General features: G+C 44.6%; 1 protein-coding gene and 1 long non-coding RNA gene across 5 annotated transcripts; one reads left to right on the top strand and one right to left on the bottom strand.

Moving 5' to 3' along the window:
• Nucleotides 1–19,894: 19,894 nt before the first annotated feature.
• LOC121003994 lies at nt 19,895–29,848 on the top strand. Its single transcript, XR_005779637.1, has 3 exons — nt 19,895–19,906; nt 23,154–23,158; nt 29,633–29,848. It is a non-coding gene; the product is annotated as an uncharacterized LOC121003994 (long non-coding RNA).
• A 45,142-nt stretch (nt 29,849–74,990) lies between these two features.
• LOC121003990 (C-type lectin domain family 2 member B-like) lies at nt 74,991–131,462 on the bottom strand. Of its 4 annotated transcripts, none has more exons than XM_040436002.1 (7): nt 131,253–131,462; nt 128,142–128,198; nt 126,537–126,540; nt 117,315–117,406; nt 107,075–107,259; nt 100,894–101,003; nt 74,991–75,162 (listed from the first exon to the last, which is right to left on the bottom strand). In XM_040436002.1, the coding sequence occupies exons 1-7, from the start codon at nt 131,311–131,313 to the stop codon at nt 75,048–75,050; spliced, it is 624 nt and encodes a 207-aa protein (XP_040291936.1). In that variant the 5' UTR covers nt 131,314–131,462; the 3' UTR covers nt 74,991–75,047. The 4 variants fall into 4 exon arrangements, with proteins under 4 accessions (XP_040291936.1, XP_040291935.1, XP_040291938.1 ...); XM_040436001.1 differs by having other exon boundaries at nt 74,992–75,162; nt 107,075–107,262; nt 131,253–131,461; XM_040436004.1 differs by lacking the exon at nt 126,537–126,540 and having other exon boundaries at nt 74,992–75,162; nt 117,315–117,398; nt 131,253–131,461.
• Nucleotides 131,463–144,179: the final 12,717 nt, after the last annotated feature.

Raw genomic sequence — 144,179 nt, 5'->3', positions numbered from 1 at the left:
CAGTAGTAGTCTATAGAAAAATATAAAACAATTAAAAGTTCTTGGAGGCTCAAAGAACAACATGAGTCCGTACCCAGGTTTCCTTCTTGTAATTTGTTCAATCCAGGTGTTAAGTGTAGCATTTCTCTCACGACAGTACCAATAAGGCAGAAGTACAAGATCACAGAGGCTCACATACAATGGAGTCCATCTCTGGGCACATTTCTTTAACCGCCTCCGGACCGCCTAACGCAGGATCGCGTTCCGGAGGCGGCAGCTCTGCGCACAGTCACGCATATATGCGTCATCTCTCGAGACGCGAGATTTCGCTCAAAGCCGGCCTGCGCATGCGCATCGCGGGCCGGCAAAAGTTAGGGGGGGTTACGTCATCAGCTTGCCAGCCAATGATCGTCGCTGGCAAGCTGATGATTTTTAAAAAATCAAATCAGAAGCCAGTTAACACATTATATTTGTAAATATGATGTGTTAAATGGCTTCTCTGCTCCTCTGCTGGTCCTTTTCGTCGGTTGGTTCCAGCAGAGGAGCAGACATCACTGTGAGTACCCACCAACACTACACTTAGCCCCAGATCACCCCAATTAACCCCTTGATCACCCCTTGATCGCCCCTGTCAATCACCTAGTGAAAGGAAAAAAGTGATCAGTGTAAACTGTCACTTTTTTTTTTCACTGGTATTGACTGATAGGTTTTAGGATAGTTTAGGCCCCTTGGTTAGGCAGTTTAGCGTCAGTTAGCTCCCAGCCCACCGCACCGCAGTCACTGATTCGCTGATTCGCGTATCGCTAATCAGCATTTGTACTTTTATAGTATCTGTAAGTGATCAAAACTGATCACAGTCAGATCTATAATAGTATTAGTGTCACCTTAGTTCGCCCTCCACCCAAAACGCAGTGTTTGCCCGATCAGGCCTGATTGGTCGCCCACACGTGCGTTCAACCACGCCCGCCCCGCCACAGTGACAAAAAATATATATTTTTTTGATCACTGCACAATCACTTTCCAAGTGCTGCGGCGATAAAAAAATCAGTTTTGATATTTTTTATCAATCACAGCGGCCTCCGGTACTTCGCTAGCATCCCATTTGTAAGACAGGCTTGCTTTTTTTCTTGGGTAGTCTCAGGGAATGTCAAACAGGGGGTATTCTTCTGAAGAGGCCTACAGGATTCTGACCCAGTCGGATGAGGAATGGGAACCCTCATCTGACGAATCTAGCGGGTCAGAATATGAACCTGTAGAAAGCAGTGGCAGTCTGACCCAAAGTTCGGACGAGGAGGTTGAGGTCCCTGATAGCACCAGGCGTACCCGGTCCCATGTCGCTAGACCACAGGTTGCGCAGGATCCGCTTCAAGAGCAGCAGAGTGGGGCTGGCGCTGTCGGATCACGTGGTGAGGCATACACCAGCAGCGCAGCCCTCCCTGGACCTAGTACCAGCACTGCCGTACAACATGGTGAAGTGGCGAGCACCAGAAGGGCAGTTGAAGCTGGTACGGTGGCACGTGCAATAGTTACCCCGTCGCAGCCACTGCACAGACAGGCCCGTAGACCCCCTAGAGTCCCTGAGGTGCTGGCAAATCCTGATTGGCAGTCCCCAACTTCAGCCGCACCTGTGGTTCCCCCTTTCACCGCCCAGTCTGGAGTTCAGGTTGAGACAGCTCAGATCGGTTCGGCCCTGGGATTTTTTGAGCTGTTCTTGACTGCGGAGCTCTTGGACTTAGTCGTGGCAGAAACAAATCGGTATGCCACTCAATTTATATCCACCAACCCGGGAAGCTTTTATGCCCAGCCTTCCCGGTGGAAACCAGTCCAAGTTTCCGAATTAAAAAAATTTCTGGGCCTTCTCCTGAACATGGGTCTAACCAAAAAGCATGAATTGCGGTCATATTGGTCCACTAACCCGATTCATCACATGCCCATGTTCTCTGTTGCTATGTCCAGGGCACGATTTAGCGACAACACCACCTCCCGTCGCAGAGGCCAGCTTTTGACCGGCTCCACAAAATTCGGCCCCTCATAGACCACTTCAACCAGAAATTTGCCGATTTGTATACCCCTGAGCAAAACATCTGCGTAGACGAGTCCCTAATACATTTTACCGGGCGCCTTGGCTTCAAACAATACATCCCAAGCAAGCGCGCCCGGTATGGGGTCAAATTGTATAAGCTCTGTGAAAGGGCCACAGGCTATACCCACAAATTTCGGATCTATGAGGGAAAAGATCAGACCCTGGAGCCGGTCGGTTGCCCTAACTACCTGGGGAGCAGTGGGAAGACAGTCTGGGACTTGATGTCACCCTTATTTGGCAAGGGGTACTATCTTTATGTGGACAATTTCTACACAAGTGTGGCCCTCTTCAGGCATTTGTTCCTAGAACAGATTGGCTGCTGTGGCACCGCGCGAACTAGTCGCGTGGGCTTCCCCCAACGGCTCGTTACCACCCGTCTTGCAAGGGGGGAGAGGGCTGCATTGTGTAACGAAGAACTGCTCACCTTGAAATGGAGAGACAAGCGTGACGTTTACATGCTCTCCTCCATTCACGCAGACACGACAATACAAATTGAGCGAGCAACCCGTGTCATTGAAAAGCCCCTCTGTGTCCACGACTATAATTCGCTCATGGGAGGGGTGGACTTCAATGACCAGATGTTGTCTCCGTATTTAGTTTTCCGACGCACCAGACGCTGGTATAAGAAGGTGTCTGTATATTTAATTCAATTGGCTGCATATAATAGTTTTGTTCTCTACAGTAAGGCTGGGAGAACACGATCCTTCCTCAAATTTCAGGAAGAGATCATCGAGAACCTCCTGTATCCAGCAGGTTCCGTGGCCCCATCCACCAGTGTAGTTAGCCGTCTACACGAGCGACATTTCCCCAGTGTCGTTGCCGGTACCTCAACCCAACCGTCACCCCGAAAAAGATGTCGTGTCTGTAGCAGGAGTGGAATAAGGCGTGACACCCGCTATTTCTGTCCTGACTGCCCTGACCATCCTGCCCTATGCTTTGGAGAATGTTTCCGGAAGTACCACACACAGGTACACTTAGCATAGGGATTGCATCTCACAGGACAGGCACACAGGGCTATTAGGGCCCTTTCACTCACAGCTGCTGCAAACCTCTCCTTTCACCTGGGATAAAGTGCATAATGTACTTCGCCACATCTTTGGGCGATTTGCGCTTTGCACATTGTCCGATGGGGAAGGAGAGATTTGTCCTATAAAAGGTAAAAAACACCAGTAAGCAAAAAAGTTAACGTTCAGTTCAAAAAGTTAAATAAAGTTTATATGTTCTGTTCAAAAGTTATTATAAAGTTAATAAAATTTATTGCGTTGCGGCCTGTTTTTTTTTTGTTTTTGTTTTTTTTTATCTTCCAGGTGGACCAACCGATCGACTAGCTGCAGCACTGATGTGCATTCTGACAGAAGCATTGCGCTGCTGTCAGATTACACAAAAGTCGGTGTATGCGGCGCTGCAAGACGAGATTTCTCCTCTGCAGTAAAAGATACGTTTGCCGAGGCATATGAGCTGAGGAGGCGGCGGTGTTCATATGCTTTGGCAAACACTTTGTATATATAAAAAAATTAATAAAATCCCGGCAATGATTTATTCATCCACATCGATTGATGTGAATGGAGAAATCGGGTTTGCCAGGGCATACGAGCTAAGTGGGTATGGATGTTGGGCGGATCTCCTATGTCCTGGCAGACGCCTTTCCCCTCCTTTTTTTTTTTTGGCAGAGATTTTTTCATCCACATTGATCGATGCGAATGAAGAAATCTGTGCAGTTCATTTTTTCTTTCAGCCTAGAGGCTGAACGGAAAAAAAAAATCTCATTACCTGTATGCTCAATATAAGGAGAATAGCAGAAACTCCTAATGCTGGCCATACATGTAATGACTGTGGAGACCCTCAAATGCCAGGGCAGTACAAACACCCCACAAATAACACCATTTTGGAAAGAAGACACCCCAAGGTATTCGCTGAGGGGCATATTGAGTCCATGAAAGTTTGAAATTTTTGTCTCAAGTTAGCGGAAAGGGAGACTTTGCGAGAAAAAAACCCCCAAAAATCAATTTCCGCTAGCTTGTGCCAAAATTTTTTTTTTTCTATGAACTCGCCATGCCCCTCATTGAATACCTTGGGGTGTCTTCTTTCCAAAATGGGGTCAAATGTGGGGTATTTATTACTGCCCTGGCTTTTTAGGGGCCCTAAAGCGTGAGAAGAAGTCTGGGATCCAAATGTCTAAAAATGCCCTCCTAAAAGGAATTTGGGCACCTTTGCGCATCTAGGCTGCAAAAAAGTGTCACACATGTGGTATCACCGTACTCAGGAGAAGTTGGGGAATGTGTTTTGGGGTGTCATTTTACATATACCCATGCTGGGTGAATAAGTATCTTGGTCAAATGCCAACTTTGTATAAAAAAAATGGGAAAAGTTGTCTTTTGCCGAGATATTTCTCTCACCCAGCATGGGTATATGTAAAATGACACCCCAAAACACATTCCCCAACTTCTCCTGAGTACGGCGATACCACATGTGTGACACTTTTTTGCAGCCTAGGTGGGCAAAGGGGCCCACATTCCAAAGAGCACCTTTCGGATTTCACAGGGCATTTTTTACAGATTTTGATTTCAAACTACTTCTCACGCATCTGGGCCCCTAAAATGCCAGGGCAGTATAACTACCCCACAAGTGACCCCATTTTGGAAAGAAGACACCCCAAGGTATTCCGTGAGGGGCATGGCGAGTTCCTAGAATTTTTTATTTTTTGTCACAAGTTAGCGGAATATTATGATTTTTTTTTTTTTTTCTTACAAAGTCTCATATTCCACTAACTTGTGACAAAAAATAAAAACTTCCATGAACTCACTATGCCCATCACGAAATACCTTGGGATATCTTCTTTCCAAAACGGGGTCACTTGTGGGGTAGTTATACTGCCCTGGCATTCTAGGGGCCCTAATGTGTGGTAAGTAGTTTGAAATCAAAATGTGTAAAAAATTATCTGTGAAATCCTAAAGGTGCTCTTTGGAATGTGGGCCCCTTTGCCCACCTAGGCTGCAAAAAAGTGTCACACATCTGGTATTGCCGTACTCAGGAGAAGTTGGGCAATGTGTTTTGGGGTGTCTTTTTACATAAACCCATGTAAGGAAAAAAATAAATTAAAAAAAAATCATCATTTTCCGCTAACTTGTGACAAAAAATAAAAAGTTCTATGAACTCACTATGCCCATCAGCGAATACCTTAGGGTGTCTACTTTCCGAAATGGGGTCATTTGTGGGGTGTTTGTACTGTCTGGCCATTGTAGAACCTCAGGAAACATGACAGGTACTCAGAAAGTCAGAGCTGCTTCAAAAAGCGGAAATTCACATTTTTGTACCATAGTTTGTAAACGCTATAACTTTTACCCAAACCATTTTTTTTTTACCCATACATTTTTTTTTATCAAAGACATGTAGAACAATAAATTTAGAGAAAAATTTATATATGGATGTCGTTTTTTTTGCAAAATTTTACAACTGAAAGTGAAAAATGTCATTTTTTTGCAAAAAAATTGTTAATTTTTGATTAATAACAAAAAAAGTAAAAATGTGAGCAGCAATGAAATACCACCAAATGAAAGCTCTATTAGTGAGAAGAAAAGGAGGTAAAACTCATTAGGGTGGTAAGTTGCATGACCGAGCAATAAACGGTGAAAGTAGTGTAGTGCAGAAGTGTAAAAAGTGGCCTGGTCATTAAGGGTGTTTAAGCTAAGGGGGCTGAGGTGGTTAAAGTAGCAAAAATCTAAGAAGCTCATGTGCATTAGAGTCTATCCCTGGGCGCATTTCCATGGAATTTAAATAGCATAATAAAAGTCACAGCACATAAAAGTAATCCACATTATTTAAAATGGCATATAAAAATAAGTGCTGCAATATCCCTTAATCAACCTGAAAAGGGGGTTAAAAAGGGTTAAAGGTGCAAACAAAAATAGGCACAACTTGGCTTTAGTTCTCTGGAGCAGGCAGGAGGTCCTGTAAACAATATGGCCTTGATGCATGTGGTATTTTCAGTGGTTTACCGCCTCCACTGAGCCGTGGGTAACTGGCAGTAGCAACATAGGGCCAAAACAAAGGACTCCTGTCCTGGAAGGGTTAAATCCTCAGCAATAAGGTCCCTTGGCAAAAGAAATACTCAAATCAATGGCCTAGCAGGCCAATTCACAGGGGCGTATCAAATCCACTTGTCATCACGGTGGTGCTCCCTGGCTCCGCTTGCAGATATGGCCTGTAGTGAGCGTCAACAGGCGGATGTACCCACAACACAATATTGGGGGGCAACTGCAACATGAAAGGACCCCTAATTGGTATTGGCCCCATAGGCCTAGGGGTGATCACGGTGGCTGACTGTACCGGTCCAGGCATAACAATTGTGGGCTGCTGCACTGGTCTGGGTACCGCTGCTGCAAGCGGTCCGGTGGGTTCAGCGATGACCGACTCTACGCGGCGGGATACGGTGTAAGAGGGCCTCCTTGGGGGCCTTAATGCAGCTGCAGACACTAAAGGTGGCCGAATGGCAGGGACAGGTACCCTTACCTCAGACCCAGCGATGTCCGAGTACTGGAGTCCACTTTCCTCCTTCTTAGGCGGAGTCCGGATTCTGGCGGTGGCAAGCTGGCGCAGTCCACGCAGCTGTTCCTCCAGGCGGACGATTTGGTCATCCAGGCTCTCGGGTTCTGTGTCACTATCTTCTTGAGTCACCGCTGGTACAAGTATGGAAATTGCATCCTGCGCAGCCGGTGCAGGTTCAGGTGGCGCGTCAGGTCTTTTACCCTTTCGGATGTTATCCAGGGTGTCATGGAGTCGCTCCAAGTTTTTCAATTCTTTGATGGTCTTTTCCCGGCGAGGCAGCTCAGGGGACGGATACGGGCTCACCCACTTTTCCACCACTGTTGGTTGCCAAAAGACGTTCGGGCCAATGAAAGAGCCCCCCCATTGGAGAGCGCGCTGGTTCACGCTCGCAGCCAGTGTAGTTCTCATCAGTTTCCCAGTCCTCCGGTTTCTTTCTTTGACGGGTCACAGCAGTGGCGTAGGGGCCTCGCAGGCCCTTGGCAGGGGTGAACTCCACTTACTCTCCCTCGCGGAGGTTATGCATGTGCTCCGGGAGGTATCTCCGCTTGACGGACCTCCGATTAACATACAAGTCTCTGCCGGTAGTGTGATCTTGAATAAAACCGAAGCCTCGGTCCTTGTCAAATGCCACAACCAACCCCATTCTCCTTTCCAGGCGGGGTTGGGTATCAGTGTGGCGCTCATGAACGGTCTTGGCCAGTTCCTCGTAGTAGATTTTAGTTTTAGTCGTCTTCTTTATTGCGGCCTCCCGGATCTCTGCCATCAGCGCCGACCATTTAAACGAGGGCTGGAAGAAGTCTCTCCAGGAGCCATAATAGGTCTCCGGTTGTGTCCTCGGTGGCGGGCAGGTGGGTCTCTCCGGTCCCGGAGAGTAGGCCGGTGGCGCGTCCTCTTGCGCTACACCAGTAAAGTCCATTTGTAATCCGACAGGTGCCGACATAATATCAGAGCAGTCCTCACTCTTCAACATGCTCGATCCTTCTCTGGAGAGCGACAGGGCGGCACCAATAATTGTAGTCAGATCCTCCCATTGCTCTGGGAGGCCGCCCCCCAGGTACTCCAGTATAGGGGAGGCGGAGTCCATCATTGCAGACATGCAAATGTCCAGACTGGGCGGTGGCGCGGACATATAGCCTTTCCCGCACTTTCAGCAGAAGGCGCCAATTTTTCCCGCCAGCAAAGTATGAAGATGACGCAGCAATAAATCCAGTCAAGCTAAGCTGCCATCTTTAAGCAAAACGCTGTCTATTCACTGACAGCAAGCGGTGGCTTCACAACAGCAAAACAGTCCATAAAAAGCAGTTTCACACCGCAAATTAGTACAGTTCTTTGGCCCAGCAATTTTTCAATAAAACAATAGGGCTTAGTCACTTTTTAGGTGGATAATGGCACACAGTTTTTGGTATTCCACAATGGCGCGGATATGATCGTATCCTGTTCGTGACGCCAATTTATGCAGCACGCCAGACCTGCAGGGTATTGCGATAGTGAGGTCACTGTTATGGGCAATCGAGGGTTACTCACTTTTTGGAGGACCCTGGGCAGGCATGCGGCAGTGAAGGAGAGGTAGACACAAGTTCCTCTGGGGCACACTCTGTATGGAGGGACCAGACCTGATGGTGTGTGAGGTGCCCTGGATGTTGCAGGTATTTTGAGTGCCTGAGGCAAGGTCCCTTTAAGGATCATGACGCCAGTGCCTGTAACGGTGGCACACCGGTTTGTAGGAGTAGTAATAGAGGTACACAGATGGTATAGTGAACCAAACGTTGCTTTACTTTGAACAGTCCAACTTTGTACATACAGTAGATAATGATGATGCAGTCCCTTGTAACAATATTTCACAAGCAGGTTTACTTCACAGTATGGAAGGTATAATCTTGCAAGATACTTGGAGGGTATACAGTTAATGCTTAGCAGAACTATGCTGCACTATCCCCTTCAGCTATTCTAGCTGGCTGGATCCCAAGGCCCGGATGCCTAAATGCTGGCTTTAATCCTTGGTAAAAAATCCTTCCTCCAGTATTGACTCTTGACTAACTTATAGTACCTCTGCTCATCAGGTTACTTATCTTAGTTGGATGCAAGGACGCTGCTTGGTTTGTGGGTAACTGCAGGTTTCTCCCAGGAGGTACATCTCTTCTCTTGGGGTAATCTTCTGAGCTAACTGAGGCTCACTTTATCTACAGGCAGGCTAGAGTCCTTCACTAGCCTCCTGGTAGTAGCTAGCAGCCAGGACTATCAAGCTGCATGTCAGGAGGAGGCCCTCAGCATATCTCCGGCTGGTGCCTTCTCACTTCGGTCTCCACAGACTCCTGACTACAGACTAACTCCTCCCTGTCTGGGCCTGAACATTTATACTAGGGGCTCCCTATCTCCCTCTAGTGTCTAGGATGCCTAACTACACCCTCATAGGCCTGCTATGCATGTCACAGGGGAAACATTGCATATAAAAACACATAGAAAATACATTAAAGTACATAGTTAAATATAATATTACTGTCTCTTGTGAGCAGAAGTAACACGTGAACCGATTGACCCTTGTGTAGTGCCCACGCCTACCTAGTGGGACACTACACTGCCGCCGAGGCCTAGCAGTGGAGGCATCCACGGCCTGAATTAGTATCGGACGTGACTACAGCGGAGCCTCTCCAGCAGACAAGAAGCCCGGACTGATTTTATCACTGGTGCTGATTGGGTGACATTTCTCAGCCTGCTTATGGAAACAGACCTATACAGGTGCTCAAGTCTGGGAGTCAGCTCACTGCAGGACGGAACTTACAAGCGGGCGCCATTTTGTGGATCCAAACATCGGTCGGTTCGGCAGCGTTCCCTAACAACAACAGCGCCGGTTCCATGCGATAAGGTTCCCCTCTGCGCCTAGTATACTCTGGACAAACGAGGAGCTCCAGCTGACATAATCGGTGTCTTACCGTATAGGCTCCGGTCGCTCCTAGCCACATCAACGGCTGCCAGCGGCGTTTTTTTTAGCTTTCACTTGGCACTTGGGCTTATTAGTAGTGCTAAACTACAGCTGCACACTTACTATATCTGATATGCCTTGCCGTTTGAATTTCTGAGCATAGAAGTTGCTGCTCAACTAAATTGTCAGATTTAAAGAGACAGTGTCCTAATTGTTCATAGTGCAATTACTACAGAAGCTATACTCATCATTCAGATTATGGCTTAAAGCGCCGGAGCTCTGGCAAATGCATGCACTGTAGAAATGTTGTAAAGATCACTTGACCTGTGATGAAGAAGTGAGCAAATTTCGCTTCAGGTGCAAGTTTCATTCGCACTTATGGTGAAAGTAGGCATGTATAGGGGGGTTTACGAGGACACTCACAATCAGCCAAAGGCTCCTTCTCTTTCACAATCCGATTTAAACAGATTTATGATGAAGAAAAATACAGCAAATCAAGAAGCCCCTTCTTCCACATCTAAAAGCAATGCACAAAAACAGCTAACGTCACAGATTGAAAGGGAGAGTGAAGATGAACCCTTAGAAGCAGCCTCAGATTTATCTATTTCCAGATCTTTTATCTTGCAAGCGTTATCTAAAGCAGCGGTCCCCAACCGCCGGGCCGCGGCCCAGGACCGGGCCGTGGAAGATTGTTAGCCGGGCCTCGGCGATCAGGGCAGTCTTTAACTCTGTACTAATGAAGCGCTTCCATTATGGAAGCGCTTCATTAGTACAGAAGGACCAGGGAGCGGTGAAGGATCTGTACTCACCGCTTCCTGGTCCTCGGCTCGGCTATCGGCTGTGCAGGGCTGCTCACAGCGTGAGGTCGCTCTGTGATCTCACGCTGTGCGCCGCTATACACAGCCAGCCGACAGCAGAATGAAGAGGATCGCGATGGTGACCAGGAGAGGTAAGTGTTTTTTTTATTTTATTTGATTTGATTTGCACTGATGGCTGACCTGGGGGACATGGGGCTGACATGGGGGGCTTATGGGCTGGCTGACATGGGGGGCTTATGGGCTGGCTGACATGGGGGGCTTATGGGCTGGCTGACATGGGGGGGCTTATGGGCTGGCTGACATGGTGGGCTTATGGGCTGGCTGACATGGGGGGCTTATGAGCTGGCTGACATGGGGGGCTTATGGGCTGGCCGACATGGGGGGCTTATGGGCTGGCTGACATGGGGGGCTTATGGGCTGGCTGACATGGGGGGCTTATGGGCTGGCTGACATGGGGGGCTTATGGGCTGGCTGACATGGGGGCTTATGGGCTGGCTGACATGGGGGGCTTATGGGCTGGCTGACATGGGGGGCTTATGAGCTGGCTGACATGGGGGGCTTATGGGCTGGCTGACATGGGGGGCTTATGGGCTGGCTGACATGAGGAGCTAATGGGGGGGCTTATGGCTGACATGTGGGGCTAATGGGGGGCTTATGGCTGACATGAAGGGCTAATGGGGGCTTATGGCTGACATGAAGGGCTAATGGGGGCTTATGGCTGACATGAAGGGCTAATGGGGGCTTATGGCTGACATGAGGGGCTAATGGGGGGCTTATGGCTGACATGAAGGGCTAATGGGGGCTTATGGCTGACATGAGGGGCTAATGGGGGGCTTATGGCTGACATGAAGGGCTAATGGGGGGGCTTATGGCTGACATGAAGGGCTAATGGGGGGGCTTATGGCTGACATGAGGGGCTAATGGGGGCTTATGGCTGACATGAGGGGCTAATGGGGGGCTTATGGCTGACATGAAGGGCTAATAAGGGCTTATGGCTGACATGAGGGGCTAATGGGGGGGCTTATGGCTGACATGAAGGGCTAATGGGGGGGCTTATGGCTGACATGAAGGGCTAATGGGGGCTTATGGCTGACATGAGGGGCTAATGGGGGCTTATGGCTGACATGAGGGGCTAATGGGGGGCTTATGGCTGACATGAGGGGCTAATGGGGGCTTATGGCTGACATGAGGGGCTAATGGGGGGCTTATGGCTGACATGAGGGGCTAATGGGGGGCTTATGGCTGACATGAAGGGCTAATGGGGGCTTATGGCTGACATGAGGGGCTAATGGGGGCTTATGGCTGACATGAGGAGCTAATAGGGGCTTATGGCTGACATGAGGGGCTAATGGGGGCTAATGGCTGACATGAGGGGCTAATGGCTGACATGAAGGGCTAATGGGGGGCTTATGGCTGACATGAAGGGCTAATGGGGGCTTATGGCTGACATGAAGGGCTAATGGGGGGCTTATGGCTGACATTGGGGGGGTGTATGGCTGACATTGGGGGCTGATAGATGGCTAAAGGTTTGGTGGTTGATCTGAGCCATTGGGGGTCTAATCTGAGGTCTGATTAACATTGGGGGTCTGATTGCTGGTCTGACCTGAGGTGTAATGAAAAATATTTTTTTCTTATTGTTCTCCTCTAAAACCTAGGTGCATCTTATAGGGCGAAAAATACGGTACAGTGCAGCAGAGACCAGTGCAGCAGAGACCAGTGCAGCAGAGACCAGTGCAGCAGAGACCAGTGCAGCAGAGACCATAGTCAGTTTATATAGTCATTATATAGTGTTATATATTTTAATATGCACCTTTGTGTTTTGTTATGCGCGTGAATCAGTCGGTCCCGCCCACCCCCTAAGCCCCGCCCCAGAACTCCACCCCCTCCCCCCCCCAACCGGTCCCTGGGAAAATTGTCTTGCATGAAACCGGTCCTTGGTGCAAAAAAGGTTGGGGACCACTGATCTAAAGCACTAAATCCTGTCTTAGGGGAACTGTCTGAAATAAAACGCGAAGTGAGACAAGTAGGTCAGAGAGTTGAAGCATTGGAGTCCACCCAAGCAGCAGTTGCAGAATACACAAACAAAAACTCAACCGCTCTCTCTGCCTACCAAAACCACATAAATTACCTGTATGATCAGGACAATAGATGCAGAAGAAATAACATACGCATCAGAGGAGTCACTGAATATATTGCTAATGAGGCCATACATAGTGCGGTTAAAGAAATTTGCGAAGCTCTACTGGGTGAAGAATATACAGACCCAATCATAATTGAGAGAGCCCACCGTGCCCTTCGCCCTAGGCCCAAGCAGGGTGACCCCCCAAGAGACATCATCTGCAAACTGCTAAATTTCGCTCAAAAAGACCTTATAATGAAAAGAGCAAGAGAAAGTGAAAATATAGTCTATGAAGGTTCCTGAATCCTACTTTTTCAAGATCTTGCCCCTGCCACTTTAAATAAGAGGCGTGCCCTGAAACCACTCACAGACCTCCTAAGACATAGACGCATAGTCTTTAGGTGGCTGTTCCCGTTCGGTATGCTCATCACATGGAAAGAGAAGAAGCTCATCCTGAGATCCCCAAAGGACCTCCCAGATATCCTAGAAGCATTGGAGATACAAGATGTAGACATCCCGGACTGGTCAGCTACCAATGACGTCCTTATTCCACAGGACATCTTGCCTCCCACTTCATGGGATCTAGTAGGAGGAAGCAAATCCTCAAAGTCTAAGAGAAAGCACGGGAAACTAACCCCTAGGCGCATTATTTCTGAAGAGGATTGATTTTGTTTCTTTTCCCCTTAGGATGGCCTGATTATACTGATCCGCCTTTGGCGGTCTGACGATGGTAACTGGATTACTGGTCTCGTAGACCCCCTACCCCACCTTCTATGACCTTCTAGGCCCCTGTAATTAGGGTTGATACACCTGAATGTATTACAGGTGGGGTCGGGGTCTGGGTGATCAGTGATCCATGTTCAAAAGCTCCGGTTTATGCACAGCCTGTGGCTCAGGCTCAGGGCTTGTGCATTGTTCAGGGCATGGGTTACTATATTCCATAACTCACTTCTTTATCTCACTCGTGAGTTCATTTGTTACTGCCTCACATGCTGACCCTGTACGGTTTACAGGGTTTAGTGCTTCCGGCCCTTGCCAGAAGTACGGACCTAGAAAGATCCAACATTGGGATATCTAAATCCCTAGTTTACATATACAGCAGAGGATTGTTGTTTATACAATGTTCGTTACTCAAGTTGACGTTCTCTCCTTTATCTTTTAGCCCTGTCCCACCCTCCCAAAATTGCAATCTCTTTGCTCCAATGACACCATCTACCTTTCCACCAGACAGTGAAACTGGAGAAGCCTGAGGCAACCAGTGGTATGTAAGTACTGCCCCCTCACTACTCAAACCCCATCATGGCTGACATCCATATTGCCACATATAATGTCAGAGGTTTTAAAAATCCCACTAAAAGGAGTCAGATTTTACATTATCTACACAAAGAAAAAACGAAGGTGATCTTATTACAAGAAACGCATTTTAAAAATAATCGAGTCCCCAATCTGTCTAGATCTTACTACAATCAATGGTTTCACAGTTCCTCCACACACTCGAATAGACTTGGAGCCAGTATCGGTTTCCATAAACATCTCGACTTTAATATGACCGACAATTTAACAGACCCTAATGGTCGTTATGTATTAGTGAAAGGGACTATTAACTCCCAAATGTACACATTCACCAACTTTTACGCCCCCAATGTAGCCCAAAAAATTTGGTTTGAAAACTCCTGGCAAATATTTGAGGATTTCAGAGAGGGAATAGTGTTTATTGCAGGGGATTTCAACGTCGCCCTCAACCCACATCTTGACATATCATCAGGGAAGTCATCAGTTTCTCTGAAAACCCTCAACGGTATCAAAAAATGTATACATAACAGCAACCTTATGGATGCATGGAGAGCGAAAAATCCAATGGAAAAAGATTTCTCCTTCTTTTCCTCTCCTCATAACACCTACCACAGGCTAGATTACATACTGGTCCCCACACCTCAAATACATCTATGTATTGAATCATACATTGGAAATATGGTTCATTCCGATCATGCCCCGATGTTTATCACATGGAAACTAACGAACACTCATCCCAGAACCTTCACCTGGAGACTAAATGAAACGTTGCTGGATAACACACAGGTCAAAGACAGGATAGATAAGAAACTGAAAGACTACTTTGTTCTTAATAAGTCAGAGGCAGTATCTCCTCATACAATATGGGAGGCACATAAATCAGTTATCAGGGGGGAATTTATCTCTATAGCCTCACATATAAATAAGCAAAGACGTATTAGAATAGCTGAGCTCTATGACAAAATATCTGAACTAGAGACCGCTCACAAACATTCGCAAGCAAATCACCACCTGGTGGAACTTTCTTCTACCAGAGATGAGCTTAAAAGTCTTCTCAACAAACAATCAGCAAAGCTTTATCTTGCCCTCAAGCAGAAGTTTTTCGCTCACGGCAATAAACCCACAAAATTTATGCTAACTCTAATAAGACAACGAAAGCGAAAGTCTAGGATCTCGGCTATTCTGAATGATAGAAAAGAATTAGTAAATGATGACATAGAGATCGCAGAAGCCTTCCACAGTTTCTATTCAGGGCTTTATAATCTTGATAAATCTGACCCTGAAGCCATGTGTACAGAGAAATCAGTACTAACCAAAGAATTCTTGAATAAACTACTACTTCCCTCTCTGACTCCCGAACAAGCCATCGGTCTATGCACACCAATTAAGCTCTCAGAACTCTCTGACACTTTCAAATGGTGAAAGGTAAATCCCCAGGACCGGACGGTCTACCTTTGCTATACTATCTTTCATTCAAGAGAAACTTTAACACCCCACCTTCTTAGCTCTTTTAATGCAGCGCTCTCAGGCAAGGAGTTTTTACCGCAAACTGTTAATGCCCACATCACTCTGATTCCCAAGCCACAGAAGGACCCCGGTCTATGTTCTAGCTACAGACCTATTTCTTTGCTAAACCTTGACTTGAAGATTTACGCTAGGATTTTAGCCAATAGAATAAAACATTTATTGAAAGATCTGGGACACCCTGATCAAACCGGATTTGTCCCTAATCGCGAAGGTAAGGATAACACCTATAAAGTTATTAACACCATTGCCCTAGCAAAAAAGACCGGGTCTCCTTTGGTGGTTCTGGGAACAGATGCTGAAAAAGCCTTCGATCGTGTGGCCTGGGCTAATATCAAAAGCACCTTTTTTGGCTTTCCAGAACCCTTCATACTAGCCATTTTTTCCATGTATGGCTCCCCTAGCGCAAATATAAAAATAAACTACATTCTCTCTCGCCCAGTACAAATCAATAATGGGACGAGACAAGGCTGTCCACTTTCACCAATCCTCTTCATCCTGACAATAGAACCCCTTTTACAGTTCATCAGACAGTCCAAGGAGATTAAGGGGCTGGGCTGTGGTGGCTTGGAGATCAAACAAGCGGCATATGCTGACGACCTTCTATTAATGGTCTCCAACCCGCTTCAGGCCTTCCCTGCTATTATCAGGTTGTTTACCGAATTCGGTTTCATTGCAAACTTCAAAATTAATCAGCCAAAGTCGGTGGCAATGAACATAAATCTTCCTCCCAGTCTCCTAGATAAACTTAAAGTGAACTCCCCATTCGAATGGTCACACTCTTATATAAAATTCCTAGGCATAAATGTCACATCTGATCTAGCGAAATTGTATGAGTCCAATTTCCCCCCCTTATTAAAATCCATACCAGAAATTCTAAACTCCTGGTTCCCCTCCTTCATCTCATGGTTAGGCAGACGCAATATATTAAATTCCCTCATAGTTCCTAAGATAATCTATCTATTACAAGTTCTACCTATAAACTTACCAAGTAGCTTTTTTAACTCCTTTAGGAAGATCTGCTTCTCTTATGTTTGGGGGAATAAAAAACCTAGAATCTCTAATAAGATCCTTCTTCTCCCCTTTTTAAAAGGAGGAATTAGCTTCCCCTCAATTCAAAGATATCATAGAGCAGTACACATCAATAGAATCATTGACTTGTTGAGGCAGCCTAAACATAAGCTCTGGATCACTTTAGAAGAAAGACTGATAGGTTGTCCGATTAGGCCGTTGCTGCTGTCAGAGTCAGGGAAAGCCATATTTCTGAACAAGGAAGTCCCACTCATGTCAACTACTTTGTCTATATGGAATAACCCGGAGGTATGGAGTATTTGTACAGCTTACACTTCACCCCTCATGAATATTAAAGATTGTCTTAGTCTTAACACAGTAAGCTTTAACATCTTACCCACACAATTACGGAACTCCACCCTCCCAATAGAAGAATTATTGGATAGTGACGGCACCCTTCTAAATCCTACGAATATAATTAAGAAATTCTGATTAAATATTCTGAACCAGTTGCAATATTCCTGCTTAAAAGTTGCCTTAAACCCTACTATTAAGAAAATTAGTGTAAATATGTCATTATCCTGGTTCGAAAAACTAGTCTCACAATCCCGATACCCCATGAAGATTATCTCTACAGTCTCTAAGAACCAATTGCTATTAGAACTCCCTCCCTCCTTATACTTCATAAGAGAGTGGGAAAGAGATTTGAACATAAAATTCACAGAAAAAGATAAACAGTATATTTTGAGCGCACTATCCCACTGGGAATCACGTTCACATCATAGGTATCTGGAAATTTGGTCCCCTTGGACGTCTAGGAAGGACAACATTACTGCACACCAGCTCAATGAATTGGTCCCTTCTGCTCCTTCTATGTCTTAACCTGCAGGTTGATATTACATAAATTTCCTCTGACTCCAACACCTCAGAGCAGACTTTCACAAATTTCAAGCGCAGCAATACGGCTGGTTGCCTGGTCACTCCGATGCGCTCGCAGAGGTCGATCTCATATGCCTTGGTCCTACAGATCGTGTCCTTCCTCTTTAAATATAGGTAGATACTGTGTGTCATATTAGCCTCCACCTCCCCCCCCCCAGTTAACTCCCATAATTTACCCCCCTCCCCACCCTTTCCTCTCCACCTCACCTGTCTTTCTTTTGTTTTTATGTTAGGTTTATTTCTATTTACCTTCATACTGATAATTCAGTAGATCCTAATTTTTGGTGCCAATCCTAAGATTTTTCCTTTAGCTCGACAGTCAGTATTTTCTATATTGTCTAGTATTAGATCAGGAGAAACACTGCAGTTATACTTTATATTTAATATTTGCTTAAGTTAGTGTTAGGAATATGTAAGGGCTGCAGGGCAAACCGTTATCATCCGGTCTTTCCTTTACTAGCGCATAAGCATTAGTTAGCAAGACTGCAGGTTTGTAATCTAACTGATATGTACTTACAGTTGCAAGAAAAAGTATGTGAACCCTTTGGAATTATATGGATTTCTGCACAAATTGGTCATAAAATGTGATCTGATCTTCATCTAAGTCACAACAATAGACAAGCACAGTCTGCTTAAACTAATAACACACAAAAAATTAAATGATACCATGTTTTTATTGAACACAGCATGTAAACATTCACAGTGCAGGTGGAAAAAGTATGTGAACCCCTACACTAATGACATCTCCAAGGATACCACAGAAGAAGCCACTGCTGTCCAAAAAAAAACATTTTTGCACATTTACAGTTTGCACAAGAGCACCTGGATGTTCCACAGCAGTACTGGCAAAATATTCCGTGGACAGATGAAACCAAAGTTGAGTTGTTTGGAAGAAACACACAACACTATGTGTGGAGAAAAAGAGGCACAGCACACCAACATCAAAACCTCATCCCAACTGTGAAGTATGGTGGTGGGGGCATCATGGTTTCGGGCTGCTTTGCTGCGTCAGGGCCTGGACGGATTGCTATCATCGAAGGAAAAATGAATTCCCATGTTTATCAAGACATTTTGCAGGAGAACTTAAGGCCATCTATCCACCAGCTGAAGCTCAACAGAAGATGGGTGTTGCAACAGGACAACAGCCCAAAGCATAGAAGTAAATAAACAACAGAATGGCTTAAACAGAAGAAAATACGACTTCTGGAGTGGCCCAGTCAGAGTCCTGACCTCAACCCGATTGAGATGCTGTGGCATGACCTCAAGAAAGCGATTCACACCAGACATCCCAAGAATATTGCTGAACTGAAACAATTCTGTAAAGAGGAATGGTCAAGAATTACTCCTGACCGTTGTACACGTCTGATCTGCAACTACAGGAAAAGTTTGGTTGAAGTTATTGCTGCCAAAGGAGGTTCAACCAGTTATTAAATCCAAGGGTTCACATACTTTTTCCACCTGCTCTGTGAATATTCACATGGTGTGTTCAATAAAAACATGGTAACATTTAATTATTTGTGTGTTATTAGTTTAAGCTGAATGTGATTGTCTATTGTTGTGACTTAGATGAAGATCAGATCACATTTTATGACCAATTTGTGTAAAAATGCATATAATTACAAAGGGTTCACATACTTTTTCTTGCAACTGTATTTGCATTATCATACTGATTATGCTGACTGTTATCTTGTAATAAGCCAGTACTGTACTCTTGCTTTATATTAGCTGGTCATCTTTTTGTACAAATCCGCTTGTAAACCACTGTACAATCTTGCTTTTCGGCACCATTGTTTGTATCATCATACCACTGTTACAAAATCAATAAAAAGATTTTAAAAAGAAAAAAGAAAAAGAAAAGATCTCTATTATGGAAAGAAGTTAATTCCCTTAAAAGTGATGTGATTTGCATTCAAGAAACTCACTTGAATGAGTCTGACACTTATAGACTTAACCATAAAAAAATGTACCAACTTATTTGCATCACCTGCAATGAACAAGAAAAAAAGGGGTAATTATTGCTGTTAAAAATTCTCTTTCTTTTCAAATGATTCAAAGCAAGACTGACAACAACGGGAGATATATTATACTAGTATGCAATATCAACAATCCAATATATTATTAGTTTCTTTGTACGCACCAAACACAAATCAACTCCTGGATGTTCGGGTTCGGCAGGTTCGGCCGAACTTAAAAAAAAAGTTCTGGTTCGGGACCCGAACTTGACCCGAACTTGACCCCGAACCCGAACCCGAACCCCATTAAAGTCAATGGGGACCCGAACTTTTGGCCACTAAAATGGCTCTAAAATAGCCCTGGAAACAGCTAGAGGGCTGCAAAAGGCAGCAAAATGTGCTTAAGAGCATGGCAACTGCTCTGCAAATAAATGTGGATAGGGAAATGAATTAATAAAACATAAAAGACCTTAAAAAAATAAAAATTAGGAATGATGTAGGAGGAAGAGGTTGAGGAGGCGGTGAATGGGTGGATGTGGCAGTGTAGGCTCACGTGGCTGTCTAGGTGAAAGCGGCGGCAAGGAGGAATTGGTAGCCAACACAGATGTGTGTTATTTAGCATTTTTACATAGGGGTATCCCCCAAAATATTGGGACATATAAAAAAAAAAAAATGAATAAGTGCACTTGAGTACAAGGATGGATGGTTGAGGCTGTTAGAACTGTCTATTCTGCACAAGGTACAGACAAGTCCTGAGGGATCCAAGCCTGGTTCATTTTAATGAACGTGAGCTTGTCCACATTGGCTGTGGACAGGCGGCTGCGTCTGTCTGTAATGACGCCTCCTACCGTGCTAAATACATGTTCAGAGAGTACACTGGCTGCAGGGCAGGCCAGCACCTCCAAGGCATACAGGGCAAGCTCTGGCCATGTGGACAATTTGGAGACCCAGAAGTTGAATGGGGCAGAACCATCAGTCAGTACGTGTAGTCGTGTGCACAGGTACTGTTCCACCATGTTGTTCAAATGCTGCCTCCTGCTAACACGCTCCATATCAGCAGTTGGGGCCGGTTGTTGCGGCGAGGTGACAAAGCTTTTCCACATGTCGGCCATGCTAACCCTGCCTTCTGAGGTGCTGGCGCTGACACAGCTGCGTTGGTGACCTCGTCCTCCTCCCCTGCCTTCGCCTTGTGCTTCCACTTGTCCCCCGGCATCAGTCAGTAATGCTCTCAGGAGCGCGTCTACCAGCGTGCGCCTGTAGTCGCGCATCTTCCGATCACGCTCCAGTGAGGGAATTAAGGCGGCACATTGTCTTTGTAACGGGGATCCAGCAGGGTGGCCACCCAGTAGTCAGCACACGTTAAAATGTGGGCAACTCTGCTGTCATTGCGCAGGCACTGCAGCATGTAGTCGCTCATGTGTGCCAGGCTGCCCAGAGGTAAGGACAAGCTGTCCTCTGTGGGAGGCGTATCATCTGCGTCCTCCGTATCCCCCCAGCCACGCACCAGTGATGGGCCCGAGCTGCGTTGGATGCCACCGCGCTGTGAACATGCTTCATCCCCATCCTCCTCCTCCTCCTCGTCCTCCAGTAGTGGGCCCTGGCTCGCCAAATTTGTACCTGGCCTCTGCTGTTGCAAAAATCCTCTTTCTGAGCCACTTCCAAAAGACTGGCCTGAAAGTGTTAGAGATGACCCCTCTTCCTCCTCCTCGTCCTGGGCCACATCCTCTTCCATCATCGCCCTAAGTGTTTTCTCAAGTAGACATAGAAGTGGTATTGTAAAAGCTGATAATGGCGTCATCGCCACTGGCCATGTTGGTGGAGTACTCGAAACAGCGCAACAGGGCACACAGGTCTCGCATGGAGGCCCAGTCATTGGTGGTGAAGTGGTGCTGTTCCGCAGTGCGAATCACCCGTGCGTGCTGCAGCTGAAACTCCACTATGGCCTGCTGCTGCTCGCACAGTCTCTCCAGCATGTGCAAGGTGGAGTTCCACCTGGTGGGCACGTCGCATATGAGGCGGTGAGCGGGAAGGCCGAAGTTACGCTGTAGAGCAGACAGCCGAGCGGCGGCAGGATGAGAACGCCGTAAGCGCGCACAGACGGCCCGCACTTTATGCAGCAGCTCTGACATGTCGGGGTAGTTGTGAATGAATTTCTGCACCACCAAATTCAGCACATGCGCCAGGCAAGGGATGTGCATAAAACCGGCTAGTCCCAGAGCTGCAACGAGATTTCGCCCATTATCGCACACCACCAGGCCGGGCTTGAGGCTCACTGGCAGCAACCACTCGTCGGTCTGTTGTTCTATACCCCGCCACAACTCCTGTGCGGTGTGGGGCCTGTCCCCCAAACACATCAGTTTCAGAACGGCCTGCTGACGTTTACCCCTGGCTGTGCTGAAGTTGGTGGTGAAGGTCTGTCGCTGACCGGATGAAGAGGTGGTAGAAGAGGAGGAGGAAGCCGAGTAGGAGGCAACAGGAGGCAAAGAATGATGCCCTGCGATCCTTGGTGGCGGAAGGACGTGTGCCAAACAGCTCTCTTCCTGGGGCCCAGCCGCCACTACATTTACCCAGTGTGCAATTAGGTAGATATAGCGTCCCTGGCCATGCTTACTGGTCCACGTATCTGTGGTTAGGTGGACCTTGCCACAGATGGCATTGCGCAGTGCACACTTGATTTTATCCGATACTTGGTTGTGCAGGGAGGGCACGGCTCTCCTGGAGAAGTAGTGGCGGCTGGGATCGACGTACTGTGGGACAGCAAGCGACATGAGCTGTTTGAAGCTGTCCGTCTCCACCAGCCTGAATGACAGCATTTCAAAAGCCAGTAGTTTAGAGATGCTGGCATTCAGGGCCAGGGATCGAGGGTGGCTACGTGGGAATTTAAGCTTTCTCTCAAAGGTTTGTGAGAGCTGAACGCTTACGTGTGACATGGTGGAGATGCTTGGTGACGGAGGTGGTGTTGTTGGTGGCACATCCTCTGTTTGCTGGGTGGCAGGTGCCAACGTTCCTCCAGAGGCGGAGGAAGAGGCCGAGGCAGCAGCAGAAGAGGGAGCAGGAGGGGCCTGACCCTTTTCTTGATTTTAAAGGTGCTTACTCCACTGCAGCCCGTGTCTCGCCTGTAGATGCCTGGTCATGCAGGTTGTGCTAAGGTTCAGAACGTTAATGCCTCGCTTCAGGCTCTGATGGCACAGCGTGCAAACCACTCGGGTCTTGTCGTCAGCACATTGTGTGAAGAAGTGCCATGCCAGGGAACTCCTTGAAGCTGCCTTTGGTGTGCTCGGTCCCTGGTGACGGTGGCCAGTAGCAGGCAAACTGTTTTGGCGACGGCTGCTCCGCTTTTGCACCCTGCTCCCTCTTTTGCTACGCTGTTGGCTCGGTCTCACCACTGCCTCTTCCTCCGAACTCTGAAAGTCAGTGGCATGACCTTCATTCCATGTGGGGTCTAGGACCTCATCATCCCCTGCATCGTCTTCCACCCAGTCTTCCTCCCTGACCTCCTTTTCGGTCTGCACACTGCAGAAAGACGCAGCAGTTGGCACCTGTGTTTCGTCATCATCAGAGACGTGCTGAGGTTGTATTCCCATGTCCTCATCAGGAAACATAAGTGGTTGTGCGTCAGTGCATTCTATGTCTTCCACCCCTGGGGAAGGGCTAGGTGGATGCCCTTGGGAAACCCTGCCAGCAGAGTCTTCAAACAGCATAAGAGACTGCTGCATGACTTGAGGCTCAGACAGGTTCCCCGATATGCACGGGGGTGATGTGACAGACTGATGGGCATGGGTTTCAGGCGCTACCTGTGCGCTTTCTGCAGAAGACTGGGTGGGAGATAATGTGAACGTGCTGGATCCACTGTCGGACACCCAATTGACTAGCGCCTGTACTTGCTCAGGCCTTACCATCCTTAGAACGGCATTAGGCCCGACTAAATATCGCTGTAGATTCTGGCGGCTACTGGGACCTGAGGTAGTAGGTTCAGTAGGACGTGTAGCTGTGGCAGAACGGCCACGTCCTCTTCCTGCACCAGAGGCTCCACCAACACCACCACCACCACCATGACCACGCCCCTTATTAGATGTTTGCCTCATAGTTAGCGTTCACCAAGCAAAGTAAAAAGTGGTTAAGTCTGTTAAAAATAATTAACCGCCAATAAAAACCCTGATGTAGGGTATTGCACTAAAAAAAAAATATTTAACTCCATATGACAGCGGTATTTGTGGCCTGAATTTCACAGTAATTTATGCAGGTCTAATCCCAGATGTGCACTATATCAGAGATTTTTTTTTAACCCCAGTAAGCAAAAAGCCATATTTCTGGCCTAAATGTGACACTCACTTATGCATGTCTAATCCCAGATGTGCAGTATATCAGAGGGTTTTTATAACCCCAGTAAGCAAAAAGCCGTATTTGTGGCCTAAATTTCACAGTCACTTATGCACGTCTAATCCCAGATGTGCAGTATATCAGAGGGTTTTTTGAACCCCAGTAACCAAAAAGCCGTATTTCTGGCCTAAATGTGACACTCACTTATGCATGTCTAATCCCAGATGTGCAGTATATCAGAGGGTTTTTTCACCCCAGTAACCAAAAAGTTGTATTTCTGGCCTAAATGTGATACTCACTTATGCACGTCTAATCCTAGATGTGCACTATATGAAACAGATATTTTTTTTTCACCCCAGTAAGCAAAAAGCTGCATTTCTGGCCTAAATGTGACAATCACTTATGCACGTCTAATCCCAGATGTGCAGTATATCAGAGGGTTTTTTCACCCCAGTAAGCAAAAAGCTGTATTTCTGGCCTAAATGTGACACTCACTTATGCATGTCTAATCCTAGATGTGCACTATATGAAACAAGACTCTCTAGCTATATGTGGAGACTTCAATTTGCCTCCATTGGCATCTATTGACAAGTCGTACCATACGAAATCTCAACCCTCCTTACATTTTGTGCAATATCTACTGGCAGAAGATTTATATGACACTTGGAGAGTGTTACACGCATCAGAACACGATTACACTTTTTACTCATACCCCCCATAACCAGTATTCTAGAATTGATTTGCTAATTGTCAATAAATGGACTTTGCAAAATATTTCATCCTCTAGCATAGGAGCCATAACATGGTCACACACCAATTTCATGGCTAATCTCGGAGTGATTCAACCAAATCACATACACACCCTTGCTAACCAACAATTATCATTTATCTTTACCTTCCACCCAATCCCAAATTAATGAAACTCTTACAGAATAATTCATGTGCAATTGCACCCCAGATGTGCAACCCAACACGACTTGGTGCGCACGCAAGGCTTATGTAAGAGGCCACCTTATTCGCATTTCACCCTTCTTAAAAAGACAAATACGCCCTCACACGGAACAACTACACTCACCTAAAGAATTATTAGGAACACCATACTAATACGGTGTTGGACCCCCTTTTGCCTTCAGAACTGCCTTAATTCTACGTGGCATTGATTCAACAAGGTGCTGATAGCATTCTTTAGAAATGTTGGCCCATATTGATAGGATAGCATCTTGCAGTTGATGGAGATTTGAGGGATGCACATCCAAGGCACGAAGCTCCCGTTCCACCACATCCCAAAGATACTCTATTGGGTTGAGATCTGGTGACTGTGGGGGCCATTTTAGTACAGTGAACTCATTGTCATGTTCAAGAAACCAATTTGAAGTTATTAGAGCTTTGTGACATGGTCCATTATCCTGCTGGAAGTAGCCATCAGAGGATGGATACATGTTCTCATTCTGTTTACTCCAAATTCGGAATCTACCATTTGAATGTCTCAACAGAAATCGAGACTCATCAGACCAGGCAACATTTTTCCAGTCTTCAACAGTCCAATTTTGGTGAGCTCGTGCAAATTGTAGCCTCTTTTTCCTATTTGTAGTGGAGATGAGTGGTACCCGGTGGGGTCTTCTGCTGTTGTAGCCCATCCGCCTCAAGGTTGTGCGTGTTGTGGCTTCACAAATGCTTTGCTGCATACCTCGGTTGTAACGAGTGGTTATTTCAGTCAACGTTACTCTTTTATCAGCTTGAATCAGTCGGCCCATTCTCCTCTGACCTCTAGCATCCACAAGGCATTTTTGCCCACAGGACTGCCGCATACTGGATGTTTTTCCCTTTTCACACTATTCTTTGTAAACCCTAGAAATGGGTCAGTTTGGCACCAACAACCATGCCACGCTCAAAATTGCTTAAATCACCTTTCTTTCCCATTCTGACATTCAGTTTGGAGTTCAGGAGATTGTCTTGACCAGGACCACCCCCCTAAATGCATTGAAGCAACTGCCATGTGATTGGTTGACTAGATAATTGCATTAATGAGAAATAGAACAGGTGTTCCTAATAATTCTTCAGGTGAGTGTATGTACATCCATTACTAATTAAGAAGCTATGGACAAAATAAAACCATTCCCAAACTATACTAAACCAACGTAAAAATTTACGTTACGAATAGGGTTGAGCGAACCCGAACTGTAAAGTTCGGGTTCGTACCGAACTTTAGGATTTTTGGACCCTGGACCCGAACCCGAACATTTCAGTAAAAGTTCGGGTTCGGGTTCGGTGTTCGGCGCTTTCTTGGTGCTTTTTGAAAGGCTGCAGAGCAGCCAATCAACAAGCGGTTAACTGTCTGACCTTAGAAGCCATCACAGCCATGCCTACTAATGGCATGGCTCTGATTGGCCAGTGTAGCATGTGACCCAGCCTCTATATAAGCTGGAGTCACGTAGAGCTACACGTCACTCTGCTGTGTTTAGTGTAGGGAGAGGATGCTGCTGGTGATTTCAGGGAGAGAATAGGAGAGAGTCTTTGCTCAAAATCTGAATCTAACTCAGCGATCTACATACAGTCGTTGCCAAAAGTTTTGAGAATGACACAAATATTAGTTTTCACAAAGTTTGCTGCTAAACTGCTTTTAGATCTTTGTTTCTGTTGTTTCTGTAATGTAGTGAAATATAATTACACGCACTTCATACATTTCAAAGGCTTTTATCGACAATTACATGACATTTATGCAAAGAGTCAGTATTTGCAGTGTTGGCCCTTCTTTTTCAGGACCTCTGCAATTCGACTGGGCATGCTCTCAATCAACTTCTGGGCCAATTCCTGACTGATAGCAACCCATTCTTTCATAATCACTTCTTAGAGTTTGTCAGAATTAGTGGGTTTTTGTTTGTCCACCCGTCTCTTGAGGATTGACCACAAGTTCTCAATGGGATTAAGATCTGGGGAGTTTCCAGGCCATGGACCCAAAATGTCAACGTTTTGGTCCCCGAGCCACTTAGTTATCACTTTTGCCTTATGGCACGGTGCTCCATCGTGCTGGAAAATGCATTGTTCTTCACCAAACTGTTGTTGGATTGTTGGAAGAAGTTGCTGTTGGAGGGTGTTTTGGTACCATTCTTTATTCATGGCTGTGTTTTTGGGCAAAATTGTGAGTGAGCCCACTCCCTTGGATGAGAAGCAACCCCACACATGAATGGTCCCAGGATGCTTTACTGTTGGCATTACACAGGACTGATAGTAGCGCTCACCTTTTCTTCTCCGGACAAGCCTTTTTCCTGATGCCCCAAACAATCGGAAAGAGGCTTCATCGGAGAATATGACTTTGCCCCAGTCCTCAACAGTCCATTCACCATATTTTCTGCAGAAGATCAATCTGTCCCTGATGTTTTTTTTGGAGAGAAGTGGCTTATTTGCTGCCCTTCTTGACACCAGGCCATCTTCCAAAAGTCTTTGCCTCACTGTGCGTGCAGATGCGCTCACACCTGCCTGCTGCCATTCCTGAGCAAGCTCTGCACTGGTGGCACTCCGATCCCGCAGCTGAATCCTCTTTAGGAGACGATCCTGGCGCTTGCTGGACTTTCTTGGACACCCTGAAGCATTCTTAACAAGAATTTAACCTCTTTTTTTAAAGTTCTTGATGATCCTATAAATTGTTGGTTGAGGTGTAATCTTAGTAGGAACAATATCCTTGCCTGTGAAGCCATTTTTATGCAACGCAATGATGGCTGCACGCGTTTCTTTGCAGGTCACCATGGTTAACAATGGAAGAACAATGATTTCAAGCATCACCCTCCTTTTAACAGGTCAAGTCTGCCATTATAACCCAATCAGCCTGACATAATGATCTCCAGCCTTGTGCTCATCAACATTCTCACCTGAGTTAACAAGACGATTACTGAAATGATCTCAGCAGGTCCTTTAATGACAGCAATGAAATGCAGTGGAAAGTTTTTTTTGGGATTAAGTTAATTTTCATGGCAAAGAAGGACTATGCAATTCAACTGATCACTCTTCATAACATTCTGGGGTATATGCAAATTGCCATTATAAAAACTTAAGCAGCAACTTTTCCAATTTCCAATATTTATGTAATTCTCAAAACTTTTGGCCACGACTGTACTGCTGCCATATTGAGTTATTAAACAAACACCCGTTTGGGCAAAAAATGTTTATTTGGCAGCCTTTGCTGCATATGTCATTGTGAGATACACGCTTAATATATTTTGGTTAGATTCAGAGATTTGAAATACCGCCATTTGGTGCACCAATCTTTAATTCAGGCCGTGTGAGATACACCCTTTACATACAGGGGTTTGATTCAGGCATTTGAAATACAGCCATTTTGGGCAAAGAAATCTTTAATTGAGGCCTACAGTGGGTTAGGCCGTGTGAGATACACCCTTTACATACAGGGGTTTGATTCAGGCATTTGAAATACAGCCATTTTGGGCAAATAAATCTTTAATTGAGGCCTACAGTGGGTCAGGCCGTGTGAGATACACCCTTTACATACAGGGGTTTGATTCAGGCATTTGAAATACAGCCATTTTGGGCAAAGAAATCTTTAATTGAGGCCTACAGTGGGTCAGGCCATGTGAGATACACCCTTACATACAGGGGGTTGATTTAGGCATTTGAAATACAGCCATTTTGGGCAAAGAAATCTTTAATTGAGGCCTAGTCTGGTTCAGGCCGTGTGAGATACACCCTTTACATACAGGGGTTTGATTCAGGCATTTGAAATACAGCCATTTTGGGCAAAGAAATCTTTAATTGAGGCCTACAGTGGGTCAGGCCGTGTGAGATACACCCTTTACATACAGGGGTTTGATTCAGGCATTTGAAATACAGCCATTTTGGGCAAATAAATCTTTAATTGAGGCCTACAGTGGGTCAGGCCGTGTGAGATACACCCTTTACATACAGGGGTTTGATTCAAGCATTTGAAATACAGCCATTTTGGGCAAATAAATCTTTAATTGAGGCCTACAGTGGGTCAGGCCATGTGAGATACACCCTTACATACAGGGGGTTGATTTAAGCATTTGAAATACAGCCATTTTGGGCAAAGAAATCTTTAATTGAGGCATACAGTGGGTCAGGCCGTGTGAGATACACCCTTTACATACAGGGGTTTGATTCAGGCATTTGAAATACAGCCATTTTGGGCAAATAAATCTTTAATTGAGGCTACAGTGGTTCAGGCCGTGTGAGATACACCCTTTACATACAGGGGTTTGATTCAGGCATTTGAAATACAGCCATTTTGGGCAAAGAAATCTTTAATTGAGGCATACAGTGGGTCAGGCCGTGTGAGATACACCCTTTACATACAGGGGTTTGATTCAGGCATTTGAAATACAGCCATTTTGGGCAAATAAATCTTTAATTGAGGCCTACACTGGGTCAGGCCGTGTGAGATACACCCTTTAAATACAGGGGTTTGATTCAGGCATTTGAAATACAGCCATTTTGGGCAAATAAATCTTTAATTGAGGCCTACAGTGGGTCAGGCCGTGTGAGATACACCCTTTAAATACAGGGGTTTGATTCAGGCATTTGAAATACAGCCATTTTGGGCAAAGAAATCTTTAATTGAGGCCTACAGTGGGTCAGGCCGTGTGAGATACACCCTTTACATACAGGGGTTTGATTCAGGCATTTGAAATACAGCCATTTTGGGCAAAGAAATCTTTAATTGAGGCCTACAGTGGGTCAGGCCGTGTGAGATACACCCTTTACATACAGGGGTTTGATTCAGGCATTTGAAATACAGCCATTTTGGGCAAAGAAATCTTTAATTGAGGCCTAGTCTGGTTCAGGCCGTGTGAGATACACCCTTTACATACAGGGGTTTGATTCAGGCATTTGAAATACAGCCATTTTGGGCAAAGAAATCTTTAATTGAGGCCTACAGTGGTTCAGGCCGTGTGAGATACACCCTTTACATACAGGGGTTTGAGTCAGGCATTTGAAATACAGCCATTTTGGGCAAAGAAATCTTTAATTGAGGCCTAGTCTGGTTCAGGCCGTGTGAGAAACACCCTTTACATACTGTCGTTCTATTCTACTATTAATTTAACACCCATTTAGGGCAAGATCCTAAATTCGATAAATAAGAGCAGAGCGTCAAATAAGGGATGTGGCCAGTGGCGTAGCTAGAAATGACTGGGCCCCACAGCAAATTTTGAATGGGGCCCCCCTCCCCCAGTAATTTCTTCACAACCCCTTCCTTTTATGCCGTCCCCATTCCTGTGGCTAGTAAAGATTGCTCTCTCAGACCAGGGCCGGCAGCTGTTCCATCTGTTTTATACACTGTCTATACTGCCACTGTATATAATTTTATTGTGTAATAATGTTGAGGGGGCCCTGACAAAATCTTTTAGTCCTCCTCCTCCTGGATGGGCCAATTCTTGGTCAGGGCCCCAAAACAGCCGCTTCCCCTGCTTCCCCTATAGTTACGCCCCTGGACTTGGCCCAGGTCGTGGTGCTGCTGGTGGAGCTCCTGTTGCAGGTAGAGGACGTGGTCAATCTGTGCCAGCTACACGCACAACCCCTTCCTCAGGTGCGAGTAGGCGACAGAACCTGCAGCTGTATTTGGTCGGGCCTAATGCGGCTCTACAAATGGTGAGGTCTGAACAAGTACAGGCGATAGTCGATTGGGTTGCTGACAGTGGATCCAGTTCCTTCACATTGTCTCCCACCCAGTCTCCTGCTTAAAGACCACAGTTGGCACCTGCAGCCGATGTCCATCAGTCTTTCACCTCACCCCCTTGCAAATCAGCCAAGCAGTCTGAGCCCCAAGTCATGCAGCAGTCTCTTCTGCTTTTTGATGACTCTGTTAGCAGGGTTTCCCAGGGTCATCCACATAGCCCTGCCCCAGAAGTGGAAGAGATTGAGCGCACCGATGCCTAACCACTTATCTTTCAAGATGAGTACATGGGAGGACCATCGCAGCACGTCTCGGATGATGACGAAACACAGGTGCCAACTGCTGGGGCTTTCGAAAGTGTGCAGACCAACAAGGAAGGCAGGGGTGAAGACTGGGTGGAAGATTATGTGGAGGACGATGAGGTCCTCGACCCCACATGGAATCAAGGTCATACGAGTGACCTATGTAGTTCAAAGGAAGAGGCGGTGGTCGCACAGAGCCACCAGCACAGCAGAAGAGGGAGCAGGGTGCAAAAGCAGAGCGGCCGTCCTCTAGACAGTACGCCTGCTACTGCCCACCGCAGCAAGGGACCGAGCACACCAAAGCCAGCTCCAAGGAGTTCCCTGGTGTGGCAGTTCTTCAGACAATGTGCTGACGACAAGACACGAGTGGTTTGCAATCTGTGCAACCAGAGCCTGAAGCGAGGCATAAACGTTCTCAACCTGAGCACAACCTGCATGACCAGGCATTTAAGTGCAAAGCACAAGCTGCAGTGGAGTAGACACCTCAAAAACCAAGAAAGGTCTCTGGCTCCTCCTGCTTCCTCTTCTGCTACAGTCTGGGGCCTCTTCATCCACCTCTGGAGTGATACTGCCACCTGCCACCCAGCAGAGGATCTGCCAGCAACACCAACATCTGGGTCACCAAGCATCTCCACAATGTCCCACGGAAGCGTTCAGCTCTCCATCTCCCAAACACTGGAGAGGAAGTACCCCCCTACCCACCCGCGATCCCTAGCCCTTAATGCCAGCATTTCTAAACTACTGGCCTTTGAAATGCTGTCATTCCGTCTGGTGGAGACGGATAGTTTTAACGGCTTTATGGCGGTGGCTGTCCCACGGTACGTCGTGCCCAGGCGCCACTACTTTTCCAGGAGAGCCATCCCTTCCCTGCTCAACCAAGTAGGGTACAAAATCAGGTGTGGGGGGGCATGGCTTGCTCATGGCGGCGTATGACGTGCGGTGTAGCAGCTCTCCCGCCACTCCATCTTATTCAGCTGTTTCTCGGCTAGATCAACACCACTGACCTGACCAAATGGGACGGAAGACGGCTAGAGGGCAAGTGGAGCCCGACCATCAGTGTGAAGGAGCCGGCATTCAGAAGTTCTTTGGCTCTCAACTGAACACAACGGGACAGCAAGGTGTCCCCAAGATGGCCGCCGGCATCTCCACTCCGCTTGCAGATCGGGGCGTGCATTCGTTACCTTCGGAGAAAGACTCCCAAAGTCCCTCGTCGTGTGCCTCTGATGGAAGCTGGGATCTTCAGGCTCAACTACGGGCTTTGCCAACTAAAGCAGACCTTGAGCACTCTAGAGAGGACCTACAAAACGGAGATGGAGGTACTAAAGGGAGAAATTAAACACCTGGGACACCGGGTAGAGGCTTCTGAATAGACTCAGGAGACCATCTTTGATCATTTGGAGGATCACCAAAAGGTGCTCTCGACACACTCTATGCAGATCTCTCATTTATTATCCCACCTGGATGACATTCACAATCGTCACCAGAGAGATAATCTTCAGATAAGGGGGGTGACAGAGAGTATTATGCCTTCTGATCTGGAATCCACCGTCCAGACACTATTTGGATCACTGCTAAACGGGTCTGTTACCCTCCCCATCGAGCTTGACCGTGTACATAGGGCTCTGGGGCCTAAATCGACGGATCCCAACAGACCACGCGACATTGTCTGCCGTGTCCATTTCTATAAAATCAAGCTGCCCGCCAAACTGAGAACTTATCTCTTGAAGGATCTCAGATACAGATTCTGCCGGATCTGTCCAGAAGAACCCTGCAGCTTTGTAGAGCGGTGCGTCCCATCCTTGCCCTGCTGAAAGAGAGGGAGATTACATACCGATGGGGATTCCCGTTCCAACTCCACGCCAGAAAAGATGGTAGAACAGCGACGTTCCGGGACTTGGATGATCTCCCTAAATTTCTAGAGACTTTTTCCCTGCCCAAAGTCTCCCTCCCGGATTGGCCAGTGATGCCTTCCCCGTTACAACTGCCAGACAGAGCGCAGTGGTCTCAAGTGTCTTCTAGATCGTCGAAAATGAGGAAGACGCCTTGAGGTCCCTGGCATCTCACTTCTATCCACTATGCACATGTTACTTTTTCAGATGATCTCCTGTAGTTCTAATTGTCTCTGTATGTTCTCTTAGCCAGTTACATATTCTGAGATGTTAGATAATCCTTGTACTCTTCCTGCATATGCGGGTCTGTACACCCAGTTTATGGTTCCACTCATTTTGCCCTCGGCTCCTACTTTATGGTCGGGTAGTTGATACCTTGTGAGATAGCCTTTTATTAGTTCTAATTTTCACAAGAGTGGAGGGGGAAATGCTCGTTTTGCCTGGGCTTTTATCTCTCCTACTTCTCTGTTAGGGTGGCCGGGTTATCCCTTGGCTGCTTAGTTCTTGTGTAGAATGCCACTGAAAGATGACTTTTGTTTTTTTTGTGACCTATGTCTTTGTCTCCCCAGTCATGTCCTGTCTTTCCTTTTGTTTTTTCCTTCCCCCTTCCTTTCCTGATTTGCTCATACTAGAGATACTTTTCACTATTGCGCATAATGGCAGCTATTAGAATCAGCTCCTATAATGTTAATGGCCTAAACGATCCTGCTAAACGTAATCAAATCCTGTACAATCTGCACAAACAGAAGGTTTCTATAGCCCTCCTGCAGGAGACCCATTTCAAAACTGGGCACACACCTTCATGCAACAGATATTACACGACTTGGACGCATTGTACACATCCAGAGTCTAAATCTCGGGGAGTGTCCATTGCCTTCCACAAGTCGATTCCATGTGAAATCTTAGACACAGTGTCAGATAACTTTGTACGTTACCTTTTCCTCAAGGTCTCATTATTCTCCAAACTTCTAATAATCGCAAATGTCTATTTCCCTAATACAGGCCAGTCTCGCTTCACCTCTACAATTTTTTGCCGCCTTGGACGATTTCGCTGATGGACTGCCAATCATCCTTGGTGGAGATATTAATTTTCCCTTAGAAGCGTCCATTGATGCCTCTTCTGGTAAGTCCTCTACTCCTTCTGGGGTGGCCCGTGGTTTCAAGAGATACCTTTAGACCCTTAGGCTGGTAGACGTCTGGTGTATATTAAACCCTACTGCCAGAGACTACACGTTCTTTTCTGTCTCACACAATACCTATAATTGCCTCGATTACATTTTTATGTCCCACTCCCTTCTAGACACACGACCTTCAGCTGGTATTGAACCCGCTCTATTCTCCGATCACTCCCTAAGGCTACTTTCACACTAGCGTTCTGCTGTCCGTTCGTGAGCTCCGTTTGAAGGGGCTCACGAGCGGAGCAGAACGCTTCCGTCCAGCCCTGATGCAGTCTGAATGGATGCGGATCCGCTCAGACTGCATCAGTCTGGCGGCGTTCAGCCTCCGCTCCGCTCGCCTCCGCACGGCCAGGCGGACAGCTGAACGCTGCTTGCAGCGTTCGGGTGTCCGCCTGGCCGTGCGGAGGCGAGCGGATCCGTCCAGACTTATAATGTAAGTCAATGGGGGCGGATCCGCTTGAAGATGGCACTATATGGCTCAATCTTCAAGCGGATCCGTCCCCCATTGACTTACAATGTAAAGTCTGGACGGATCCGCTCAGACAACTTTCACACTTAGAAAATTTTCTAAGTTTTAATGCAGACGCATCCGTTCTGAACGGATGCGAACGTCTGCATTATCGGAGCGGATCCGTCTGATGAAACATCAGACGGATCCGCTCCGAACGCTAGTGTGAAAGTAGCCTTACCTGGGTTACACTGGGTGTGGGTGACTCAACTAGGTCTTACGGTTCTTGGAAACTTAATGTCAACATACTTAGAGACCCTGTTTGTGTCGCGGATGATTTTATAGAGATCCACAAAACTGACCCCTCTAGCCCGACCGTACAATGGGAGACTCTGAAATGTGTGGTGAGATGTAGACTTCTTTTACACGCCTCTAGATTGAAGAAAATGAGATCTGAGGAGATAAAGGCACTATTGCAGAAGTTGGCCGCTTTGGAACAGAAACATAAGGGTACACTCTCCACCTTGGTTTACCAGGAGCTCTGCGATACACGCTTGGCTCTTAAGAAAATAATTGACCAAAAATACCTGAGCGCTAGAAATAGGTTGCAGAAGCTTTTTTATGGTCAAGGGGATAGAAGTGGCAGACTACTGGCGAGAATGTTGCGGCCGAAACAGAACTCCTCTTATATTCTCTCCCTCAATCGTAGGGTGGGAGGACAGGTACATGCAACTGGGGACATCCTCCGGGAATTTCATTCCTATTATGAAGAACTATATAGTTTGCGGGGGAAGTTCGCTGATCTACCTCTGGACACTAAAACTCAGAAAATTACAGAGTATATCTCGGGTTTGTTAGGCCCTACGCTATCCACTGACCAGAAAGATGGTTTGGAAAAAGATATAACGGAATTTGAGGTCCGTAAGAGTATTAAGGAGCTGGTAGTTGGCAAGTGCCCCGGCCCGGATGGTTTCACGCCACGCTTCTATAAGAAGTTCCTGGATGATGTCTCTACTCCTTTCACCAGTATGTGTAATTCCTTAACGACTGGCTCGTTCTTCCCACCCCAAGCATTGGTGGCCCACATATGTGTTATACCGAAGCCGGGTAGAGACCCCCTGGCCTGTAGTAATTACCGTCCAATCTCTATGATCAATGTGGACGTTAAGATCTACACCAAAATCTTGACGGACAGGTTGAAACCATTTATGATCCATGTAGATCAGACTGGTTTTGTCCCGGGGCGGGAGGCCAGAGATAATACCATACGCTCTCTGGCCCTAATAAATAGGGCTACTATGACAGGGTCCCCCCTCTGCCTTCTCTCGTTCGACGCCGAGAAAGCGTTCATTCGCGTTGATTGGACCCTTTTGGGTGAGTCCTTGAGGGTGTTTGGTTTCGGCCCTAGCATGAGCACTAGAATCCTTGCTCTGTATCGTGATCCTAGTGCCCAGGTTCGGGTCAATGGCTCCCTATCGTCACCCTTCCGCATCTATAATGGTACTAGACAGGGGTGCCCGCTTTCCCCTCTTTTGTATATTATGGTTATGGAATTCTTGGCTAGAGCTCTTAGAGCCAATGTATCTATTAGGGGCCTGAGACTAGGTGAACTTGAGTCGAAGATCGCCATTTATGCAGATGATCTCCTTATTTACTGTTCCGATCCGTTGGTCAGTTTCCCTAACATACTAAAGGAATTTTCGACCTTCGGAGGTCTTAGCAACTTTAAAGTCAACCTCCATAAGTCTGAGGTACTTAACGTTACACTACCTCCACACATGGTTCATCATTTGCAATCCTCATTTCCATTTCGCTGGGCTCCTGGTCATATCACTTATTTGGGCACGGTTATCCCCTCTAACTCCTCAGATCTCTTTTCACTAAACTTTACTCCCCTTATTGATGATATTAGGAAAGACTTACAGAAATGAAAGACCTTACCGTTGTCCTGGTTTGGTAGAATACATGCGCTTAAAATGAATATACTCCCTCGGATCTTATACCTCTTTCGCACCATTCCTATACCCCTGTCTAATGGTTTCTTCAAGACCTTTAGATCCATGTTCTTGAAATTCATATGGGCAGGTTCTAACCCTAGGTTGGGGATCCGATATCTGGTCCACCACAAGCTGAGGGGAGGCGCGGGGATCCTGGATCTCCCGAAATACCATAAAGCTGCCATTCTCTCGTATATATTGGATTGGTTCCACAGTGGACTTTCCAAACGGTGGATTCAATTTGAGAGACAGGAGATAGGATTTCCAGCTCAGAATCTGCTCTGGATTTCTAGGACTAAAAGGCCCCCGCGTCTTCCTTTGCTAACTTCTGGTATACTATGGATATGGGATAGAAGTGCAGTATCTCTAGGTCTCACCACGTTCCCTGGCCCCATGATCCCTCTCTTTGACAATCCTGACTTTCCTCTGGGTATAGGTCGAACTTCACTTTTGGGTATTGAACGTGTTGACAATCCTACTGTATCTCAGGTCATTGAGAATGGCTGGGGCATGGTTCTGTTACACTAGTCTGAAAACTTTTCTAAACTCTTTAGGCCCCATTGAGAGACTCTCTAGGGACCTCACTTCTTTTGAATCACTCTGTCTCCAATCTACACCCCCTACACATCTGGTTTATGGGCTGCTCCAGAAGGAGGAAGACTCCCTTTCTGACCTGCCCTTTGTAAGGGCTTGGGAAAGAGAACTAGGGAAAACATTCTGGGAAAAGGCATTTGTGTTATCGCTTAAGTTGTCCATTAGCTGCAGCCTACAGGAAAATAATTTTAAGATCATGTCAAGATGGTACAGGACACCCGAATTAATACACTCCTTTTATCCCTCGTGCCCCAGTGCTTGTTGGCAGTGCAGACAGGAGGAGGGTACTATGGCCCATATTTGGTGGCAATGTAGTAGATTGACACCCTTTTGGAAAACTTTGAACAACCTCTATGACCAGGTCAGTGGTTGTACGGCTAGGTGGACTTTAGAAGGGGTGCTATTTTCTATGTTCCCTGGTTCTATCTCCACTTTGAAAAAGGGCCTCCTGAGATTTTTTGTACAAGCCGCTCGCCTGGTCATTCCTAAATACTGGAAGTCCACTGTTACCCCTCGATTTAAAGACTGGCTGAACACCTTTGAGAAAATTCATAGAATGGAGGAGCTTTTGGCAGAAGATGAAGACAATAATGGCAAGTATTTAAAAATCTAGACTCCTTGGATTTTGTTCAAGGACTGTGGTGACTATCGAGTATGGCTTAGTAGAGTTGACGCCAGTATTTAAAACAACTGTTTCTTACTATATTGCATTTCGGGAACAAATCCCCCCCTTTTCCCCTCTCCTCGTGTGTCTTTTGTACCGTATGTGGTTTGCAGTTTGGCGCATGTCCTTCCACCACCGAGGATTGCAGGGCGCTTCAGTTTGCCTCCTGTTGCTTCCTCCTCCTACTCTGCTTCCTCATCCTCTACCAGCTCCTCATCCGGTCAGCGTAACACCTTCACCACCAACTTCAGCACAGCCAGGGGTAAACGACAGCAGGCAGTTTTAAAACTTATCTGTTTGGGGGACAAACCCCACACCGCGAAGGAGCTGTGGACGGGCCTTGAACAACAGACCGATGAGTGGTTGCTGCCAGTCAGCCTCAAGCCCGGCCTGGTGGTGTGCGATAATGGGCGAAATCTCGTAGCAGCTCTGGGACTAGCCGGTTTGACGCACATCCCTTGCCTGGCGCATGTGCTGAATTTTGTGGTGCAGAGATACCTTAAAAATTACCCCGATATGTCAGAGCTGCTGCATAAAGTGCGGGCCGTCTGTGCGCGCTTTCGGCATTCTCACCCTGCTGTTGCTCGCCTGTCAGCGCTGCAGCGTAACTTCGGCCTTCCCGCTCACCGCCTCATATGCGATGTGCCCACAAGGTGGAACTCCACCTTGCACATGCTGGCCAGACTGTGCGAGCAGCAGCAGGCGATAGTAGAGTTTCATCTGCAGCACGCACGGGTGAGTCGCTCCGTGGAACAGCACCATTTCACCACCAATGACTGGGCCTCCATGCGAGACCTGTGTTCCTTGTTGCGCTGTTTCGAGTACTCCACCAACATGGCCACTGCCAATAACGCTGTTCTCAGCGTTACTATCCCACTTCTATGCCTCCTTGAAAAAACGCTGCTGGCGATGATGGAAGAGGATGTGGCACAGGAGGAGGAGGAGGAAGAGGGATCATTTCGTAGGGTTTCCGGACAGTCATTCCCAAGTGGCTCCGAGGGTGGGTTCTTGCACCCACAAACGCCAGGTACACAATTGTCCAGCCAGGGCACAGTTCTGGAAGATGACGAGGTGGAGGATGAGGAGGAGGAGATGGAGGAGGAGGAACCATGTTCACAGCAGGGTGGCACCCAGACCAGCTCATGGCCATCACTGGTGCGTGGATGGGGGGATACAGAGGGACAGACGATACACCTCCCACAGAGGACAGCTTTTCGTTGCCTCTGGGCAGCCTGGCACACATGAGCGATTACATGCTGCAGTGTCTCCGCAACGACTGCCGAGTTGCCCACATTCTAACTTGTGCTGATTACTGGGTGGCCATGCTGCTGGATCCCCATTACAAGGACAACGTACCGTCCTTAATTCCGTCACTAGAGCGTTATCGTAAGATGCGCAAGTACAAGCGCACGCTGGTAGACGAGCTGCTGGTGGTATTCCCACCTGACAGCGGGGGGCACAGTGGAAGCACAAGGCGAAGGCAGAGGATGAGGAAAAAGTCACCAACGCAGCTGGGGCACCGCCAGCACCTCAGAAGGCAGGGTTAGCATGGCCGAAATGTGGAAAAGCTTTGTTAGCACGCCACAACAACCAGCACCACCAGCTGATATGGAACATCTTAGCAAGAGGCAGCATTTCACCAACATGGTGGAGCAGTATGTGTGCACACGCCTACACGTACTGAATGACGGGGCTGCCCCCTTCAACTTCTGGGTCTCCAAATTGGGCACATGGCCTGAGCTTGCCCTTTACGCCTTGGAGGTGCTGGCCTGCCCCACAGCCAGTGTATTATCTGAACGTGTGTTTAGCACGGCGGGGGGGGTTATCACAGAAAAGTGCAGCCGCCTGTCCACAGCCAATGTGGACAAGCTCACGTTCATTAAAATGAACCAGGCATGGATTCCTCAGGACTTGTCCGTACCTTGTGCAGAATAGACATGTATACCGGCACTAACCAGCCATTGTTATACTGCAGCGCAATTGCTCATTCTTGTATTTTGGATATTTCACACTCTTTTAGAGTGTACCCTAATAAAAAAATAAAAAAATTAAACCAAAAAGCAGTGTAGGCTACCTCCTCCACCGCCGCTTCCACCTACACCGCCACATCCACCGCCTCCTCAACCTCCTACTCCATATGGACCTGGTCCTCCTAGATCAAGATTATTATTTTTTATTTTTACGTATTTTATGTTATTTTAAGTGATTTCCCTATCCATATTTGTTTGCAGAGCACTTGCCATGCTCTTAAAGACATTTTGATGACATTTGCAGCCCTCTAGCCCTTTCCATAACATTTTTACAGCCATTTTAGTGCTCAAAAGTTCGGGTCCCCATTGAATTCAATGGGGTTCATGTTCGGGGTCAAGTTCAGGTCAAGTTCGGGTCCCGAACTCGAACTTTTTTCCGAAGTTCGGCCGAACCTGTCGAAACCGAACATCCAGGTGTCCGCTCAACTCTAGTTACGAACAATACCAGCTTTATCAAAATAACTTCAAACACAACTTGAGGAAATCCAAGGCGAAATATTACTTTTTAAGGAAATAAAGCGAGTACAATATTGGCCAATAAAATTAAAGCCGCCCCAAAACAGGAAAAAACTACAGTTTATTTACAACTCTCGCAAATAAAAGATTATTAATCCCCAAGGTATCTCCAACACGTTAGTCGAGTATTATATAATCTAAAAAGATAACAACTCACTGCCCAAACTGTCCCCTGCTCAACTTGCGCAAATTAATAAACCAATTGAACTTGCAGAAATAACTCATATTATCAAGTCAACTAAAAATAATAAATCTCCTGGCCCAGACGGATTAACCAATGAATATTTTAAAACCTTTGAAAAAATACTATCTCCCTATCTACCTTTTACCACATAATGTCCACCGGGAACATACCACCTGAAATGCAGCAGGCCACTATAGTAGCTCTTCCTAAAAACGCTACAAACGCTAGATGGTACTAGACGCATAATAGATCTTATTTACTGTATGTAGCAAGGGCAAATCGAGCACCTTCTCTTCGCCTGTCTCTGGACGTGGAGAAGGCGTTCGATCGAGTGCATTGGGGTTACTTGGAGGCAGTACTATCGAAGTTTGGAATACTGGGAAAATTTGCCAAAGCTATATGCGCACTCTACTCAAAATCCTCTCCTAAAGTCTTTATAAATGGAATGTTATTCAACCAGTTCCCAATTAATAATGGAACAAGACGGGGGTGCCCCCTCTCTTCTTTTATTCTTGCACTAATAATTGAACCTTTAGCGGAATGTATACGGGTAAAGATGGCCTTGCGGTTCGTCCGACGGTCGTTTCGCGGCGAACTTTGCTCGTTCGCGGTTCGCTGAACGGGGCGAACATATGGCGATGTCCGCCGGCGCCATATTCTTTTACATTGTGAAGAACTTTGACCCATGACACATACATCAGGTGGTACAGGACAGCCAATTGAGACGTTTCAGCACATGGACATACCCCCTACCTTATAAATAAACCCGATCTGGCCGCCATTTTACATTCAGTCTTTTGCCAGTGTAGGGAGAGGTTGCTGTGTGGAAAGAAGGTTTGTACACAAACATAGAAAAGGATTCTTTACGGTAAGAGCAGTGAGACTATGGAACTCTCTGCCTGAGGAGGTGGTGATGGTGAGTACAATAAAGGAATTCAAGAGGGGCCTGGATGTATTTCTGGAGTGTAATAATATTACAGGATATGGCTACTAGAGTGGGGTCGTTGATCCAGGGAGTTCTTCTGATTGCCTGATTGGAGTCGGGAAGGAATTTTTTATTCCCCTAAAGTGAGGAAAATTGGCTTCTACCTCACAGGTTTTTTTTGCCTTCCTCTGGATCAACTTGCAGGATGACAGGCCGAACTGGATGGACAAATGTATTTTTTCGGCCTTATGTACTATGTTACTATGCAGCAATGTTTATTTTGGACAGCAGTGGCTTCCTTTGTGGTGTCCTCCCATGAAATCCATTCTTGTTTAGTGTTTTACGTATTGTAGATTCGCTAAGAGGGATGTTAGCATATGCCAGAGACTTTTGTAAGTCTTTAGCCGACACTCTAGGATTCTTCTTCACCTCATTGAGCAGTCTGCGCTGTGCTCTTGCAGTCATCTTTACAGGATGGCCACTCCTAGGGAGAGTAGCAGCAGTGCTGAACTTTCTATATTTATAGACAATTTTTCTTACCGTCGACTGATGAACAGCAAGGCTTTTGGAGATACTTTTATAACCCTTTCCAACTTTATGCAAGTCAACAATTCTTAATTGTAGTTCTTCTGGGAGCTCTTTTGTACAGGCAATGCTTCTTGTGAAAAGCAAACCCAGAACTGGTGTATGTTTTTTTTATAGGGCAGCTGTAACCAACACCTCCAATCTCATCTCATTGATTGGACTCCAGTTGGCTGACACCTCACTCCAATTAGCTCTTGGAGAGGTCATTAGTCTAGGGGTTCACATACTTTTTCCACCTGCACTGTGAATATTTACATGGTGTGTTCAATAAAAACATGGTAACATTTAATTCTTTGTGTGTTATTAGTTTAAGCAGACTGTGATTGTCTATTGTTGTGACTTAGATGAAGATCAGATCACATTTTATGACCAATTTGTGCAGAAATCCATATAATTCCAAAGGGTTCACATACTTTTTCTTGCAACTGTATTTCTCCCAGAAGGCCATCCCAGAGCTATATGGCCATGTTCAGCGGCAAGTGAATATATCTCTGGCACACAGTGTCAGTGCCAAGATACAACTGACCACAGACACCTGGTCTAGCAAACACGGGCAGGGAAGGTACATAACTTTTACTGGCCACTGGGTGAACCTTCTGACGGCCATCAAGCATGCAACCCTTGGCACCCGTGTGGATTTGGTGTTACCGCCACGGATTGCATGCAGGCCTGCCTCTTCTTCTCCTTCTCCTACTCCATCCTCCGTCTCCTCCTCGGCTGACTCCTCCTTTTCCACTGCTACCGCCTCTTCGACTGTGCCCCCCAAGCTCCTCAGAACCAATTCGACGTGCCAGGTGAGACGTTGCCATGCTGTGCTGCGGCTGTTGTGCCTGAAAGCCAAGAGCCACACCGGTCCTGCACTGCTTTCAGCTCTGCAGTCACAAGCCGATCAGTGGCTAACCCTGCTCAATTTGATAGTTGGTAAAGTGGTGTGCGACAACGGTGCCAATATGTTGAGCGCGCTGAAACAGGGCAAAATGACACATGTGCCGTGCATGGCACACGTCCTAAACTTAGTCGTGCAGCGATTCGTTGCCAAATACCTCGGGGTCCAGGACGTCTTGGGGCATGCCAGGAAAATCTCTGGCCATTTTAGAAGATCTTACACGGCCATGGCTCGCCTTGCTGACGTTCAGCGGCGACAGCACCTGCCCGTCAGACATCTGATTTGTGACTGCCCAACGCGATGGAACTCCACCTTGTATATTTTCGATAGGCTGCTCCAGCAAAAACGTGCAGTTAACGACTACCTGTACTAAATCTGCGGCAGGACAGGTTTTGGGGAGCTTGTTTTTTTTTTTTCACCGCACTAGTGGCTGCTCATGCAGACTTCTGCGGCCATTTGATGAGATCACCAAACTGGTCTGTCGCAGCCAGGGCGCCATCAGTGACATTGTACCTTACGCCTTATTTCTGGAGCGTGCATTGCGTCGTGTCATTGATCAAGCCATCTAGAAGCAGGAAGATGAGGAAGTCGCAATGCTGGATGAATTCCCAGGAGGGGCTACTCCATCTGAGACAAGTCAACAGGAGTCTGAAGAGGAGTCAGAGGAGGATGGTGCCGGGGAAGAGGAGCAGCAAGAAGAGCATGCTTTAAACATTTCTGGGATCCCTGGTGTTGTTAGTGGCTGGGGGGGAGACCAAGGACGACATTATCCTGCAGCCAGGCCACTCCACCGCTTCCAATTTAGTGCAAATGGGGGCCTTCATGCTCCAGTGTTTGAAGAGGGCCCCCCGTATAAAAAGCATAAAGGCCAAGGACCAGTACTGGGTGGCAACGTACTTAGACCCCCAGTACAAACACAAAATGGCAAACATGTTACCAGCATCACAGAGGACTGTCAGAATGCAGCACTTCCAGGCCTTCCTTTGAGAAATGCTGTATTCTGATTTTGCGGGCATTGGCAGAGGAATTTCCACTCACAGAGAAACAGTTGCGGGTACCAATCCAGAAGCGCATGCAAGAAGAGGGCGGTTTGATGTTTGTTGGTCACTTCGGATATGGGATCATTCTTGCAGCCAACCCATCGACAGCCGTCCTCCGGATCCAGCCTTACTGAACGTCTAGACCGACAGGTGTCCGACTACATCGGGTTAACAGCCGATGTGGACGCTCTGAGAAGTGAGAAACCCCTGGACTACCTGTGCAGGCTTGACCTTTGGCCAGAGCTGGCACAATTTGCCATGGAACTGTTGACTTGCCCCTCGTCCAGTGTCCTGTCCGAAAGGACGTTCAGCGCAGCAGGGGTGATCATGACCGATAAGCGCACTCACCTTAATTAAACGACCACGTATAATTGAATTTTCTCATGCCAGCCCACAAATATCCGCCGCCACCCAGAACAAATATTGGTCCCTGTCTTAGGTAAATACAGCGGCATAAAATGCCTTTTCTGTCCATTGAATGCCTAATGTTTTGGACCTCCAGTGAATTCAACACCTGTGATGACCACGTGTTTCAACTATTATCATTAGGGGTTTTTTCAAGAGGGAGGATTTCATTAGCCATGTTTTTAATCCAATTTTATATTTTTAGTTCTTTTAAAAATATGTATTTGACCTGTATTTGTACTGGCCTTCAGTAAAATTGATATCCATTGACCATCTAATAGACCTCCAGCCACATACTTACTTGTTATTTTATGTACGCTGAATGCATAATTTTTGGGGCCTGTAGTACACCGGCCTGCTGTAAAATTGATATCCAATAACCGTGTAATCTATCTTCAGCCACATACTTACTTGTTCTTTTATGTACGCTGAATGAATTATTTTTGGGACCTGTAGTACACTGGCCTGCTGGAAAATTTATATCCAATGACCCTGTAATCTACCTCCAGCCACATACTTACTTGTTCTTTTATGCACGCTGAATGCATAATTTTTGGGGCCTGTAGTACTCTGGCCTGCTGGAAAATTGATATCCAATGACCCTGTAATCTACCTCCAGCCACATACTTACTTGTTCTTTTATGTATGTTGAATGCATAATTTTTGGGACCTGTAGTACAGTGGCGTGCTCAAAATTTGATATCCAATGACCGTGTAATCTACCTTCAGCCACCTACTTACTTGTTCTTTTATGTACGCTGAATGCATAATTTTGGGGATTATAGTACACTGGCCTGCTGTAAAATTGATATCAAATGACCGTGTAATCTACCTCCAGCCACATACTTACTTGTTCTTTTATGTACGCTGAATGAATAATTGTTGCGGGCTCGGAGGAATTCAACACCAGTGACGACCACATGTTATCGAATATCAACTATTATCTTTAGTTTTTTTTTCAAGAGGGGGGATTTCGTTAGCCTTGTTTTTAATCCAATTTCATATTTTTAGTTCTTTTAAACATATGTATTTGACCTGTATTTGTACTGGCCTGCAGTAAAATTGATATCCATTGACCATATAATATACCTCCGGCCACATAATCACTTGATCTTTTCTGTCCGGTGAATGCCTAATGTTTGGGGCCTGTAGTCCAGTGGCCTACAGTAACATTTTTTCCATTGACCGCATAATGTACCTCGAGCCACATAATTAGAATTTATTTTATGTCAGGTGAATGCCTAATTTTTAGGGCCCCTACTCCCGTGGCCTAAAGGCTCCAGCAGGACACATTTCAGAGAATTTCCCTTTAAGATGCATAAAAATGTCCCCTGGTTAGGATACATATTTTTTGTTGAAATTTTTGTTATTGATCCCCCTCTAGTATGTCACTGTCCATGTTGTGGGACTACTTGTACACTTCTACTAAGTATTTGGTGGCTGTAAATATGAGCTGAAGGTTTTTCAGGTACGCCTGCCATTAAAGTGAATAGGGCCCGCCGCGAACTTGCGGTTCGCAAACATTTGATCGCGTTCGCGAACCGTCCCAGCCGATGTTCGTCCATCACTATATAAGGGCTCATCCACAAGTTACAGGTATAAAAATTGGCGATACAAATCACAAGATTGGACTGTTTGCCGAAGATATTATATTTTTGTTGTTAAACTATCCAAATAAATACTGGATCTCTATTGAGACTGGACCTCTGGTATTCTTCTACTCCAGATCCCTACAGAAGAACCCCTGTGCTCTTGAGGTCCGCCCTACAATCCAAGCTGCACTTGAAATATGGACCTTAATGTTAACTAAATTGAGCTTTATCAACATCTCCCTTTCCGAAATCCATTTGGCGGTCATGGGGAAATGCATCCTAGATTTGAACATTCATAATTGGACTGACCTGGGAATCAAAAAACTGGAAGACCTTTTTACCAATGATGCTTTGAACTCTTTTACAGACTTATGCCTGAGATTCAAAATTCATCAAAGGGAATTCTTAAAATACTTACAAATAAGGCATTTCTTGTCTGTGTTGGGTTTTCCTGCGACTGCTGATATCTCCCGATTGATGAAGTTGTTACGAAACCCGTCAATTAATCTTAAAGTCCTATTGGATTGGACTCGCCATTGTCTCCATTACTTCAAAAATGGGAAACAGCATTAAACTTGAGTGTATCCTCAGAGCAATGGGAATCTGTGGTCTCATCATGTGTGCCTCCTCCAAATGCGTTAACCATCTGGAAAATTCCAGGAAAATTCTCTACAGATGGTATTGTACTCCGCATAGATAGGGATGAGCGAACCCGAACTGTATAGTTCGGGTTCGTACCGAATTTTGGGGTGTCCGTGACACGGACCCGAACATTTTCGTAAAAGTCCGGGTTTGGGTTCGGTGTTCGGCGCTTTTTGAAAGGCTGCAAAGCAGCCAATCAACAAGCGTCATACTACTTGCCCCAAGAGGCCATCACAGCCTTGCCTACTATTGGCATGGCTGTGATTGGCCAGTGCAGCATGTGACCCAGCCTCTATATAAGCTTGGGTCACGTAGCGCTGCATGTCACTCTGCTGATTCAAGCATAGGGAGAGGTTGCTGCTGCGACGTTAGGTGGAGGAGGATGAGGATGAAGCATGTTCACAGCGGGGTGGCACCCAAAGCAGCTCGGGCCCATCACTGGTGCGTGGCTGGGGGGAAACACAGGACGATGACGATACGCCTCCCACAGAGGACAGCTTGTACTTACCTCTGGGCAGCCTGGCACACATGAGCGACTACATGCTGCAGTGCCTGCGCAACGACAGCAGAGTTGCCCACATTTTAACGTGTGCGGACTACTGGGTTGCCACCCTGCTGGATCCCCGGTACAAAGACAATGTGCCCACCTTACTTCCTACACTGGAGCTTGATAGGAAGATGCGCGAGTACAAGCGCACGTTGGTAGACGCGCTACTGAGAGCATTCCCAAATGTCACAGGGGAACCAGTGGAAGCCCAAGGCGAAGGCAGAGGAGGAGCAAGAGGTCGCCAACGCAGCTGTGTCACGGCCAGCTCCTCTGAGGGCAGGGTTAGCATGGCAGAGATGTGGAAAAGTTTTGTCACCACGCCACAGCTAACTGCACCACCACCTGATACGGAACGTGTTAGCAGGAAGCAACATTTCACTAACATGGTGGAACAGTACCTGTGCACACCCCTCCACGTACTGACTGATGGTTCAGCCCCATTCAACTTCTGGGTCTCCAAATTGTCCACGTGGCCAGAGCTAGCCTTTTATGCCTTGGAGGTGCTGGCCTGCCCGGCGGCCAGCGTTTTGTCTGAACGTGTATTCAGCACGGCAGGGGGCGTCATTACAGACAAACGCAGCCGCCTGTCTACAGCCAATGTGGACAAGCTGACGTTCATAAAAATGAACCAGGCATGGATCCCACAGGACCTGTCCATCCCTTGTGCAGATTAGATATTAACTACCTCCCCTTAACAATATATTATTCTACTCCAGGGCACTTCCTCATTCAATACTATTTTTATTTTCATTTTATATTGCGGGGCAACCCAAAGTTGAATGAACCTCTCCTCTGTCTGGGTGCCGGGGCCTAAATGTGTGACAGTGGCCTGTTCCAGTGGTGGGTGACGTGAAGCCTGATTCTCTGCTATGACATGAAGACAGATTCTGTGCTGACATAAGGCCAGATTCTCTGTTACGGGACCTCTCTCCTCTGCCTGGGTGCCTGGGCCTAAATATGTGACAGTGGCCTGTTCCAGTGGTGGGTGACGTAAAGCCTGATTCTCTGCTATGACATGAAGACTGATTCTGTGCTGACATAAGGCCAGATTCTCTGTTACGGGACCTCTCTCCTCTGTCTGGGTGCCGGGGCCTAAATGTGTGACAGTGGCCTGTTCCAGTGGTGGGTGACGTGAAGCCTGATTCTCTGCTATGACATGAAGACAGATTCTGTGCTGACATAAGGCCAGATTCTCTGTTACGGGACCTCTCTCCTCTGCCTGGGTGCCTGGGCCTAAATATGTGACAGTGGCCTGTTCCAGTGGTGGGTGACGTGAAGCCTGATTCTCTGCTATGACATGAAGACTGATTCTGCGCTGACATGAAGCCAGATTCTCTGCTATGGCATGAAGAGACTGATTCTCTGCTGACATGAAGCCAGATTCTTTGCTATGGCATGAATAGACTGATTCTCTGCTGACGTGAAGCCAGATTCTCTGCTATGGGACCTCTGTCCAATTGATATTGGTTAATTTTTATTTTAATTCATTTCCCTATCCACATTTGTTTGCAGGGGATTTACCTACATGTTGCTGCCTTTTGCAGCCCTCTAGCTCTTTCCTGGGCTGTTTTACAGCCTTTTTAGTGCCAAAAGTTCGGGTCCCCATTGACTTCAATGGGGTTCGGGACGAAGTTCGGGTCGGGTTCAGATCCCGAACCCGAACATTTCCGGGAAGTTCGGCCGAACTTCTCGAACCCGAACATCCAGGTGTTCGCTCAACTCTAACTGCAACACAACAGAGAAACGCGTCGGGCCACCTTATGGTTACTGATCCTTTCAGCAGGAATCATTATATATATGTGTTGGGTGATCACTGTGCAACACCCTAACACACAATTTCTCTCAGGACACAGATCCTCACAGGTCTAGTGTTTTTATTCACAGTCGCTTCCAGGGACCTGGGAGCGTATCTGTGGGTGGTGTACCTCATCTGCTTCTAGGGATTCCCCCTCCCCCCCCCCTTCAGGACGAAGCTGGGCAGTCAGAGCACTGCTTAGGGATATATTAGGGGTTTTATAGGAGGTTGCGGTGTATAGGAAAAGGGCCCTTTGACCAGGGTAATACTAGGGGCTGAGACCCAGCATCCCCCTTCCCCCTTTTCCCTACCCCCTCCCTAGGAGTTTCGTATATTCACCACGAGTAGGGTGGATGCCCACCCCTCTCTTCTTTTTTCTGCACCTCATCTAAGGGCACTTATTTTATTATAAATATTAATAAAAGTTAATTATTAAAGGTTACCACTATTCCATATATAATTATAGCAACCAGAATGAAAATTGCCCACTATTGGAAAAACCCAAACCCTCCTAGTGAACTCTGTTAATGACAACTGTCTCTATGAGATCATTAATGCCTCAGTCTCCAATAAATTAGCCAGGTTTAAGGTTAAGTGGCATAACTGGCTTCACTCTCAATTTAACAAAGTTTCAGTATTTTTGTGATGTAATGTCGAGCATACTAATCCTTGTCATCTTCTTATTTATATCCTCTTTTCTCCCTTTGTTATTATTTAATTTGGTCAAGTTAATTATATTGTAATGTTTCTTTTTTCCTTGTGTCCCTCTGTTAATCGATGTTTGGAAAAGAAAGTAACACAATGCATATTCGTGTATGTAATACTTTATTTTATTTTAAAAAAGTGAAAAAAGTTGCGAAATCCAGCTTCCCATATAAAAGATTATCCTTATTCACTTGCGGTAAAATCCAGACATCAAACACTTGTACAGTCTACGTGTTTCGAACCTCTTTATACCGGTCCTTCATCATGACATATAGAAACGTGAAAAGAAACCCCTTCCTTTTAAGCATGTGTTGGACCACAACTAATTAAGTATTCCCATCACATGCTCACTATGGGAGGGGGAACCACGAACACCTAAAAAAAGCTGTCCCGAGGGATCTGGCTTATTAAAAACATTTTATTTATATTTTAAAACTAAGTCATGTTTTTTTTTCAGACCATTGGGGGCACAACTCCCTAACTTACACATCCAAAAGCCTCCCTGCTTAAGAGCTTTTGTTTGTGATCACCCCCTCTAATAGGTGCAAATACCCTCTCTATTCCCTGTACCACAAACGTGGATGTATCCCCTTTGTGAACAGTAGCAAAATGCAAGCTTGCAGCTGAAACATTGCGTGTCCTGAAATGGGGAATATCAGATAGATGTTTCCATACTCTAACTTTAATCTGTTTGGTCGTACAACCTACATATTGTAGATGACAGTCTTTACACGTAATCACATATATCGCAAACTCTGTATTGCAATTTAGATATTGTTGAATCACATGGCTTCCTCTATTCACTGTGGAGGTAACGGTCTGACAGACTGTCCTGTGATTGCAACAAATGCATCTATTACTTCCACATTTATAACTGCCTTTGTAAGAAAGCCAGGTATGTTTTTGTGTTGAACGGTCAAAAAATAAACTGGGGCTGATTTTCTGTCCTATAGTAGGGGCTTTGCGTGCAACACATCTTACTCCTGCTGATACTATATCTCTCCAATCTTTGTCATAATTGAGTATTGGTCAATGATGTTGAATAATCCTGCAGATCTCCTGAAATTCTTCACTATAGCCTGTAACAAAAATAGTAGGTTTTTCTTTTAGCTTATTTATGTTATTTGTTTTTCTGTGTTTTTTTTTTCTCTTTTTCTTTATACTGGAAGTGTTCTTAGTATTATAAGGACACACCAAATTTTTTCTATCAAGAGATAAAGCCCACTGTCTGGCATTCTCTATGGACTCTACTGTATACTGTCTTGCCTGCAGTCTAGTTGCTGTTTTTTCTGCTTCCTGTATAAAAGTGGATATATTGGAGCAATTGTATCTTACTCTAAACATTTCCCCCCAGGTATATTTTTTTATTACATGCGGTGGATGACAAGAAGTAGCCAAGATGGTGGTATTACCCGCAGTCTTTTTCTTAAAAGTGGATGTCAATACCTTGATGGTAATATTGTCAGCCTGTAGATTTAGATCCAGGAAAATAATAGATCTGGGGTCACATTGTAGACTATATTTTAAAGGCGCAATACCCTGAATTAGAAACTCTTCAAAAAGTGGTATGCTCGCTACTTTTCCTTGCCATGCTATTAACAGATCGTCAATGTAACAACCATACCATTTAATACATTGAGAAAATGAGTTCATCTCTGAAAATAAATGTTTCTCCCACCATGCCATAAAAATATTGGCTATTGATGGTAAGAATTTGGCCCCCATAGAGACTCCGGAGACCTGGAGATAAAAGTCTCCATTAAACATAAAAAAATTATGTTTAAGCAAAAAAAATTATCGCCATACATAAAAAGTCTTGGAGTTCCACTGTGTAGTTGCTATAGGTAGCCAAATACCACCATACAGACTCAATCCCAAGATGGTGGGGAATGTTTGTATATAATGATATAAAGTCAGCAGTTATCCACACATATTCATCCTTCCACATGAAATCCTCAAAGAATTGTAATACCGCACATGTGTCTTTCAGAAAACCTGGCATGAGAGGAACCAAAGGCTGCAGGAGGGAATCCACCCACTCAGATAACCATTCTGAGTATGAGCTGATGCCAGAGACAATCGGTCTCATAGTGGGTTGGAAACCCTCCTTTGTGGACCTTTGGTAACGCATGAAAAATGGAAATAACCGGGTGTTCAACATAAATATACTCTATTTCTTTCTGGCTGAAAATGCTCAAATATAAACCCTTTTCTAAGATCCCTTTGAGTTCTTGCTGATAATGAGGGAGTGGATTGCTTTTCAATGGCAAATATGTTGTAGTATCGCTTAGCATAGTAATAATTTGGGTTTTATAGACACTGCTGTCCAACAATACCACCGCTCCCCCCTTATCAGCTTCCTTGATAATTAAATCATGTGCAACCATGAAAGCCCTGAGCGCATCATATTCCTCCTTAGGCCTCATGCACACGACCGTATTTTTTTGCGGTCCGCAAAACGGGGTTCCGTTTTCCCGTGATCCGTGACCGTTTTTTCGTCCGTGGGTCTTCCTTGATTTTTGGAGGATCCACGGACATGAAAAAAAAGTCGTTTTGGTGTCCGCCTGGCCGTGCGGAGCCAAACGGATCCGTCCTGAATTACAATGCAAGTCAATGGGGACGGATCCGTTTGACGTTGACACAATATGGTGCCATTTCAAACGGATCCGTCCCCATTGACTTTCAATGTAAAGTCTGGAGTCCCTTTTATACCATCGGATCTGAGTTTTCTCCAATCCGATGGTATATTTTAACTTGAAGCGTCCCCATCACCATGGGAACGCCTCTATGTTAGAATATACTGTCGGATATGAGTTAGATCGCGAAACCTCATTTCCGACAGTATATTCTAACACAGAGGCGTTCCCATGGTGATGGGGACGCTTCTAGTTAGAATATACTACAAACTGTGTACATGACTGCCCCCTGCTGCCTAGCAGCATCCGATCTCTTACAGGGGGCTGTGATCAGCACAATTAACCCCTCAGGTGCCGCACCTGAAGGGGTTAATTGTACTATCATATCCCCCTGTAAGAGATCAGGGCTGCCAGGCAGCAGGGGGCAGACCCCCCCCCCTCCCCAGTTTGAATATCATTGGTGGCCAGTGCGGCCCCCCCCCCTTCTTCCCTCTATTGTAATAATTCGTTGGTGGCACAGTGTGCCCCCCCCTTCCTCCCTCTATTGTAATAATTCGTTGGTGGCACAGTGTGCGCCCCCCCCCTTCCTCCCTCTATTGTAATAAATCGTTGGTGGCACAGTGTGCGCCCCCCATTGGCCCCCCCTCCCTCTATAGCATTAACAACATTGGTGGCCAGTGTGCGGCCTTCCATCTACCCCCCCCCCCCCGATCATTGGTGGCAGCGGGTTACTAGCAATAGTACAATAGTAAAAGATTCATACTTACCAGCTGCTGCGATGTTCGTGTCCGGCCGGGAGCTCCTCCTACTGGGAAGTGACAGTTAATTTAGCAATGCACCGCACAGACCTGTCACTTACCAGTAGGTGGAGCTCCTGGCCGGACACGAACATCGCAGCAGCCGGTAAGTATGAATCTTCTACTATTGTACTATTGCTAAGTAACCATGGCAACCAGGACTGTAGTAGCGTCCTGGTTGCCATGGTTACCGATCGGAGCCCCAGCGATTAAACTGGGACTCCGATCGGAACTCCGCTGCCACCAATGATGGGGGGGGGGAGATGGGAGGCCGCACACTGGCCACCAATGTTGTTAATGCTATAGAGGGAGGGGGGGCCGATGGGGGGCGCACACTGTGTCACCAACAAATTATTACAATAGAGGGAGGGGGGGCGCACACTGTGCCACCAACGAATTATTACAATAGAGGGAGGGGGAAGGCCGCACTGGCCACCAATGATATTCAAACTTGGGAGGGGGGGAGGGTCTGCCCCCTGCTGCCTGGCAACCCTGATCTCTTACAGGGGGCCGTGATCAGCACAATTAACCCCTTCAGGTGCCGCACCTGAAGGGGTTAATTGTGCTGATCACGGCCCCCTGTAAGAGATCGGGTGCTGCCAGGCAGCAGGGGGCAGTCTTGTACACAGTTTGTAGTGTATTCTAACTAGAAGCGTCCCCATCACCATGGGAACGCTTCTGTGTTAGAATATACTGTCGGTTCTGAGTTTTCACGAAGTGAAAACTCAGCTTTGAAAAACCTTTTATGCAGACGGATCTTCGGATCCGTCTGTATAAAAACTAACCTACGGCCACGGATCACGGACACGGATGCCAATCTTGTGTGCATCCGTGTTCTTTCATGGACCCATTGACTTGAATGGGTCCGTGAACCGACAGGTCATATTTTTTTCACGGCCAGGAAACACGGATCACGGATGCGGCTGCAAAACGGTGCATTTTCCGATTTTTCCACGGACCCATTGAAAGTCAATGGGTCCGCAAAAAAAAAACGGAAAACGGCACAACGGCCACGGGTGCACACAACGGTCGTGTGCATGAGGCCTTAGTCATGTTACTTTTTTGTATTTTTGTGTTTAATATATACTGGATTTTTGTAGAATATAGTGGCTCACCCCACTTGTCACTCTGGTAATGGTACCCTGCTGTAAGTGATTCACCTGATCTCTTAATTTGGACAATTATATATTAATCAGCAGGCACTCACCATCTGTATTTCACATATATAACACATTTATTGAAATTACTAATTTCATAAAAGCTGATAGATAATAATATAAAATATATGACCTAATCACTTTACATACAACATATATAAATATACACTATTGGCATAAACTATGACCATAAATAACCAACTTCAAAGAGAGTAGAATATTCAATATTGAAAAAAATCGAGTGTTAAAAAGAATCGAATAAAATAGCATATAGAATTATTCGGATGAAAATCTTCGGGTATAATTCGAATAAGGTTTTAAGCATAATTTGTTATCCAAGATATATGTTATCTATATGTCCTTATTGAGGTTGCTGGTAAGTCAATTCAAAGTTCCATACAAAAGAGTGCGTAATCGCAATGATTATAATAGTCTAAAAACTGTATAGTCATGTGCGATAGTATTATGGCGCTCTGCTGTTGGCGTCCCACGTGGTAGTATGTAGACACGTGTTTTCTCTGTGCCATAATACTATCGCACGAAAAGAAAAGACAAAAGTTCTTGGTTTGGGTGAGTAGCTGTACTGCGGGAGGGACGCCCCTGCAGTAAGCACCATCAAATCTTATATAAGTACAAACAATCAACTATTTTAGTCACATGTAAGAAAAATCGTATTGTTAATTCGAAAGACACTTACCGATCACAAGTATACAGCCATATTGTTCCAATCGAAAATAACGGATACCTCAGTGTGCAAATCAAAACTATTAGCCTTGAATGACTATACAGTTTTTAGACTATTATAATCATTGCGATTACGCACTCTTTTGTATGGAACTTTGAATTGACTTACCAGCAACCTCAATAAGGACATATAGATAACATATATCTTGGATAACAAATGTATGCTTAAAACCTTATTGGAATTATACCCGAAGATTTTCATCCGATTAATTCTATATGATATTTTATTAGATTTTTTTTAACACTCGTTTTTTTTCAATATTGAATATTCTACTCTCTTTGAAGTTGGTTATTTATGGTCATAGTTTATGCCAATTTTTTATATTTATACACTCACCTAAAGAATTATTAGGAACACCATACTAATACGGTGTTGGACCCCCTTTTGCCTTCAGAACTGCCTTAATTCTACGTGGCATTGATTCAACAAGGTGCTGATAGCATTCTTTAGAAATGTTGGCCCATATTGATAGGATAGCATCTTGCAGTTGATGGATCTTTGAGGGATGCACATCCAGGGCGCGAAGCTCCCGTTCCACCACATCCCAAAGATACTCTATTGGGTTGAGATCTGGTGACTGTGGGGGCCATTTTAGTACAGTGAACTCATTGTCATGTTCAAGAAACCAATTTGAAGTTATTAGAGCTTTGTGACATGGTCCATTATCCTGCTGGAAGTAGCCATCAGAGGATGGATACATGTTCTCATTCTGTTTACTCCAAATTCGGAATCTACCATTTGAATGTCTCAACAGAAATCGAGACTCATCAGACCAGGCAACATTTTTCCAGTCTTCAACAGTCCAATTTTGGTGAGCTCGTGCAAATTGTAGCCTCTTTTTCCTATTTGTAGTGGAGATGAGTGGTACCCGGTGGGGTCTTCTGCTGTTGTAGCCCATCCGCCTCAAGGTTGTGCGTGTTGTGGCTTCACAAATGCTTTGCTGCATACCTCGGTTGTAACGAGTGGTTATTTCAGTCAACGTTACTCTTTTATCAGCTTGAATCAGTCGGCCCATTCTCCTCTGACCTCTAGCATCCACAAGGCATTTTTTCCCACAGGACGGCCGCATACTGGATGTTTTTCCCTTTTCACACTATTCTTTGTAAACCCTAGAAATGGGTCCGTTTGGCACCAACAACCATGCCACGCTCAAAATTGCTTAAATCACCTTTCTTTCCCATTCTGACATTCAGTTTGGAGTTCAGGAGATTGTCTTGACCAGGAGCACCCCCCTAAATGCATTGAAGCAACTGCCATGTGATTGGTTGACTAGATAATTGCATTAATGAGAAATAGAACAGGTGTTCCTAATAATTCTTTAGGTGAGTGTATATGTTGTATGTAAAGTGATTATAAATTTGTAGGTCATATATTTTATATTATTATCTATCAGCTTTTATCAAATTAGTAATTTCAATAAATGTGTTATATATGTGAAATACAGATGGTGAGTGCCTGCTGATTAATATATAATTTTTGTGTTTAATGTTGTCCTTTAAAATACATAGATCTTTCTCTACTAAGACCTGGAAACGATCAAGAGCCCGGGATCTTGAATGAATAGGATAAAAATCTTTATTCGTAGTTCTAAAAAACGTTGAAGTATTCTGTTGTAAATTGTCCTCCGGTTCCTGATATGTCTCCTGGAGAGAGGCTATATGTGCTAACTCCTCAAACTCCAAAGTGGCCCCTGCTATTCCCAGATGGATAATCTCCTCTTCCTGAATGACATTAGGAGACATCTGCATTAGGCCTCATGCACACGACAGTATTTTTTCACGGTCCGCAAAACGGGGTTCCGTTGGTCCGTGATCCGTGACTGTTTTTTCGTCCGTGGGTCTTCCTTGAATTTTGGAGGATCCACGGACATGAAAAAAAAGTCGTTTTGGTGTCCGCCTGGCCGTGCGGAGCCAAACGGATCCGTCCTGATTTACAATGCAAGTCAATGGGGACGGATCCGTTTGACATTGACACAATATGGTGCAATTGCAAACGGATCCGTCCCCCATTGACTTTCAATGTAAAGTCAGGAGTCCCTATTATACCATCGGATCGGAATTTTCTCCAATCCGATGGTATATTTTAACTTGAAGTGTCCCCATCACCATGGGAACGCCTCTATGTTAGAATATACCATCGGATTTGAGTTACATTGTGAAAACTCATATCCTACAGAATATTCTAACACAGAGGCGTTCCCATGGTGATGGGGACACTTCAAGTTAGAATATACTACGAACTGTGTACATGACTGCCCCCTGCTGCCTGGCAGCACCCGATCTCTTACAGGGGGCTGTGATCAGCACAATTAACCCCTCAGGCCCCCCCCCCTCTATTGTATTAATATTGCAATGAGCAGGACACTGGGTCAGTGGGGTTGCTATGCAGTGGGTCAGTTTATATATGTATAAGTTCGTGACGCCAGTTGCAGCTTGCGCAGGTACTGTAGCAGGGCCCTTTAAGATGTAATGAGTACACGTACCAGGTGAGGAATGCCAGAGGGGGATATTGTCTCTGTATTGTGTCAACAGTATCTCCTACCTGTAGTACGGCTGGACTCCTGTATCCTGGCTCACATGCAACAAAATGAGTGCTGTTAATAGGAGTAACTGAGGATTGACGGGATTCCACACAGATAATAGGGTCCAACTTGTCTTTACTTGGTGTTACGTTATGCAGCTTTTGATCCATACAAGGGTACAGCAATAGTCTAGGGTCCCAGCAGGTTTTGGCAATATGTGGCAGGAATTTATATCTATTCTGCATCTGGTACATACGCCTATTAGAATCTGGCAGGTATCTATCTTCTGCTCTGTCTGTGGTCTGCTTGATATGGGTCTGACTAGCTGAAGAGGTACTTATCTTCTCTTTATCTTGGGATCTGTACTCACAGGACTGCTCGCAGGGTATGGTGGTTTCTTCCTTGAGATCTGATAGTTCTGAAGTTGGCTGCTTTCCTTGTCCACAACTGAGGTAAGGAACTCAGGCTGGGAAGGTTGATCTGGGGCCTCAGCAGAGGCTTGGATCATTGTTGCGGTCCCTGGTAGTGTTGATCACGAATATTCGAATTTCAAATTTTTATCGCGAATATAGGTACTTTGAAAATTCGCGAATATTTCGAATATAGTGATATATATTCGAAATTTCGAATATTCGATTTATTTTTTTGGGATTTTTTTTTATATTTGATTTTTTTTTTTTTTTTTTTATCAGTACACATGATGCTTCTAGCTTGCGGGCCAATAAGAAGGCTGCAATATACTTGACTTTAGGAGTAGTGTTGTTTGCGAATTTTGCTCTATATTCTTTTTTTTCCGAATATTCGCTATATTGCTATATATTCTTGTTTTAGCAATATAGCGAATATTCGGGGGAGAAAACGAATATAGAGCAATTTAGCTAATATAGTGCTATAATCTTTTTTTTATAATTGTAATTTTTTTCCAATCTGAACTACAGATGAGAAAAAAATTACAACTATTAGACAAAGAATTAGAATAAAAGCACAAAGTCTCTGTATAGGAAATTAGCCCCCTCAAGCGCTGCGAATCCTAAGACAATGTGGGAAAAAAGTCCGTTGAATAAAATGATAAAAGAAAGGATTGCGCTACAAGAGAAGATTCTTTTGAATGTTCCTATTTTCTTCTCTCTCTTACATTCGGAAAAAATATTCAGTTAGATGGACCACATTCAATCATTAATTTTCAACAGTTGCATGGAAACCTGAAAAGCAGTGGAAAAACGCACTATGGTGTAGTATGTTCTAAACACCTGTCGCATCGGATGTATGCGATATACTCACAAAGATCACTCGTAATGCGCATAGAAAGAGACCGGTGTGTCTTCAATCAAGGAGCTCTAGTTGTAAAGCAGGCAAGGACCAGGAGCCGTCAATTCAGGAGATCTTTGTCTGAACTACGATCCCACCAGGAGAGCGTCACTTCGAGATATCACCCGTCTCACACTTCCATAGAACTCAGAAAGGAAGGAAGGCACAGAAATAGTGAAGTACGTACCAGTGGTTGCGGATGAAAATGATTTATTGTACTTACAAAAATGCAGGAATAAAATCGTGTTAAGAACAATGTATGTTGCCCGACCCGGGTTTCGCCATAATGCTTCGTCTGGGGCGTTAATTGCTGAGTGGAAACAGCTGAATTTAAGTTCACAAAAGGTACCTCCCTTCTGGTATACGGCACCGTGACCTCTCAACGTATTTAAAACATTTCATTGTAATTCATTAAAAAAGAGGGGGGGGGAAGGAAACCACAAGGTTCCAACCACACATATACATAACAAAATCAGACATTAACATGAGAACTTAATAACAGAGATACAAGATGTATCAGTTGAAGGAACTATAGCTCCTCCTATTTTTAAAAAAAGAGAAAAAATGCTAACTTCTCCCTTCGTGCCTAAACTATACAGGCATTGACATCACATTCTATATTCAACCACTGAGGTTGAATCGTGTTTAACAAATACATCCACTCTACCTCCCTCCTATTTAAAATTGCAACAAAGTCTCCTCCACGTACAGGGGCATGGACTATCTCGATCCCAGTAAAACGCAAACCCCTGTGATTTTTTTGGTGATGGATTTTAAAATGCAAAGAGACGCTATGTGTCTCAAGTCCCTTTTTTATATTGCAGATGTGTTCCTGAACTCGAGTCTTGAGACTACGTGTGGTTCTACCCACGTATTGGAGGCCACAAGGGCACTCCAATAGATAGATAACACCCACATTGTTACAAGAGATGTTGCCTCTTATTTTAAAAGTGACTCCATTTCTTTTGTTGGATTCTATGGTTTCCACAGACATTGCTCGATCCTTTTAGATGCGGTTTCTGCAAGGTATACAGAAACTGCACCATGTGAATTTACCCTTATTAGCTACTATGAGTTTTTTATTAGTTGCAAAGCTGGCACTATGGACCAATCTGTTGGTCAGGTTGCTTGCTCTCTTAAAGACTATAGGGGGTTTGTCTGAGATCTCCTTACTAAGGACAGGGTCATTTTTTAGTATATGCCAATTTTTATTGATAATGTTTTTAATATGACCCACTTTGTTATTGTACTGGGTCAAAAAACTATACCTAAAATCATTTTTTTGCTGATCTCCCTTTTCATTTTTTGGGGGCTTATTTCCATCACGTTTTTTTATTCTATCTCTTTTCTGCAATGGTCCAAAAATTCTTCCTCATACCCTTTTTCCAAAAATCTCTCTTTTATCATCTGACCCTGTTCCCTAAAATCTTCTGTTTTAGTGCAATTTTTAGAAATACGCTGAAACTGGCTTTTTGGTATATTTTTGAGCCAAGAGGGATGATGGCAACTATTGAGTCCAATATAGGTATTCACATCTACGGTTTTGAAGAATGTCTTAGTTTTTAGCCTACTATCTTCTATAAAAATGACTAGGTCAAGGAAATCCACGGAGATTGAACTAATGTGGCTAGTGAACTTAAGGTTGAACTGGTTCGCATTGATGTCCGCTATGAAGGTTTCTAGACCCTCCCTCTCACCAAGCCAGATGAGAAGGCAGTCATCGATATACCTTCGCCAAACTATTAATTGGCCCCCTTCTAGATTTTTATTCAGGACTGTATCGATTCTCTCTCTCTCCCACATGGTCATGAAAAGGTTAGCTAGGCTGGGGGCAAATTTCACCCCCATCACCACACCTGAGTGCTGAAGGTAAAAGGAATCACTGTAAAGAAAATAGTTGTGGGTGAGACAGAAGATGACGCAGTCCAGAATAAAGTTTTTTTGATCTGTCCCCATTAGGGAGTCACTATCTAGTGCTTCTTTAACCCCCTTTATACCCAAATCTTTTGGTTTGCAGGTGTATAGGGAAGATACATCAACTGTAGCTAGCCACATAGTTCCCTGGATTTCTCCAATCTCCTCTGTAAGATCAATCACACTGGAGGAATTTTTCAAATAGGAGGGGGCCACCGTCACATATTTCTGCATAAAATGATCGATGTATTCAGAGACTCTACTGGTCAGGGAATTAATCCCTGACACAATGGGTCTCCCAGGAGGATGTATAGGATCTTTATGCATCTTTGGCAGGAAATATATGACAGGGGTAACAGGATTTTTCAAAGAAAGGTAGTCATGTTCTTTCTTGTTCAAAACACCACTCTGCAAACCCTTTTTCAAGATCACTTCTAGTTGTTTTTTATAATTGATTAGTGGGTTGTTCTTCAACAATGAGTAGGTATCCTTATCGGAAAGGAGTCTCTCCATTTCTGTAGTGTACTGCTCTAGATCCATTAAAACGACCCCTCCCCCCTTATCTGCCGGTTTAATGACAATTTTTTCATTCTTTTCCAACCTTTTTAGTGCCTCTTTTTCTTCACTCGACATATTGTGTTTTGTTGGTTTACTTTCTATTTTCTCTAACTCATTCAATAAACTTCTTTTAAAGGCATCAATACATTCATTATTCTTATTTCTGGGACAGAATTTTGATTTATTACGGAGGTCAGTGTGGATAACTCCTGTTGTTGCTACCGTGTTGGTCAGCGGTGGTTGTTGCATATTTAGATGGTATTTTGCCAAATTAAGTTTCCTAACGTATCTATGGACATCTAAAAACAGACTAAACTTATTAATTTCATTACTTGGAGCAAACTTCAGCCCTTTTTTTTAGAACTAGTTCCTCCTCTTTGGAGAGGGGATAACTACTCAGGTTGAAGATTCCTATTGATCCCCCTTGCTTTTCTTTTCCACCGGAATTTGGTTTATGTCCCCTACCTCTTTGTCCTCGATGTAACTTCTTTTTTGTGGTGTTCTCGTGATCTCCTTCAAAACCCTTTTTTGAGAGAGGTCCCTTTGTACATGTATACCCTGATGGGGAAAATTTTGACTCAAAACAGTTCCCTGTCTATCCAAAGTAACTATTTCCTTATCCTTGCCATCTCCTGTCACCCTGTTAGCCGGTTCAGTCAATTCCCCTCTATTTTCACTAAAGGTGACTTCATCTTCTTGGTAGATAGTAGCTTCCTTTCTATTCTCACTGTGGATGACCTTACCTCCTTGATTATTGATACCTCCATGTTCTGTCTTAGTTTTCAATGGATTCTTGCAGTTATTAAGTTTGGAAGAAAAATTGAAAATTAACGTGCTTAATTAGAAAACTTGATACCTTTATTAATGAATGGGTATGAGCAAGAGTGGTCGATATGCTCAGATGCTCTGATATATAAAAGGAAAAACGAACCTCCTATTATAGATAGGTGGTGAAATACTGAATCACTATAGGGACGGGGGTAATGTTGGGTAAGTCTGTGGAAAGTTACTCTCCCTAGACGACCCTATGGAACTATGTCCTTAGCACAGGGATGTCCCCTGATGGTGGAGACACCCTGCCCCCGTACCTAGGCCTAGATATGGCCCTAGTGATGCCCTACTTAGAAAAGCTGGATCGGGAAATATTGATCCAGTGAAAAAAACAAAAAGAATAAGTCTAATATAAAAATATATAAAGACACAACCCCAACGCGTTTCGGCTGCATACAGCAGCTCATCAGGAGGTGATGACAATGTACTAAACGTAGGGAATGGAGAAAGCGAGAAGATGGTGCTTCAAAAAAAGATGATACTTAGCTCCTTAGCATACTTGATGGCGCTGTGTATACAGATATGTACCTCTTGTCCGTATGTATGATGAAGTCTGGGTGTAAAAGGTACTCTATGTCAGATATTTATGCAAGTCAGAAGATATAGACACTGTATGTCAGACATTAATTGCAGTGATATACTGATCTATAGTATAAGGTCCATGGTATAGGTAATGCTATGTACTCACACAGGGTTTATGCAAATCTGAAGATATAGATGCTGTGTGTAAGACATTCATAGCAGTAGTATACTAATCTATAGTAAATTAGTTCTATGTCAATCGGTGCTTGAACATAGAGCAAAGAACAAAACAGGTCCATGATGAAAATGATGCTGTGTACTCACCAGACAGAGGGGGGCCCTGTAGAAAGTGCAGCTCGTATGCTAGGAGGCTGGAGGGCTCATGGCACTGTGTCAGCGCTTGCTTTTTAAGCGCTGGTGCTGACACGTGTTTCCGGACGCCAAGGAGAAGGCACTTCCGGTAAGTGGACCGCATCGCAATGACGCGATGCGTCACTTCCGGTCCTTGGAACGCATATTGGAACGCATATGCGGCCGGCAATGCTGGAAGTTCCTGGTATGTATATACTTCTCAGCAACTATTGATTTGGCCAAAATAACTGGACCGAAGTGGTTGTATAGTCCCCTGCACATATAGGATTAGTTGTGGGAGGACTATGTTGTTTATTTTGAGCCCTGAATTACCACACTATAATTGGAGGCATAAACATGATACTATAATGTAAAAATCATCACGTTTATATAGCTGAAATTATAGGAGCCACATGAACGTGAGGAACAAAGGTTGAAGTGACAATGATATATGTCATCTTTGCTAGGATATGGTGCTTCACGCACCGACATGGACAAGGGGGGACAATAAACTAGGGGTATTTATATGAGATACGGGCAGAGGAATAGTCTCTGGTACAAGAAAAATAGGGGTTTAAGAAATACATAAAATCAAATGAAACATGTATATGTAAGTCGCTCATTGAGACCACTTGGTGACTGAGACCCGAAACGATAAATCCATTCAGATTATTTTTGGAGTATCTTCCGGTCCCAGTCACCTCCCCTTAGGGGTTTAGGGATAACCTCGAGGACTGAGAATTTGAGGGAACTTGGGTCTCCCCTATGTTGATCATTAATATGATTTGCAACAGGGGTGTCTTTTTTCTTTGCCATGTCATTGATGTGTTCACAGACTCTACGTCTAAACTCCCTGATGGTCTTACCGATGTAGTCTTTCGGACAGGTACACTGACATACGTAGACAACCCCCTGTGTTTTACAATTGGCAAAGGAGCCTAATGTTTGAACGATGTTGGTTTTGGAACAAGTGACCGTTTTAGAAATGCGTATATATTTGCAGGCCTTACAGCTGCCGCACTTAAATGTCCCCTTTGGTTGTCTGTCCAGCCATGTACCCTCCTTTTTGATGCCGGTGTAGTGGCTATGTACGAGCCTATCTCTAAGGCTTCTCCACTTGCGATATGTTATTTGGGGGTAACTGGAGATGGCCTTGGACAGATCTTTGTCCATCATTAGGATTGGCCAGTGAGTTTTTAAGATGGTATTAACTTCACTGTTAGCCGTATCATATGTGGAAATTAGGCGAATTATTGAGCTGTCCTTATTATCTTTATTTTTTGGTATTAATAAGTCGGCCCTATCCCGAACCTGGAGACGGACAATACCATCATTATAAAACAATCTGATAAAGGCGGGAATCTAGTAATTCTAGATCATCTTATCTATCAAAAAATGTGCTTTGATCTACTTAGGGACCCCACCAGCTATAAAGTTCTACTAAATGACCCTAGTCTAGTCTTTCAGCAACAACTCAAAGGGATCCTCCAGCAGGGCTTAGAACAGGGGGTGATCACAAAATCGGAATATGCATACCTCTTTCCTAAAAATCCACAACTGGCCACATTCTACTGCCTCCCGAAAATCCATAAGGGGGTTACTCCCCTTAAGGGACGCCCAATTGTATCGGGTATGGATTCCCTGATCCATCATTGTGGGACGTACCTCGATCAAACACTAAAAGAATTCGTGTCCTGTTTACCATCTTTTACACGTGACACGATGGATTTCCTTCGAAAAATTGAAACCATCTCCGTCGATTCTCATTGTCATCTCGCAAGTATCGACGTCGAATCCTTGTACACATCCATACCACACGATAAAGGTCTAGCAGCCACGGCCCATTTCTTGAGATCGAGGGGCACTCAGTTTCAAAATCACAATAATTTCATCATGAACCTTTTGGAGTATACCCTTACACATAACTTTTTCACATATAGCGGGTCCATTTACCACCAGCTCAGGGGGACCGCCATGGGCAGTCCGTGTGCCCCTGCCTATGCGAATCTCTTCCTGGGCTGGTGGGAAGACAAATTCGTGTTCCCCGACCACCAAATGTGGTGGAATAGTGGGATTGTCTTTTGGACCCACTATATTGATGACATCTTTATAGTGTGGAGTGACAGCAAAGAAAAATTCAATAACTTCGTTTCTGCACTCAATGACAACAACGTGAGACTAAAATTCACTAGTGAAATTAAATCAAACAGTATCACATTCCTGGATGAAGAAGTATTTTGTGTGGCAGGAAATTTGCAAACAAACGTATATCGAAAACCGACTGCCACTAATAGCATTCTACACTGGAACAGTCACCACCCACCGGCAGTAAAAAGAGGCATTCCAAAAGGCCAGTATTTACGTATGCGCCGTAACTGCTCGGACAAAGAAAACTTTTACCAGGAGTCAAGGAAACTTAAAATGAGACTATTACAGAGAGGGTATCCCAAGTCCACTTTAAGGGAAGCTTTTCAGGCAGTTGAGAACAGGGATAGGGCCGACTTATTAATACCAAAAAATAAAGATAATAAGGACAGCTCAATAATTCGCCTAATTTCCACATATGATACGGCTAACAGTGAAGTTAATACCATCTTAAAAACTCACTGGCCAATCCTAATGATGGACAAAGATCTGTCCAAGGCCATCTCCAGTTACCCCCAAATAACATATCGCAAGGGGAGAAGCCTTAGAGATAGGCTCGTACATAGCCACTACACCGCGATCAAAAAGGAGGGTACATGGCTGTACAGACAACCAAAGGGTCATTTAAGTGCGGCAGCTGTAAGGCCTGCAAATATATACGCATTTCTAAAACGGTCACTTGTTCCAAAACCAACATCGTTCAAACATTAGGCTCCTTTACCAATTGTAAAACACAGGGGGTTGTCTACGTATGTCAGTGTACCTGTCCGAAAGACTACATCGGTAAGACCATCAGGGAGTTTAGACGTAGAGTCTGTGAACAGATCAATGACATAGCAAAGAAAAAAGACACCCCTGTTGCAAATCATATTAATGATCAACATAGGGGAGACCCAAGTTCCCTCAAATTCTCAGTCCTCGAGGTTATCCCTAAACCCCTAAGGGGAGGTGACTGGGACCGGAAGATACTCCAAAAAGAATCTGAATGGATTTATCGTTTCGGGTCTCAGTCACCAAGTGGTCTCAATGAGCGACTTACATATACATGTTTCATTTGATTTTATGTATTTCTTAAACCCCTATTTTTCTTGTACCAGAGACTATTCCTCTGCCCGTATCTCATATAAATACCCCTAGTTTATTGTCCCCCCTTGTCCATGTCGGTGCGTGAAGCACCATATCCTAGCAAAGATGACATATATCATTTTCACTTCAACCTTTGTTCCTCACGTTCATGTGGCTCCTATAATTTCAGCTATATAAACGTGATGATTTTTACATTATAGTATCATGTTTATGCCTCCAATTATAGTGTGGTAATTCAGGGCTCAAAATAAACAACATAGTCCTCCCACAACTAATCCTATATGTGCAGGGGACTATACAACCACTTCGGTCCAGTTATTTTGGCCAAATCAATAGTTGCTGAGAAGTATATACATACCAGGAACTTCCAGCATTGCCGGCCGCATATGCGTTCCAATATGCGTTCCAAGGACCGGAAGTGACGCATCGCGTCATTGCGATGCGGTCCACTTACCGGAAGTGCCTTCTCCTTGGCGTCCGGAAACACGTGTCAGCACCAGCGCTTAAAAAGCAAGCGCTGACACAGTGCCATGAGCCCTCCAGCCTCCTAGCATACGAGCTGCACTTTCTACAGGGCCCCCCTCTGTCTGGTGAGTACACAGCATCATTTTCATCATGGACCTGTTTTGTTCTTTGCTCTATGTTCAAGCACCGATTGACATAGAACTAATTTACTATAGATTAGTATACTACTGCTATGAATGTCTTACACACAGCGTCTATATCTTCAGATTTGCATAAACCCTGTGCGAGTACATAGCATTACCTATACCATGGACCTTATACTATAGATCAGTATATCACTGCAATTAATGTCTGACATACAGTGTCTATATCTTCTGACTTGCATAAATATCTGACATAGAGTACCTTTTACACCCAGACTTCATCATACATACGGACAAGAGGTACATATCTGTATACACAGCGCCATCAAGTATGCTAAGGAGCTAAGTATCATCTTTTTTTGAAGCACCATCTTCTCGCTTTCTCCATTCCCTACGTTTAGTACATTGTCATCACCTCCTGATGAGCTGCTGTATGCAGCCGAAACGCGTTGGGGTTGTGTCTTTATATATTTTTATATTAGACTTATTCTTTTTGTTTTTTTCACTGGATCAATATTTCCCGATCCAGCTTTTCTAAGTAGGGCATCACTAGGGCCATATCTAGGCCTAGGTACGGGGGCAGGGTGTCTCCACCATCAGGGGACATCCCTGTGCTAAGGACATAGTTCCATAGGGTCGTCTAGGGAGAGTAACTTTCCACAGACTTACCCAACATTACCCCCGTCCCTATAGTGATTCAGTATTTCACCACCTATCTATAATAGGAGGTTCGTTTTTCCTTTTATATATCAGAGCATCTGAGCATATCGACCACTCTTGCTCATACCCATTCATTAATAAAGGTATCAAGTTTTCTAATTAAGCACGTTAATTTTCAATTTTTCTTCCAAACCTATTTTTCCTACGTGTAATTTATCAATAGATATCCTCCCAAGTGTTTTCTTGCAGTTATTAAGTCTCAATTGGTCCCTAGTTGGATACATGTGGGTTTTCCTCGACCTATCCTGGATGGATTGATTGTGGTATCCCATTTTATTATATGGGTGGTAACCCATGTTATTATATGGATAGTAACCTCTTTTGGTATTGACTCGATTCCCCTGGTTGTAATAAGATGTATAATTATCCCTCCGTCTACTGGGGATAAAAGATTGGCCAGGGTGTTCCTCCATATCTCTTCTATTTAAAAAAGGATCTCTATTTTCATTCAATAGTGGGGGATAATAAACACTGGCCCCACTATTTCCCATTTCCATCTGCATCCCACTCACATGATGTGAATCAGATATATCCATGCCCTTCGCTATTAACCCCTTATGGTCCATATTAACCGACATTTTCCATTTGTAGACCCTGTTTCTCTGGTACTCCTCACATACTTTTAAAAAAAAATGAAATTTTTTTGTCTTTACTTCTGCTTCAACCTTTGTAATATTCGTTTGACATTGTTGGGAAAACGTTACATACTCATTTGTTTCCTTATGTGGTATCAATGATGCTTGTATTTTTTCTATATTCTCATTAATCCTTTTTAGTTTATGTTTTCTTTTGCTTATTATAAATGCCATAACCCTAAAGCTGCATTCATTCATCAAAAGCTCCCATTCTTCCTTATCCTTCTTATTTTCTGAGTTTAAGGGCAGCTGCCATCTGAGACCCTCTGGGATCATTTTTTCAAAGAGATATTTTTCTAAAGACACCACATCCCACATTGTTCTAACTTCCTTGGAAAAATCCTTTTCTAATTCAGAAAAGAGGCTCTCCAGGGCAAACTTCTCATTAATAATTCCCTCATTAGGAAAAACTGTATCTACATCACAGACCAAGTTAGCACGAAAATCAAAGATATCCATATTCATAAATAACCAAACAGAGAAAACCCACTAGAAACAATTAGAATAAAAGCACAAAGTCTCTGTATAGGAAATTAGCCCCCTCAAGCGCTGCGAATCCTAAGACAATGTGGGAAAAAAGTCAGTTGAATAAAATGATAAAAGAAAGGATTGCGCTACAAGAGAAGATTCTTTTGAATGTTCCTATTTTCTTCTCTCTCTTACATTCGGAAAAAATATTCAGTTAGATGGACCACATTCAATCATTAATTTTCAACAGTTGCATGGAAACCTGAAATGCAGTGAAAAAACGCACTATGGTGTAGTATGTTCTAAACACCTGTCGCATCGGATGTATGCGATATACTCACAAAGATCACTCGTAATGCGCATAGAAAGAGACCGGTGTGTCTTTAATCAAGGAGCTCTAGTTGTAAAGCAGGCAAGGACCAGGAGCCGTCAATTCAGGAGATCTTTGTCTGAACTACGATCCCACCAGGAGAGCGTCACTTCGAGATATCACCCGTCTCACACTTCCATAGAACTCAGAAAGGAAGGAAGGCACAGAAATAGTGAAGTACGTACCAGTGGTTGCGGATGAAAATGGTTTATTGTACTTACAAAAATGCAGGAATAAAATCGCTGGAAACAGCTGAATTTAAGTTCACAAAAGGTACCTCCCTTCTGGTATACGGCACCGTGACCTCTCAACGTATTTAAAACATTTCATTGTAATTCATTAAAAAAGAGGGGGGGGGGGAAAGGAAACCACAAGGTTCCAACCACACATATACATACATTTTATTAGACAAAGAAGATTATAGCACTATATTAGCTAAATTGCTCTATATTCTTTTTTTTCAAATATTCGCTATATTGCTATATATTCTTGTTTTAGAATATTACGAATATTCGAAAAAACAAAGTTATAGCAATATAGCGAATATTCGGAAAAAAAAATGAATATAGAGCAATTTAGCTAATATAGTGCTATAATATTCTTTGTCTAAAAGTTGAAAAATTTGCAATAAAAATGCAAAAAATTGAAAATTCAAATACGAAAATTCGGCTATTACACGATCATTACCTTGCCGATTTTTTGAGTAAAAAAAATCGTAGAATATAACTAATATTCAAATTTGCGAATATTCAACGAATATTCTATGCAATATTCGCAAAATATCGTGAATTCGAATATGACCCCTGCCGCTCATCACTAGTCCCTGGTTCTGGGAGCTCCTACTAACACAGCCTACCCCAGCAGGGGGAAGGGGGGGGCTGGTACACACTAGAACTTTCCTTCTCCTCATAAAGCATGGCATGGGACATCCCACTTCTGCTCATATAGGGGAGACTAGACTGGAATGGTCTGTTCCAGGCTAGAAACTAACTCTGAAGTAATTTAGGCTGTCTCACAGTATTTTTGCATACATAAATGTATTACTCATTAAAATACACTTGAATTAATATCAACATATCAGCATGATTGCATGTATAGACATAAATAGTGCGGAGCTCTCGCACACACCTATACGACTGGAGTACTCCAAAATATATAAGACCTTTAGCTAGTGTTATTGGCGTTTTTCTGCAGACTTCAAATATGTAGAAAGTTTAGTACTGATGTACTATTTTACCGGTTGTTGGAACCAGGTGGTTCAAGGAACGTCCTTTTTGCGATTATCGATGTAGAAAATGCTGTATTCAAGTATCGTCCGCTGGTGTTGGTGCCTCCGCCTTCACATGATGTTACTCCACCGGCTATCGTTGCGGAATGGGCTCCGACCTCGTTTCACACAGCGTCCCACGTGACCTCCCGGAAGATAGCACAGTGGAAGCTGATGCAGCAGAGTTCTTTCGGTATGCGGTCCGATTTTAATCACAAAGTTAGTTACCTAAATTAGGCATGTCCGCATAGATCAGTCCTTATGGCCGATAGTTTATAGCTGAAATCGCTATTAGGCTTGTTCCTTTTAGAGGTATATATCCCGGTATTTTGAAGAAATCTTTTTTCAGGCAGAGTTGAAAAAACGCATCAATAGCTAGGTTCGGTTCACACTAGACGCGTTTCGGAACTATGTATAATAAGTGGTATGGATTCCGGATCGCATTGTCCCAGATTGATTTTCCACATGTGGGATCCTGATCCATTCTCAAACCATTTATACTGCTTAAAATATAAACTTTTTGGCCATAATATATCATAAATTAAAACCAACACTATAAAATGACATAGATGCATTGAAATTATATATAAAAAATGACATAGATACATTAAAATTGATTATATAAAAATATACGGATTATATAAAAATACAAATATATGAACTGCTGGAACTTCTGGCTTTTGAGGGAGTGGAGAGGAGAGGGGAAGGGTGCAGATGGAGTCGGTGCGCTGCTAAACAGCCCGGCAACGACTCCATATGTACTGTATACCAACCCATCTCCCCTATAAGAAACCAAAGATTTCCATCTCTGAGTTTAGACCCAAGGGCATCAGGCATCCAAACTCGAAGATTTTCTTACATTCCTGTCTGGACATCTTGGCCACGAAATCTCCCCCTCTCCAGTCTTGTTTGATTGATTGTATTGCTAAAAATTTCATTTTACTGGGATCGCCTTCATGGTGTAATTTGAAGTGCTTGGATAGAGGATGCATTTCTGACAGTTTTTTTATATTATTGATGTGCTCAGCAATTCTAGTTTTAAATACCCTTTTTGTACGCCCTATGTACTGCTTTGGGCATGGACATTGAATAATATAAATAACTGCTTTGCTGTTACATGACAGGATTTCTTTGATTTCCCACTTGAAGTTATTGGAGGTCGATGTTATCTCCTTTATATTTCTCTCAAAATGTGTTTGTCTGCAATTTTGGCAGCAGCCGCATCTAAAAAAACCTTTTAGGTTAGACCATGGGGTTATCATTGATTTTGCTTGCTTTTTCCTTATCGTGGGAGCCACTTGGAGTCCCAAATTGGGGGCTCTGGTATAGTCTATTGGAGGGTGTGTTGGAAGTATAGAACCCAAAATTTTGTCATCCTTTAATAGGTGCCAGTGTTTTTGGACAATCTTATTTACCATCCTATAATCCTTATTGAATGGTAAAATTATTTTCGCTGTCATGTCCTCTTGTTGGGTACTATTTAGCCCTTCCTTTGTTTTAAAAAAAGGAGGATCTATCTAGTTGCCTCACCCTTTGTATTGAGTCTTCCAATAGCTCATTAGGATATTCTTTCATTAAAAATTGTGCCTTCATACGCTGTGCCTCCAACTCAAATTGGTCTTGTTCAGTGCAGTTCCTTTTAAGCCGCCTAAACTGGCTAAAAAGGACATTCAAAAGCCATCTTAGAAACTAACTCTGACCTGCTGTATACTGCTGCCACCTGCTGGTGTACATCGAGAAGTACAGCATAAATACAAGACAGGCATCAAAAATATACATTTTGGCGAATGCACAGTTACATTACACAAGATGGAAAACACATTTGCATTAACATTATGAAGCTGGGGGAAAAGAGTTTAGTGACATACTCTGGGATGTTACAATATCATTGGTGGCCAGTGTGCGCCCCCCCCCCCCCCGGCCCCCCTCTATTGTATTAATATCATTGGTGGCCAGTGTGCGGCCTCCCCTCTCCCCCCCCCCCCCCCCGATCATTGGTGGCAGCGGAGAGTTCCGATCGGAGTCCCAGTTTAATCGCTGGGGCTCCGATCGGTAACCATGGCAACCAGGAGGCTACTGCAGTCCTGGTTGCCATGGTTACTTAGCAATATTAGAAGCATCATACGTACCTGCTGCGCTGTCTGTGACCGGCCGGGAGCTCCTCCTACTGGTAAGTGACAGGTCTGTGCGGCGCATTGCTTAATGATCTGTCACTTACCAGTAGGAGGAGCTCCCAGCCGGTCACAGACAGCGCAGCAGGTAAGTATGATGCTTCTAATATTGCTAAGTAACCATGGCAACCAGGACTGCAGTAGCGTCCTGGTTGCCATGGTTACCGATCGGAGCCCCAGCGATTAAACTGGGGCTCCGATCGGAACTCTCCGCTGCCACCAATGATCGGGGGGGGGAGGCCGCACACTGGCCACCAATGATATTAATACAATAGAAGGCGGGCCGGGGGGTGCACACTGGCTACCAATGATAATACAATAAAGGGAGGGAGGGGGGCCGCACTGGCCACCAATGATATTAATACAATAGAGGGAGGGGGGGCCGGGGGGGGCCGCACTGGCCACCAATGAAATTAAAACTGGGGAGGGAGGGGGGGTCTGCCCCCTGCTGCCTGGCAGCCCCTGATCTCTTACAGGGGGCTATGATACGCACAATTAACCCCTTCAGGTGCGGCACCTGTTGGGCATTTTCATACATATAGAATATTATCTAATGACATTATAATCAAAATGAATGCTCATCTCATTGCCTTTAAGAATAAGATTCAGCCTGAACCAAAATTATATTATGTGGCTGAAAAAGCCAAGATGAGTTCATGGCAAGTTCAGTCTATATAAAAGAATAATAATTGGGAACATAGATGGACATTGTATTAAAAGTTAGTGCTACAGATATGAGACCATCTGGTAAGGAGTATGCCAACTCCCTGAAACATGTCTGTCTGGAAGGGACGTGGTTACTTGATAAGGACTCATGTCCTTGGAGCACACCTGCTGTATGAGGTTCAATTTATATATTCATATATTATATATATATCTCTGCATGGTATATTTAGTTTACAACATATGTTAATCAATAATTCATATAATGTGTTATCTATGTGTAACAATGTATCGATTTATATATATGTTATACCATGTATTTACCATTTAGAAGAAACAACTACAGAAACAAGTAAGTTTAAGTTAATTGGATTTCAAAACAATAGTTATTCATGGGAGTACATAAGTGAAATCTACAAGTTCCGATGCCCAGCATCAAAGCCGCTACATAAAATTTTCATCAAGTCAACCCATATTTCAAAAAGATAAGAGAAGACAGTCAACTCCGACAAATCCAGGATATAGGTAATTAAAAGTGTAAGGAAAAGACCTTCCTCAGTGATTTATGGTAGAAAGGTCATTGAGGTCCTGTGAAAGTATTATTAGATATTTAATTTTAATGCTTAAAAAGTTGTTATATTTACCTACAGTACCGCAGTGCCATCTGGAGTCAGATGGGCAACATTATATTATTTCATTATTTGCTCTATACCATTTTAGGAGTTGAGATCACGTCATGAGGTTATTAGCATGCGAATACACCCACCCTACCTGATTGGGAATCCATAATCTAAAGGGGATGATTCTTAGATAAGGGGGGAATAATTATTCGTGTGCGGAGTAGCAAAGAGAGCGATCAAGAGAAAGAGAGAGGGAGGAGAGGAGAAGTTAAGGTCTATCAAGATGGAAGCCATAATGAGATGGACCACCCAGCTTTCCTAGGAGCAGAAGTGAGATTCCTGCTAGGACTTGGTAAGAGACACAGAAAATGATATTTCATTTTATTAAGACTAATTTGATAGTGTGGGTGAAATTATACCATCTAGATTGGCGAATAAATAAATGATTAAATAAATTGATCATCTCCATATTGAGATATAGTCTTAGGATATTGTGAGGCTTCATTCTACCTGCAGAAGAATCTAGACTCATAATCTAGCAAAGCATTAAATGATTGCTTTTATATATATATATATTGATAGAACATTCTTCGCCAAGCTAAGTGATGGATTCCCACCGGAAAGACGTCAAGTCCTTCCCATTGAAGATCCTATATCCCTGTTATTTGTCTTAGTCTTACCAAAGTTATATCCTTGGATGGATTTGCCCATCTTGAAGTCATGTGATGTATAGTTGGTTAGGGGGGCAGAATGTATTTAGCATTCTATATTGATGTCTAGGATTAGACATGCCCATCTTGATATCATGAGGTTTTCTCTGAACAGAAGTAATATATATAACTTATGTTCCTACTTTGATATCCTAACCTAATAATAGCTTGATTATAATGTGACAAGTTATTTCCACTCACATGTATTGTTAAGCTTGTAATGCTTTATATTAACGCTATATATATTCATTTGCATGTATCATTGTGTTTATTTACTTATATATGCTTATAACCTTGTAACCAATAAATCTGCATATTTTTATAATACCTGTGTATCATTGTATAATGCAGGACTACATTTTATCATTAACGTCATCTCACGTCAAAAAGAACTTATTTATCTGAGGAAATAGTCGGACTCAGATGTGAATTGTATCAATTAGGTTGTCTACAATTCACCAGGTCATGATTTTAAGAATTTATGACAATTTTTATAAATTTTTATTTTTATGGTTAATTATTTTTATGACCATAATTAATAATTCTTAATTGAATTATTACCACCCGACACACCTGAGGGGTTAATTGTGCGGATCACAGCCCCCTGTAAGAGATCGGGTGCTGCCAGGCAGCAGTCATGTACACAGTTCGTAGTATAGTCTAACTTGAAGCGTCCCCATCACTATGGTAACGCCTCTGTGTTAGAATATACTGTCGGATTTGAGTTTTTACGAAGTGAAAACTCAGCTCTGAAAAAGCTTTTATGCAGACGGATCTTCGGATCTGTCTGTATGAAAGTAGCCTACGGACACGGATGCCAATCTTGTGTGTATCCGTGTTTTTTCACGGACCCATTGACTTGAATGCGTCCGTGAACCGTTGTCTGTCAAAAAAATAGGACAGGTCATATTTTTTTGACAGACAGGATACACGGATCACGGAGGCGGATGACAAACGTTGCATTTTCCGAGTTTTCAACGTCCGCAGAAAATCCGCAGAAAATCACGGAAAATGGAACAACGGCCACGGGTGCACACAGCGGTCGTGTGCATGAGGCCTTAACATATGACATTCCATGATCATTATGTTGCATATCTGAGGGAATGTCCTCCAAACGGTCTGAATAAAAAACTTTTTTCAATTTGATGTACGGCGGTGTCCAGGCAAAAAAACATCATTTTACAGTACATATCCATTTGTAGTCCGCAGCCCCTGTCTTACTTCTTACGCCATCATGATTTAAAAAAACACATTCAACATTTTCTTGTGATGATCTTTGGACTGGGAATCTAGAAAAGAAGGCATTTTGTTATACAAGGAATGCTTTTATCATTAGTATAATTAGTATTTGGTGGTACTATAAACTGTCTTTCACTGTTGTTTGATTTCCACACCTCACAGAATATAGGTACTGTATACAGTCTCAGACATATCTTTCTGAAGAAAATAGGCTAACGCTATGAAGGTATTACTGGTAATTAGTGAGATCTATGGGAGGCTGATAAACAGCTACACAGCAGTTTATTTTCATGTATTTATTTTGTGCACTTATATAGCGCTGACTTATTACGCAACGCTTTACAGACATTATCATCATTTACTGAGCTCACAATCTAAGTTCCCTATCAGTATGTCTTTGGAGTGTGGGAGGAAACCGGAGAATCTGGAGGAAACGGAGAATCTGGAGGAAACCGGAGAACCTGGAGGAAATCCAGGCAAACCCAGAAGGACATACAAACTTCATGCAGATGTTAAAGTGTAACTGTCATTTCAAGAGTCTTCTTAGCCAAGCTGTAAGTGAGCATTGCTAAGGAAAATTTGTCTTCAGTTCTACTGAGCGATGAAGACCGGAGGTTTTTTCGTTTTTGCGTTTTCCCTATCTTCCTTGAGCCATAACTTTTTTATTTTTCCATTCACATAGCTGCATGAGGGCTTTTTTTTTGAGGGACAAGTTGTACTTTCTAATGGCACCATTTAATATGGCATACAATGTAGTGGGAAGCAGAAAAAAAAATCCAAATGGGGTGGAATTGGCAAAAAACGCAATTCCTCCACAGTTTTACGGATTTTGTTCCCACGGCATTCTGTTTGCAGGAAAACTGACCTGTGCCCTTCATTCTCTGGGTCAGTACTATTACAACAATACCACATATGTATAGGTTTTTTATGTCTAAATATTGTAAAAATAAATTTAAACTTTGAAAAAAACAACCATATTCTGACACCTATAACTTTTTTTATAGTTATTAGAGATGAGCGAATCAAAGCTGACGAAGTGGAATTCATTACAAATTTCAGGAAAAATTTGATTAGCATCAAATGCGGTCATGCTAACGAATCACATGGAGAAAGGAACTGTGGGAAGTCGGGATCACCCAAACTGACATGCATGCAGCCAATCAGCAGCCAGCAGCCCTGTGATGTCACAGCCCTATAAATAGCCTCAGCCATCTTAGATTCTGCCATTCACCAGCGTACTTTGTGCAGGGAGAGACGTGTCAGCAGGCACTAGGGACAGTGATAGAAAAAACATCATTGTGCTAAGAAAAAAACGATTTACAAGTGCAGGGAAAGATTATTCAAGCTGTAGGGAAAGGATAGGGAGGAATCATTCCACAGCATTTCTGTTAAACAGGGTTCAGTAGGGGAGGTTACAGCCTGGGTAATAGGAACAATCCTATTACACCTTGCTGCACTGACTGCGGATCCAAATTGTCATTATACAGCTCTGTAATTCCAGCAAACCGTTCTTGTTATTAGGGTGCAAGTGCTGTTTGCTACAGGCATTAACAGGGATTATTACAAGGAAATATTTCTATGTCTTATTTGCCCTTGTGCGGTGCAGTTATATGTTCTAAAGCATTTATTAGCTTGTATTAGTGGGAAAAAAGGGCTTATTAGCCGTTGTGTGGTGAAGTGAGAAAATTACAGCCCTTTTTGTTGTGTATTAGGCTACTTTCACACTTGCGTTCAGAGCGGGTCCGTCTGATGTCTGCACAGACGGATCCGCTCCTATAATGCATACGTTTGGATCCGTTCAGAACGGATCCGTCTGCATTATAGTTTAAAAAAAATTCTAAGTTTGAAAGTAGCCTGAACGTATCCGTCCAGACTTTACATTGAAAGTCAATGGGGGACGGATCCGTTTAAAAATTGAGCCATACTGTGTCAACTTCAAGCGGATCCGTCCCCATTGACTTACATTGTAAGTCTGGACGGATCCGCTTGCCTCCGCACGGCCAGGCGGACACCCGAACGCTGCAAGCAGCATTCAGGTGTCCGCTTGCTGAGCGGAGCGGAGGCTGAACGCTGCCAGACTGATGCATTCTGAGCGGATCCGCGTCCACTCAGAATGCATTAGGGCAGTACGGATGCGTTCGGGGCCACTTGTGAGCCCCTTCAAACGGAGCTCACAAGTGGAGCCCCGAACGCAAGTGTGAAAGTAGCCTTAGTTGGCGAAGTACAAATATATTCGCCGTTCATTGTTGCACTTATTTGTTGAAAAGCCTTTTGTGTAAAAATAGAAAAAAATTAGGGCCTAATTGCCGTTCAATGATGCAGTGAGATATTTTACAGCCCAGTTTGCCATGTATTACTGGCTAAATAAAAATATATTAGCCTTTCATCGTTGCACTTATGTGTTGAAAAGCCTTTTGTGTAAAAATAGAAAAAAATTAGGGTCTAATTGCCGTTCAGCAGTGCAGTTATATGTGGTGAACCACTTTTTGCAGACTGGACCGAATTACGCAGTGGTGAAATTTGTTATGGGAAACAGGCTTTTTTTGGGGAAAATTGATGGGTGATAGTAGACTTTCTTCTGTATGAACCAAATTCCATTATCCTTTCATTGGTGAAATTTTTTTATTTCAACCATGTTTTTTTTCGGGAAAATGAATGGGTTATTGTACACCTGCTTTTGCGGTATAGACCGAATTACGTAGTGGTGAAATTTTTGGTGGAAAACAGGCTTTTTGGGAAAATTAATGGGTAATAGTAGACTTTCTTCTGTATAAAATGAATTCCATTATCCTTTCTTTGGTGAAAATTTTTATTTCAACCAATTTTTCTTCTGGAAAATTTATAGGTGATGGTAAACCTCCTTTTGCGGTATGGCTTGAAAAATGTCATTGTGGGTCCTGCAGTAAACATAATGAAAACACTGATGACAACACACCAGCAGACTTTGTCTTTACAGCACACAATACATGACAGGAGAGCCTCTGCTTTGGAGTCCAAGTCCAGTATCTTAAGATAAGGAGTTCCATCAGAATTGTGCATAACAATCTTGCTCCCTGTGCAAAGCCATAACAAAAGGACTCCGTAAGCATACACATCAGAGGAAGCTGAAGCTGGTTGCCCCAATTTTAATTCAGGGGCAGTAAACAGCAGAAAGCAAATAGAGGGGGCTGAACTCCACTGCTCTGTATCTCTTGTGAAGTCAATGTCTCCAGCAATGCCCCTCTTGCGATTTACAGCAAATACATTATTTTCATGTAGAGATCCAAGAATTATGTTGAAGGCATGTAGTGTATGCACGCCATGTGCGACCCCTCTCAATTAAGGGCCTACTTGGCGTTCAGCGGTGCAGTTATATGTGGTTTTGCGGTGAAATTTTTTATGTGACACTGGCTTTTTTTCGGAAAATGTATGGGTGAATGTACACCTCCTTTTGCGGTATGGAACGACTTACTTAGTGGTGAAATTCTTTCTGTGACACAGGTTTTTTTGAAAACTTATGGGTGATTGTACACCTCCTTTTGCGGTATGGACTGAAGTATTTAGTGGTGAAATTCTTTGCGTGACACTGGCTAAACTCTGCTGTGAACAGGAACATCATTTATTACAAGGATATGCAAACACCAACCGATGGGGTGTTAACCGCCAGAATTAGGTCATCGGCATGAAGGAGCAGTCATTTTCACAGCTCCGGGTATCCTCCCGGAAGCTTGACCTCTGCACGTTGACGGTCTACATTGCGAAGCTTGTCTAAAAGAAAAATCCTGCAGTGCAGCCCTTGGAAGAAAACTCGTGATCTGGCACAGGCTGCTTTGCTCCTGCAAAAACAATGGACTCTGTACAGCGAGACACCGATGTATAATTTCTCATACACCAGACTAAAGGGTATTCCAAGCACCTGTCTGACCACATAGCTGCCGAGAATCAGAAGGGTCTTGCCATTGAAGTGGGCTCAGAGCTGAACCTAAAAGCCATATTTTCCTGTTTATATGGACTCAAAGGAAAGGACAGAGATCCACTGGCTGTGCTCATACAGATTTAAACAAATCCTCCACTCACCAAGGCAAGCACAGAGGACCGGATTGTGTGGACAGGTTGGTTCTGCGGGACGTACACAGAGGACGATCTATTGGAGGTGTTATCAAAGACATTTACTTGCCTCCCGCTCTTCATGTATAACGGCTCTGAGGCGCTCATGGCTATCGTAGGGACGTGGTTCCAAAGAAACTTTGACTGTTGTTTGGGTAAGCTGGGGATCAGTCCTCAGGACCTCACTTAGCTAGCAGCGATGTGGACCGGGTATGACGTGTCTGGATCAGTGTCGGCCACAGAACGTGTTTTCTCTGTGTCCGTCGAACCTCGCATGGACATTTTTTATGCCATCCACACAGAGGACTTCAAGACTTTATGGAATAATATTCATAAATCAAAGGACAAGGTCACATGGGAGGAAGTGGACAATATATTCCAATGTCTTTACTTGCATTTCTTCAGACACTTTAGAATCCAATTTATCAGCAACCTAGCCCATCACAGAATGAGCTGGAGTCGGCTTGTTTGCTGGACTGTCCTCCAGTTATCAGCCATAACCCTATACATTTCTTGAAGTATGCATTACCCTCGTGGTCACCCGACACTGGTGGTCAATTCATTCTTATTGAGGAAGCACTTTGTTTTTCCAGTTTGTCTTTTAATTCTTGTGGTTTTGCCCCTTCTGTGTTGTAGTTTATGTGTGTTAATATCGTGTTTGTTAAATAAACGTTGTTTTTTCTCCCCCGTTAAAAAATAAAAATAAATTGGTTTGTGATTTGGTAGCCAAAAGCAGGAGTTGGTACAAAACACAGAGGACATGCAACTACTCTGTTCACATGTCATCTCTGTTTTGGATCCACTCCTGGTTTTTTTGCATTAGCAATACTGATGGATTACTGACCAAATGCTGACCGAGTGAAGGCGGATGCTTCACAGACAGGATCCGTTTTTTGGGGGTTATTGTTCTGACGGATCAGAGGAACTGCAAAATAATCAGTGACGTCAACACAAACTTACTGCTGATACCCTCTCCACTCTGTCGGGGGGGCTCTACTTGTATAAGCGTTTAATAGAACAGGTTCTGTAGACATCTTTGTGGAATCAGCTGACGACGGCATAAAAGGAGTGCGCTTCTTCCTGGTGCTAACATTGGCCCCGTGACTGCACAAATAAGTGAAGTGTGCAGTGATTCTAAGAGCGATGCCTGTCATCTGCATGTCATACGGACTCACAGTATTGTTTCACTACCACAGCAGACTCCCTATGTATGTTACTACAAGGCACAGTGTTCTATACCACTATAAAAGCTCTCTGCAGCCAAGAAATTTTTTGAATCCAGAGGGAAAACAAACCAGGCTGGTGTAGTGAGCTGCATTTATATTTATATAAGGAGATATATAACGCGAGTTTGACCGCGACGCGTGGTTGATTAAGTGTGGTTGCGTAAGTGTGTGACTTTAGATTCAGGGACTTTAGATTCAGGGACTTTAGATTCAGGGACTTTAGATTCAGGGACTTTAGATTCAGGGACTTTAGATTCAGGGACTTTAGATTCAGGGACTTTAGATTCAGGGACTTTAGATTCAGGGACTTTAGATTCAGGGACTTTAGATTCAGGGACTTTAGATTCAGGGACTTTAGATTCAGGGACTTTAGATTCAGGGACTTTAGATTCAGGGACTTTAGATTCAGGGACTTTAGATTCAGGGACTTTAGATTCAGGGACTTTAGATTCAGGGACTTTAGATTCAGGGACTTTAGATTCAGGGACTTTAGATTCAGGGACTTTAGATTCAGGGACTTTAGATTCAGGGACTTTAGATTCAGGGACTTTAGATTCAGGGACTTTAGATTCAGGGACTTTAGATTCAGGGACTTTAGATTCAGGGACTTTAGATTCAGGGACTTTAGATTCAGGGACTTTAGATTCAGGGACTTTAGATTCAGGGACTTTAGATTCAGGGACTTTAGATTCAGGGACTTTAGATTCAGGGACTTTAGATTCAGGGACTTTAGATTCAGGGACTTTAGATTCAGGGACTTTAGATTCAGGGACTTTAGATTCAGGGACTTTAGATTCAGGGACTTTAGATTCAGGGACTTTAGATTCAGGGACTTTAGATTCAGGGACTTTAGATTCAGGGACTTTAGATTCAGGGACTTTAGATTCAGGGACTTTAGATTCAGGGACTTTAGATTCAGGGACTTTAGATTCAGGGACTTTAGATTCAGGGACTTTAGATTCAGGGACTTTAGATTCAGGGACTTTAGATTCAGGGACTTTAGATTCAGGGACTTTAGATTCAGGGACTTTAGATTCAGGGACTTTAGATTCAGGGACTTTAGATTCAGGGACTTTAGATTCAGGGACTTTAGATTCAGGGACTTTAGATTCAGGGACTTTAGATTCAGGGACTTTAGATTCAGGGACTTTAGATTCAGGGACTTTAGATTCAGGGACTTTAGATTCAGGGACTTTAGATTCAGGGACTTTAGATTCAGGGACTTTAGATTCAGGGACTTTAGATTCAGGGACTTTAGATTCAGGGACTTTAGATTCAGGGACTTTAGATTCAGGGACTTTAGATTCAGGGACTTTAGATTCAGGGACTTTAGATTCAGGGACTTTAGATTCAGGGACTTTAGATTCAGGGACTTTAGATTCAGGGACTTTAGATTCAGGGACTTTAGATTCAGGGACTTTAGATTCAGGGACTTTAGATTCAGGGACTTTAGATTCAGGGACTTTAGATTCAGGGACTTTAGATTCAGGGACTTTAGATTCAGGGACTTTAGATTCAGGGACTTTAGATTCAGGGACTTTAGATTCAGGGACTTTAGATTCAGGGACTTTAGATTCAGGGACTTTAGATTCAGGGACTTTAGATTCAGGGACTTTAGATTCAGGGACTTTAGATTCAGGGACTTTAGATTCAGGGACTTTAGATTCAGGGACTTTAGATTCAGGGACTTTAGATTCAGGGACTTTAGATTCAGGGACTTTAGATTCAGGGACTTTAGATTCAGGGACTTTAGATTCAGGGACTTTAGATTCAGGGACTTTAGATTCAGGGACTTTAGATTCAGGGACTTTAGATTCAGGGACTTTAGATTCAGGGACTTTAGATTCAGGGACTTTAGATTCAGGGACTTTAGATTCAGGGACTTTAGATTCAGGGACTTTAGATTCAGGGACTTTAGATTCAGGGACTTTAGATTCAGGGACTTTAGATTCAGGGACTTTAGATTCAGGGACTTTAGATTCAGGGACTTTAGATTCAGGGACTTTAGATTCAGGGACTTTAGATTCAGGGACTTTAGATTCAGGGACTTTAGATTCAGGGACTTTAGATTCAGGGACTTTAGATTCAGGGACTTTAGATTCAGGGACTTTAGATTCAGGGACTTTAGATTCAGGGACTTTAGATTCAGGGACTTTAGATTCAGGGACTTTAGATTCAGGGACTTTAGATTCAGGGACTTTAGATTCAGGGACTTTAGATTCAGGGACTTTAGATTCAGGGACTTTAGATTCAGGGACTTTAGATTCAGGGACTTTAGATTCAGGGACTTTAGATTCAGGGACTTTAGATTCAGGGACTTTAGATTCAGGGACTTTAGATTCAGGGACTTTAGATTCAGGGACTTTAGATTCAGGGACTTTAGATTCAGGGACTTTAGATTCAGGGACTTTAGATTCAGGGACTTTAGATTCAGGGACTTTAGATTCAGGGACTTTAGATTCAGGGACTTTAGATTCAGGGACTTTAGATTCAGGGACTTTAGATTCAGGGACTTTAGATTCAGGGACTTTAGATTCAGGGACTTTAGATTCAGGGACTTTAGATTCAGGGACTTTAGATTCAGGGACTTTAGATTCAGGGACTTTAGATTCAGGGACTTTAGATTCAGGGACTTTAGATTCAGGGACTTTAGATTCAGGGACTTTAGATTCAGGGACTTTAGATTCAGGGACTTTAGATTCAGGGACTTTAGATTCAGGGACTTTAGATTCAGGGACTTTAGATTCAGGGACTTTAGATTCAGGGACTTTAGATTCAGGGACTTTAGATTCAGGGACTTTAGATTCAGGGACTTTAGATTCAGGGACTTTAGATTCAGGGACTTTAGATTCAGGGACTTTAGATTCAGGGACTTTAGATTCAGGGACTTTAGATTCAGGGACTTTAGATTCAGGGACTTTAGATTCAGGGACTTTAGATTCAGGGACTTTAGATTCAGGGACTTTAGATTCAGGGACTTTAGATTCAGGGACTTTAGATTCAGGGACTTTAGATTCAGGGACTTTAGATTCAGGGACTTTAGATTCAGGGACTTTAGATTCAGGGACTTTAGATTCAGGGACTTTAGATTCAGGGACTTTAGATTCAGGGACTTTAGATTCAGGGACTTTAGATTCAGGGACTTTAGATTCAGGGACTTTAGATTCAGGGACTTTAGATTCAGGGACTTTAGATTCAGGGACTTTAGATTCAGGGACTTTAGATTCAGGGACTTTAGATTCAGGGACTTTAGATTCAGGGACTTTAGATTCAGGGACTTTAGATTCAGGGACTTTAGATTCAGGGACTTTAGATTCAGGGACTTTAGATTCAGGGACTTTAGATTCAGGGACTTTAGATTCAGGGACTTTAGATTCAGGGACTTTAGATTCAGGGACTTTAGATTCAGGGACTTTAGATTCAGGGACTTTAGATTCAGGGACTTTAGATTCAGGGACTTTAGATTCAGGGACTTTAGATTCAGGGACTTTAGATTCAGGGACTTCAGATTCAGGGACTTCAGTGGGGGACTGCAATTAACCAGTTTCTTAGTACTACATTATATTGTATTTTTCGCTTTTGTGGTGTAATCCCCATTTAGTATGTGTTGCACAATTGACAACGCAGTCCAGTGCACATCTTGCATGATGTATGCAGTCCTGGAACAGACGTTCAAGGGTGAATATCTTTGTTCAAGATGTGAGCAAATTACCAGTTTGGAATCGCAAATCGAGTCTCTAAATGGGCAAGTTGCAACACTGAGAGGCATTGACAATTTGCAAAAGAGTTTGCTTCTCACCGAGCAAGCACTCTTTGGGGTAGATGAGGGGGAGGGTGACAGAGAGGAGGCTGAGGAAAGTGAGGTAGCTAGCTGGGTAACAGTTAGAAAGCGGGGTAGAGGGAAGAGTGCCAGGGAGGCTAGCCCTGATCTGACACACCACAACAAGTTTGCACGTTTGGCAGATGAGGGGGATATCAGTCCAAGGACGGCACTGCTGCAGCCGGACACTTCCTCTGCCAGTCAGGGGAATGTCAGCTCCGGTAAGCAGGGGACCAGGAGAGCAGGGCAGGCCAGACAGGTGCTGGTAGTGGGAGACTCAATTATTAGGGGAACAGATAGGGAAATCTGTCACAAAGACCGTGATCGCCGAACAGTGTGCTGTCTTCCTGGCGCTAGAGTTCGACACATCGCGGATCGGGTTGACAGATTACTGGGAGGGGCTGGAGAAGATCCAGTGGTCATGGTCCATATCGGAACCAATGACAGAGTTAGGGGTAGGTGGAGAGTCCTTAAAAATGATTTCAGGGATTTAGGTCAAAAGCTTAGGGCAAGGACCTCAAAGGTAGTATTTTCCGAAATACTACCTGTACCACGAGCCACACAAGAAAGGCAGCGGGAGGTTCCTGGAGAACTGGGCCGATTTCTCTATCGGCTACAGGCTCTATCGTAGGGACGGCCTGCACCTCAATGGGGAAGGGGCAGCTGTGTTGGGGAAGAAGATGGCTAGAAGGTTGGAGGATTGTTTAAACTAGGGACTGGGGGGGAGGCTAATTACGTTACAGGATGGGAAGATAGTGCAGATAGAGACCGGGGGCAAGGTAGTGGGACTGGGGGAGGAATGGAAGGAGGGACTAGAACAGTTCAGAAGGAACGGTGTAGGGTAAAAAATATACATAAACCTCTCAAATGTATGTATACTAATGCCAGAAGCCTGACTAATAAAACTGGTGAACTGGAATTAGTGATGTGTAAGGATGACTATGACATAGTGGGAATAACTGAGACATGGCTGGATGATAGCTATGACAGTGGGAATAACTGAGGCATGGCTGGATGATAGCTATGACAGTGGGAATAACTGAGACATGGCTGGATGATAGCTATGACAGTGGGAGTAACTGAGACATGGCTGGATGATAGCCATGACTGGGCAGTTAATGTACAGGGTTACAGTCTGTTTAAAAAGGATCGTCAAAACCGGAGAGGGTGAGGGGTTTGCCTTTATGTAAAGTCCTGTCTAAAGCCCACACTCCGTGAAGATATAAGTGAGGGCCATGAACATGTGGAGTCACTGTGGGTAGAGATGTATGGAGCTAAAAAGAACAATAAATTACTAATAGGAGTTTACTATAAACCACCTAATATACCAGAGTCCACAGAAAATCTACTACTAAACGAGATAGACGAGGCGGCAAATCATAATGAGGTGGTTATTATGGGGTACTTCAACTACCCAGTTATAGACTGGGAAACTGAAACTTGTATATCTCATAAAGGAAACAGTTTCTTGGCAATAACCAAAGACAATTACCTCTCCCAACTGGTTCAGGACCCGACTAGAGGGACGGCCATACTGGACTTAGTATTAACCAATAGACCTGACAGAACAACAGACGTGCAGGTTGGGGGACACCTGGGAAATAGTGACCATAAAGTAATAACCTTCCAATTATCATTCAAAAGAGCGTTTCTACAGGGAGGAACAAAAATACCAAACTTCAAAAAAGCTAAATTTAGCCAACTAAGAGAGGCCATAGGCCTAACTAAATGGGATAAAGTCCTCACAAATAAAAATACAGCCACAAAATGGGATATCTTTAAAAGCATCCTAAAAGCTCATTGTGAGAGGTACATACCGTATGGGAATAAAAGGTTAAGGAACAAAAAGAAACCAATGTGGATAAAGAGAACTGTAAAGAAAGCAATAAATGACAAAAAGAAAGCATATAAAACACTAAAACAGGAGGGTAGCACAGAAGCACTGAAAAACTATAAAGGAAAAAAATAGAACATGTAAAAAACAAATAAAAGCGGCCAAACGGGGGCGGAGCTTGCCGATGGCGGAGTGAGCAGCACGCTGTCTGAGCTCCTGAACACAGCCGGCATTTACAGCATCACATAGCACCGAGAAGCCTGTGGATCTTTCATGGGTCGCAAGAGGGGCACAGCTAGCACCCCTGCACCCGCATCGCGAGACTCGGGGGACATCACAAAGTTTTTCTGCCCGTCCAGGCAGTCTGAAAACCCGAGCTCCGGCGCCACCACCTCCAAGATGGCGGAGCAGGCGCGGGAATCGAGCGCCTCCACTCCTCTGACCAGAGGGAAAACTGCGGCCCTCAACTCCCGAAATCAGGGGGAACATCTCACCGGAGGACCTCCGGTTTCATATGCAGCAGCTGCAGCAGCGGTGAGTCCTACCTTGGGGTCCGTCCCTTCATCGCCGGCCTCCAGGGGATCAGAGGCCTATTCAGGCCCACAGCTCTCCCACCACAGCTCCCCTGCCCTGTCGGCTGCATCAAGCAGATCGCCCACTACTCACCCCCATGAGGATGACTGGGACTGGAAGCTTCACCTAAAATCCCTTCCCACTACCGCTGAGGTAGATGCTTTGCTCAGCAGGATGGAGGCATCCCACAAGCAAGATATAGCGGCCTTGCATCAAGATATCAGGCATGTGGGGCAGAGGGTAGAGGATGTGGAGAACAAACAGGAGCAGATCTTTAATACTCTGGATTGTCACCGTGCAGTCATTAATGAACACGCTGCTCAAATGCATGACATTTTAACCCACATGGACGATATTGAAAATCGCAATCGGAGGAACAACCTCCGGATCAGGGGGGTTCCTGAATCTGTAGAGGATTTGCCTACTTGGGCGCAACGCCATTTTGCTGCACTACTGAAAGTGAATCCTGACACAATCATTGAGATAGATCGGATCCGTCGAGCACTTGGTCCAAAATCAACTGACCTGAAACGTCCCAGGGACATTATTTGCCGCATTCACTTTTACAAGGAGAAGGAGTCCATCCTCAAAGCAGCCCGGGCTGCGGCTGGCCCTGAGTTGGGCCCGAACACCATTCAGATCCTCCCAGACCTAGCACACCGCACCTTGCAACTTAGGAAGGCCCTGAAGCCTCTTTTATCCACACTCAGGGACAATGAGATCCTGTATAGATGGGGGTATCCCTTTCAGCTCTCGGCTAGGAGAAATGGGAAATCTGCTACCTTCAAATCTCCTGAAGACCTCCCCAGATTCCTGGCTACACTAGATCTCCCCTCGGTGGAGCTTCCTGACTGGCCCAGACCCCTCCTGGTACCGCCCATCAGTGATCGTGAAGAATGGCAAGAGGCGATACCGAAACCTCAGAGGCATTCCAGACGCCATCCCAGACCGCCTGTTTGAGCCAGATAGGCTATCGCGGGACTTCGCATATTATTTTATACGCTTGTTCAGTGTATAATATTCATGTTCTATTGTTTCATGCTATGTATTCTATATTTTTGATATTCCTATTTACATGCCGGGGGTCAGTAGGGCTGCTGCCTTGCCCTTGACCTCTCCTCCCCTCGTTAGGGATATCGACACCTGGTGTCGAACGTGACTACAGTCACTTACTAGTCTACCTCGGAGCCACAGTTTTTGGCTCTCTTATAGGAGGATTTTTTTTCTTTTTTTTTTCTTTTGTTGTCTTAACCGCGTGATACTTGTTTGTCCTTGTCTCCTTCCTTCTGTTTTGATCCCCGTGTATCCTTCCCCATTTAAACCTATTCAGCTAGGTGAGTGAGATGACTCCTCTCTCTTTTTGTACGTATAATGCCAGGGGCCTAAATAAACCAGAAAAACGTAGCCAGATTTTGTATCGCTTTCATCGGAAGCGGGTCATGCTTATTATGTTTCAGGAGACCCACTTTAAGCTTGCCTCGGTTCCCAGGTGCGACCGTGGGTACTACACGACTTGGTTCCATAGTCCTAATCCTGTCAATAAAGCAGGAGATGTATCTATAGCCTTTCACAAATCTTTCCGGCCTACGATTTTGTCTTCAGACATTGATAGTAGGGGGCGCTACGTATTCCTCAAATTGTCTGATGGTCCACGTGTATACACAGTTGCTAATGTCTATTTTCCCAATCAGGGGCAGATTCCATATGGCTCCAAGATTCTCAGGAAACTGGCTCGCTTTGCAGATGGATCCTCTATCATCCTGGGCGGTGATCTAAATATGGTGATGGACCAGGATCTGGACTCTTCGTCTGGTAGGTCTGCTATCTCTCCGGCATCTCAGCGTTCCTTTAAGGAAAGCCTGTCCTCTCTCCGCCTTGTAGATCTTTGGAGGGTACTGCATCCGGGAGTCAGGGATTTCAGTTTTCATTCTTTGGCCCATAATAGTTATGCCAGACTAGACCATTTATTTGTTTCGCAGTCTGTACTAGAGGCAGACCCACTCAGCTCAATGGATGGCTTCCTTTGGTCTGATCACGCTCCTGTGCATGGCCTACTTAGGTTTCAACAGACGCCATCCCGTCCTTTCACGTGGAGATTGAATGATAATCTTCTTAATGACCTGGTGTGTATGTCAGATATTCGTAAGGCCATCTCTGAGTTTACAGATAACCACCAAACAGACCCCTCCCCCCCGCCGATTAAATGGGAAGCCCTTAAGTGTGTGCCCAGGGGGATCTTCATATCCCATGGCGCTAGACTCAAAAGAGAAAAGTCCGCAAAACTCTCCTCCCTCCTTTTACAACTCGACGGGAAAGAGGCCTCAAATAAATTGACCCCCTCCGATCAGTTGAAAGCTGATATCTCGCTTCTCCGTCAGCAAATAATCCAAATTCTAGATCAAAGAACCCTATGTCTACGTGATAAGGTCAAATTTGGATTTTTTGAATATGGCGACAAAAGTGGGAAGTGGCTTGCCAGAGCTCTGCATCCTAGGCTACCCCAGACCCAGATTTCCTCACTTACCACATCCAACAAGGGAACTGTATATGCTCCTTCCGAAATCTCATCAGAATTCCCCACTTATTATAGCTCTCTTTATGACCTGAACACAGGGAGGGACCCAACGTCGGTTTCCTTTGCACAAGATACTAAACATTATTTAGACCAATTCGGCCCTGAACGGATCCCTAACGTAGACTCTCTGGCGCTGAAGGATGACTTCTCATCCCCGGAACTAGCGGGAGTTAAGAGAACTCAAAAATGGGAAAAGTCCTGGCCCAGATGGCCTAACCCCACGCTTCTATAAGCTTCTTAAGGAGGAGCTTTCTCTCTTATTACTTGAATCTTTTAACTCCATTGCAGTGGTAACCCCTTTTCCTCCCCAAACTTTACAGGCCCATATAACGGTTATACCCAAACCTGATAAAGATCCCTCTTATTGCTCCAATTATAGGCCTATTTCTCTTTTGAACGTGGAGCTAAAATTGTACGCTAAATTACTAGCCTTGCGGTTACATCCCCTCATCCCGAAGTGTATTCATCAGGAACAGGTGGGCTTCGTCCCGGGCAGGGAAGCTCGTGATAGTACCCTGAAGACCTTGGGCATCATAGCTAGAGCTAGGTCTACTAGGTCTCTTCTGTGTCTGCTTTCAGTGGACGCAGAGAAGGCCTTCGACAGGGTCAACTGGGGCTTTTTAGCCCTAACCCTGGAGCGTATAGGTCTCGATTCTAAAATGATTAAGCGTATTATGGCTCTATATTCTTCTCCCTCGGCTCAGGTAAGGGCCAATGGCCTTTTATCTACGCCTTTTGCTATTAATAATGGAACGCGCCAGGGTTACCCTTATCCCCCTTCCTATATATCCTGACCATGGAATCTTTGGCCAATGCTCTGCGCAATAACCAGTCTATAAAAGGGGTGAGAATTGGAACAAAGGAACATAAATTGTCCCTTTTTGCTGATGACTTGCTTCTCTACCTGTCAGACCCCAGAATAGGCCTACCTTCGGTCCTTCGAGAATTTGAGAGATTCGGGAGACTTAGTACCTTTAAAGTAAATATCCAGAAATCCGAAATTTTGAATGTTTCATTATCACACAGGGAAATTTCCCACTTCAAAGAAGGATTCTTGTTTAAAGTGGCCTCTGACTCGATTCGCCATTTAGGCATTAACCTCCCTGCAAATCCCAATCACCTCTTCCAACTGAACTATAAACCATTATTGAGGAAGGTAGAAGCCTCTCTCCAGAAGTGGTCCCCCCTGCAGATTTCTGGGTTTGGTAGAATTAATGCTCTAAAGATGGACATCTTACCCAAATTCCTCTAGCTGTTCCAGACTGCCCCGTGTAATATACCAAATAGATTTTTTGCCCAATTGCGGTCACTAGCCTCTAGGTTTATCTGGAATGGCACAAGGGCCAGGATGAGTTACAGAGTTTTGTCTAAAGCGAAGAGTTTGGGGGGAGCTGGCCTACCCAGCAGCAGCACAAAATAGCCTCTTACATACTCTTTGCTCTCCTCTACTCCAGATCCTGACTAAACTATGGGGTAGATTTGCTTCTAAAATCAAGTTAATTTCCGCTCCAGGTCCTTTGACACACATTGTGGCTCACCCTGGCCTCCCCCCCCAGATCAGGAAACTACCATTCTTCTGTATAGTCCCCCCTCCCCGGACCCTAATTAGAGATATTTTTTATAGCACGGGTCTCTTACCTCTCGGGGATCTATCACACATATTCCTAAATTCCCCGGGTCGCTGGTTTCATTACCTTCAACTCCGTAGCTTCTTGGGTTCCCTGGCTCCCGGATCACAGTTGTCTGCCCCTCTGACAAATTTTGAAAAGCTCTGTGTTGCCAACACAGGCCTGGATCATGGTGTTTCTTTGATATATGGCTTGCTGGGTGCCGGCGGGGTTGAAGACTTATCACTCGTTGAACAAATGAGAAGTGTTGGGTTTGCCTCTGGTTGGGAGAGTGAATTGACGTTCTCCCTGTCCTCTGAGCAATGGAATCGCTCCCTCTTATTTACGCATAAATCATCCATGTCTTGTCGCTTACAGGAGTTGAATTATAAGATCCTTACACGTTGGTATAGGACTCCGGTTAAGTTGCACCATTTTTACCCATCGGTCCCCAACACCTGTTGGCATTGCCAAACAGAGGTTGGTTCCATGCTCCACATTTGGTGGGACTGCCCTGGGGTTGCCCCTTTGTGGCAAGACGTTTTTGCTCTGTATAATGCGCTTTACCGGTCTACTATATCTCCTTCCCCTTTGATTGCCTTGCTCTCTATATTTCCGGGCAGGATCAAACATGTCAAAAAAGGAGTACTTAGAACATTTGTTCTTTCTATGAGACAGATCATCCCACGTCAGTGGAGATCTTCGGACAATTTGCAGAGAATTACGTGGATTCGTGCCCTAGATGCCTTATTCAGGATGGAAGAGATGGAAGCCGAGGCCTTTAACCAAATCCAATCATTTACACTGACCTGGGAACCCTGGCAGCAATTTAGGAGCTCTTCTCGTTTCCAAACCTGGCTGGACACAGGTGATTGCACCTGGTCTACTTCATATGCTTTCGTGTCCTTACCCCTATTCCCACCCTCCTCCCTTCCCTCCCCTGTCTTTTGTTCGTCGTGTTGTGTTCTTGTCTGTCCCCCTGTCTGTGCTAGTTTAACGCTTTAGTCTGTTTCACTATGAGTTACATATTAGTAGCCCTTTGTTTAACTTGCCATAATTGAGTAACCTAGGAATTTGACCTAAGTTCCTATTACCTTTCCTTTCAGCAGTCAAGGAGCTTCAAGTCACACTTTTTGTACCTCTCATTGCTGAATCTCTCCATAAGTATTTATTTTGTGGTAATTGTCTTCTCTGGTCCACATTGTTGCGGCCCAGGGAGTTATGTTGTTCTCTGAATCCATCTGTGCACTTTATTTTATGTTTCACGTGGACTCGGAAATGGAGATATATTTTTCATACAATGTCATGGTTGCTATGTATGATTGTTTTATTTTTTCTATATAATAAAAATAGATTCAACACTAAAAGCGGCCAAACTAGAGACCGAGAGATTAATTGCCAAAGAGAGTAAAACTAACCCTAAAATGTTCTTCAATTATATAAATGTTAAAAAGTATAAATCTGAAGGTGTCGGTCCTTTAAAGAGTAATGAGGGGGGAGTCGCAGAGAGCAACGAGGAGAAAGCAAAGCTGTTAAAGGGGTTATCCGAGTTAATAAAAAAAAAAAAAAACTCTTAACCCCTTAAGGACGCAGGGCGTACCAGTACGCCCTATTTCCCGAGTCCTTAAGGACTCAGGGCGTACCGGTACGTCCTAACTTTAAATGCAGATTCCGGCACCGGGGTTAATGGGAACGGGATGCCGGCATCCTGTCACAACGCCAGGGGGGGTCATGTGACCCCCCCCCCCCCTATCGGCGATCGCTGCAAACCGCAGGTCAATTCAGACCTGCGGTTTGCTGCGCTTTTTGCAGTTTCTGATCCACGCGGTCCCTGACCGCGGCGATCAGAAACTTTAGTGTCCCTCAAACATAGATTTTCCACCCCCCCTGCACCCCTGCATAATTTTTTGCCGGCGGGTGGTGCAGGGGGGGGGAGTTGTGGGCGGTGGGGGCGGTGCGGGAGGCGGGCGGTGCGGCAGGCGGGATCGCGATCCCCCGCCCGCCTCCCCTTGAAAATTTGTTGGTGGTTAGTGGGTATACCAGGGTGCCAGTACATTGCTGGCACCCTGGTATAAACGGCTGACATCTGTGATGCGATGTCAGCCGTTTTAACCCTTTCCATACAGCGGTCCGTACGGACCGCTGTATGGAAAAAGTTAACAGTAAGAGGGAGCTCCCTCCCTCTCCCATCGGTGGGCTGCAGTACCTTTGCAGCCCCCCGATGGAGAGGGAGAGAGCCCCCCCGACAGCCCCGTCCTTACCCTTCCCCGTCTGCGAAGTTCAGACCAGTACTGAGCAGACGGGGAAGGTTCCCATGGCAACAGGACGCCGTCTCAGGCATCCTGCTGTCCATGGTGCTGAACAGATCTGTGCTAAAGGCAGAGATCTGTTCAGACAAAGTGTAAGTAAAATACAGTACAGTACAATAAATATTGTACTGTACTGTATTATACAGACATCAGACCCACTGGATCTTCAAGAACCAAGTGGGTCTGGGTCAAAAAAAAGTGAAAAAAAAGTAAAAATCAAAAAACACATTTATCACTAAATAAAAATGAAAAAAATAAAATTCCCTACACATGTTTGGTATCGCCGCGTCCGTAACGACCTGATCTATAAAACGGTGATGTTACTTTCCCCGCACGGTGAACGCCATAAAAATAAAAAAATAAAAACTATGAGAATATTGAAATTTTGCCCACCTTACTTCCCAAAAAAGGTAATAAAAGTAATCAAAAAAGTCGCATGTACGCCAAAATAGTACCAATCAAACCGTCATCTCATCCCGCAAAAATCATACCCTACCCAAGATAATCTCCCAAAAACTGAAAAAACTATGGCTCTCAGACTATGGAAACACTAAAACATGATTTTTTTTGTTTCAAAAATGAAATCATTGTGTAAAACTTAAATAAATAAAAAAAAAGTATACATATTAGGTATCGCCGTGTCCGTATCGACCGGCTCTATAAAAATATCACATGACCTAACCCCTCAGGTGACCACCGTAAAAAAATAAAAATAAAAACGGTGTAAAAAAAGCCATTTTTTGTCATCTTACGTCACAAAAAGTGTAATAGCAAGCGATCAAAAAGTCATATGCACCCCAAAAGAGTGCCAATCAAACCGTCATCTCATCCCACAAAAAATGAGACCCTACTTAAGATAATCGTCCAAAAACTGAAAAAACTATAGCTCTTAGACTATGGAGACACTAAAACATTTTTTTTGTTTTAAAAATGAAATCATTGTGTAAAACTTACATAAATAAAAAAAATTGTATACATATTAGGTATCGCCGTGTTCGTGACAACCTGCTCTATAAAATGACCACATGATCTAACCTGTCAGATGAATGTTGTAAATAACAAAAAAAAAAGTGCCAAAAAATATATTTCTTGTTACCTTGCCGCACAAAAAAGTGTAATATAGAGCAACCAAAAATCATATGTACACTAAACTAGTACCAACAAAACTGACACCCTATCCCGTAGTTTCTAAAATGGGGTCACTTTTTTGGAGTTTCTACTCTGGGGGTGCATCAGGGGGGCTTCAAATGGGACATGGTGTCAAAAAAAACAGTCCAGCAAAATCTGCCTTCCAAAAACCGTATGGCATTCCTTTCCTTCTGCACCCTGCCGCGTGCCCGTACAGCGGTTTACGACCACATATGGGGTGTTTCTGTAAACTACAGAATCAGGGCCATAAATAATGAGTTTTGTTTGGCTGTTAACCCTTGCTTTGTAACTGGAAAAAAAATATTAAAATGGAAAATCTGCCAAAAAAGTGAAATTTTGAAATTGTATCTCTATCATTAAATTTTGTGCAACACCTAAAGGGTTAACAAAGTTTGTAAAATCTGTTTTGAATACCTTGAGGGGTGTAGTTTCTTAAATGGGGTCACTTTTATGGAGTTTACACTCTAGGGGTGCATCAGGGGGGCTTCAAATGGGACATGGTGTCAAAAAAACAGTCCAGCAAAATCTGGCTTCCAAAAACCATACGGCGCACCTTTCACTCTACGCCCTACTGTGTGCCCGTACAGCAGTTTACGACCACATATGGGGTGTTTCTGTAAACTACAGAATCAGGGCCATTAATAATGAGTTTTGTTTGGCTGTTAACCCTTGCTTTGTAACTGGAAAAAAAAATATTAATATGGAAAATCTGCCAAAAAAGTGAAATTTTGAAATTGTATCTCAATTTTCCATTAAATCTTGTGCAACACCTAAAGGGTTAACAAAGTTTGTAAAATCAGTTTTGAATACCTTGAGGGGTGTAGTTTCTTAGATGGGGTCACTTTTATGGAGTTTCTACTCTGGGGTGCATCAGGGGGGCTTCAAATGGGACATGGTGTCAAAAAACCAGTCCAGCAAAATCTGGCTTCCAAAAACCATACGGCGCAACTTTCCCTCTACGCCCTACTGTGTGCCCATACAGTGGTTTACGGCCACATATGGGGTGTTTCTGTAAACGGCAGAGTCAGGGCAATAAAGATACAGTCTTGTTTGGCTGTTAACCCTTGCTTTGTTAGTGGAAAAAATGGGTTAAAATGGAAAATTAGGCAAAAAAATGAAATTCTCAAATTTCATCTCCATTTGCCAATAACTCTTGTGCAACACCTAAAGGGTTAATGAAGTTTGTAAAATCAGTTTTGAATACCTTGAGGGGTGTAGTTTATAGAATGGGGTCATTTGGGCGGTTTCTATTATGTAAGCCTCGCAAAGTGACTTCAGACCTGTAGTGGTCCCTAAAAATTGGGTTTTTGTAAATTTCTGAAAAATTTCAAGATTTGCTTCTAAACTTCTAAGCCTTGTAACATCCCCAAAAAATAAAATATCATTCCCAAAATGCTACAAACATGAAGTAGACATATGGGGAATGTAAAGTCATCACAATTTTTGGGGGTATTACTATGTATTACAGAAGTAGAGAAACTGAAACTTTGAAATTTGCAAATTTTTCAAAATTTTTGGTAAATATGGTATTTTTTTATGTAAAAAAATTTACTTTTTTGACCCACTTTTAGCAGTGTCACGAAGTACAATATGTGACGAAAAAACAGTCTCAGAACGGCCTGGGTAAGTCAAAGCGTTTTAAAGTTATCAGCACTTAAAGTGACACTGGTCAGATTTGCAAAAAATGGGCAAGTCCTTAAGGTGAAATAGGGCTGAGTCCTTAAGGGGTTAAAACCCATCTGGATATACATATAATTTGGTTAAGCTAGATTTCATCAAGTTAAAACCCATATGTCCACCTTTTCATGGTTCTGTCATTGCTTTGTTTACATGCTGAAGTACATGCTGAGGGGGCGTATAACAACAAAGCCTGAGCTCTGCCTCATGAATATTTGTGGGCGTGAACAATCTGACCTTCCCCTCCTGCTCTGCACATCCTAAGTTTGCATAAACCAGTCACATGATCATCTCCTAGCTCACACAGACAGATCATCCTGTCACATTGCAGAAACACAGGCTCTATGTATCTAAGCTCTATGGCAGCTCTGTGTATCTAAGCTCTATGGCAGCTCTGTGTATCTAAGCTCTGAGGCAGCTCTGTGTATCTAAGCTCTGAGGCAGCTCTGTGTATCTAAGCTCTGAGGCAGCTCTGTGTATCTAAGCTGTATGTATCTAATATAGCTTAGATAGATATAGGTGTCATATATGACACCTATATCTATCTAAGCCATATTACAGCCATATCTATGTTGACTATATACTATGTAGTCACTGTCCCCCCTCCCCCCATACACAATGCAGTGTCCCCCACCCCTCCATACACACAATATACACAATGCAGTGTCCCGCACCCCTCCATACACACAATATACACAATGCAGTGTCCCGCACCCCTCCATACACACACAATATACACAATGCAGTGTCCCGCACCCCTCCATACACACACAATATACACAATGCAGTGTCCCCCACCCCTCCATACATACAATGCAGTGTCCCGCACCCCTCCATACACACACAATATACACAATGCAGTGTCCCCCACCCCTCCATACACACAATGCAGTGTCCCCCACCCCTCCATACACACAATGCAGTGTCCCCCACCCCTCCATACACACAATGCAGTGTCCCCCACCCCTCCATACACACAATGCAGTGTCCCCCACCCCTCCATACACACAATGCAGTGTCCCCCACCCCTCCATACACACAATGCAGTGTCCCCCACCCCTCCATACACACAATGCAGTGTCCCCCACCCCTCCATACACACAATACACACAATGCAGTGTCCCCCTCCCCCACCCCAAACACACAACAGTGTCCCCCACAATACACACAATGCAGTGTCCCCCACCCCTCCATACACACAATGCAGTGTCCCCCCACCTTCCTCTCCCCTGGAAACCTCAGAGCCCAGGCAGAAGCACATGTCTTTACTCTCCAGTGTAAACAGCAGGGAGGGCGGGTCTTTCATCTGATTGGCTGTCCTGACTTGCCTTCTCCCTTTTATTGGCTGAGCTGCTTGTCCTTCATTCCTGCTCCTGGATCACAGCAATACAGCGAGTGGCAGCACCTGGGTAACCCTTTCCTTATCAGAGCTCTCCTGTGCACTCTTTCAGTGCAACACAGGAGCTTCTGTTTTGCACAGTAATGACAGCCCTGCTGCTCTATTGATATGCTAATGAGATTGCGGCAGCCAGGGAGAGAGGGGGCGGGCACCAAAGGCTCTGACGTCTCGTTTACAGAGCTGGGCCACTCCCTCAAGCAGGGAGAAGCTTGTAAACGAGACGTCAGCACCAGAGAAGGGTTGATGACGTCGGGGGTCACATGACCCAAATCAGCAGTGTGGAAACAGCGCAAAATCAATAAAGTGAGTACATTAGAAATGTATCTTTAATGATGTATAAAGCAGCCCTAACACATATTTTTTTAAGTCGGATAACCCTTTTAAATATTTTTTTCTCCAATATATTCACTGAGGAAAATAAACTGTCAGATGAAATGCTGAATGTTGAAATAAATTCCCCATTAAAAGTGCCCTGTCTGACCCAGGAAGAAGTACAACAGCGACTTAAAAAGATCAAAATAGACAAATCGCCAGGACCGGATGGCATACACCCCCGTATCCTAAGGGAATTAAGTAATGTCATAGCCAGACCCTTATTTCTGATATTTGCAGATTCTATACTGACAGGGAATGTCCCACAGGATTGGCGCGTGGCATATGTGGTGCCAATATTCAAAAAGGGTCCAAAAACAGAGCCTGGAAACTATAGGCCGGTAAGTTTAACATCTGTTGTGGGTACACTGTTTGAAGGTTTTCTGAGAGATGCTATGTTAGAGCATCTTAACGGAAATAAGCAAATAACGCCATATCAGCATGGCATTGTGAGGGATCGGTCATGTCAAACTAATTTAATCAGTTTCTATGAGGAGGTAAGTTCTAGACTTGACAGCGGCGAATCAATGGATGTCGTAGATCTGGACTTCTCCAAAGCATTTGACACTGTACCACATAAAAGGTTAATATATAAAATGAGAATGCTCGGACTCGGAGAAAACGTCTGTAAGTGGGTAAGTAACTGGCGGAGTGATAGAAAACAGAGGGTGGTTATTAACGGTACATACTCAGATTGGGTCACTGTCACTAGTGGGGTACCTCAGGGGTCAGTATTGGGCTTAATTCTCTTCAATATATTTATTAATGATCTTGTAGAAGGCTTGCATAGTAAAATATAAATTTTCGCAGATGACACTAAACTGTGTAAAGTAATTAACACTTAAGAGGTCAGTATACTACTACAGAGGGATCTGGATAGATTGAAGGCTTGGGCAGATAAGTGGCAGATGAGGTTTCCCACTGACAAATGTAAGGTTATGCACATGGGAAGGAATAATGCAAGTCACCCGTACATACTAAATGGTAAAACACTGGGTAACACTGACATGGAAAAGGATCTAGGAATTTTAATAAACAGCAAACTAAGCTGCAAAAAACAGTGTCAGGCAGCTGCTGCCAAGGCCAATAAGATAATGGGTTGCATCAAAAGGGGCATAGATGCCTGTGATGAGAACATATTCCTACTACTTTACAAATCATTAGACCACACATGGAGTACTGTGTACAGTTCTGGGCTCCAGTGAACAAGGCAGACATAGCAGAGCTGGAGAGGGTCCAGAGGAGGGCAACTAAAGTAACAACTGGAATGGGGCAACTACAGTACCCTGAAAGATTATCAAAATTAGGGTTATTCACGTTATAAAAAAGACGATTGAGCGGAGATCTAATTACTATGTATAAATATATCAGGGGTCAGTACAGAGATCTCTCCCATCAGCTATTTATCCCCAGGACTGTGACGAGGGGACATCCTCTGTGTCTGGAGGAAAGAAGGTTTGTACACAAACATAGAAGAGGATTCTTTACGGTAAGAGCAGTGAGACTATGGAACTCTCTGCCTGAGGAGGTGGTGATGGGGAGTACAATAAAGGAATTCAAGAGGGGCCTGGATGTATTTCTGGAGTGTAATAATATTACAGGCTATAGCTACTAGAGAGGGGTCGGTGATCCAGGGAGTTATTCTGAAGCCTGATCGGAGTCCGGAAGGAATTTTTTATTCCCCTAAAGTGAGTAAAATTGGCTTCTACCTCACAGGTTTTTTTTTGCCTTCCTCTGGATCAACTTGCAGGATGACAGGCCGAACTGGATGGACAAATGTCTTTTTTCGGCCTTATGTACTATGGTGGTGGTGATACCCATTATGTTTATATTTTTTGTTATTTATGTATTTATTTTTTTATTCTATGGAAAGGGGAGTGATTTAGACTTTTATATATTTTTTTATATATTTTAAACCGGTTTTTACTTTTTTGTTATGATTTTGAAGCTCATATTTAAATTCTGAACATTCATGGATTTTTTTTACATCCATTTAAATGTTAGCATTGTTAATTTCTTATGTTGGCCTGTCATCTGCTGTCCAAAATAAGAATTGCAGCTTTAATGCCCTGGGTCTATTCAGCGAGACCCAGGGTATTAAAATCAATTAGAGGATGACGGTAAGAAGCCCGAAAGCGCGAGCTTCCAGGTTTTTCACACTTTAGATGTCGTGATCTCACTTGATCACGGCATCTAAAGGCTTTAATTACCGCAATCGTCATTACTGCCTGTCACGGTTGTTAGCCACGGGTCTCTGCGGCACGTGCGAGTGGGCACCATGTTTGCCCATCGTTCCAGCACCATACATGTATGGTGCTGGTAGCGAAAGGGCTGACAAGTCAGATAGGCATGGTGATGGGCAACAACATTTAGGGCATGTATACATAGCCAGGGACTGTGGTAGTGACAAAAGGTAGACTAGAAGCTTCTGTTTTAGATAGGAGCAATTTGATTCTACCGATTGATTATTTGTCATGAATTTCCCAGAAAATTCAGATTCTAATAAACCTAAAAAAATTTGTGATTCATTTTGGTGAATGAGAGAGAGACCTACATGTAATACCCCATCGGAAATAAGATGTGCAAGCTGGTTCCCTTCCATAAAGGACAAGAGTACTGGATGTACAAATATAATGCTTCTGAAGAAGACATACACGTTAGATCTCTTTCCAAAAGGACGAGAGAGTAGCTCAAGGTAAAAAAAAAATGCCCTGGTTAGCTAAGTGTCCTTGGTGGGTACGCTTTGTCATTAGGGAGATCAACAATTAGTGTTCTTTTCTTTTTTGTACAACAGCCTGTCAGCCTGTCGGATCCGTCCTGCCGCTAGTGCACGCGTGCCCCCGTGCCCCCGGACTACCGCTCCGGCCCCATTGACTATAATGGGGGAGGGCGGAGTTCCGGCGGCAGCACGGCAGCAAATGCCGAGAGGCGGACGGAATGAAAGTATGACATGGGAACTCCGCCCCACCCCCATTATAGTCAATGGGGCCGGAGCGGTAGTCCGGGGCCACGTGTGCAATAGCGGCAGGAGGGGTTCCGAAAGGCTGTTCACCCACCGGAGTTCCTTGCTGCTAAGACTTCATGTTCTGAGAACTTGCTATAGATGTAATAGTAGTAATAGAGTGGATATATACACTTTAATAAGGTGACTTACAGGCGTTCGTTGTATAATGTTCCATTGGTCCAAATCCAGGCTTTATTATCATCTGTATTTCTCAGACCGATCCAGTAATTGTCTAAACCCTTAACCCAGAGCAAAAAATTCTGTAATAATAAAAAACAGATCTTAGTTATTACACTTAATTTTATGTCAACATAAACTAGTTCCAAAATCCCCTTCAGGACCAAGGTCAGAGTTGTGTCCAGTTCTGGCTTCTACTGTATGGACAGGTGTTAGCTGTGTGAGGCTACCTTCACATCTGCGTTTTTGCTTTAACTGTCAGGGGATCAGCAAAAATCCCATCCGGTCAATAATACAAAAGTTTACATCGGTTCAGAACAGATCTGGTTGTATTATTTCCAAAATGAACAATACAGATCCAGCACTAAAACTACTGTACGTCAATGGGTGACGGATTATTGTCCGAAAAAACGGATCAGGCACAATTGACTTACGTTGTGTTTCATGCTGGATCAGTCTTGCTCAGTGTCCCAGGACGCACACAAAAACGCTTGCTTGCAGTGTTTTTGTGTGCGGCATGGGAACGCAACGAAACAGAATGGAGAGCATTCTGGTGTACTATGCTCAAGTTCAATCAGTGAAAATAAATAGGGAGAAAACTGAAGTCTTTTGCTGCGGTTTTGAGATCCTGTGAAGGATCTCAAAACCGTAAAGCAAAACACAGATGTGAAAGTAGGTTAATACAGCTGATACTCGCAATATATGGGGCAGTCACAGCCCATGAGCCTGCTACATACACTCCTCATGCCCCTCAGGTTTATAGTTACCCCAAGGTGCATGAAGGGGTTAAACTTTATTTAATTATTTTTAATAATTCCACACAGCTATCATTTAACCACTTTTAACATGCTTTGGTATAGTCAGTATATCAAACATGTATTGCCTGACTGTAACTAACTTAAAGCCATTCTATTACGCTGCACCTTCACCATGACCTCAAAGGCATACAGCCATAGCGGTCCTGGAGTCCTGGGGGGGGGGCTTTGTTAGGCCTCTGGCAGCCACTGCAGGTGTCTTAATAAAGTCGGCATGATTTAGCTTTTTTAGCAAATGAACAAACAAATCTACAGGAGTACAGTAGATATGTGCCAAAATAATTTATGGTAAATGTGTCATTTGTGAGAGGCCATATCCATCCCATTAAGGAGGACCTGTCACCACTCCTGACCTGCCCGTTTTAATAGCTTCATGCATTCCCCATGTAATAACAGTTCTGAAGCATCTAGTCTTATAGCTCTATGTTGTGTGTGTTGTGCCATTCCTTTATTATTTCTACTAAAAGTTATGAATGAATTGCTATTAGTCTTAAGTAAGGGTACAGAGGGGGGGGTAACCGGTTGGGGGGGGGGGGCCCTGCACAGTGACAATGACAGCACTAACTGGATAGAGTGAGTTTGTGCAGGGACACACCCCCAACCGGTCCCCCCCCCCCCCTCTTTACCCTTACTGCAGACTGCTAGCAATCCATTCATAGCTTCTAGTAGAAATAATAGAGGAATGGTACAACATACATCCATAGGAATAGAGGCTCCAGAACAGTTATTACATGGGGAATGCATGCATATATTAAAACAGGCCTGTCAGGAGAGGGGACAGGGCCTCTTTAAACACCATCACTTTTCAAAAGTAGCAAGGGAAGCACAAGTCAATAAAACGTTGCAATTTTTTTCCACAAATGTGGCATGCATCAAACTTTTTTGCTTTTATACACCGGGAAACTGATTTAAACCCGTTAGTAAATTCCCCCCGTGTGTCTACTATACAGTGATTGAGCTTCATTAACCTACGATAACTAGAAAACCTATTTGGATGTATAGGGTATAAGTGGCTGCACCTGTCTAGAATACAGTGGTGTGGTGCTCACTCTATGCGAATCGCCCCGCTGCCGCAAATGTAAATAATATTATGGAGTAAGGTCAAAGTGGAGGGCACTCAGTTTACCTGGGGTTTGGTATTTGTACAATATGGGTAAATACAATATGGGTGTGAATAAATACCAATGTATGACAGTATACTTAAAAATAGATATTTATTATGATGAGATATAAAAATATATAAGGATATATAAAAAAAAGTATTGGGAATGGATGTGGAGCAATAAGGATAAAAATAAAAATAAGAATAAAAGTAAAAAACTAAAATATATTCAAGAGTGGTAGATTCAATGTTCAAGGTTGGATCCAGAATTGGGTAATCCAAGTGTCTCTGAAAAGTCCTATCTTAGAGTAGAAAGTTTGTACGTGCAGTTGTTGGAATCTATAGTGTTGCCTGCATCGATGCTTTCATTTCCTCCTGTTTGTCTGCTTGGGAGCAGTGTCTGAGGTTTGGCAAAGAACCCTTCTGCTTATGGGTAAGTATATTGTCTATGGCTGCAGTGTGATTTCAGGGATCGTGTTCTTTGCACTGTGTGTTTGTTGTTAGACAGTACGGATCCTTCTTTGTGCAGTCACGATACTAAGTAACATTTGGTATGGTATTTTCAACGATGTGAATGCAATCAGTTACATAGAAAAACACATTGTAGCCTTACCCATTATGTTAAAACATTGCCATGGTTGCGGTGTTCCGTTGCGCAGTAGGTGGGTGAAAAAGGCCCTCTGTACTCACCGAGTCCGCTCGTGGCGTCCCACGAGGGCGGGAGATGGGTGGTTTGAAAAAAAGGAGCAAATATTCCCGTTCCAGCCTGTATGGAGATGGTAGGGTAATTCTATCTCGGCGGATCCTTGGGTCCAGGGGTGGGTGTCTGGTACTTATTAGAGGATTAGTGGTCCGTGTGCTGCTGCAGGGGGAACCATACACGTTTCGAAACGAGCTGTTTCTTCTTGAGTGGCCTGCAGCATAGTGAGTTTTCCTGGGTTATAAAGGACAGATGGGGCGTTCCCAATTATGGAGAAATAGGGGGCGTGGCTGTGATGTTGCGATCCCATTTGTCGAATTTGTCTTAAGTGGTGTTTAAACAATGTTCAAATGACGCGGTTCTAGGGAATTAGTCTTGGGGAAGATCTGCGCAGTGGGGGAGGTGATGTCTTAATTAGATAATCATTATGGTGTTTGTGTGATGATGTAGTCCGATGATTCGATCATGCTAGCCGAAGGATATGTGAGTTCAGGGTGCGATCATGTGATTGTTAAATACAAATGGGCTTAGATTCTTGTGCTGGGACAGCCTCGCATGTTACATCCCTAGATGTTGATTAGGTGGGGATTGAGTGCGGTTCCAGTGCGTTTCATTAGAAAGGTGTATGTTTCATTTGTGGACGCTCTTGTTATAGTATAGTTAGTTTTGCATATGTGTGTGTATATACACACTCATCTGCATGAGATGAGGATTGAGTTAAAGTCGCGGTTTTGATGCGTTTTATTGGGAAAGACTTCACTGTGGTAGGAGTAGTTATTTGTGGTAAGGTTAGTTTTTTATACGTATGTATATATACGTCTGTGTGTATGAAGGGACTTGGGCGGTGGAAAGTGAGAATAGTGCATAAATTGTAAAAAACATTATAAGAAATAATGTTTATTTCTGATTATAAATCCATTGTGATTCTTGGTTATAGGTTTTAAGTGGGTGGCGTGAGGGGTTGATCCTGTTAATGTTCTGCGTGGTGAGAGAATAGGTGTCTTAATTGGGTGATCATTATAATTTTCGTATGGTGGTGCGGTTGTGTGTATTCAAGGTGCGGTCATGTGATTGTTGGATGTGGATATACTTGGATCCGAGTGCTGGGAAGACTTCATAAAAATATAAAAAAAATATATAAAAAAATATATAAAAATATATATATATATGCACCCCTTTTGTTGGTGAGGTGGGAATTGTGTCAGAGGTGCGGTTCTGGTGCGTTTTATTAGAGAGTTGGGTATTTTTAATTATGAGTGCTTTTGTTATGGTATCATTTGTTTTTGCATATATACACATATATCTGCCATCCTCTATATGTAATGAGGATTAAGTTAGGGTTGCGGTCTTGGTGCGTCTTGTTAGGAAAGGTTTTGTTGTGGTAAGAACAACGTATGCGGATATGTATATATACACTGCTCAAAAAAATAAAGGGAACACAAAAATAACACATCCTAGATCTGAGTTAATTAAATATTCTTCTGAAATACTTTGTTCTTTACATAGTTGAATGTGCTGACAACAAAATCACACAAAAATAAAAAAATGGAAATCAAATTTTTCAACCCATGGAGGTCTGGATTTGGAGTCACACTCAAAATTAAAGTGGAAAAACACACTACAGGCTGATCCAACTTTGATGTAATGTCCTTAAAACAAGTCAAAATGAGGCTCAGTAGTGTGTGTGGCCTCCACGTGCCTGTATGACCTCCCTACAACGCCTGTGCATGCTCCTGATGAGGTGGCGGACGGTCTCCTGAGGGATCTCCTCCCAGACCTGGACTAAAGCATCTGCCAACTCCTGGACAGTCTGTGGTGCAACGTGACGTTGGTGGATAGAGCGAGACATGATGTCCCGGATGTGCTCAATTGGATTCAGGTCTGGGGAACGGGCGGGCCAGTCCATAGCATCAATGCCTTCGTCTTGCAGGAACTGCTGACACACTCCAGCCACATGAGGTCTAGCATTGTCTTGCATTAGGAGGAACCCAGGGCCAACCGCACCAGCATATGGTCTCACAAGGGGTCTGAGGATCTCATCTCGGTACCTAATGGCAGTCAGGCTACCTCTGGCGAGCACATGGAGGGCTGTGCGGCCCTCCAAAGAAATGCCACCCCACACCATTACTGACCCAATGCCAAACCGGTCATGCTGGAGGATGTTGCAGGCAGCAGAACGTTCTCCACTGCGTCTCCAGACTCTGTCACATCTGTCACATGTGCTAAGTGTGAACCTGCTTTCATCTGTGAAGAGCACAGGGCGCCAGTGGCAAATTTGCCAATCTTGGTGTTCTCTGGCAAATGCCAAACGTCCTGCACGGTGTTGGGCTGTAAGCACAACTCCCACCTGTGGACGTCGGGCCCTCATATCACCCTCATGGAGTCTGTTTCTGACCGTTTGAGCAGACACATGCACATTTGTGGCCTGCTGGAGGTCATTTTGCAGGGCTCTGGCAGTGCTCCTCCTGTTCCTCCTTGCACAAAGGCGGAGGTAGCGGTCCTGCTGCTGGGTTGTTGCCCTCCTACGGCCTCCTCTACATCTCCTGATGTACTGGCCTGTCTCCTGGTAGCGCCTCCATGCTCTGGACACTACGCTGACAGACACAGCAAACCTTCTTGCCACAGCTCGCATTGATGTGCCATCCTGGATAAGCTGCACTACCTGAGCCACTTGTGTGGGTTGTAGACTCCGTCTCATGCTACCACTAGAGTGAAAGCACCGCCAGCATTCAAAAGTGACCAAAACATTAGCCAGGAAGCATAGGAACTGAGAAGTGGTCTGTGGTCACCACCTGCAGAACCACTCCTTTATTGGGGGTGTCTTGCTAATTGCCTATAATTTCCACCTGTTGTCTATCCCATTTGCACAACAGCATGTGAAATTGATTGTCACTCAGTGTTGCTTCCTAAGTGGACAGTTTGATTTCACAGAAGTGTGATTGACTTGGAGTTACATTGTGTTGTTTAAGTGTTCCCTTTATTTTTTTGAGCAGTGTATATATATATATATATATGTGTATACGCAAAAGGACCGAAGTGGTGTAGGGGGAAAGAGATTATGTAAAATATAAAAAAATATAATAAAAAGTGTTAGGAGGTCTTTATCGTTGAAGATTCGTTGTATAAAACCATATATTAGTATATGGTGGGTGTTTTCACTGTGGGAGGTCCATCTTGAGGTCCTTAGGTTTGGATATATTATTTGATTCTGTTATTGTATTCACTATTTTGTATATATTGTTTTATATATTATATTATTTATTTTATTAAATTTTATATCTGCAAAGTTGTTCTATGTAGTTGTACAGGGTCCTTACATATCTATTTAATATCTTGTTGTTTCTTAGTCATTGCAAGGATATATATTTACTACAAGGGTGTTTGCCCGGGGATGTGCCCACGGGGAGGGGCAGGAGGCATCCTATGGGAAGGCCTGCCAGTTTTGAAGGTAAGTGTCATTCTGGAATTGGTTATCTATTGAAAACCTATTTACTTCACTAATCTCTGTGTTCTATACATTCGCTTTCAGTTACTCACCAGTTCCTCCTGATTATCTATAAGCGCCAGGGATGCATTATGTGAGATACAGAATTTCTGGCTGTTGTTCCATGTATCAGATTCTTTAGAGAAGTAGTAGCACTTTCCCTGGTACCAGATCCAGTCATCTTCACATGGGACGGGGTTCTGGTTCCTGGCTTCATTTGTAATAGTTATCCGTTCATAATCTGTTTAGAATAACACCATTTAGTGGGGGCCGACAGATACGTCATCACTTTCTGGAGAATGTAACACTCTATGGACACTTTTTTGTCAATTAAGGCTTCATGCAAACGACCGTTGTTTTGGTCCGCATCCGAGCCGCAGTTTTTGCGGCTTGGATGCGGACCCATTCACCCGTGTGCTGTCCGCATCCTTTGCTCCGTTCCGTGGTCTGCTAAAAAAATATAACCTGTCCTATTCTTGTCCGTTTTGTGAACAAGAATAGGCAGTTATATTAATGGCTGTCCGTGGCATTCCGCAAATTGCAGAACGCACACAGACGCCATCTGTGTTTTGTGGATCCGCAATTTGCGGACCGCAAAACACACAACGGTCGTGTACATGTGGCCTAACTCTGATGAATTAGACCAGAAGCAGGACCTAATAGAAAGCCTGCGGGCATCTCGCTGACAGGCATAATACAGTGCAATAAACATGTTAAGTCCCCTAGTGAGACTTTACAAAAAAAAAGGTTTAACAAAATATTTAAAAACATAAAAAACACAAAAAATAACAAATACAAATCCGTGATAATGTCAAAAAAGAAAAACAGATGCACATAACCTGTACATATAAATATATTGGCAACACCCCGACCTATAAGAAAGGAAGAATAAAAGGCATATTTTCTCACCTGCTGAAATAAAGAAATATATTGTATCTTAATTAATATTGGTGCCGCTCATCTTTTCCTGGAGGAGTCCTGCTCTTTATACAGTGCTGTGCCCCAGCTGCTGCAGAACATATTATAGTGCTCAGATGCTGCAGATCTTTTTTAAAAGCAGGAGGATATTTTATAGGAGCACACCAGTGATGGACAGGAAACTCTCCTTACTCTTCAAAAAAGATGTTCTGCAGCAGATATTATTTATAGAAATTATAAAGACTGTTAGAAGTTACCTAAAAGTTATTTACTTGAAATATTACTTACTGTAGCTGCAGGAGGACTATCGTGTATTATGTTAAAAAAGTTTTCAAGGGGTCAGATATTGATGGCTCATCCATCAGTGTTTTTTGGAGAGCTGTGACTCCCAGAAACTGTACCAATGTCTGGGTTGTAGCAGGGATGGCGGGGCGGGGGGGGGGGAGTGGTGCAAATGAGCTACATGCCCTGGGCACAGAGGGTTGAGGGTGACCCTGGGCACTTCAATGATTAACACTGACCTGTGTGGGAGGAGCGGTGCAAACCCGGGAACCAGCCTCCTCCTACACAGCCAGCAGTGCGATGTGTGTGTGACCGCGCCGTGCTGCTGCTGTTGACAGGAAGAAAAGGAACATCTCTCGGCGCAAGGAACCAACTAGAGGTAGACGGTGAATCTTCAAGAGTTTTATTGCAATCACAACGCGTTTCGGGGAAAGGGTCCCCTTCATCAGGTGAAGAAAATTGCATATTGCTATGCAATTTTCTTCACCTGATGAAGGGGACCCTTTCCCCGAAACGCGTTGTGATTGCAATAAAACTCTTGAAGATTCACCGTCTACCTCTGGTTGGTTCCTTGCGCCGAGAGATGTTCCTTTTCTTCCTGTCATTTTAATCCTCCGTGTGGGCCTAGGCACGCTTATCCGAGGACATCTACATCCGTGGCTGCATACCAACCTTCATATTGGGGATTAAATCATCTCCCACATGCCTACATTAGCGTTGTGCCTATAATTGCGCAACCCTGCAAGGTGAGCCTCCCAAATTGGGATTTAATCTGAATTTCCAAACGTTTTTACCCTATGGTGCGCCCTCTCTCTTTTGTTTACACAGTAAACAACTTGCCTTTATACGTGCTGCTGCTGTTGGAAGTGATCAGATCATGGAAACACGTATTTGTGGGTTTTTTTTAAACTTTATTAATGGAGCTGGAGGGGACACTATGGGCAAAATGTGGGTTTATGATTGTGAGGGGGGAAGAAGGAGGACACAACTACTGTGAGGGGGGAAACAAGGAGAACTTAACTACTGTAAGGGACCACTAGGAAGACATAACTAATGTGAGGGGCCACAAGGAGAACATCACAACGACGCCATTAAAAACCCTCGATGAGGTAGGACCAGTTGGTTCTTTCATTTATCACAAGGTGTATTTTTACCGTCTGTCAAGATTAGGGACTTAGATTCAGGAGGGGAGCCTGCAGGGTCACACTGGACCTCCCTCTGTCAGCACTTCGTCAGATCAGGTCGACGAGACACATGAAATAACACCTAAGTACTCTCTACAACTGCTAGCATTCACAGGGTTAATAAATTAATCTAGGTAACGCTTCTAAGGTCATGGAATCGTTAGAACACAAGAAGGCTCTTATTAAAGTGAAGTTTTAATATAAAAAAAGGACAGTGCGTACAAACAATGGGGTTATCATAGAAAATATAACATAAAATACACAGACATATACATACAGTGCAAAATAACAGTTTGGAAAATAAAAGGGATAAAAACAAAACTTAATACGTTATGTGACGGTTAAGTCCAGTTGCCTGGGGAAGCAGAAATATCGGTCAGTTCATCAAACTCGTGATCGGCAAAGAATAACAGCAATGGAGCGAGGCGCAGACATAGCGGAGTGCGCTTTGACTTTGGTGGAAGTCTTCAGGCTAGGAAGGAGTTAAGGTTTGAAAGTTGGTTGGGGGGAGGAGTGAGGTTTCGCGGGCAGTATATAGGGTCTGGGGGAGTGGTTTGGTATGCAGGCGTCAGTGCAAGGCAGAGTGTTTCCCGCCCTCCCGCCCTTATTTTGGTTGATTGGGGTAAGCGTGGTGGCGGACTTTGGGCTGATTGATATGAGATCCTGGGGGAGCAATACAATGGTTTAAGAGATGCAGGACATGTTGGAGCCTGTATCTCATGTGGTTTGTCAATGCCGAGGATGGGGCTCCTGTTTGGGCTAAAAGGTCTACAGGAGGAGATACTTGGATACTTCAAGGATTTGGTGCCCTTGGGTCGGTGAGTGCGGCCAAGGGTAATTTTGAAGTATAAGGAGAGATGGTTACGGAAGATACCGCTTGTTTGGGTTGCCCTTAAGGATCCTTGTTACGGTACAGTGGTTCATAATGTGGAAGGATATATTAAAGTGATTATTGTTATTATGTTATTTGTGTGTACAATAAAGTTGGCCGTAATGGTCATTTTACCAAGCAAGAAGATGTCAGAGTGGTTATTGGTAAGGAAAGTGGCTTAGTGAGTATAGCCTGAGGAGAAATCTTCCATCCTTGAAGTCAATGACAGTTTGCTTCTCTCTGTGCATGTGTTAAAAAGGGTCGGTATCTTCCACCCATAACCCCCCTACCTGTGATGTAAGAGGAGGCCAGGGAGTATGGGAATGACCTTTTATGACAGTTTTTACAACCACTAGCTGGAAAGCAAGTCTGCCTCAAGCTCTTTGTATTGAAGTATCTTTTCGAGTATTCACCATAACAATTTCATATTACCTCCATCCACTCCTTCCGAATGTCTCGCACACGTGCGTACCAAACATGGCGGAGGTAATGGTAGGATAGCTGGAGTTATCTAATAGCTCCCTGTTACTGAGCTGGGATCTATTTGATGTTAATACCATGGAAGCATACAAATGGTCTGAGTTCTAAGGAGGAAGCACGTGGCTCAAATATGGATTTGTCCACGTATTTCTTTGATGTGTATTGCAAGAGAGGGGTTTCATGTGTGACCTCAGTGGAAAGGACACTAGCCTTCTCCTGTCTCCTGACCCCTCTAACGGTTCTGGTCTGTATAATGCTGGTATCTGACATCTTCACACTTTATGATAGGGGTCTCAGTAAGTTCCATCTTAATAATTTTTATTGCTACAATCTCCTGACCGGTCTCTGGACAGGACATGGAAGAGGTGATGACCCCCTACAGGAATGTAGAGGGAGGGGTTTCCTGCTCCTAACAATAATTTTAATATCTGGATCCCTCTATAACCACACCTCCCCTTTTAGATGTAGCATGGGATTACTGATACATCTAGCAATATCCCAAGCCTGTCTCGACCGTTTCTTCCTGGCGGTACAAGCCATCGGCATTACTACGATTGTTCCCTTTGTTGTGTTGAATCGTGAATTCATATTGCTGTAACGTCAAACTCCATCTTAGCAATTTCCCATTATCACCGGCCACCCTGTGTAACCAACTGAGGGGGTTGTGATCAGTCACCACTGTGAATCTGCGCCCATACAGGTAAAGCTGGAGTTTCTGCAAGGCCCACACGATGGCCAAGCATTCCTTCTCTACCAAGGCATATGCCACCTCCCTTGGTAGCAGCTTCCTGCTCAAGTAGATAATGCGATGTTCCTCCCCCTCTGGATTTACCTGACTTAGCACTGCACCTAAGCCATTGTTGAGTAAGGGTTGAGACGTATTCATATATATACATATATGCATGCAAACACGTGCATGCATGTATGATATACACTGCGTGCAGAATTATTAGGCAAATGAGTATTTTGACCACATCATCCTCTTTATGCATGTTGTCTTACTCCAAGCTGTATAGGCTCGAAAGCCTACTACCAATTAAGCATATTAGGTGATGTGCATCTCTGTAATGAGAAGGGGTGTGGTCTAATGACATCAACACCCTATATTAGGTGTGCATAATTATTAGGCAACTTCCTTTCCTTTGGCAAAATGGGTCAAAAGAAGGACTTGACAGGCTCAGAAAAGTCAAAAATAGTGAGATATCTTGCAGAGGAATGCAGCACTCTTAAAATGGCAAAGCTTCTGAAGCGTGATCATCGAACAATCAAGCGTTTCATTCAAAATAGTCAACAGGGTCGCAAGAAGCGCGTGGAAAAACCAAGGCGCAAAATAACTGCCCATGAACTGAGAAAAGTCAAGCGTGCAGCTGCCAAGATGCCACTTGCCACCAGTTTGGCCATATTTCAGAGCTGCAACATCACTGGAGTGCCCAAAAGCACAAGGTGTGCAATACTCAGAGACATGGCCAAGGTAAGAAAGGCTGAAAGACGACCACCACTGAACAAGACACACAAGCTGAAACGTCAAGACTGGGCCAAGAAATATGTCAAGACTGATTTCTCTAAGGTTTTATGGACTGATGAAATGAGAGTGAGTCTTGATGGGCCAGATGGATGGGCCCGTGGCTGGATTGGTAAAGGGCAGAGAGCTCCAGTCCGACTCAGACGCCAGCAAGGTGGAGGTGGAGTACTGGTTTGGGCTGGTATCATCAAAGATGAGCTTGTGGGGCCTTTTCGGGTTGAGGATGGAGTCAAGCTCAACTCCCAGTCCTACTGCCAGTTTCTGGAAGACACCTTCTTCAAGCAGTGGTACAGGAAGAAGTCTGCATCCTTCAAGAAAAACATGATTTTCATGCAGGACAATGCTCCATCACACGCGTCCAAGTACTCCACAGCGTGGCTGGCAAGAAAGGGTATAAAAGAAGAAAATCTAATGACATGGCCTCCTTGTTCACCTGATCTGAACCCCATTGAGAACCTGTGGTCCATCATCAAATGTGAGATTTACAAGGAGGGAAAACAGTACACCTCTCTGAACAGTGTCTGGGAGGCTGTGGTTGCTGCTGCACGCAATGTTGATGGTGAACAGATCAAAACACTGACAGAATCCATGGATGGCAGGCTTTTGAGTGTCCTTGCAAAGAAAGGTGGCTATATTGGTCACTGATTTGTTTTTGTTTTGTTTTTGAATGTCAGAAATGTATATTTGTGAATGTTGAGATGTTATATTGGTTTCACTGGTAAAAATAAATAATTGAAATGGGTATATATTTGTTTTTTGTTAAGTTGCCTAATAATTATGCACAGTAATAGTCACCTGCACACACAGATATCCCCCTAAAATAGCTAAAACTAAAAACAAACTAAAAACTACTTCCAAAAATATTCAGCTTTGATATTAATGAGTTTTTTGGGTTCATTGAGAACATGGTTGTTGTTCAATAATAAAATTAATCCTCAAAAATACAACTTGCCTAATAATTCTGCACTCCCTGTATATGCATGCTTTAATTGCCACTTTATAGGATGATGTGCACAGATGTGCCCAGCATCTGCGCACATCTGCCCTTAGTGGCCCACAGGGGCTCATGGTGGCCCCTGTGGGAAATATGTGCCCCCTTATAGGTCCCTTGTTATATGCATATGATCTGTGCCCCCTTATAATATATATATCTGTGCTGTGCCCCCTTATAATATAATATAATATATATACCCCCCATATACCTGAAACCAGCTGCATCGGTGTGAATGTGCCCCAAGCATTCGCACTGATGCAATCTGGTTGATTGCATCAGAATGACCGGACAAAGGTCCGGTCATCCTGATGACTACAAAGGACTCAGATTCAACATAATCGGAGTCCTTTGTTCTAATTATCTCCAGCGCTGCTGGAGATAATTATGCATGATAGAAGGAAGGGAGAAACCTCCCCTCCTTCTATTATGCGCATTCCGGCAGCACGATTACCATCGCACTGCCCGGAATGCAAAATGCTACAGGCGGGAGATCAAAGGCTTCTCCCGCCTGTTAGCATATGGCGCGGCCCTGATGTGCTCGTTCGGGGACGCGCGGTCTGGCACAGTGACGTCATCTCACTGCGCCGGCCCACGTGTCTCCGATGGTGGCGCGCGCGCAGTGCGGGCCGCCGGACATAAATATCCGGCGGCCCCTGCACTGAGGAGAGCGGAGCGCCCCCCCCCCCGCGCTGGAGGAGGATCAACCCCTGGACGAACGAGCACCCCCTAGACGAACGAGCAAGAACGCTAAGTATCGAATAACCCCTACCGCTATCCTACCAACGATAAACCCCTATTCCCCTGATTATCCCACCAACGATCCCCTGATTATTCCCCTGATTATTAAACCCCTACTCCCCTGATTACCTACCCATATTGTCCCTGATCACCCCCACTATTTGTACCTTACCGCTACCCACTACCTACCCACAACCTGCCCATACTCACCCCCTCTCTGTACCCCTATCACTTGCATTTCTGTATCCTCTGTATCCTACCCTTGCATTGCTGTCCGTTATTCGTCTGTGTCTGTGGCCTGCATTCGCCCCTGCAGCGCCAACGTTAACCCTCATTGTTCCCTTAGGGACAGGAATAGTACCAGGTGGGGTGGGCTGCTAATATTTGTATAAGTGTATTGTATAGTTAGTTTGTGTGTGGAATTTGGGAACCGTGTAGTGTAGTTTAGTACTGTATTTATAACACTGTATTGTTAGTGTATTGCGTGCGTAGTGTATTGTTGGTAATAATAAATACTGTGTTTTATTTGTAACTATCTGTAACGTGTGGTTATTAGCGATAGTTAGTTTAGTAAGGCGCATGCAGCTAGTTTAGTGATTAGCGTAAGGCAAAGTATAGTGAAAGTATTGTATTATTAATATAAAGGTATAAATAGGCGGGGTCATCAATAGACCGCTCCTCCTATTTATGAATATTAATTATTGATATTTGCATAAATATTGGTGATTAATATTCCACCTTTACAGCCATACGCTCTGGGGTCGGTCTGTACCACAAATTGGCATGTAAAGTCTGGGCTTTGCAAAACTGGCGAGCTTGCAAGGGCACTTTTAAGGGCTGGCAGAGACTGGAGTCCAATTGACTATTTTCAGCAAGGGTGGTTTGGCAAGGGTGCTATAGTTAGGAATGAACTTTCTATAGTACCCTGCAGTCCCTAAAAAGGACATTGTACAGGTACGTTCGTGACACAGACGGATACCGCACGTGACAAGGGGTGGTTAACTTACGGTTAACCCTTTATAGATACAATTCGGTATACTACCTCTACGTGTTTTAACGGCACACAAACCGACTACCGGTCACTCACCCTCACGCAGAGCAGGGAATGAACCAGGTACCGCTTGCTGACCGATCACAATCGTTCAGCCAAGCAACAATCAAAATTACTTTTCTCACACAAAATGGTAACGTTACTCTCTTCAGAGACAGGATTCGTTAATTCCTTTGCTTAGAACACGGAAGACTTAGCAAATAAGATGTTTCAATCTTTTAATAAAAGATAAACGGAAAAACAGTGCATATATACATTTACAGAAAAATGACTATTCTAGATAATAATAATTCAAGGTAATAGTAATTCACGACAGTTAAAATAAAAAGGGATAATGGATGAAAGGTATACTTAGGTTCCTCTGTTTCAGTCCTTGAAGCCGTTGTGTAATCCGATTGGTATAATATCAGTGGACCCTGAGCACTGACATTCAGAATGCGATACAAATCCAGGTGTTAAGGCAAGTCAGGGTTCCCATACAATACCCTGACAGCATCTTACAACAGTTCTAAAACAGGAGGTTCACAGAATTCTGCCCACCAATGGTACGAACGGGTGGGCAGGGTCGAGGAGGTGTCAGCAAGGTTTATTCTGGCTGAGCCCATAGTTCTGTGGAACCACTAAATACAGCTATGACATTCAGGTATTAATGACCCTTATGATTTTACGAGTCTAACAAGACCAAACTTGACTCTGCTGGGGCTTGTGGTTCTCCAGAACCGCTTAAAGCTGGCTTTTCAGCCTTCCAAGGGCACAAGAACATACGGTTTGATATCTCCGTGATCGCACTGGTCCAAGGAGGTTGAATCCGGCCTTAGCCAGTGCAGAATATGCCATGACCAGAGATATGAAAAATGACTATGTTTGAGTCCCTCAAAGGTTCAATAGGTTGCTTTCACATCTCTCTCTGGTCCCCTGCTGGGAACTGTAGTCGGAATGTCTGGCTAATGTTATCCCAGGATCCAGTATTTTACGATGAGCCTCGGCAGGGGTGCTTTTGAGGCTCCCATCCTTATCTTTATGAAGGGGAAGTGTCATTTTCAATTACTAGGACACAGCTCCAAGCAAGGGAATATTTCTCTTTTAAAGCAGAATAAAGGGGGCCTATAGGCCTGTGAGAGTGTGTGTATTTAAAAAGGGGACTCTACTTGGGGTACCCTCATCACAGACATCACTTGCTTTTTAGTTTTGGGAGTGGGTCAGGCGACAATGGCATCTACCTTCCTTGGTTCGGGTCTCAGTGTCCCTCCACCCACTCGGTGTCTGAGGTACTGTACCTCTGCCATGGCTATCTGACACTTCCCAGGCTTGATTGTCAGACCTGGGATTTGCCGGAGCACCTGTGACAGGTGGGTCATGTGATCATCCCAGATGTGACTGAACAGAACAATGTCATCCAGGTAAGCTATGGCAAACCCTTCAAACTCCTTGAGCAGCTGGTTAACCAAGCGCTGGAAAGTGGCAGGTGCATTTTTTATGCTAAAGGACATTACTACGTATTCATAGAGCCCAAAAGGAGTGATAAAGATGGACCTCTCCTGGGCTTCCTTCTCTCAGGGCACAAAGACCATCTTACTGGTTTTTATTGCTACATTCTCCTGACCGGTCTGATGACCCCCTACAGGAATGGAAAGGGAGGGGTTGCCTACTCCTAACAATAATTTTAATATCTGGATCCCTCTATCACCACACCGCCCTGTACCCTATGACAGATTTTATCAGTTGAGTGGGACTGTTTGTGTATAGTTATGCATTGGGCGAAGTTATAGACGTGGCTTAGTGTAAAACAAATTTGCTGTGGCGCACTGTGCGCACCTCCGAGGTTATCCCTCTTTCTGTAAAATTGGGTGGAAGGTGTTTGTGTTTGTGGCGGGGGTGGGGGTTTTGGGGAGATACCATGCTAAATCCTTGCCCCAGGTGCTGTAAAGTCTAGCTACACCTCTGTACAAGCAGCTGCGCCTGGTACTGGTCCATTCAAGAGAATGGGACTTAGCTGCAGTACCAGCCACATTCATATGGAAGGTGCTATGAGTACATTTGTGGCAGTCATACCATTATGCCAATATTCTGTTTAAAAAAAGGACTGGCACTCGTCACTGCAGCCATTTTTCTAATGCACATTACACAGGTATTCTGGCACATCTGGTTAACTAATATCCATAGGCAGGTTCTCCATCACTGAAAAAGATGCTTAATATGATAAAGTAAAAAATCTCAAATAGTTTTAATACTTTAGCTAAAGGTTGTACTTACCAGTATTCCTGACAGAGCAGACTAGGACGGCCAATACGATTATCACAATCACCAGGATAACATTCAGGACACCCAGGAGGCACACTGCATAGAAGAACATGTCTGATTGATACTTGTTGAAGAGAAGACAATTACACTTACAGCATCATTTCCAGATGTCACTGAAGACACAGTACGTATGGATTGTATATGAGATTACAGCCCAAATCATTTCTCAGCCCCTTCTACTTGTATTACCAGTGGCAAAGCTGATGCTCCTATTCTGGAGACACTGGGGGAGTATTACTCACCAAAATACGCCAGAATCCTAGTACCAGTTATGTATGACATGGCACGTTTTGTACCTTCTTCAATAATTTTGAAAAGTGTCAAGAAAACGATCTTGGCTAAGAGGATTCCTTAAAGGCGCCTGATTTATTAACAGAGTGTGCCTTTTTGTGGGCTCAAATATTGATGTAAAGTACTCCAGTCAAAAGGCAACTAATGAAAGTTTTCATGAAACTACAGTATACAGATGTGTTCGCCCTTACCTGTCCTCAAGACTAGACATGTCCTAATATGCATCTACCTGTAACAGCATGGCCAGCATTTTAAAACAACATGCCATTGCAATATTGTGTCACAGGATCTCTATTCTGTAGGAGTGTGTGCTGCCACCCAGTGGTTGTGATGTGAATTGCAGTCCCTCAAGGGTATCCAATGTGGAGCGCTCATTATTGCAGCCTTTACCTCCCCCCTTGTGTTAATTAAAAAAAAAGAACTCACCGCCTCCATTTGATTGCACCGCGGTGAACACTCGCTGCTGACTGGAGGACAGGACCTGTGAGACGTCATTACGCTGTAGCGCAGGTCCTGTCCTGAGCATCCAGTCAGCAGGCAGCATTCACAGCGGCGCCATCAAATGGAAGAGGTGAAAGTTTTTTAGTTTTTTTTTGCAGAAGCAGAAAAGGGGGAACTAGTGGGGGACGTTATTCTTATTGGGGTGCACTAATCGGGGCATTATTCTAACTGGGGGGCACTAATGGGGGGCATTATTCTAACTGGGGCACTAATGGGGGCAATATTTTAACTGAAGACACTAATGGGGGCATTATTCTAAATGGGGGCACTCATGGGGACATTCTTACTGGGGGGCACTAATGGGGGCATTATTTTAACTAGAGGCACTAATGGGGGGCATTATTCTAACTGGGGGGCACTAATGGGGGCATTATTCTTCCTGGGGGGCACTAATGGGGGGCATTATTATTCCTGGGGGGCACAAATAGTGGCATTATTCTTCCTGGGGGGCATTAATTCTGGGATGCACTAATGGGGGCATTATTCTTACTGGGGGACACAATGTGGGCATTATTTTTACTGGAAGCACTAATGGGCCCATTACTCTTAACGGGGACATTAATTCTGTGGTGCATGGATGGGGGCATTACTATTACTGGGGCATTAATGTGGACAGTATTCATTCTGGGGGGCACTAATGGGGGGCATTAATATTATTGGGAGCCACAGTATGATAGTGACTTAATGCCCCGTGTTAAGCCACTCCCCACAAGCACACCCCTTTTGGGGTGTGGCTTAACTTAGCCGGTATTTTTTGTTGGTAAAGGTGGTAACCCTACCCAACACCTACAGTCATGTGAAAAAATTAGGACACCCTTTGAAAGCATGTGGTTTTTTGTAACATTTTTAATAAATGGTTATTTCATCTCCGTTTCAACAATACAGAGAGATTAAAGTAATCCAACTAAACAAAGAAAACTGAAGAAAAGTCTTTTCAAGATCTTCTGTAAATGTCATTCTACAAAAATGCCTATTCTAACTGAGGAAAAAGATAGGACACCCTTGCCCCTAATAGCGAGTGTTACCTCCTTTGGCTGAAATAACTGCAGTGAGACGGTTCTTGTAGCCATCTACCAGTCTTCGACATCGGTCTGAGGAAATTTTACCCCACTCCTCAATGCAGAACTTTTTCAGCTGTGAGATGTTTGAGGGGTTTCTTGCACGTACAGCCCTTTTCAAGTCACCCCACAGCATCTCAATGGGATTCAAATCTGGACTTTGACTTGGCCATTCCAGGACTCTCCATTTCTTCTTTTTCAGCCAATCTTTGGTTGATTTACTAGTATGTTTTGGGTCATTGTCATGTTGCATGGTCCAGTTCCGCTTCAGCTTTAAATTTCTAACTGATGGTCTCACATGTTCTTCAAGCACCTTCTGATACACAGTAGAATTCATCGTGGATTCTATGATGGTGAGCTGACCAGGTCCTGCTGCAGCAAAGCAGCCCCAAACCATGACACTTCCACCTCCATGCTTCACAGTTGGTATGAGGTTCTTTTCTTGGAATGCTGTGTTTGGTTTACGCCAAACATGTCCTCTGCTGTTGTGTCCAAATAATTCAATTTTGGACTCATCTGTCCAAAGAACATTATTCCAGAAGTCCTGGTCTTTGTCAACTTTATCTCTGGCAAATGTCAGTCTGGCCTCGATGTTTCTCTTGGAAAGCAAAGGTTTCCTCCTTGCACACCTCCCATGCAAGTTAAACTTGTACAGTCTCTTTCTGATTGTAGAGGCATGTACTTCTACATCAACAGTAGCCAGAGCCTGCTGTAGTTCTCGAGATGACACTTTAGGGTTTTTGGAGACCTCTTTTAGCATCTTGCGGTCTGCTCTTGGGGTGAACTTGCTGGGGCGACCAGTCCTGGGCATGTTGGCAGTTGTTTTGAAAGCCCTCCACTTGTAGACTATCTTCCGGACAGTGGAATGGCTGATTTCAAAATCTTTTGAGATCTTTTTAAATCCCTTCCCAGACTCATAGGCTGCTACAATCTTTTTTCTGAAGTCCTCTGACAGCTCTTTTGCTCTCACCATGGTGCTCACTCTCACTTCAACAGTCAGGAGCACACCAAACTAAATGTCTGAGGTTTAAATAGGGCAAGCCTCATTCAACATGCAGAGTAACGATCTACTAATTATGTGCACCTGGTGTGAGATCTGAGCCAATTTAAGAGGGAATACATGTGAGGGTGTCCTATCTTTTTCCTCAGTTAGAATAGGCATTTTTGTAGAATGACATTTACAGAAGATCTTGAAAAGACTTTTCTTCAGTTTTCTTTGTTTAGTTGGATTACTTTAATCTCTCTGTATTGTTGAAACGGAGATGAAATAACCATTTATTAAAAATGTTACAAAAAACCACATGCTTTCAAAGGGTGTCCTAATTTTTTCACATGACTGTATATCGTTAAAGGGGTTTTCCTAGACTTTTATACTGATGACCTATCCTCAGATCTAATATCTCATTTCAAGATCAGTTTACATTCCTTTAGAATAAATAGAACAAACACTTTTATCTAAAATGGATCTTGTTTCTTACGTGAGCACAATTTTCCTACTGACAGATGAGTGTTCTTATGTTCTAGAGGCTGTTCTCAGTACCGCAGTTACAAGTATTACTTTTAATACACTACGTGAATTTTCATGATATGTTAATTCAGGTTTATTTCTGACATATTAAGGGGTACATTCATTAACTGGCGTAGATTTAGACTATTTTCTATGCCTAAAACAGGTGTAGAAAATGATTAGTGTAGACTTGGTGCGAGCGAGAAAAAGTCGCAGATTGCGGCGCCAGAAAGACGCCTAATTTAGATGTATTTCTGAAAGTAAATGACCCCCCTAAGTGTCTAGCTCAAGAAAATCTTCCAGCTTGAAAAAGATATGGGATGTGAATAGTGAGCTTTGTTTTTCCAATGACATTTCCATGGTGACACAAGTCACATAATACTCTAAATAAATAACACTTATATTTGGATAAACAAGGCCGTGTTCCATTAATTTGGGGTTACCCATAAAATTGCACCAATAAATATTTAATTAATAATCCATAAAGAATAAATAACCATAAATAGATAATAATAATCTCATCAATAACCAATGAATCTTGACCAAAAGTCCGCCCAGCATTAGCTGAGCGACAAAATCCCCCAAATAAAGGCAACACGACTAAAAGGGGAGGGAGGGCGGGGCGCTGGTCCTGGTCTTCTTGAACTGCCAGGAATAAATGGCGATGTCCCTTCTTTTAAATTCCAGGTTTAACGCCGCCAGAGGATCCTGCCAATCAGCTGAGAAGAATTTTCCTGCTTTTGGACACCAGAACCAGCAACTTCAGGCTGGGTAAGGCAGTGCCGCAGCTACTCCTCTCCGCCCACCGACTCCGCTCGCCGGATCAACTGCCTCAGAAGGTCTTCCATCCCTACACTGGCCCTGGTCTTCTTGAACTTCTTCAACTAATGGCGATGTCCTTTCTTTTAAATTCCAGGTTTCCCGCCACCAGAGGATCCAACCAATCAGCTGAGAAGAATTTTCTTGCTTCTGGACAACGGAACCAATGAACAGCTGCATCAACAGGAACCAATACCGGCTAAAACTGAATTCAACTTCAGGTAAGACCTGTGAAAACAAAACACAAACAGGGGGGGGGGGGGGGGAGAAGACAAAACCACCAACCAGCCATAACATTAAAACCACAAAAAACTCACTGAAAAACCCAGTGACTGTGTCCCCATGAGTCCCCCAAGCTAAACGCTCTGGGGGGCCCCATACATGGTGACACAAGTCACATAATACATAAATAAATAAGAACACCGACACTAATATTTGGATAAATAAGGCCGTGTTGCTTTATTTTGGGTTTACCCATAAAATTTCACCAATAAATATTTAATTAATAACCCATAAAGAATAAATAACCATAAATAGATACTATTAATCTCATCAATAACCAATAAATGCAAAAACACTAATGCAATAGCACTCTGCAACCAGCACTCTGCCCTGCCTCTATGCTGGATGTTGAATGAGGCATTGGTGTACATTTTGGCCAAAGCGTAATAAGCCACTCACAACGTCAAGGTCGCCTCTATGAGTGGTCCCTAACACTAGTACCTACCTGTTATGGGCCTTGACAGCCACACAAAGTCCAGGGAGCGCAGGCACAGCATGAACGCCAGGCACACTCTGCTTTTAACCCCGTCCGGTGCCGTGACAGCTTTCATCGGATCCAGGGATGCAAGTACCAACATGCATGCTGAGCCCACTATATACTTCTCCTGGAGCCAAATGGCTGTCACGGCAACGGACGGGGTTAAAAGCAGAGTGTGCCTGGCATGCATGCAAAATTAAAACATGCGAGGCAGGCCTTCTAACAGCTAGTCTTTTAGGTCTCTTTCACACTTGCGTTGTCCGGATCCGTCGTGCACTCCATTTGCCGGAATTACACGCCGGATCCGGAAAAACGCAAGTGAACTGAAAGCATTTGAAGACGGATCCGTCTTCAAAATGCGTTCAGTGTTACTATGGCAGCCAGGACGCTATTAAAGTCCTGGTTGCCATAGTAGTAGTGGGGAGCGGGGGAGCGGTATACTTACCGTCTGTGCGGCTCCCGGGGCGCTCCAGAATGACGTCAGAGCGCCCCATGCGCATGGATGACGTGATCCATGCGATCACGTCACCCATGCGCGTGGGGCGCCCTGACGTCACTCTGGAGCACCCGGGGAGCCGCACGGACGGTAAGTATACTGCTCCCCCGCTCCCCACTACACTTTACCATGGCTGCCAGGACTTTAGTGTCTTGGCAGCCATGGTAACCATTCAGAAAAAACTAAACGTCGGATCCGGCAATGCGCCGAAACGACGTTTAGCTTAAGGCCGGATCCGGATTAATGCCTTTCAATGGGCATTAATTCCGGATCCGGCCTTGCGGCAAGTGTTCAGGATTTTTGGCCGGAGCAAAAAGCGCAGCATGCTGCAGTATTTCCTCCGGCCAAAAAACGTTCCAGTCCGGAACTGAAGACATCCTGATGCATCCTGAACGGATTTCTCTCCATTCAGAATGCATTAGGATAAAACTGATCAGGATTCTTCCGGCATAGAGCCCCGACGACGGAACTCTATGCCGGAAGAAAAGAACGCAAGTGTGAAAGAGCCCTTAATCTCATTCAGAAGGTCCTTCTATTTCAAACCCCTTACACCGAACCAAATGTTAAAGGGCATACAGCACAACACCAAATACCTCAACAATCACGCTGTCCTCTCACATTTAGAAGACAGTGTATTGATGGCAAAAACCACAACTTTATTATCTGTGAAAAGACAAATTCTCTTATTCTTAAAAAACGAACCCCAAACTAATATAGCAACTAAAACAGGAAATAATTCTAAGAGCACAATATTAGAAGTAAATTTATTTTCTACCCAAAAATCTGGCCAACTTCCTACAGACCATTTATTATTCTAGAAGGCTCCAAAACCAAAGCTCACTGCTGCATCAGTAAATAACTTAAAAAAATCTGAATCCTGAAATTCTTCCTGCCAACAACTCCTACCATTAAACTTAGTAAAGAATTCCAGCCACATAGACATATCCTCCTTAAGGGTTTATTCACACGACCGTGCCATGTTTTGTGGTCTGCAAATTGCGGATCTGCAAAACACGGATCATGGATGCCACCCATGTGCCTTACACAATTTGCGGAACGGAACTGGCGGCCATTATAGAAATACCTATTCTTGTCCGCATAATGGACAAAAATAGGACATGACTCATAATTTTTGTGGGGCCATGGAATTGAGCAACGGATGCGGACAGCACACAGAGTGCTGTCCGCATCTTTTGCGGCCCGATTGAAGTGAATGGGTCCGCATCCAAGCCGCAAAAAATGCGGCTCGGATGATGAACCAAACCATGGTCATGTGAATGAGCCCTATGAGGTCTAGTTAATCTAACATGTGCTGCAGGGGAACGCAAACCTCTTGTAGCAAAGTACATCCGCTTAGAAAAAACACGACGTATTGGAATTATTCTACAAGCAAAATGCAGTGAGCCTAAAAGAGATTGCAATTCCCTCAAGGTGCATTTATTCTTGGCTAATAACTTATATATAATGATAATATACTATAATGATCTAATCGAATTTAACTTAACCTTAGAAAACGAAACTCAATCTTGACACTATCAATAACAATACCTAAAAATTCTAAACAAACGCAAGGTTAAACAGTTTTTGCTTCAGCAATAGGGACACCAAACTGCTTAGACATACCAATAAAACATTGTAACAACTTAGAACACAACTGAGAACCCAAAAAAAACTACAAACAGAAAATCATCTAAGTCCAAGTAATTTAAAACACCTCCATCTGGAATACTAACCTGAACTACCCAATGCAAAAATGTAGCCTTTTGAAAAGACAGGTGGTGAATAAGCTGAAACTTATTCGCCTCCTTCTTCGGAACCACTCCCAGCGGAGACACTCGCAAATTCGAAAATGGCGGATCCACAAAAGGACCCGCCATTCTGCCTAACGCAACTTCCTTACTAAGTGTCTCTGCCACTACGTCCAGATGCTCCCTGGCCGACCTCAAATTCTTCTTTAACAACACGCCTCCCGGGGAACAAACAGAATTCGAAAACCCCACGCAAACCCCCCCCCCCCCCTTCCCGCAACAATGCCACCCCTTCCTTATCCAGATATCTATCTAAGAACGGCTCCATCCTCCATCCAGGCGGACCGGCGTCTCCCCCTTTGCTATTGCCATGTCCCCCTCTTTGTCTATTACCCCTAAAGCACCGTGCCGCTGCATGAGATCCCCAACATGTGGAGCATTTGTGCTTAAATTTGCACTTAGCTCTGAATTTACAGTTCCCATCATTGAATGAGAAGCACAGGCCCTTTGCGAACGCAACAGCGATACTGGCTTGCCCCCCACTTCCCGATTCCCCCCAATAGGACTGCCCTGACCTAACAGATGCCTTCCCCTTCAGCCACAAAGCTATACATTTGTGGTCCCACCTTATCTCTTGACGTACCGCCTTTCTGTGCCTAAACTGCTCATCGTATCTCAGCCAAGCTATCCCCCCTATACACCTCCCCGATCATGTCCAGATAACAAAACAACGCTGAACAGCACTCCGGCGCCTTCTCCCCTATCACACTCTCTAATATCGCAAACGCCTGCAGCCAGTTCTGAAAAGTCAGCGGTATCATACGATATCTACACTTCTCCTCCTCCTCTTTTTTGCCCTCGTCCTTCCGTAACATATACAGGTTAAACTTATCCAATGGAAGCAAAGAAAAAATCTCCACATACTCCCCCCTCCAAATACGCTCCCTTACCTCCTGCTTTAAATGAGCCCCCAATGGACCCTCAAAGCAGACATATACCTCCCTCTTTGCTTTATCATCCAACCGCACCATTTATTTGTCCGCTCCCCAGCCTGCCTGTGGTTGCACCGACGCCACAGTGCTCCTTGACCCTATACTACCACCTGCCCCATGTTAGACCTCTCAGGTCCCCTGTCACCCCCCACGCCGGTAACGGGGACAACCCTTCCATACCCCAACCCTCCAGTAGGCCTGCCAATCCCCCCAGCAGCTGCCCTAAGCCCCTACTCAAATCCGCCTGGGGCCCACCACCTCACCCACTAAACGCCGCTACCTGCGCTAAGGGTCCCCAAGAAATCTCACCTGGGTGCTGTGACCCCACCATCCAAAAATCCTGAGTCCAGATGTCCAGTCCTCTGCACCGCTCGACTTCATCCTGACGCTGTCCCACCTGGCTCCACTCCTACCAGGAACGTTAGAGCTGTTCTCCTCCATGGACAGGATAGAGGGGGCGGAGCTTCTCCCTGGCTGCAGGCTGGAAGATGGTGATGGGGGCCTGCTGCACACCTCCACCGGCACTACAGCAGCCCTGTGTCTCTTGCCGCCATGATCACGCAGGGGGGCACCTCCCTCACCAGGACATGAGAAGGTGCCTACTGCTCCTGGTCCCGCATCCATGCCACATCCAGATGAAGGAGGTGACCGGGCCCGGCCACCTCGTAGGCTCCGCCTGCAGGTCAGATTCATCCCACGCCGAAGGGGTGCGGGAGGATAGTGTCCCCGCTGGTCCCCGGCGTGGAGGGTCCTAGGTAGGGCTCCGTCATCGGCGCTAAGCCCCGGGGGAGGACTATGGGCTAAAGTGCACCGGCGGCCTGGTCTACCGCGGCCGGGACGCCAAGTGCTGAGGCGGTGCAGAAGCCTCAGCCCCCCCCTGAATAGATGCTGCAGCTGCTCTTGGACCTAGCCAAGACCCCGAACCTCCGCAGCCTCCCGCAGACACCTTATGGTGTCCTCCAGTTGCTCCATCAGTACGCTTTTTAGATTAAATAACGTGGACTCACTACTCTCTTTTTTCCTCACCTAAAATGGCACCCTTCTTCTCCCTGTCTCCTTCTTTTATCCCCTCAACCCCCACCCCTAAACTCCACTTAACCAATCCCTAACCCCCTTGATCTCCATAATCCGCCCCCCTTTAACTAACTAACCTATTACTACTACTGGGGTCTCCCTGAGCCAAACCCCCCGTCATGCCGGCCTCCCCTAAGCTTTGCTCCCAGTCCGGCCATAACTTTTTAGCTGTTGTTTTTTCACTAGAACTCATCTCAAGATATCTCAAAGCCAACAAATCCCCCTCGGTACCCCAAATGTTCTAAGGTAAGATTCAGACCGTCTGTATATGGGTCCATGTTTACATCTGTAAAAGCATTGGGACCCTCCATGGTTTATCGGAACTGGAATGATGCTTCTATGGTGGTCTAAGTTTAGTTCAGATGAACCAAGGGAGGTGTTTTGCAGTAAAAATCTGCTTATTCCCATCAGAAATTGACTAGCTAAGGGTTAACAGGGCAACGCTGCAAGAGAGAGGCAGAAAGGCAGGAGAACTTGTTTTACAGGAATTGTATTTCAATAGAAGCACAAGTACTGAATTCCCGGAATCCATTAAAGGAACAGCAGTTAGAAAAACGCAGCAGCTCATATCTGTCTCATCTATACATTTATCAGGAGATATATGACATAAAGAAGTCATCTTGGTTTTGGAAAGTTTTCTGGACTTTCTGTCCATCGTCCTCTCAAAGAACACTGCAGTCAACCTCTTATTTATGTAAGCCGCACGTCCACATCAAGTTGGATCTTAAAAAGCTATTGCAACATAATAAAAAATAGTGATAGGGAATATCAAGCAATAGCGGGGTCTAGATTCTGTATTTAGTCCACGGGAGTTGTAAGGGTTAAAGGGCTTCCAAGCGCACAAGCAACAAGTCAGACAGTTTCATAGGTACAAATCTGCTGACAGGGGCCCTTTAAGGCAGCGATGAACATCAGAGCAACCGGGTGGAGAGAGAAGAAACTGAGACTAGAGAGGAAACCACAAACAGAGCGTGAGAGAGACACATACACAGCTATATATAGCTTTCAGAGAAGCAGCAATAAAAGCGAAGAAACGGGAGGCAACGCCCAACGGCCCAACGCCAGAGCAACAGAAAACGCCTTTGGAGTTACTCTCTCTCTCTCTTGTGAGTGGATGAGGGAGGAGGGAGGAGCGTTCCCTCACCAAAGGGACAGAGTGACAAAGGGAAAACGGGTGTCTTCTGTTGTTCCTGCGTTGGACAACATTGTGCGTTTCTTCTATGGTAGGACCAGGACCTTCCCAGAGGCCGAGACAAGCCGCAGCCACAGAGCTTTGTATGCTAGAACTGCACTGGATCCATGTGCACAACAGTTCCAGGTGAGACGGCATTTAATCCTTACGCGCCCAGTCACACCCGTTGCGCTCCTCTTTTTGTTTTACATGACAAATAAAGATGTCACCTTGGTTTTTAGAGAATTTTCTAGACTTTCTGTCCATCGCCCCCTCAAAGAACATTCTAGTCAACCTTTGTTTAATTCAACCCACACAATAGGTTACATACAATTAGATCGGTGCATCATGTATTTTTGTACCTGTGTAAGGTGATGTAAGGCAAGGCGTTAGCTTTTTCTGTATGTCTTTTGTATGACCTGGGGAAAAAAAATAAAAAATTTAATCTTAAAGAGCAACATAGAAAAAAATAGTAATAGAATATATTAAGTAATAGCAGGGTTAGAATTAATAGTATGCAGTCCACAGGAGATGTAAGGGTTAAAGCTGTGAGGAACATCTAGTCGGGACGAGGCAGTGTGGAGAGAGAAGAAACGGATAATAGAGAGGAAAGACACAAAGAGAGTGAGAGACACATATACAGAAAGACTGCAACAGGCAGAGAAGTAAACTAAAGGGGCACAAACACATCCGACTAAGGCCTCATGCACACGTTGTTTTGGTCCGCAGTTTTTGCAGCTCGGAAGCGGACCCATTCACTTCAATGGGGCCGCAAAAGATGCAGACAGCACTCCGTGTGCTGTCCGCATCCGTTGCTCCGTTCCGTGGTCCGCTCAAAAAATATAACCTGTCCTATTCTTGGCCGTTTTGCAGACAAGAATAGGCAGTTATATCAATGGCTGTCCGTGCCGTTCCGCAATTTGTCATCCGTGTTTTGCAGATCCGCAATTTGTGGACCGCAAAACACACAACGGTCGTGTGCAAGAAAAGGACATGCTCTATTTTTTTTTGTGGAATTGAACCACGGAAAACAAACTGTTGACTATCCGCATTTTTAACAGCTCAATAAAAATGAATGGGTCCACATCCTATCCGCAAAATAAACGGAACGGACGCGGAAAACAATATACGTTCGTGTGCATGTAGCCTTAGCCAATAGGGGGAAAATGACACAAAAGCACCAAAAAGACCAAAAATAAAACCACGCTAATAAAGCCATTCTCATATTTTACTACAGACTTTAAAGAAACATCTGACCACAGCATTTTTGGGCAACACAAAAAAAATGTAGAGAAAAATGGTGGCAAAGCAAGAAAACTGTGAATTAATCCAGTTTCATTACTACTGTGGTTGGAGGGGTGAGCAGCTGGTAGACTTCTCTCCAGGAGTTTGTTCCCTGACGATAAAATTAGATGGAGCAGCTTCCACGAGGCCGAGACCCTGTCCACATGTGGTAGTCAATGGGTGCACAGTATTGTGAGTAAAGCATAAGTACTATATTGTACAGCCATTGTCACCACAAGGTCTCAGCTGCTCTGTCTGTTCCTGCCCTTAGGACAATATAACAAGGGCAAAGTCCTTCCACGTATCAGTGTTCTGTAACCTAATGCTCTGCAGCTGTAAGACTACAACTCTCAACATGTCCAATATCGCTGGAGAACCACAGGTTGGAGAATGCTGCAGTAGATCCAGGAGGAAACTAACATTTGTTACACCTGATGGTCTGCAGACTCTTGTCTTTTCTTACGTTTAGTAACATATGTTATAGTAGCTGTAAAGCGATCAGGTTTCATTCTTTTTAGTTTCAGGTTTTGTTGTTTTACCTTTTGTCTATTGTTTTTTCATTAAACAAACCCCCTAAGTACCCCACATACCCTGAGGTGAAAATCAGACCGTCTGAATATGGGCCAATTTTTGCATCTGTAAAAACATTAGGACCCTCTCATTCATATGAACCAAGGGAAGTGTTTTGCAGCTATAATGTGGATGTAAAAATGTGCCTTTATTATGGCCGTCAGATATTGGCCAAAAGCTGCTTATATAAATGCTGTACGTGACTAGCTAAGGGTTAACAGGGCAGAGCTGCTACAAAGAGGGATTGTATTTCACAGAAGCACAAGTACTGAATTCCCGGAACTATTAAAGGAACAGCAGCTAGAAAAACGCAGCAGCTCATATCTGTCTCATCTATACATTTATCAGGAGATACATGACATAAAGAAGTTATCTTGGTTTTGGAAAGTTTTCTGGACTTTCTGTCCATCGTCCTCTCAAAGAACACTGCAGTTAACCTTTTATTTATTTAAGCCGCACGTCCACATCAAGTTGGATCTTAAAAAGCTATTGCAACATAATATAAAATAGTGATAGGGAATATCAAGCAATAGCGGGGTCCAGATTCAGTACGGAGTCCACGGGAGTTGTAAGGGTTAAGAGAGGAAACGCACAAAGAGAGCGTGAGAGTAAGTAAACTAAAGGTACTCAAACCCATTCTACTGAATGCTCATGGACACGGCCGTGGCCATTTTTGCCGTCCTCAAAACAGACAAAGAATAGGACATGTTTAGTGTTGAGTGAACTTGTGATTTAAGTTCGGCGTCTAAAGATTGGGTTCGGGTTATCGAAGAATCGCGTTATGGATTCTAAATGCCGTTATGGTCCGTGGTAGCGGAATCCATAACGCGATTCTTCGATAACCCAAACTTTAGACGCCAAACTTAAAACACAAGTTCGCTCAACACTAGACATGTTCTATTATATCTGTGGAACGCAGGATCTTTTGCAGCCCCATTGAAGTAAATGGGTCCACATAAGATCAGCGAAAAAATGGACAAAAACAACGGTTGTGCCCATGAGCCCTAAAGTTAATGAAAATGTACACATTTTAACAAATGCCCCTTGGGTGATATTAATTTGTGAACAATCATTTTAGCCAATTGATGACAGACAGTCATATGTGTTTAAAACTGTTGGTCTGATCACTATTCCACAATCTTTCCATCAAAGAACAATCCCCGAAAGATGAGGAGTCCGTCTCCTGATGTCATTGGACACGTATGACAATATAGAGGGTAATTCGTATGGCAGTGTACGGATGTGGCAGGGTTAACACACATGCTTTATGAGACATGTTATCTAAACTAAATGCAACTAAGCAATTGCTTTTCAATGGCTTTTGTTTCAAGATAACGCGATGAGTTAAGAAATTTGAGTTAAGAATGTGTGTGTTACCCCTGCTACATCTGTATGTTCAACCACACGACCCAGTGGAGTGCCAACCATTGTCTTCTCTGTGTTTGTATAACCCTCGGCCCCCTTCTATCTATGTGTACGGCCATCTCTGGAGACACCGTAGAACCAGAGATTGAGTGAACGTTGGGGAGACGGACAGAAATGTATAGAGAGATGTATTGTTCAGAGGAGAGCGGGTGGTGAACAGACGCACACTCATACACACACTCAGTGAGTCTCACCGGCGGCTTTGTCTTCTAAGAGAGAATTTGCAGCGGCTTTTCCTTCTTCAATCCTTGCCATAGTTTATGAGTTTGTAGTCTTCTAGTGACAGAGTATGGTCATATTCTGATTCTCTCTGCTGAAGAATCCAGACGGAGAGCATAGGTTTCGTTTCACACACAAATAGTCAGCTCCACGCCTCACGTGACGTCTCATCTTACAATCTTGTTTTCAGTAGCTGCTTTTTTTAACCACTTCACATCCGCCCTTAGGATATAAACGTCCTATGGGTGGATGTTTAACTCTGAATGGACGTTCTGGAACGTCTATTCAGAGATCGCAGCTGCACGCTAATCGTGCAGCTGCAGAGTGGGTAGCTCGCTGTCAGTGACAGCAGGGCAACCCTTAGGCCCCTTTCACACTGGCGAGTTTTCCGTGCGGGTACAATGAGTGAGGTGAACGCATTGCACCCGCACTGAATCTGAACCCATTCACTTCTATGGGGCTGTGCACATGAGCGGTGATTTTCAGGCATAACTTGTGCGTTGCGTGAAAATCGCAGCATGCTCTATATTGTGCGGTTTTTCACGCAACGCAGGCCCCATAGAAATGAATGGGGCTGCGTGAAAATCGCAATCATCCACAAGCAAGTGCAGATGCGGTGCGATTTTCACGCATGGTTTGTAGGTGACGATCGGACCCGAATCATTATTATTTTCCCTTATAACATGGTTATAAGGGAAAATAATAGCATTCTTACTACAGAATGCTAAGTAAATTAGGGATGGAGGGGTTAAAAAAAATAAAAATATATTTAAAGAGAACCTTTCATCTGGCAAAACATTGTGAACTAAGTATCATGATATGTACAACGGCGCCCCGGGATTTCACTGCACTTACTATTATCCCTGGGTGCAGCTCCGTTCTCCCGTTATGCCCTCCGGTATCTTCGGTCACTTGGTTATAGTAGGCGGAGACTTAGGGGACTTGGTTATAGTAGGCGGAGACTTAGGGGACTTGGTTATAGTAGGAGGAGACTGCCCTTGTTGTGCTGGGCGTCTCCTTCTTCTAGGCTGTAGCGCTGGCCAATCGCAGCGCAGAGCTCACAGCCTGGGAGAAAAAAAACTCCCAGGCTGTGAGCTCTGCGCTGCGATTGGCCAGCGCTACAGCCTAGGAGAAGGAGACGCCCAGAAGAACAAGGGGAGTCTCCTCCTACTATAACCAAGTGACCGAACATACCGGAGGGCATAGCAGGAGAACGGAGCGGCGCCCAGGGATAATAGTAAGTGCAGTGAGATCCCTGAGCGCCGCTGTACAGATCATGACACTTAGTTCACAATGTTTTGCCAGATGAAAGGTCCTCTTTAAACTCACCTCATCTACTTAATGAAAGAGGAGGTATTGGATAGTCTAGAGCTAGGTCACCTATATTTATAAAGTACAAAAGAAGGTTGGAGTGGTGATCTTGATTAAAACGTAACTTTTAATTGGTATAAAGATAGAAAAAATCCCTAAATTTAACACATATAATCAATCAAGTGCACACTAAGGCTACTTTCACACTAGCGTTCGGAGCGGATCCGTCTGATGTTTCATCAGACGGATCCGCTCCGATAATGCAGACGTTCGCATCCGTTCAGAACGGATGCGTCTGCATTAAAACTTAGAAAATGTTCTAAGTGTGAAAGTAGCCTGAGCGGATCCGTTCAGACTTTACATTGTAAGTCAATGGGGAACGGATCCGCTTGAAGATTGAGCCATATGGTGTCATCTTCAAGCGGATCCGCCCCCATTGACTTACATTGTAAGTGTGGACGGATCCGCTCGCCTCCGCACGGCCAGGTGGACACCCGAACGCTGCAAGCAGCGTTCAGGTGTCCGCTCACTGAGCGGAGCGGAGGCTGAGCGCTGGCAGGCGGATGCATTCTCAGTGGATCCGCCTCCACTGAGAATGCATTGGGGCCGGACGGATGCGTTCGGGGCCGCTCGTGAGCCCCTTCAAACGGTGCGCACGAGCGGACACCCGAACGCTAGTGTGAAAGTAGCCTTACACATTAAATTATTGGTACACGGCGGCACCTGAAAATATAACCGGTTGTCTTACCGTAACCCAAGTGTCTTCCGGTATTTACAGATATTCAGTAGATGTTGATCTTGCTGAAAAAAATGGCAGGAACAAAACGGGGGTGATGGTGGGCTCTAAGTCCCTATATCACCCTAGGATAGGGGTGCTACCGTGACCCTAACATCCTAACCACGGTGCACCCATCCTGAGAAGAACGACCCCGTCCGGAACCTTGCCCTTACGTTACTTGGCCCTGTTGTGCTCTAGTGCAGCTGATCCCTACATGCATGTTTCATGTAACAATCATCAAGGGAATATTGTGCAATCGAGCAGGGCATGAATAACATAGAGTGTTAATCCAGATAATTCAATAGTTAAGGGTCTATTCACACGTCCGTTTTTTCTTTCCTGATCTGTTCCGTTTTTTCAGGAACAGATCTGGACCAGATCTGGACACATTCATTTTCAATGGGTCCTGGAAAAAAACGGACAGCTCAATGTCTGATTTTTTCCAGGACCCATTGAAAATGAATGGGTCCAGATCTGGTCCAGATCTGTTCCTGAAAAAACGGAACAGATCAGGAAAGAAAAAACGGACGTGTGAATGGACCCTAACACTGAGGATATTCAGATGTGAAAACAGAGGACACTTACATCAAATACAGATGGTAGCCCATAATGTGGGCTCCATTAGGTATCAGGGCTAATGCAAGCCTAAAGATATAAGGCAATATGGGTTGCAGGGAGGTCTCTTGATATATAGGTCCCTGATACACAGCTAAGGGCACAACAGGGCCAAGTAGCGTAAGGGCAAGGTTCCGGGTGGTGTCTGGGTCAGCTTCCAGGGTAGGACGTATGGCTGCACCCTGGGGTTGAATGTCAAAACCAAATTGTTAATCTGTCCCACCCGTAGTGTTGGTGGTGCGGCCAGGTCAGGGATGAGGGGCTCCGGCTCTGGCTGGGTTTGTTCTCTGAACCTCATCCTGCCGCCTGGGGTCTCCTGTAGGCAGCGAACTCTCCGTGCAGAGCCTGGGTCTTCCTGCCAGGTCTCTGGTGTTAAGGCAGGGGAAGGGATTGGCGAGTAGAGTAACTCCCGCGGCGAAGGGGCCTTGAATAGAGCGCATTGGGGTGTACTCTACTTGGTCACCCACATATAGATTGTGACGTGCCTGGGGCAAATAGGAACGCTTGACAGAACGGCGGCCCACAAATATCTCGGCCCCTGAATGACTGTCTTGGAGAAAGCCCACTCCTCTCTCCACAGCAAAACACAGGACCATCCCTGTGCGCCGGACTAGTTTTGGGTCACCTGGCCGGGGGTCATCTAGCACTTGTTTGACCCACTCCTCAATAGCTGATTTGTACTCCCACACGGTCTGGGCGTGGAGCGGTGATCTCGACCAAGACCTCAGGGTTGAGGCGTCATGACCCAGGGGTGTCCGTTCTGGGTGGCGGAGTGGAAACTTTGGTCGCCTCCGCTGCACCAGCAAGTGTGCATAGCGGAGCCTGTTCGGGCCTGTGAGGGGTGTCAGAGTCCACCGTGCATGGTGCAGGGGCCGGGGCCTCAGGGAGCGTGACTGCTCCTACCTCGTGTCGCGGCCGGGCGGCCAGTTACGGTTCCTCCTGCTGGTCATCTGGGCTGATCGTGGCTGTCTCTGGGACTGCAGATGCCGTCAGCGGTGCAGGCATGTCCAGGGCCTGGGCGACTTGGTCGGCGGGAGCAGGTTCATCTCTGGCGGCCATCTTGGGGGATGTCTTGCCCATCTGTGCAGCCATCGCGGAGGGATCCATAGCATCCGGGGTCCGGACTGTAGATAGGACGTCATCATCCGCGGGAGCTAGTTCAGGAACGGCGGCCATCTTGATTAGAGCAGCGGCGGCCGTCATGCCACTAGTTGAGGAATTCACACCCTCCGGGGTACTCCAAAAGTGCTGGGGCCAGCTCTCTTCACAAGCTGGGAGACCCGGATCCCTGGCAGGTAAATCTCATAGACTGGTTCTCCCCGGATCGCCATTTGATTCCACTTGGGTGATGGGAGCATCATGTTTCTTGCATCTCCTCTCTCACTTAGTACAGAGAATGAGGGTGGAGCCCAGAGGGAGGAGTCTTCACTCCCTTTGCTCACATTCCAGAGTTCTTGGTGGGTAGTCTTTAGTTTTCCCGCTTCTAGGGGGGCGTAGACATAATTTTTGCGCTTTTTAGAGGGCGTTCTTGCGTTTTTCCGCTTCCAAAGTGCATGAAGAAACGGCGCCTTTACACGAATATGGTGAATTAACCCCTGAGGTGCCGGTGCGGACAGTTTAGCACTGGCTGGCACCGCAATAAAGCAACAAAGTCAATTTTCAGGGTTTTGGCACAGTCTGTAGGCCTTGTAGCAGGGATGGGCACACAATCCGATCCTGGTAGGCACACAATTCGATCCGATCCTGTTCCAGTGACTGTCATGCCTTGCCCTGTGAATGTGCGGAGGTCTGTTAGACTGGCTGCACGTCTGACTTCTCTGTTTGTTTTGGTTTGGGTTTGAGCTGGATCCACCTTCCCTCAGGTGTACTGGGTTTGATTGTTAGTGAGGCTATTATAAAACGCCATAGCATATAGCGCAGGCGTTTCAGACTGAGGATGGAGTGTAGGCAGCAGGGTTTTTTTATATTGCCTTTCTGGCTGGCTGACTAAGTTAGTGCAGGGCACTAAAGGGTGTAAAGGTTTAGGAGTGGGTTATGCCAGGGCGCCCCTCCTCTTCCCCTTCAGAGATAATAAAAAGGAGGGTCTCCTGTGTTTTGTCCTCTTGCTCCAGCACCTAACAGTGGGAAGCTTTCCCGCCCTCCCTCCTGTTATGCAGTATGTGCTGTTTGTTTGATGTTTTATTGCTTTTCTAATTAAGTCACAGCTGGAGGTCAGTGGTTTAAGAAAATGGTACAGCGGAGGAGAAGGCGGACTTGCACATCAATGTTTGGTGCGGCATAGCGCTTCTCGCTCTCCGGCATTTAACAGTTGGATGGTTGTTAAAGAGTTAACAAAAAAATTGAGAAATAAATAAAGCTGTGACCGACTTTCCACCCACAAAAACGGCTTGCTGTATTTTATTTCGGGCAGACAGACAGGGTTAGTTCTGTAAGGGGTCAGATGTCGTCACTCTTATGCCTCCTTCCCCCAGTGGCCTGTGCGGGTTATAGTTCTTTCCTGTGAGCTCTGTATGTGTGGTGGATCGTCTGCTCCAGCTCTGCTCAAGATAAGTCCTCTCTGTTATTTCCCATTGTGTCTTTTATCTAGGCCTTTAGGGAGACACTTGCTTCCTCCGGGTTGGAAGAAGCAGGTTGCCTCTTCCCTTTCCCTACTGCTTAGGGTTTGCCCAGCGTTTATAGGTTTAGGCACAAGGGCATGTGAACAAATTAAAGGATTCCAGCACCTATAATCTTTGAGTGACGATTTCTTTATTCCAGCAGTGGGTAATGGGCATGTGCATATCCACCATTAGGGTATGCACATGGGCACAGCAGTTTAAGGAAAACTTTTAGGGATTGCTAGCTTTTGGGCCTAGTTGTTTTCCTGTGTTTGATTGTTTCCCCGCTTACCTACCTACCGTGACAGTGACGCCACTTTAATGCAATGGCCAGGAACGGGGTACGCTGACGCAACCAATGCAGTGGACCAGGATACGGGTATTTAATAATCTATAGTTTATTTGTGACGCAAACTGCAGCAAGCGCAGGGTACTATTACAGGGCCCTCCCAAGGTGTTATAATGCATGTCCCAGGTTAGGAATGCCAGAGTGGTGTAATAACCTATAAAGTCTCTGTATGTTAGTGGTATTTGTGCCAATGGTGTCTCCTACCTGGGTACAGCTGGACTCCTGGTTCCTGGCTCACTTGCAATAAATTGAGTGTAGTGATAGTAGGGGTAATAGAGGAACTTTGCAGCAGAAATTGATATCCACCCTTTAGGTGAAGTTCAAACTTGTCTTTACTGAGGAACTTTCATCCAAGCAAGGTACAGCTTTGGTCTTGGGTCCCAGCAGGTATTGGCAATGGTTGACAGGAATAAGTCTTCTGCTCTATCAACCTGGAGCTTGCAGGAAAGAACGTCTGCTTAATAGCTCTATAACTGTGGCAGGAATTTAGCTTCTGCACTTCTATATATCTTCTGCTGTTCGGGGACAGACTAGCTGAGGAGGAATATGGCTTCTCCTGGGGCTCTGGACTTTACTCAGTTATATTCTCAGAGAATGCTTTCTTCCTGGAAATGGAGTTTGTCTGCTGTTTCATCCAGCTGAGGCTGCAGGGCTCAGGCTGGGGGTTTTATCAATGTCTCAGCCGAGACGAGATCCTGGATTTCTTCCCTATGTAGGGGAACTCCTTACACACACCCCCTAGCAGGGGGTGGGATACACTACCAACTAACTTCCTTCTCCTCCCAAGCTGTAGGATGTGGGCGCAGCCGACTTTGCTCACAGAGGGGGAGCTAAGCTGGAATGAACCATTCCAGCCTAGATAAACTAAACTAGAACTAAATCCTTACCAATCCATTGAAAATTACAAGGAAACACTTATATTTAATATGGTTTATGCACATTTGTGAAGACAATGTAAAATCACATCAGATGACAATGTAAAGGTTCTTAACAGATAGTAGTGGGGTAGAAGAGTGTAGTAACACAACTCGGGTGTTACTCACACACACAGGGACAGACACACACACAGGGACAGACACACACTCACACAGAGACACACACACAGGGACAGACACACACACACAGGGACAGACATACAGACAGGGACACACACACAGGGACAGACACCCACACAGGGGCAGACACACTCACACACAAGGACAGACACACACACACAAGGACAGACACACACAGGGATAGACACACACACAGGGACAGACATACAGACAGGGACACACACACACAGGGACAGACACTCACACAGGGGCATACACATACACACAAGGACAGACACACACAGGGGCAGACATACAGACAGGGACACACACACAGGGACAGACTCACACAGGGGCAGAAAAACACACACAGGGACAGACACACACACAGTGACAAAGACACACACAGGGACAGACACACACACACACAGGGACAGACACACACACACAGGGACAGACACACACACAGCTAGGCCTCACGCAGGGATAGACACACACACAGGGACAGACACACACACAGGGACAGACGCACACACACACACACAGGACAGACACACACACAACTAGGCCTCACCACACTCCAGCCTGGCTCATCTCTGTACAGGAACACAGGTATCTGCTCTTCTGGGTCCTTCCCCACTGGTCACATGGGCGGATGACATCAGGAAGGTCTTTTAGCCCAGTAGGAAACTCCACCCAGTCCTGAGGCCGCCCACCCTAGCAGTGCACTTAGCGAAAATTGTCTGCATTGCTGGGGTAAGCTGCCCTAGAATTCATAACAGCCAATTTGAGGAAGACCAGGACACGGCTGCAGAAGTAGGCACAGTGGGCCTCGGCATTTGCCCGGGTATGCCGGGTGCTGACGCCAGCCCTGCATATGCCCACATGTAGGTCATTTAACGCCCACAAATAGACTGGACTGAATTTGATGTGGAACATCCCTTTTTATGTGCTCTAAGTATGAGATTAGTCGCCCGGAGTCATTTAAAAGGTTTATGTCATCAGAATTAACCCTAACAAACTAGCTGACATTAGCGATGTGTTAATGTTAGCTAAACCTAACTAGCCTATTCTTACTTGTATCTATGCCCCCGTTACGCCAGAAATCTAACTTTTATAATATGCTAATTAGCCTCTAGGAGCAGGGGGGGTGTTGCTCCTGCTCCTAGAAGCTCCGTTCTCCCACCTCTGGACGTGCCCCGCTGCACTTGATTGACAGGGCCAGGCAGCCTTGGTCTCCTCCTTCTGGCCATGTCTGCCATATGTCTCGTGCTTGCTAGTGTTGATCACGAATATTCGAATTTCGAATTTTTATTGCGAATATAGGTACTTCGAAAATTCGCGAATATTTCGAATATAGTTATATATATTCGTAATTTCGAATATTTGAATTCATTTTTTAGATTTTTTTTTTTTTTTATCAGTACACATGATCCCTCACTGCTTCTAGCCTGTGGGCCAATAAGAAGGCTGCAATATACTTGACTTTAGGAGTAGTAGTGTTTGCGAATTTTGCTCTATATTCGTTTTTTTTTTAATATTCGCTATATTGCTAAATATTCTTGTTTTAGAATATTACGAATATTCGAAAAAACTAAGTTATAGCAATATATAGAATATAAAAAAAAAATCGAATATAGAGCAATTTAGCTAATATAGTGCTATAATCTTCTTTGTCTAATAGTTGTAAGTTGAAAAATTCGCAATAAAAAAATTCGAATACGAAAATCCAAAAAATTCGCATATTACACAATCATTACCTTCCCGATTTTTTGAGTGAAAAAAAAACGGGAATTTTCGAATTTGCGAATTTTTGACGAATATTCTACAAAATATTCGCGAAATATCGCAAATTCGAATATGATCCCTGCCGCTCATCACTAGTGCTTGTGCCGCCCCGTTCAGTATTCAGCGCAGGCGCAGTGAGTGAAGGACTAGGAATAGGCTAGTTAGGTTTAGCTGACATTAGCACATCGCTAATGTCAGATAGTTTAATAGGGTTAATTCTGATGACAGAAACCCTTTAACCTCTTCAGGACACAGGGCGTACAGGTACGCCCTTATGTCCTGGTACTTAAGGACACAGGGCATACCTGTACGCCCTGTGTATTTTCGATCACCGCCGCGCGGCGGGCGGTGATCGGAACCCGGTGCCTGCTCAAATCAGGCACCCCCCCATGTATGCGATCGCAGAAAACCGCAGGTCAATTCAGACCTGCGGTTTTCTGCGTTTCCGGGTTATTCGGGTCTCTGCGGACCCGATAACCCGGAACAGGATGGTGATGGTGGTGTGATTTTACCCCACCAATCACCATCCGGCGATCCTGAGTGGTGATGGTGACATCTGGTTGGTGGGCAGGACGGCGGCAGATTCAAAAGTTGCAAGCGCTCCTCTCCTCCTCCTTTTGTGTTCCGGAGCCAGGGGTGAGAGGAGCTGCCTGCACGTCGTCGTCCATCTGTGCCAGCATCACCCCATCTGTGCCCCCAGGACCCGATATGTGCCCCAGCACCCCCCATCTATACAGCAGGTACATAGGGAAAGCATAGGGAAAGTTTGGGTTAGGCAGGGAAAATAAAGGGAAAGTTAGTTTGAAAATTTTTTATTGCATCAACCTAAGTTAGGGTGTCTGTGACCCTAGACCCCCAGGGGTGCTGCCGCTTGCCCCTTAGCGTCCGGCCACTTTTAGCGCATCGCACACCCCACCGCTGATAAACTCCGGACGGTTGATCAGCGGTTTTGTTTTTTGTTTTTTTCACATTTTTTGCCCTTTTTTTTTGTTATATATATTTTTTCTGTTAGTTTTAGGGTGAGTTCGTGAACACCCGTGCCCCCCCACACACGCACACCAAATAAAGATTTACACACACGCACATACACACGCAGACACACACTCCCCTATGGCCCGCCGGACGTTCTCGGCCGAGGAGGCATACGCCCAGCTTCCCTTCGACTCCGAGAGTCCCAGTGAGGATGAGGATGACCCCACTTTCCTGTTGTCATCCGCGTCCTCCTCATCATCTAGCGATGATGATGAGCCCCCAAGGCGGCGGAGACGCTGCCAGGCGGTGCAAGGGGACTGCCAAGCTAGGGACCCTGTGGCCCAGCCTAGTACGAGCACCCTGCCCGTGAACCTGTCTGGTGTAGCCCAATTTTCCGGTTAAAATGGAAAATTAGGCAAAAAAATGAAATTTTCAAATTTCATCCCCATTTGCCAATAACTCTTGTGCAACACCTGAAGGGTTAACGACGTTTGTAAAATCAGTTTTGAATACCTTGAGGGGTGTAGTTTATAGAATGGGGTCATTTTTGGGTGTTTTCTATTATATAAGCCTCACAAAGGGACTTCAGACCTGAACTGGTCCCTAAAAATTGGGTTTTTGAAAATTTCTGAAAAATTTCAAGATTTTCTTCCAAACTTCTAAGCCTTGTAACATCCCCAAAATATAAAATATAATTCCCAAAATTATGCAAACATGAAGTAGACATATGGGGAATGTAAAGTAATATAGAAGTAGTGAAATTGAAACTTGGAAATTAGCAATTTTTTAGAAATTTTTGGTAAATTTGGTATTTTTTTATAAATAAAAATGATTTTTTTTTTACTTCATTTTTACCAGTGTCATGAAGTACAATATGTGACGAAAAAACAATCTCAGAACGGCCTGGATAAGTCAAAGCGTTTTAAAGTTATCACCACTTAAAGTGACACTGGTCAGATTTGCAAAAAATGGCCTGGTCCTTAAGGTGAAATAAGGCTGTGTCCTTAAGGAGTTAACCCTTTAAAAACATGTTACTGTTTTCAAGTAATAAAAATGTGGTTGTATCTAGCGTTGAGCGAACTGATCCGGACGAAGTAAAATTCTATCCGAATTTCAGGGAAAATTCGATTGGCCGCAAGGCCGAATTTCTTCGGGCTTCGTAGTAGCAAATCAATTTTCCCTGAATGGTGGTAAAAAATAAAAACTTACCTCATCCGTTTGATCGCAAAGAGCCGGCAGCTGCCATCTTGATTAAAGATCTCGTACGAAATCCAGTGTGCGGTGACGTATAATGTCATCATGCCAGCAGACGTGATGATGTCATCACAGGCCACAAAAGATGGTGGCCACTGGCTATTCGCACTCAAATGGATGAGGGTAAGTATGATTTTTTTTTTTTTTTTTTTACTGTATTACTGTCAGATACTGTGATCAGCTATGAATGCTGCATTTGAGTGGTATAATGAAGGGGAGCGGTGTAATTTCCACTCCCTATCATTGCACCCACTATTTACAGAGAAATGCGCGTCGTGATGAAGTAATTTGTCACAAAGCTAATTTTTTTGTAAAATTTAGCAAAGCAGCCAAATCAAATTTTTAAATACTTCGCTCATCACTAGCTGTAACCTACACTGAACAAAAATATAAACGCAACTCTTTCGGTTTTGCTCCCATTTTGCATGAGCTGAACTCAAAGATCTGAAACATTTTCTACATACACAAAAGACCCATTGCTCTCAAACATTGTTCACAAATCTGTCTAAATCTGTGTTAGTGAGCGCTTCTCCTTTGCCGAGATAATTCTTCCCACCTCACAGGTGTGGTATATCAAGGTGCTGATTAGACAGCATGAATATTGCACAGGAGTGCCTTAGACTGCCCACAATAAAAGGGCACTTTGAAATGTGCAGTTTGATTACACAGCACAATGCCACAGATGTCGCAATGTTTGAGGGAGCATGCAATGGGCATGCTGACTGTAGGAATGTCTACCAAACCTGTTGCCCGTGCAATGAATGTTAATTTCTCTACCATAAGCCGCCTCCCAAGGCGTTTCAGAGAATTTTGGCAGTACATCCAACCGGCCTCACAACTGCAGACCACGTGTAACCACACCAGCCCAGGACCTCCACATGCAGCATGTTCACCTCCATGATCGTTGGAGACCAGCCACCCGGACAGCTGCAGCAACAGTCGGTTTGCATAACCAAAGAATTTCTGCACAAACTGTCAGAAACCGTCTCAGGGAAGCTCATCTGCATGCTCGTCATCGGGGTCTGGACTTGACTGCAGTTCGTCATTGTAACTGACTTGAGCAGGTAAATGCTCACATTCGATGGCGTCTGGCACAGTGACGAGGCGGTCTGTTCACAGATGAGTCCCGGTTTTCACTGTTCAGGGCAGATGGCAGACAGCGTGTGTGGCGTCGTGTGGGTAAGCGGTTTGCTGACGTCAACGTTGTGGATTGAGTGGCCCATGGTGGCGGTGGGGTTATGGTATGGGCAGGCGTATGTTATGGACAACGAACACAGGTGCATTTTATTGATGGCATTTTGAATGCACAGAGATACAGTGACAAGATCCTGAGGCCCATTGTTGTGCTATTCATCCACGACCATCACCTCATGTTGCAGCATGATAATGCACGGCCCCATATTGCAAGGATCTGTATACAATTCCTGGAAGCTGAAAACATCCCAGTTCTTGCATGGCCAGCATACTCACCGGACACGTCACCCATTGAGCATGTTTGGGATGCTCTGGATCGGCGTATACGACAGCGGGTTCCAGTTCCTGCCAATATTCAGCAACTTCGCACAGAAGAGGAGTGAACCAACATTCCACAGGCCACAATCAACAACCTGATCAACTCTATGCAACGGAGATGTAAAATAGTGGCCACACCAGATACAGACTGGTTTTCTGACACCCTCCCCCCCCCCCCCCCCCCCCCAGTAAGGCAAAACTGTGCACATTTCAGAGTGGCCTTTTATTGTGGGCAGTCTAAGGCACACCTGTGCAATATTAATGCTGTCTAATCAGCACCTTGATATGCCACACCTGTGAGGTGGGATGGATTATCTCGGCAAAGGAGAAGTGCTCACTAACACAGATTTAGACAGATTTGTGAACAATATTTGAGAGTAATGGGTCTTTTGTGTCTGTAGAAAATGTCTCAGATCTTTGAGTTCAGCTCATGCAAAATGGGAGCAAAACCAAAAGTGTTGCGTTTATATTTTTATTCAGTGTAGTTTGATGCCAGTTTCCATGCCCTTTGGGCTAGCCTGGACAAAGCTGAAAACTGGCATCTCTATCATTACCCCTTTGAATCACACTCTTTGGTGCCCAGTTTGATGCCCATTTTGTGCATATTTCTGTGTTTAGGCTGCTTCCAGCTGTGTTTACCTCAGGGCAGCTCACTGCACAGGAATTGCTGATTGAAAAAGATTTTTCAGAAT

This window comes from Bufo bufo, chromosome 6, assembly GCF_905171765.1.
Source record: "Bufo bufo chromosome 6, aBufBuf1.1, whole genome shotgun sequence".
NCBI lineage: Eukaryota > Metazoa > Chordata > Amphibia > Anura > Bufonidae > Bufo > Bufo bufo.
Note: the sequence above shows the minus strand (reverse complement) of the source record. Positions and strands in the feature narration are given on the sequence as shown.

Bases quoted from the DNA above. Each gene is read 5' to 3' on its own strand.
- LOC121003990 (XM_040436001.1), bottom strand. From the start codon at position 131,313: ATGGCAAGGATTGAAGAAGGAAAAGCCGCTGCAAATTCTCTCTTAGAA. The intron at 107,263-117,314 runs GTAAGTACAACC...TATTCTAAACAG, and splicing joins CTGCTCTGTCAGGAATACTG to ATTATGAACGGATAACTATT. The intron at 101,004-107,074 runs GTGAGTAACTGA...TTATTATTACAG, and splicing joins TAGATAATCAGGAGGAACTG to AATTTTTTGCTCTGGGTTAA.